General features: G+C 40.0%; 1 long non-coding RNA gene and 1 other non-coding gene across 3 annotated transcripts; one reads left to right on the forward strand and one right to left on the reverse strand.

The window, feature by feature from the left end:
- Positions 1 to 59,952: 59,952 nt before the first annotated feature.
- LOC138760115 (uncharacterized) lies at positions 59,953 to 120,106 on the forward strand. 2 transcript variants are annotated; one of them, XR_011355428.1, is made up of 4 exons: positions 59,953 to 60,018; positions 65,242 to 65,293; positions 115,065 to 115,225; positions 119,984 to 120,106. It is a non-coding gene; the product is annotated as an uncharacterized lncRNA (long non-coding RNA). The 2 variants fall into 2 exon arrangements; XR_011355427.1 differs by lacking the exon at positions 119,984 to 120,106 and adding an exon at positions 116,116 to 116,471.
- Positions 120,107 to 129,868: 9,762 nt separating this feature from the next.
- Positions 129,869 to 129,975, reverse strand: LOC138762554 (U6 spliceosomal RNA). Its single transcript, XR_011356960.1, has one exon. It is a non-coding gene; the product is annotated as a U6 spliceosomal RNA (small nuclear RNA).
- Positions 129,976 to 133,852: the final 3,877 nt, after the last annotated feature.

Genomic DNA, 133,852 nt, shown 5'->3' on the forward strand with positions numbered 1-133,852 from the left:
GGCACAATGGAATACCGAGTAAATACATTCATCATGATCAGCTCCCCCTTGCCCCTGCCTTGTTGTCTTTGAATTCCACTATGACACACTTCACCTCCACCAAATTGGATCTCCTTCCTTATTTAGATTTGCCATCGATTCTTCCAGTCAAGTTCCCTTTGCAGTTGTGGGATACTATGTTGTGTAATTTTTGGACATGACATTCCTCGTGCACCACTCTTAATCTCTTGGGGCGCCTTCCTCCTTTTATGAGCTTTTATTTGATGAAGCAGATTTCCTCAACAAAATGGGGTTGTCTAGGGGTAGGGGAATGGACAGAGGTGGGAGGGACCATTACAGGGTGCAGTTCTCTACTCTTGAGGCAAGTGAATGATGCATGCATATGCAATATTTCAACAAGTCCCTCCAAAATTATTAACGTTTAGTTTCTTGCACATGTAGCAGCTTCTGAACCAAAACCCTACTCAAAGAATCCTTGTGATTACATTTTACAGTCGAATTAGGGACCCTGTGCTTCTAGTTTTTCCAACCTCACAATACCCATGGCCCCCAGTGAGCAACCAATTTCAGCCACAGCTCATGCCATGCAGAAACAACCTAACCCAGTTCTGGTTGAAATTTATTAAACAATTAGGATTAAGTATCAAGTTCACTAAAACCAGCTCTAGGGCAAAATTACCCAAAGCACAGAAGATAACAGAAATTTTTTAAAACATTTTTATATCCATTATATTCTCCCTTTGTAGTAAATGTGTACATGTGTGAGAGGAATTCAATTATCTCTTTAAGATTGTTCCAATTACAAAGTTATTTTTTCTTTGCATTTCTATTTTAAAAATCTTGAATTTTGCTAACTTCCATGAGAGCAGCGGCAACTGCCCAAATGTTCTCTGTAATTTTAATAGTATTTGAATGGCATCCTTGCTTATTGCTTAAGACATTATGAATATTCCCTGATTCCTAATTACTTCCATCACAGTGATTTCCACCACTTCTGTTCAACCTGCTCTCTCTTTGTTCCTCATGGATTTCCTATGTAAAGTTTTCTTTGATAGTTCATATCAACATTGAAATTCACCACCTTTCTCATCTGATAAGTTATCTGAAAGGAGTTTGTTGCTTTGCACTTTAATGGAGTTCATTTACAATTTTTCTCTCAAATATATAATGGAATCTCCCCTCTTACAGGCATCAGACACAACTCTACATTGAAACTTTGCCTGCTCTTGCTTTATCTTAAACTTTGATTCTTTTTTTCTTTCATTAAATCTCACATTGGCAAAAATAATCTGAATCAATATGCTTTATCCTTAAGTAAAAATTGGTCAAAAAAATTGGAGAATATGGGTTAAAATTTTATCAGTGGGTCATGAAGTTGGGATGGATAGAATTGGTATTTTCTGCAGTTTTTGGATTCTGATTATAAATTCTTCTGTGCATTGCAAGTGTGCACTTTTAGCATGGTTGCCAATGGTCACCAAATTGGATCGTGTAGTAAGTGAATGTACTGTCAAAGTGAGCTGTTGGTGGCATAAGTCCTCATGCAATGCTAATTTCACATCCATCCTGATAAAGTGTCCCATGATGATCCCAATGACAGCAGGCCTTCATTATACATGATGTGATTCATCTGGCATTTAGCAGCAGGAAGGATGTGCACATAAGCACAAGAAAATAAGGGCAGGAGGAGGCTGCCAGGCATCTTGAGCATATTCAATATGATCATGACTTGCCTCTTCTAGGCCCATTCCCTATAACCCTCCATGCTTTAAGTTTTCAAATATTTATATATCTCCACCTTAAATATAGCTAATCATCTGGCCCCAACACTCTTGGAGACAGAGAATTCCATGGATTCACTCCCCTACTATGCACCCTAGTTTTAAATAATGACTTCTTATTCTATAACCCTGACCAATTGTTCACAGCTCTCCCACTAATGAAAACATCTCATCATCAACCCTGTCAAGCTCAGGGTCACCTTTCATTCTTCAACAAGCAATACAGGAAAATCAGACCCAAATTGTCAAGCTTCTCTTGATTCTCTCTCATGTCAGGAATAAGCATGATGAATCTCTTTTAATCTGCTTTCAAGGCTACTTGCATTTCCTTTTCATGTAGGGGGCTAAAACTTTGCATTTTATTTCGGCTGTGTCTCTCCAACAGCTTGCATACCTGCCACAAAACCTCCCTATTCTTAAACAGTTAGCTATAAAGCCAAACATGCTGCTTGCCTATTAACTCTCGGCAGTTCTGGGATACACAAGGGTTCTGTTCCTGAGAAATAACTGTAAGCCAATTTCTCCTCTGTCAGAAAAGTACACATTCTACAGCTACCCTTGTACTTTCATTTCACCCTAATACTACCTAACATTAACATAATAGAATATATGTTGTTTAATTTCAAGTTTAAATTTATTGTCACATCTACTAAAATGCAGTGACAGAGGATGTTTTGCGCACAGACCAATGGACATCTCATTCATGGAAAATAAGTATGACACAGTACAAGAGTGCAGAGTTACACAGAGAGATCAGTTGGTAGAGACCAAAGGTAATATCATTTTACAGTTTCGAGGTTCATTCAGGATTCTGATAACAGTTGGGAAAGAAGTGTGCTTGAATTTGGTGATGCGCGTTTTATTTGATGATGATTAAAATTTATGGATTTTTAAAAATAATTTTTTTGACACACAGCACAGCAACAGGCCCTTCCAGCCCATGAGCCGGTAACACCACAAAACAGTCACTAACTTATGAATCCTGTACATTTTGAAGGGTAGGAGGAAAGCAGAGCATCCAGAGGAAACCAGCGCAGACACGTGAATAACATACAAATTCCTTACTGTCAGTTCTGAATTAGAGTCTGGGTCAATGGTGCTGCAACATGGTTGTGCTACCCACAACACTAACAGTACTGTGTCTTCTTCTTTGGCTTGGCTTCGCGGACGAAGATTTATGGAGGGGGTAAAAAGTCCACGTCAGCTGCAGGCTCGTTTGTGGCTGACAAGTCCGATGCGGGACAGGCAGACACGATTGCAGCGGTTGCAAGGGAAAATTGGTTGGTTGGGGTTGGGTGTTGGGTTTTTCCTCCTTTGCCTTTTGTCAGTGAGGTGGGCTCTGCGGTCTTCTTCAAAGGAGGTTGCTGCCCGCCAAACTGTGAGGCGCCAAGATGCACGGTTTGAGGCGTTATCAGCCCACTGGCGGTGGTCAATGTGGCAGGCACCAAGAGATTTCTTTAGGCAGTCCTTGTACCTTTTCTTTGGTGCACCTCTGTCACGGTGGCCAGTGGAGAGCTCGCCATATAACACGATCTTGGGAAGGCGATGGTCCTCCATTCTGGAGACGTGACCCATCCAGCGCAGCTGGATCTTCAGCAGCGTGGACTCGATGCTGTCGACCTCTGCCATCTCGAGTACTTCGACGTTAGGGGTGTAAGCGCTCCAATGGATGTTGAGGATGGAGCGGAGACAACGCTGGTGGAAGCGTACTAGGAGCCGTAGGTGGTGCCGGTAGAGGACCCATGATTCGGAGCCGAACAGGAGTGTGGGTATGACAACGGCTCTGTATACGCTTATCTTTGTGAGGTTTTTCAGTTGGTTGTTTTTCCAGACTCTTTTGTGTAGTCTTCCAAAGGCGCTATTTGCCTTGGCGAGTCTGTTGTCTATCTCATTGTCGATCCTTGCATCTGATGAAATGGTGCAGCCGAGATAGGTAAACTGGTTGACCGTTTTGAGTTTTGTGTGCCCGATGGAGATGTGGGGGGGCTGGTAGTCATGGTGGGGAGCTGGCTGATGGAGGACCTCAGTTTTCTTCAGGCTGACTTCCAGGCCAAACTTTTGGCAGTTTCCGCAAAGCAGGACGTCAAGCGCTGAAGAGCTGGCTCTGAATGGGCAACTAAAGCGGCATCATCTGCAAAGAGTAGTTCACGGACAAGTTTCTCTTGTGTCTTGGTGTGAGCTTGCAGGCGCCTCAGATTGAAGAGACTGCCATCCGTGCGGTACCGGATGTAAACAGCGTCTTCATTGTTGGGGTCTTTCATGGCTTGGTTCAGCATCATGCTGAAGAAGATTGAAAAGAGGGTTGGTGCCAGAACACAGCCTTGCTTCACGCCATTGTTAATGGAGAAGGGTTCAGAGAGCTCATTGCTGTATCTGACCCGACCTTGTTGGTTTTCGTGCAGTTGGATAATCATGTTGAGGAACTTTGGGGGACATCCGATGCGCTCTAGTATTTGCCAAAGCCCTTTCCTGCTCACGGTGTCGAAGGCTTTGGTGAGGTCAACAAAGGTGATGTAGAGTCCTTTGTTTTGTTCTCTGCACTTTTCTTGGAGCTGTCTGAGGGCAAAGATGCGAAGGGTAGACGGCGGCGGCCCCGATACGGGCAAGAGCAAGGGGGAGACGGCGGCCCCGGCCTCGGTCGAGTGAGGCAGGCGGAGGCCCCGGTCCGGGCAGGGAGTGGGAGGCGGCGGCCCCAGTCCAGGCACAGGGAGAGCAGCAGTGGCCCCGGCCCCGGTCCGGGCGAAGGGTAGACGGCGGCGGCCCCGATACGGGCAGGAGCAAGGGGGAGACGGCGGCCCCGGCCTCGGTCGTGTGAGGCAGGCGGAGGCCCCGGTCCGGGCAGGGAGTGGGAGGCGGCGGCCCCAGTCCAGGCACAGGGAGAGCAGCAGCGGCCCCGGCCCCGGTCCGGGCGAAGGGTAGACGGCGGCGGCCCCGATACGAGCAGGAGCTCGTATGGACCGACCTAGGAGGGGAGGCAGGCCCCTCCAGCCCGGGTAAGAAACCTGCATAGGAGAAGGCCACTCCGATATAAAACCTACGACCAAGGACCTCGCTGCCACGTCCCAGCTTGCTTGGCCACGGCACACGAACAGTACTGTGTACACTGTATATAAATACTAAGTACCGATGAACCAAAATTCCTATTTCCTGTTCACAAACAAATATGTAGTGTAAGATACCAACTACAATAGAATAAATTAAATTACCACAATGTGCAAAAACTAAAGAAAGAGATAATAAAGATCAAAGGATTAGATAGATAAATATTCAGAGTTGCTAGTTAGTGCAACAAAATAAAAGCCATGCTCAATTGTGCAGACAGACCTTTTGGGAGTCCCAGAGTAGTTTATGGTTCAGGTTAGGTTAGTACAGGAAAGTTCAAAAGCCTCATGACTGTTGGATTTAAAAAAACCTGTTCTTAAACCTAGAGGACTTGAGGGTTCCGTGACTTCAGCTTGAGTGCAGCAGCAAGAAGAGATTGTCATCAGGGTGAAATGATCCCTTCAGGATGCTGGCTGCCCTTTTTGAGGCAATATCTCATATGGTTGTTTTCAATGGGTGGGAGGTTGGTGATTCTGATGGACGCTTTCTGTAGCATTCTGAATTCCTGGGCACTCACGTTTCTAAAGCAGTACTCCAGTAGAAGTTTGATAGAGTATTCAACGATATGCCAAATCTTTTCAGACTTCTTAAAAAGTAACGCCTTCTTCAGGGTTGTTTTCATGTGCTTCATTAATAGAATATTGACATCTCTGTAAAGATTAGTTCACACCAAACTGCATTGAATCAACCACATTAGTCAGAAGTCACATATAGAACAGGTTTGTAAGGATATCAGATTTCCTTCCCCAAAGGACAGTAATTTAATAGATGAGTCGATGAGTCCTATAATATGGGAACAGCAACAACATCCACTGTGATCATTTATGATCCGATTATATTAATCATATACCAATCTCCTTTTATTTTCCTCACAATCCCAACAATATCCTTTACTTTGCTACTCCTACACAATTGAACCAAGTTGAGTGGCCAATCTACACAAATCAGCATTAGCCACATGGCTACAGGGGTATTAAACAAACTCAATACAGACAACGTGTGATCAGGATTCCATCCAGGTCCACTCATTCACCACTGTGTCATTCCAACAGTTACAAGAGTCTGGCATTTTCAGTCACTAAACATCCTAATTTCACTTTTATTTAATAAGTTAAATTTAAATATATCAGCTGCTGCCCACACAGTGCAAGTTTAGAGCTAAGTTAGCTCATTCTCATGGATATTACATGCAGCTTTTAAGGCTGAGAGAAGGTTCTCCAAGCATCTCACTGATCATGTAGGCTTGTCCCTCTGTCTTCATCCACGTCCATGAAATGCTTCAGCAACTTTGTTGTCGAAGAGATCTGGAATCTTGCCTGACTTTGCCTTGTGCGCAGGTCCCTGGTCACTTTTGAATGGTGACATACCACATACAGATTCTCCCTCTAAATTGCCCTCTGTAAGGAATAGAGTTATGAATTTCAGATTAAAAGGTTTAGATGAATGAACCATCCCCTCAGTTGTCTCGTTGCTCATATGACACCATTAATCAATTCTATATTAACAATTTCTTTTCTTTTTAAAATATTTTTATTGAGTTTAATATATGAATTCTACATACAAAGTCCTGTCATATACACAAATTAATATAAATGTAAATCAAAAACCTATTCATATTTGTTTATTTGACAATATTTCTTGAAAATAATTATGGATAGAAACCAAGTAAACTACATTAGATCATCCCTTAGTCTAAACAAAGAATAAATTCTGTTTAATTTAATGATATGATCTATGACAATCATAATTAAGATTCAAGATTAAATTTATTATCATAGTAATAAAACAGTGTGATATATGAAATTTCTTTTTGTCTACTGCAAGACAGACAGATTTGCCACTGTCAGGAATTGTCGAAGCACCTCTTACAGTCAGACTTATAGTCAGAGAGAGAGAAGCAATAGAGAGTCCCCCCAGAGTCACCAAGTGTTCGTAGATTCACCTCCAGCGCTTCTGCAGCTTCCGCAGCCACACTGAGTCCAGTCCAAACCATTGGCAACCTGAGCTCCTGATCCAAAACTTTGGCACGGTCAGGAACCCTTCAACACCTCCTCGCATCCCAGATATGATACCCATATTTATAAAGTTTTTTTTTTAATTTCAAAAAATATACATAATAATGTTTTAAATATACAATATATTAAACTTCTTCTCACAAACACAACAAACAAAAACAAAAACAAAACAGTCCCTCCCTCCCTTCCCTCCCCCCCCCCCCACCCATACATACAGATCCATTCACTATCAGAGCTTATATCTATTTAAGTCTATAGAGCACAGTTGGGGAAACTACCTTTTTGTATATAATAGTTACTTTTGTACCCTTTTTTTTTGTTTCTTTATATTATTGTATATTGGCCCCTATATAGTCAAGGTATGGCTGCCAGACCTTTACAAAAGTGTCATATTTATTCTTTAAGTTATATGTGATTTTCCTTTCTCCTCATAGGTATACAGCTGTTCATTTCTGCAGTCCTTCATGCTATAATAGAGGGGAGTCAGATTTCCAAATGATTGTGATACATTTTTTCGCTATCACCAGTGATGCTGGTCATGGAAGGGATGCAGGTCAGGGATTCTGTGGGACAGAATCTACCAGCATTTGGAATGGAGGGATTAGAAGTAGTCAGCATGGCTTTGTGCATGGGTGATAATATCTCACAACTTTGAGTTCTTTGAAGAAGTGTCCAAGAGATCAACAGGACAATCGGCATTATCTCTGTGGGACTTTTGGAAGGCCTTTCTTACATGGTGGGTTAGTCTGGAAGTTTAGATCACATGGTATCCAAGTTAAGTTGGCCAACTGGACTTAAAACTACCTTGTTGGGGAAGGGTAGTAGTGTAGGTTGATTTCCTGAATTGATGTCTCTGATCAATGTTGCACCTTTGGGATCATTTCTGGCTCCACTGCTTTTAATTATTTGGATGACAATGTAGTTACCATGATTAGTAAATTTTCAGATGACACCAAAATGAGTTGTATTGTGTATAGTGAGGATGGATACTTAAGTTTACAACAGGATCTAGATCATTGGGGAAGGTAGGCCACAAAGTGGCAAATGGAATATAACTCTACAAGTCTGAGGTGTTAAACTCTGAAAGTCAAACCAGGGCAGGACTTGTACAGTACACAGGAGAGTATTGTAGAACAGAAAAACTAGATGTATAGGTGCATAATTCCCTTAAAGTGGTGATTAGGATAGCAGCGTGGTGAGAAAAAAATTCAGCATCTTTGTCTTCGTTGAGCAGAGCATCGAGTACACATGTTTGGATGTCATGATACAGATGTACAAGGTGTTGGTGAAACCAGACGCACTAGTGAGTTCAATACTGGTCACCCTGTTACAGGAAAGATGTCAATAAGTTGGAAAGGGTGTAGAAGAGATTCACCAGGATGTTGCCAGAAATGGGTGTCCAGAGTTATAGAGAGAAGTTGGTTAGGCCGGGTCTTTATTCCCTGAAACTAATTATATAAAGTCATGAGGGGCATGAATAAAGTGAATCCTCACAGACTTTTTTGCAGGATCGATGATTCTGAGACTAACAGGCGTAATTTTAAGGTGAGAAAGAAGAGGCTTAAGATGGATCTAAGGATCAGTCTTTTTATTCAGACGGTAGACCACACCTGGAACCAGGTGCCAGAGGAAGCTATAATTTGCAGTTCAAAAGGCATGGATAGGAAGGGTTTAAAAGAACATGGACTAGATGGAAGCAAATGGGAATAGCCCAGAATGCCAACTTGGTCAACATGGATGAATTGGGCAGAAGGGCCTGTTCCACAGTGCATTAATTTTGTGTTTCTTAGGCTAATGTAAGGACTAGGAGTTTCATGCAGCTGAATGTATTCCAGGCTCACTTTGGATATCAAGGAGCATGGAGGACTTTGCACAGGACTTTGACTTCAGCCTCATGGCTGAAAATTGTACTAAATCTACATAATTTACTCAAATGTCCCAACAATATTTTAGCTCCAAAAAGCAATTTGCTGATGGAACTCAGTGTGTGTAGCAGCAGCAGTTGTTCAACCCCCTGAGACCTGCCAGCTGATTGGCTTTTCTCCTGAATCCAGCAACTGCAGTCTCTTGTGTCTCATGTTGTCACTCTAATTGATCAATACTGATCAAAGCACAAGCCATTCAACATCTGGGGGGGGGGGGGGGGGGGGGCGCTGCAGTGAATACGTGGATGGTGGACATTCATTGTTAAACTGTTGCGTTCGTGATTCAGATCAAAAGCACAATAGGGGTTGTCGGATTCAGCTGTGTTCCAACAAAAGATCATTCAACAGATTATTGAGTCATTGCTCTGAGAATGGAAGCAATTTTCTTTCATTTAGGAAGACAGCATCTTCCCCCTCCCCTCACTCTTGCCCCTCTGCCAGCGCATTTATGCCCATCAGTTACAGTACATAGCCTCATCTTCCAGGCTTAAATATTCTCCGATGTATCTTCCAAGTTCCTATATGAAAGTCAGCAGTCTTCCATCAGATGTGTTGCATACTGTACTAAATACATGTGGAAAACAAGCAGTGGGAATGCACAAGGGTGAATAGCTGGCTTCTGTGCAACATGGTACAGTTTCATTCTTCAAGTTCAAGTTCATCATCATTTGATTGAATAAGTACAACTTGATAAAACAGAGTTCTGTTGTCCTCAGTGCAAAAACATGCAAACACATATCCTGACATAGTGCACATGCAAATGATACGGATGCAGTACATATATCTATATATATATCAAAATACATAAATATTATTTAATAAATAGTAGAGGCTTGGAAGGTTTGTTTCAGCAGTTTATTCAATCATTCAGCATTTTCACTGCTCTTGGGAAGAAGCTGCTTCTCAACCTGGTGATTCTGGCTCTGAGACTCCTGCATTTCTTTCCTGATGGGAGTAGCTGAAAGATGCTGTCTGCAGAGTGGTAGGCGTCCTCAAAGATTTTGCAACAACTACCATCCCGGTAGATCATGTTGATGGGGGAAGGATACCCACTGATCCCCTCTGTCACTCCTACGGTCCTGTAGATTGACCTCTGATCCAATGCTGTTCAGCAATTATACTACACTGTGATGGAGCTGACCAGGACACTCTTGATAGAGCTCCTGTAGAAGGTAACCTTGCCTGCCTCAGTCTTCTCAGGAAGTACAGTCACTGTGGCGTCTTTCTGACAAGTGAGGAGATGTGGTATGTCCATAATAGATCACTACCTAAATTAATTTGGAATAATTACTTTTCATTAGCTTTTATTTTTACCTCATTATTTTTGTTCTTCTATTTCATTCAAGGCTGGTGTGGTAGTTGGTAACTAAAGGAAGGGAAAGTGTGGTGAAAAGGAATTTTGAGTTGTTTCTTTTTGTGTTTCATGCACAGCCCAGGTAGAAAAGGACGCTTAGTTTATCTCTGTCCTTCCTCTGAATTTTGCTGCTGCTCCTGTTCTTTGGCTGCCTGTGGCAATAGCTATTCCCCCATGAAAATGGGGCTATCCAACATTCAACAGATCCTGCACTATGTTGACACCTGATCTGCCAAAGTAATGTGGAGCAGGCCAAGCAGTGGAAGTGTTGTGTCATATCAATAGTCTCCTCTAACAGATTGCATGTGTAGCTGGCTTTCTTTTAAATGTTTGATGCATGCATATCCCTGGGCTAAACCCAGAGCTCATCAGTCATATTATCAGCACCTAGCCTGTTTTGCCTGGTAGCCACCCTTTGGATTTCTACATTGGTACCGTTGACTGCTGCAGATTTAATGCACGTAATTATTGCCAGAATATTGGACATTGGCCTATATAATTGCATCTCCATGGCCATACACAAGCTGTATGAAGTGTCAGTGTAATCCAGGTTGGAAATAGGGCAGCATTAATGTGCAATATTTACAAATAACATACATAGGGCCAAGGACAACATACATTATGGGGAACTATTGTCTCCATCTGAAGTGTTTGGTAACAGGAAATGAAATATTCTTCGCTTTTATTGAACATAAAACCAATAAACTGCCTCACACAATACTGCAGCATGGCTGTCTCCTGAGTCAGAGCAGCTGCAGAAAAGTCCATTGACTTCATCCTTGTGACAGTTACTGACAGTGCAATCTTACTCATGCAATGAGTTAGCAGATGTGGTTGCAGCTGATGGAAGATTTCAGTGAAGGTGTCCTCTCGAGGCACATTGCCTCATTGTTTCTTATTGAGGTCTGTATGGAAGAATTGATCCCTGAACAGCCATGGCTTCCCCCTTGTCTTCCTTCATCCTGGGCATGTGTTCTATCTGAATATGAAGAGCATTTCAAGTAAAATAACTGCTAATGGACTTGAGTCCATTTGTGTATAAACCTGGTCAACACAAAGTCCTTCAGCTCATTACAGCCAACATCCGGTAGAACTTAGAGACTTCTAACAACCACAAATCCATCAAACATCGGTTTGCAGCACTCAGGAGGAATTGTCTAAAAACAAACCTTCATGTAGTACTTTGATAGCAGTGATGATGAGACCTGCATGAGAAACTTCTTGGTATTGCGCATGAATTCAGCAATAGCATGGAGTTTCAGGTCTGCACCACTGACATCAAATTAACATTGCAGGTAAATTAATATTATACTTAGTCTACATTTTTTGAGGCATCTTTTGAGGGGGAGGACATGGAGGGGGAGGACGTGGACATGTCCTCGGGCCTGCGCAAAGGAGCTTTTAGGTGGAGTGCAGTGTGCGCAGTACTGGGCCCACCCTTTACACCCATGGTTCGTGTGCCGTGGCCAAGCAAGCTGGGACGTGGCAGCGAGGTCCTTGGGTCATAGATTTTATATCGGAGTGGCCTTCTCCTATGCAGGTTTCTTACCCGGGCTGGAGGGGCCTGCCTCCCCTCCTAGGTCGGACCATACTGCCCGGACTGGGGCCGGGGCCGCCGCTGCTTTCCCTGTCCCTGGACCGGGGCGGCCGCCTCCTTTCTACCCAGACCGGGGCCTCTGCTTGCTTCGCTCTGCCAAGGCCGGGGCCACCGCCTCCCCCTCGCTTCTGCTCAGACCGGGGCCTCCGCCTGCCTCACTCAACCGAGGCCAGGGCCGCTGCCTCCCCTTCGCTCTTGCCCAGATCGGGGCCGCCGCCGCCTACCCTCTGCCCGGACCAGGGCCGGGGCCGCCGCTGCTTTCCCTGTGCCTGGACCGGGGCCGCCGCCTCCTTCTTTCTGCCCGGACCGGGGCCTCCGCCTGCTTCGCTCTGCTGAGGCCGGGGCCACTGCCTCCCCCACGCTTCTGCCCGGACCGGGGCCTCCGCCTGCCTCACTCGACCAAGGCCGGGGCCTCCGCCTCCCCCTCGCTTCTGCCCGGACCGGGGCCTCTGCCTGCCTCACTCGACCGAGGCTGGGGCTGCCACCTCATACTACATACTGCCATTAAAAGAGCATAACACAATAACCAGAAACAGAAATCAGCATTACCTCTCATTCCTGCTTGACCACTCAATAGCATGGCTGATTTTTAATTTCCTTTGTTGCTTGTCTGAATTAACCCTTTATAGTATTACATGGGCATAGCAGTGAACACAATGCTATTATTGTTCCAGTGATCCAGGTTCGGATCTGGCACCGCCTGTAAGGAATTTGTGCATTCTCCTCGTGACTTGTATGCATTTTCTCCAGGGGCTCCAATTACCTTCCACTCTCCCAAAAATACATACTGGGTTGGTTGGTTAAATTAGTGTTATTGGGTGGCACAGGTTTCATAGGCCAGAAGGACCATCTACCATGCTGTATCATTAACATTAAATAAAATAAAAGATAAATACAAAATTCAACTGAATATCCAAAAATCTATCAATACATCAAATTTCACTGTGTGCATTCAGCATCTGCATAACTAAAAAACATATTTTTTCCCACCAATGTCTCTAGTGTCATTATGGAATTTAAAAAAATGTTCATAAGGGCAATTAAAGGGACTTTACAATTCCAATATCTTGGAGAATTCTTCATGTTTTATGAGGCAAAAGTTAACAGACCTAGGATGTTTCTCTTTGGAGTGAAGAAGGATGAGAGATGACTTAGTAAAGGTTTACAAGATGATGGGAGGCATAGATAGGGTAGGCAGCCAGCACCTTTTTCATAGGGTGAGAGTAGCAAATATCAGAGGGTATCTGTACCTAGTGAAGGGAGATAAATATTTTATGCAGTAGTAGTGGGTGCCTGGAATGTGTTGCCAGGGGTGGTGGTGGAAGTTTTTACAATGGGGACTTTTAGATGGGCACATGGATCCAAGAAAATAAAGGGTTATCAAAAAGAGGTATTGGTTGGCATAGCATCGTGGGCCAAAGGGCCTGTACTCTGCCGAAATGTTCTATTTTCATGTTTAAGTAGTTTTTTTTCCTTGATGGGAGTTGGATATAATTCTGGCAGGTTATACAATGGGGTCTTGGTGAGACTATATTTGGAGTAATATGTAAATTTTGGTCTCCTTACCTGAAAAGGATATACTGTATTTACTCTGGAAATGGGCAAAGCTACTGGCCACCATTATGTCAACCTTCTACAGGAGCACTATCACGAGTAACCTGGCTGGCCAGCTGCATCACAGTGTGGTATGGTTGCTGCAGAGAAATGGATCAGAGGTCAGAGTGGCAGAGAGAAGAGATACACCAGGATTGTTGCCTAAAGAGGGCACACAAAATCATTGAGGACCCCTTCCACTTTGCACACAGCATCATTCAGCTATTCCCTTTGGGGAAGAGATACAGGCTGAGGAACTGCTTCTTCCCATAGGCAGTGAGAATACTGAATGACCAAAGGAACTGATCACACTAGCCATCCGAGACTCTGATATTCATGAAACAATATTTATTTATTTATTTGTATCTATGAATGCATCCTTCATATGCATTGTTTGTCTGTACATGTGTTATGTCTGATGGTGTGTCTGCACGTTTTGCACCAAGGATGAGAGAATGTTGTTTCATCATGTAGTACTTGTGCAATCAGGTGACAATAAACTTGACTTGATCTAAAACACCACATCAAAATATGCAAATCAAAAGTTTCAAATTAAAGATATTTATATTTCCTTACTCATCTTTCTGTCTTTGAATTCTGAATTATACTCTTGTCCAGTTTCTAATTTTCATCCTTGCTTATTTCTAACCTTCTGGAGGAATTTTCAGTGTTAAGCTAGTTCAAACAGATAGGATGCTTGAACACATGGCCACAAAACCACAGCAAATCAGAAGTCATAGTGCAGCCATGTGTAAATCAGGAGGAGGTATCACCCACATTGAATCAGTGCTGGAGTCAGTGGAATAGTACACAAGCCAAAGCACCAGCTGCATACTGATGATAAAAGATGGGTGAAATAAACTAAAAGATTGTGTTGCATCAGCTCTGGTTTCTTGTCTCCTATGGTCCCTCTCCCTTTGCCAGCAGTCCTCCTCTCCCCTTTGTCTCTACTCCTTAGTTTTATTCACTTTCATCCACTTCAACTGCTGAAAACTGCCCCTCTTGCTCACAGATTCAATCTTTGCTTCTTTTTCAAGCCTCTTTTTCTACCCTTTCCCTTGAGTACCATCTGCCATGGTTTCCTCTGTTCAGCTCTCACAGCTCGGAACAGTAATCCACAGTGAATTATCACAATTCTGCTCACACATGCCCTAACAGCATGTTCTGCCCATTGTTTTAGCAACTTTCCTTAAAGGACATGATTTCAGTTCATTATTGCAAAGGGTTGTTTCAACTCCCCCAACATGTTAACCCTCAACCATGGCATCCCACTACTGACACCTTTTATGCCAAAGTGTGGCTGAGCAATGTTGAATGCGATTGTCTTCTGATAGCTTCAACTAATAACTTTTAAAAAGTGTTCCTTGAGAAAAATAAAACAAATCTAGATGTGCAGTATTCATTCATTCAGTAATGAGCCAGCTGGTGAGCTTCACATGAACGAAACTGTCCCTTTAAAGAAAAGACTTTCAGAACTACAAATGTCAAGCTTTAAATTGAGTGAAGCGCAAAAGTCTGCAGATGCTGCGATTGTAAAAACACACTGAAATGCTGGAGCAACTCGGTTGATCTTGCAGTGCCCATAGGAGATAAAGATACGGTATATTGCCGAAGTTTCAGACCTGAGCACTTCTTCAAGGGATAGGCAAAGAAGGAAGGAAAAAAAAAATTAATGAAAGGTATTTAAACACCAAAGCATTATGCTAAAAAGCTCAGCATATATGTAGCCTTGTAGTATGTGCTGTCCAATAAACGTAAATATCCTTGAACAAAGAAGAGTACAGTACAGCTCACAAGTCTGCACGGACCATGATGTCAAACTGAATTAAACAAAGCTAAGAAGCACATATTGTCAGATTTCAAAAAAACCACATCGTTAGGAGGACTGTAAAAATCTAAAAAAGGAAGTTGACAGGTTTTGCACCTCAGCCAATTCGTACAATTATAGTTAAAAAGAAGAATGCAAAACATAACTTATTGGATAATAAAAATAGGAGGCTTATATACTCCATGGGTGGGATTATATTTGCCAGGGAGAAGTTGTGTGGAGATTGTGGAACAGGAAGTAATAAAACTCTACTGAAGGATCATCTGCGGGTGGTACCACATCATTATTCGCCTTAACAGAGGATGGTGTAAATTTGGTAAGTTAGATGCCAAATGTTTATAGCTGTGTTGGATTCTCAAATCTGTGTGAGTCATTATACGGGTAGCAATAACCACAGCATTCCATGCACTTCCTGTAATGTTTGGAAAGGAGCCATTTTCTCACTAATTCCAGGTCATATCCTGTGTGTAGTCATTGAATTATTCCTCATTTTCTGCTATTTGGGAAGTCTCCTTCCAGCCATCTTGAATCATTTATCCAGGTTACATTTGTAAAATAATTAAGTTTGCTCATCATTAACGTAAGATTGGATGAGTTTTAAGCTACCCACACATAGATGATTTGCTGCAAGTAAAAATAACTATGCTTATAGCCAAATACTTGTGTGGTCTCCATGAATGAATTCCTGCAGAGATGGGTTTCTCTGTAGTTCTTTCTGAATGGACACATGAATTGCATGGTAGCAGTGGCTAAGTGCTCCACCTGGTGTTGTAACAGGCCACAGAGAGCAAGCAAATGCCAGTTTGATCCCTGATGTAGGAGATGTTAGCTGCTCGACTGAGGCAACAGAGCATACACTGTAAGCAAATTGAGTTAGACAAGTTGGGTTAGAAAAACAAGAGATACAAGGTGACTTAACTCAAAATATTTTGAGAAATTCTCCATTTGTCTATTCTATTCACCTGCTGGACTTGTGCCATGCTATCGGTCCCAGTGCACACCAAACAGATGCTTTGGTGTGGATCCCACCTCCTTCTACGTTGACTTAGCCCAGCAGAGCACAGGGGCTACTTCAGCACAGCTATTCAGTTGTACATACCCAACCACTTTGATGAGTTGTGAGGCTGCATCCTGTAAATTTATGGGTTGCCAAAGCTGTCAATACGATATTCATCCCCCATCTGAGACACAATTAAATATTGCTAAAAAAAATTTAAATAGTAATCTTTCAAAATTCGTATTTGCTAAAGCACACATTTGCACCATATTAATTAAAATCACTAAACTGCTTAATAAGAATTTTCTTTTTTTTTCCTGGGAGTTGACTGCCTATTCATTTGTACAGGGTCCACGTTACTTGTGCCACTTTTAATCGAGTACAAGATCAGGCTCAGATTTTTCAGCCTCAAGGTCGGGAAATCAGTGCAAGATCATGCTAACTATTACAAACCTAGGGGAGTCCATCAGACCAGGAAAGCAAAGCCAGCAGAGCTGGCGGCAGGACATAAGGTGCCACTGATTTATGTCCACTGCCATAACAGATACTGGAGGGGAATTCATTGTTTCTGAACTCTTTTCAAGTTACTTTAATAAAATGGGGCTGTTTTACTGGAAAGCTTCAGACAAGAGTAGCAGGGATGATTTCAGATAAATCACTGATAAGCTGGATCCACACCACCTAGTACAAGCACCATTCTTGCTGCTTGCATCAGGAAAGAGGTCTATGAGCCACAAGACTCACACCATCATGTTCAGGAACAGCTGCTACCCCTCCACCATCAGACTCCTCAACAACAAACTCAATCAGAGACTCATTTAAGGACTCTTACTTTGCATTTTATTGATTTTTTTTTCTTTCTCTCTGTATTGCACACTTTGTTTACATTTCTTTATTTGTTTACATGTTACATTGAGTACAGTTATTTGCACTGCCATTAATTGGTAATTAGACCTGACCTGCAGGGAAAAAAATATGTCAGGGTTGTCTGTGATGTCATGAAATTTGAAATCTGAATCTGAACTCAACAAGTTAGGCAGAATTCATTCTGGGGAATAGTAAGTGAATGTTTCAGGTCAGGAGACATTATTGAGACTAAAGTAGGAAGGGGAGATAGCAAGCATGGAAGAGAGTGGGGCTGGAAAGAGGCCAAGAGGTGATTGGATACCAGATAAGTTTTGTTTAAGTGAGAAGTGAGTAGTCTGCAGGTTATCTCTAAAATTCATACAACCATGTATATAGCATAATAATGAAGGTGGGAGAGGTGGAGAGACATGTAAATGAGGAGACCACTGCTCAAGGATGATTTGATCCAAAGGTATTTTACTTGAGGTTGGATGAGTCTTTAGAATAATGAAAGGCATCATGTTCGTCGTCGATGTCCTGAACTGAAGGGACTGTTTTTAGACGGTTTTGTTCTGTGTTCTTTGTATAGACAATGAGGAAAGTTTCTTGCACAAATGCCCATAAAGCATGAGGATGTAAAATTCATAAATCTTGTTTGTATATTTGATGATTTGTTTAGCCTTTTAGGGAGTTTGTTAATTACTCTCCCTCCATAAATAAATATGCCCATGATTTTATCAGCAAGTTTCATTGTTGTAAGCTAACTCCAAAGATTCTAAGAAGAAAAGAGTGATATTTATTGATCCGCTTGACATAATTCGAAGAGAAGTGAATTTTGCAGCATTATTTAAATTGCACTCACTGACTTACTTGGCTTTAGTTGCATTCTGAAATACGTTTGTCCTTATTGGAGAGGGATCTTACTAAAACCCTTACGGGACCCTTTTTGCAAATTCAAAGAAAATCAGTAACATGCTTGGCAAGGCCATCAGCCTAAATCTCGCAGTTGCTGAGAAGATGAGTTGATTGACTTTTCCAAAAAGTCATTGAATTTTCAAATATTTTGAATTCTTATTCTATAAGGGTAATCGGATTAACTGCTTCAATTTTGTGAACATGTTTTAGGCTGAGGTTAACCAGAGGAATGAACCTTTGCAGTGAAAAATATGTTTAGATAAATATTATTCACTAAATGGGCCATTAACATTATACAGTGTACTGTCATTTTGAAATGAGGAAAATAGTCATTTGAAAAAAATATTTCAGTTTTTTCACCCACTGTAGCCTGTTCCAATATTCGTCATGTTTATAGATGTTAACTCCATCTAATTGTTTCTGTACTCCTTTCTGCATGCAGAATGTGAAATATGCAACTTTCCATTCTGATTTTTTTATATTAATTTGTCCTGAATTAATGTTAGGGAGTGACATTGTGATGAAAGACCAGCCCCAAAATTGATCCCACTGTCCTGCTCTCAGCTGTCCCCAGGTGTCTCTAGTCACCTTGCTCTGTGAGCAAGCAGGTCTGTGGGCTTGTCTTCACTTTGAACAGTCTGAAGCCAACTGCTCCACTCTCTCCCCACCTCTCCCCACAGCCCACCACCAGATCCCAACGATAGATAGCAGTGATTAGTAAGGAATTACTTAAGGTGGTATGTGAGAAAGAAGAAGTTTGAAAACCACTGTTTTAATCATACCTAATTGACTTGCTATGTGCATGGTTTTGTAACTCCAAAGGAAATGGGCCAACAACAATTTTCACAAAGCTAAATATTTTAGTCCAACTTTAGATTTTATTATTGGGCAGTCAATATATAATGTCTTATGCTTTGGTCTTTTTTTCATAATCGTTCTGACTGCCCATTATGGTATCAATGTAGCTGCATTCCCTCCAAATGTTTTCTAATTTAGCACTTCTTGGCTCTTCACTTCCACTTTCAACTATGTTAATAGATAATCCTATTGTTAAACATTCTGTGAGAATTTGGGCACAGTTTTGAAAAACATTTTGCATTTCATAATTTTTCTCTTTCAAGCCCTATTATATCTAATGACTTTTTTTAACCTTCTTTGCATGATGCTATGGAGAAGGTATTCAAAGTTTTAAGGATTTGTTCATTGATGGATTGTAGAGCACGTCGAAAGAGCCAAAGACTTGTTGATCCAAACCAAGGCTTTTATTAACTAAAAGACTGAAGCATATCACAAGTAGGTCGACCAGTCCAGAATGACCTGGTCTGGCTAGGAGCAACCTTTTATGACCTGCCAGTAGGTGTGGCTACACTCTCAGCCAATCACAGTCATCCTACACTACCATCTGTGCATATGTACATATACACATTGGTGATAGAATCTGTACTATCACATGGATATTTTGCAACATTTGAGCTGATTTTTGCTAAATTTAACTTGCCTCGAACTCCATGTTTTTTAGATAATTGCAAATCTGACATTTTCTGATTTTCCAAGAAAGTCTGAATCATATTTTGTAGATGATTTTTTTGTTTAATGCCTTCTAGTAAAGATTTATTATCTATTATTTATGAGAAATTGTAATGTTTGAAACAGACTTCACTAGTTAAAATTAAAAATGCTTGGGAACAGGATCTAAATTTGACTACGTCAGATGTGGATTGGGACATAATTCTAAAATTGGTTAATACCTCTTTGTTATGCACCCATCATTGTTTACTACAATTTAAGGTGGTAACACAGAGCACTTTTTCTTTTATTGTCTCTCTTTTACTCTGATTTGAGTCCCTGCTATGACAGGTGTAAGAGCGGGAAAGTGTCATTAATTGATATGTTCAGGATTTGTCCTACTTCTGGAGAGAGGCTTTCTGCATTTTTTCTACAAATTTTAATACAGATTTGGTACCAAACCCTTTGGTGGCCCTCTTGGGTACAATGGGAGGGAATGATTCTTCTTTGTCTCTGGTTCAGAGTGGCACCATTTCCTTTTGCCTCTCTTTTGGTGAGGCACGTGATTTTGCTAAAATGGAAGGATGCTGCCCCACCTACTCATGATCAATGGTTATGTGACATCATGTCTTGTTTGAAGATGGAAAAGATTTGTTATTCAGTTACTAATTCAGATATAAGATTTCAGACACTCTGGGGGTCATTTATGACTCATTTTCTTACTTTATTATTTCACTTCAATGTAATTGAATTATCTGACTTGTGTCTTTTCCATATTATTTTTCTTATATTTTTTCTCCTTTTGTTTTTTGATCAATATTAATCATCGGGAAACACTGTTAGGAAGGGGTAGGGAGTTTTTTTCTTCTTCTGTTTTTCCTTATTTATTTTTTTTTCTCTTTTTTTTGTCCCCTTTTTATTATTTGTTCCTTTAAAAAATTTATCTGGATTATGAATAATGGATATGTTTTACAATTTACATTTGATTTTGATATATTGATTGCATTGTTTAATTAATTATGTTTAACTCTCTGTATCATTTCATTGTGTTAATTCTGGCCATAATAAACTCCTTATTAAAATCAATAAAAATATGTTTAAAAAATAATTCAATAACAATTGGGACTAGAGCAGTGGTTCTCAACCTTTTTTTTTAACCCCCACACACAAACCACCTGAAGTAATCCCTTACTAATCACAGAGCACAGGGATAATGTAAGTGGAAAGAAAAAGTTTGAAAACCACTGCTATAGATCAATGCTTGCAGTAGATTTTTCCACACCCTTTTATAAATTGTGCGCATATGTTTTTTTAGATTGTGCACTGTTACACTCCCCAGCAGCAATTGAGAGACTCATAAACGAATTGGTAAAGTTTAGCACAAAATGTGCTAACCAAAGAATAACAACAGAGTTAACCCGATAAACTTAACACCCGAACTCCAGTCTTAATGGCAACTCTACACAAACAAAAGATTATTATACAGCATATGTGGAAAAAAACCCAGACCATTACAGTCCAAGCTCAAATGCCCTAAACAATCAATAAAATTCCCAAAATAAAACCCCCAAGTCAGTCATGTCAAGTCTGTCAGTCAAGAAGGAACAGCTCACAGATCTGGTCACAAGGCTTGAGATTATTTGTTTCCTTATCCACTGTTTTTTTTTAGTTTGAGGCTGTATCCAGATGACCGTGGTCCCTATAGACTTTCAACCCTGTCAGTGGAACAGGAGACTTGCTTAAGTTTAGAATGTGGTAACAACCATCTTTACTTCCTTCACCTGGGAATTTTCACAGTGACCTCCTAGTCACCACATGAGGTTCACTCCTCTGAAGCCCTCTTAAGGTTTAACAAGTGACCTTCGGTCACACAAGTCCTTTCCTTTGGACACCCTGGCTTGAGTGGTCCTGTGACTCCTGCCACACAAAGTCCTCCTCTTGAAAGGGGATGGGAGAGACACTGGTGAGTCCCACACACACTCTGAGTATCAGAGTTCCTCAAACTGCTGTCAGGACAATAGTGCTGACACCCATGGGCAAAGTAGCTCAGCCTTCCTTTTTCCACTGAAACTATTGGATGAGCACATTGACATACAGCTCCAGGTGGCAGTGCTAGCACCTGTGAACAAAGCAACTCAGCTTATAGCTTGCTGAAGCTGCTGGGTGAACATGAAGAGTCAGATCGACTGTCTGATGGCCTGAAGTCCAATCCACTGATTCACCTCTCAAAACCAGCGCACTGGGCTTTTTTAACTGCCCAGCGCTCTCTCCAGCTCTCCCCATTGGTGGAAAGAGATTAACAGCCGCAGCCTTGCTCTCTTGTGAGCCCATGGATTTTAAGCGCGTGCTTCTCATGCTTTGACAACTGTCAATGCTCCCTAGTGGTAGTCCAGTGCTATTACAGCTCCTAGCAGCTGTCAAATCCCCTGCAGCAGGTTCAGTCCTGTCCTCAGTCAAAAATAAAATTGCACAAGGTCCACAACAGCACGTATATTTTATTAAATTGGGTGCATATTTTCCCACGCTCTTTTATAAATTTTGCTTGTGTTTGTTTTATTCCCACTATGATTTTCCCACAGTCTTCTATTAATTGTTGTGTGCTAATAAAAGTAATGTTTGATTGGAAACCCTTGTGTCCAGACTTGTCTCTCTTGAACCTGACACTTCCTCAACACACCAATGACCAATGTGGGGACTGATACCTGCCAGGAGAGTCTCCCAACAGCCTGCCACCAGCCCCCAACGATAGTTTGCAGTGATGCTAGAGAGCCAGGCACCAATGAGAATCACTGTCAGTATTGCTCACCCTAATTTCAGCTTCACATATAAGACCGAGGGGATATTTTTGAGCCATTTTTTGGGAAATAAAATGGGTCTAACATGCTGTCAAATTTGATATATGCGACACTAGATGCAGACACCGAAACTGATGTGTTACACGTCCCACCTCTTTTACTTCCGGAAAGCCGGCTTGCTGTGTAGAAAGAAACACAGACCCGGCATTTTGTTCAGTTCAATGTAAATGACCAAGCCAGCTTAATGCCAGTCTTCCTTATGGCAATGTCATGGATTTCAGTGTAAAAATCTCGAATATCACATTTTGACAGAAAAGGACAAAAATTGTTAATGTGTGTCTCTCCTTCCAAAAATGAATCTATACAGACAGATGTAATAAAGTAACATTTCCATTTCCATTCGATAAATAACATGCTGATCAATTTTTCAGGCAAATAAGTTTTCATCTCCTCATATTAATGCTGAAGATACAATATTATTACCATACTGTTGGGAAACTCCAGTTCAATAAATAGAACAGCATTCCATTAGCATTTTGCTTAATATATGAAATGGTTTGTGGTATTTTAATGAGATACATTTGTGGACCCTGAAGTCTCTTTGAACTTTTACTCCATCTCTAGCTTTACATTTTTCTATCCACTTTAAAGAATCAGAATCAGGATTTATTGTCAGGGATAAATCACAACATTTGGTGTTTCGTGGCAGCATCATAGAGCAAACATACATATTATAACCATCTTATGACTTTACTGTAAAAAATAAAATAAAATAATGATAACAATAGCAGAGCATGAAAACAAAGGCAGTGTCTTTGGTTCATTGATTATTCAGGAATCTGATAGCAATGGGGACAACATTGTCTTTGTGCCGCTGAGTGCTCATCTTTAGGCTCCTGTACCTTTTCCCCTATGGCAGCAGAGTGAAGAGAGTATGGCCTGGGCGATGGAGTCATTAAGGATAGAGACTGGTTTTTTAAGACACCGCCTCATGTAGATGTCCTCAATGGAGTGAAGTCTTGTGCCTGTAATGTTGTAGGCTGAGTTAACAACCCTCTGGAGTTGATTTGTCCTGAGAGTTCATGCCTCTGTACCAGGCAGTGATGTGAACCGCCAGAATGTTCTCCACGGTACACCTGTAGAAATTTACGAGAATCTTCAGTGACGTACCGAATCTCCTAGGATACCTCACAAAGTATAGCCACTGGCGAGACCTCTTTGTGATTGCATTAACGTGGAGGCTTCAGGACAGATCCTCAGAGATGTTGACGCCCAGGAATTTGAATTTCTTGAACCTTTCCACTGCTGAGCTCTCAATGAGGACTGGGTCGTGTTTCCCTGACTGCCTCCTAAAGTCCACAATAATGTCCTTAGTTTTGCTGACATTAAGTACAAGGTTGTTGTCGTTACATCATTCCACGAGCTGATCTATCTCCCTCCTGTACGCTTCCTCATTGCTGTTTGTGGTTCTGCCGACAACTGTGTGTTATCGGCAGACTTATAGATGGCAATTGAATTGTGCCTGTCCACGCAATCGTGGGTGTATTACGAGTAGAGCAGTGGGCTAAGCACGCATCCTTGGTGTGCACCTGTGTTGATCATTAGTGAGGAGGATAAGACATTGTTTCCAATTCATACTGACTGTGGTCTTCCAAAGAGAATCCAGTTGCAGATGGGGCAGGTGGGTGGGGGAGGGTTGGTACAGAGGCTTCTTGACCAGGATTGAGGGAATAATTGTATTGAATGCCAAGCTGCAGTCGATGAAGAACTGCTGTATGTATGAATTGCTGTTTTTGAGGTGATCCAGAGCCGAGCGGAGAGCCAGCAATATTGCATCTTCTGTGGAGCAACTGTGACAATAGGCAAATTGGAGGGGGTCCAGATCTTTACTCAGGTACGTGTTAATTCTGGCCATGACCACCCTCTCAAAGCATTTCATCACAGTGGAGGCTAGTAATTATTTCACTTTTGTGTATATTGAAATTAATTTTTGTTGATTTGTTGATTTGCTTAGTTTTATTAATGTTTCTTTGCAACTTAATGCTTTGAATTTTCCTATTTTGTATCATTTTGCAAACACAAATAAAAGGCTTCCTATCGCATCATCCAAGTTGCATTCTTCCTGAACCCAGATCCCATTCGAATCAGTTCAAAATGAATAGACCTTCCCAATAAATGTTTCTTCATAAAAGGGTAAGATGTCACAATGGTTAATTTTCTTTTGCTTCAAACACTTTGAAGATTGTTGAAATGTTCTTTACTCTTTGAGATGTGAATTTATCTCCAACTTTTTTATGTATGACAGATGTATAATGATGCATGGTTCCTTAGTACCTGGCTAATAGTATGATATGTTGATAACACATTGATATTTTACTGGCATGTTCAAATATATAACAATATCTATTTTGAGATAATGACTTTTTAAATTCTTAATGCCAAAAGCAATAAAAATTCTAATGAGTGAAACTTGTTAGGAGAACTGTGTATTTATGACATTACTTACAAGGTTTTGGCAACAGTATTAAATCATAACAGATGCTTAATTTCTGATTGCTAATTAAAGAGCCGTTATGCTTGTTTTTGATGTATTATTGGTGAAAAAACACAATCATTTGTGGTGTTTGGTTAACCACACTACAATCATTTATCTCTTGAATAGATACATATAGGGAACTAATTATCTTGTGATTTAGTACACATTCCAAAACTAGTATGGAACAAATCATTTCTGTATTTTTATTTCAGCACAATGTGTTAATCACGATACAGTATTGAAATCATCAAAAAAGATCCTGAAAGATCCTTAAATGGCTGTCTTTTCACAGGGGCCGATCCATGTTAGCCAATTAGATCGCTTTATTTCATTTTCATTCAGAAAGTCAGAGAATTCAACAGTTTAGCAACTTGGAATGTTAAACTCTTAAGAGAAGGGTTCAAATTAAAAAAAAGTATCAATCAAATTCGATTGGTACAATATTGGAAAGTTAGGCAGTAAAGCGTTCAGAAAATTTCTGATTTGGAAGTATCTAAGAGATGTGAGTTAGGTATATTATATTTATTGGATAATTGTTCAAAAGACATGAAGCTACCACTTTAAACAAATCTGAAAAAGAGACGATTTCTTTAACTTCCCAAGAAGAGAAGGCTTGATTAATTATAGATGGTCAAAAAAAAAATTAAGAGGAATGGTGCTAAATAGATAAAATAAAAATTCTCAAGTCAAAGAACTTCTAAAGTTCTTTGGTTAGTGTAGCATTCCATTGCTAAACATCACAACCTGCATTTATGTCATGCCTAAATGCAGGAGAATATTCCAAACTGCTTTCCTGAAGCATAACTTCAGAATGAGTGTGCATATATAACTCAAAATACACCTTAATGACTATGAGAAAGGTGCCTGGGAAGGGAACTCTATTGCCTCAAAACTAAACAGCTGCAGATGAGATAGAAAGTGGTTTGGACTCATGCAGAGTTCTGCAGTGGTGCTTACCACCTTAAGCAATCCCTTACCAATCACAGAGCACTTATTGCATAGGGATTACTTAAGGTAGAATGTGAGTTTAGGGGGACAATTTGAAAACCACTAGCCTAGACCCAGCTGGACCTTACCTTTACTTGGCTAAACTGTCTAGATGATGGAAGGTTGAATTTTGCCATCGTTTGAAGCTCAGGATCATGAATGAAATTCTGGTACCAACAGGGATGCAATGACAACTTTCTGACCATAATCAGGAAGGTTGTGATATGAACAAAGCTTTGAAAAATAAGTTAATCACATCTTTCTTAGGTTGGAAGAAATAGGAGAACGCCTCTCATTGTCCCAAGTTTAGGCTTTCCCTGTACTGGATTCTCATCACTATTCCTTGTGCACACTGAGGAACAATCTCCATTGGCACCAATTTGCCACCTTAATAGCTTCCTTCAGCCCACTTCACCTTCATTTAAAGATGTGAACTGCAAGTACACTCATGAAGAGAAGGGAAGGGGGGTTGGTAATATCTGTCATGGATCCTGTAACATAACTGATTTCTCCGGAAATCAGCTGAGAGTTAAAATAGACCTTGGGGATTCTGCCATTCCCTCTGAAGTTGCAACAACAGAAAGATCTCGGATCTGAGAACATTCCAGCTGAAAATGATTAAAGATGGCATATTTGTGGATAACTTGTTAAAACAGCCACCGTCAGATAAGTGTATCATTCTATATTTCCATAAAATGTAACACATGGGAAGGAGATTGTTTTTCTCGATTTCAAATTCACTGCTCATCAATTAATTGCAAATATGCTGCTGGCTATATCTGGATTCCATTACATGTGTTAAATCCAATGTTTATTGCATAAACCAACTCACTGCATGCCACATTCCATCATGTGGTCAATCAGTTCATCTAATCATTTAATTCTATAAATTTCCTTTCTTAAGATTGTTTTGCCTTTTGAATCAACTGTTATCCTGCACTCTGAAGCATATGTGAATAGAATTTTGGAAGTTGTAGGCATTAGCCTTGTTCTTGCTTTCCGTTGAGAATGTCAAGTTAGGCAGAAATTTGAGCTTGCAAGCACATTGCAGCTTTAATGTGGGAACTAATCTAAGATGCCTCAGAACTGGAAAAGTGAAATGTGGATAAATGATGTTAGAAAATCAGAAACTGTCAACTGGGTCAAAGATAATGTTTTTGAAGTGGGTTTTTAAAAGGAGAAAGAGAAGGGGGAAGGAATTTGGGAAAATTTTGCTGCCATTGATGGAGGATATCACAGAAAGAGGCCATGTGTCCATGTTGAAGAAGATCCAGAGCTCAAGGGATTGAAAAGGATTTTGAAGTGCAGGAATCCCTTTATTTCCAAAGGTTTGACTTACAAACATTCGTTACAATGCAATTGATTTCTTTGTGATAATCCCTTGATTTATAAAGTTTTTCATGCATTTTTATCACTCTAATGAAGAATCCTTAATATTACAGAATAGAAACCTGAGAAAATTTGGCATATCCCTGAGACTTCTTACCAATATTGACAGATGCACTATGGAAAGTATCTTGTCCAGATATGTCACAGCTTGATATGGGAATGCTCTGCTCAAGACTGCACAAAATTGCAGAGACTTGTGAACAAATCTCAGGCCATCGCACAAACAAACCTCCCCTCAATTGACTCCACCTACAGCAACCAGTGTCTTGGGAAAGATGCCCATATATTAAAAGACTCATCCCACCCTGGACATACTCTTCTCCACCCATTCTGTGGGGCAGTTTGTAAGCACAAACTTCCATGTTCAAGGACAGTTTACTTCCTGCTGCTATCAGACACTTAAATGGACCTCTCACTCGGAAAAGATGATACCTGTGCATTGATTTAACTGTACTTTTCGATGAACTTGCATTTTAATTTAGATTTTTTTAAAATTTAGATATGTAGTATGTTAAAAGGCCATTTTAGTGCACAAGCCTGTACCGCCCATTTCACCCAATTGACCTCCAACCCCCACTATGTTTTGAATGGTGGGAGGAAACCAGAGCCCTGGGGAAAACCCACTCAGACACGGGAGAACATGCAAACTCTTTACAGATAGTGCCAGATTTGAACTCAGGTTGCTGGCACTGTAATAGTGTTGCACTAACCACTACACTAACCATGACCCCCCCCCCCCCCCACTTTGTCTTACTGCATTGTTGCTACACACTGTCCCTGTGTTTATTTATATATGACACTATCTGCTGCATGCGTGGACAGCATGTAAAGCAAAGCTTTTTAATGTATCTCGATTCATGTAACAATAAACAATACAATTCAAATTAAGAAAGAAAGAGAAATTACATTGATATTAGCAATAAGTGTCAAGATACACTGGGCATTGAACTGATGGCTAAGATGTCGGCGATTATAGTAAAAAAAGAACAATTCTGGAGGAGTGAGCCCTTCTTCAAGTTAAGAATAAAAAACAGGCAGGTGCCTGAATTAAAAAAACTGGGGAAAAGGAAACAAAAGGTAGGGGGAGGAGTACAGACCAACAGACAAAAGGATATGGGTAGGATGTCAGGAGAGAGGAAAGATGAAAATTAATAGGGGAAGAGGGGGTTTGACTGTGAATGCAGAGCTGAGGGAAAAGGGAAGAGAGAGAGAGACAGAGCTGGAGAAAAGGATAGATGGGGTAAGGGAAGGAGGTTTGGGGATGAACGGAAACCAGAGAAGTCAATGTTAATGCCATCAGGTTGGCAGGTGCCCAGACAGAATATAAGATGTTGTTCCTCCAATTTGCGGGTGGTCTCACTCCGGCAATGCATTAAACCATGGACAGACATATCAGCAAGAATGTTGTCAAGCTGGGGGCAGTGAAGAGAAGATTCATGAGGATGTTAACAGGTTACGGGACCTGAGCTGTCGGGAGAGGATGAGCAGGCTTTATTTCTTTGAGTGGAAGCAGATGAAGGGTGATCTCATGAAGATACAAAATCAGGAGAGGAATTGATTGGGTGAATGAGTAGCCAGAGGACACAGGTCTAAGTTGAGAAGTCATAGGTTAAATGGGTGCCTGAGGGGTAACTATTTTACAGAGATGGTGAGTGTATGGAATGGGATGCCAGAGGGGGTAATCAAAGCAGATACAAATGCAATGCAATGTTTAAGAAACATTTAGTATTTATTTCAAGCAATCCAAGTTTTTATTCCAAAATCCTTTTTTGATAATATTGATTCTAAAATATCTTATATTTGGAATAAAAAGAATGCCAGATTGAGTAAATTCCATCTGCTGAAATTAAAGAAAGATGGTGGTATGGCTTTACCTAATCTTAGTCTCTATTACTGGCTAGTTAACATCCACTATATTGTTTTCAGGATCTACTATTCTGATAAATTTGAACACCCTTATTGGGTAGGTTTGGAGTTGAATTGTGTGCTGAGGTATTCAGTCGCCTCTTTATTGGGAGCAACTCTTCTTTTTACACTTTCCAAGATCAACCCAATATTTAAACATGCTCTACAAAATTGCTTTCAACTTTAGAAGTTCCTTGACTTGAGAATTTTTATTTTATCTATCTAGCACCATTCCTCTTAATTTTTTTTTTTCGACCATCTATAATTGATCAAGCCTTCTCTTCTTGGGAAGTTAAAGAAATCGTCTCTTTTTCAGATTTGTTTAAAGTGGTAGCTTCATGTCTTTTGAACAATTATCCAATAAATATAATATACCTAACTCACATCTTTTAGATACTTCCAAATTAGAAATATTCTGAACGCTTTACTGCCTAACTTTCCAAAATTGTACCAATCGAATTTGATTGATACTTTTTTTTAATTTGAACCCTTCTCTTAAGGGTTTAATAGGAAACATTTATAATGAGTTATTAAAACTACAATCAAATTCTAACAACAAAATTAAAAGGGTCAGGGAAGAGGAACATCTTCCAGAAGAATTATGGGAGAAGATTTCTGGATGGGCTAATACCTCTTCATTATGTGCTCATCATTCTTTGATTCAGATTAATGTGGTACATCGGGGTCATATGTCGAAAGACAAATTGGCCCATATCTTTTTTCTAATGTTAGTCTTATTTGTGATAAATATAAATCAGAAGTGGCTTCTCTAACTTGTATGTTTTAGTCATCCCCTATGTTTGAGAGGTATTGGATAGATATTTTTAAGACTTTGTCAGCTGTACTGGACATCAGTTTGCAACCTAACCCACTGAATGCTCTTTTTGGAATTCTACTTCCAGAAATGGGATGAGTTCCCACTTCCACACATCGGGTTGTAGCCTTTTCTACATTTTGGATAGAAGAGCTATTTTATTTAAGTGGAAAGATTCTAATCCACTACTCTCTCAAATTATGTCATGTTTAAGTTTAGAGAAAGTTAGGAATCATACATTGGATATTTCTGTTAAATTAGAAGAAACTTTGTAATCTTTTCTAAATTACTTCCACATGACTTAGTATAATTATTTTTCATTCCTGATTATATTTAATTTTATTTCATTTCTCTTTGTTGGTGAAGATCAAATGATTTTATAATACGATATTTTTTTCTTTTTGTGAAGATTTCAGTTTGAGATGAGAACATATTAGTTAATTGGGGTGCAATACAATATGTTATATCATATGATGCCATATAGTATTTTTTTTCCTTTTTGATTATGTACTCCTATTCTCCTCATGTATTATTTACCTATAGTATGATTAATAAAAAGAATGAAAAGGAAAGAAAGAAGGAATGCTTCATTTCGAGGGATATGGACCAAACTCAGGCAGTTGGGATGTTTTGGTTGTCTTGGGCAAGTTAGGCTGAAGAGCCTCATAAGATCATGGAAATTAAGGAATTCAAGCAACTGGCAAAAAAATTGCAGAAAATAAATAGGTAAAAAATACAAGTTTAAAATTGACATGCCTCACTTGTTAGATCACTAATCATGCAACATTCCATCTCAAGCAACTGAAATTTCACTAATCTGGCATCTACCAATCCGCATCTGTGCTGGATACCAGGGGTTTTACTGTATAACCAATGTTTTAGGCCTGAGCTGTTCTTTTGGTTTTATATCTTTAACTCCTATGGACACTGCATTACCTGCTGAGTCCCTTCAGCAGTTCTGTGTTTTTAGTAATTGGATGGGGGTGTGTTGTGTTAACTCAGGGAGTCTCTAGGTTACGAACGTCTGACTTACAGACAACTTGTACTTATGAACAAATTGTGCCCCCAATTCGCGCATGCACCCCATTTGTACATGGGCATAATGTTACCTCATTAATACCCCTTTCGGTTTGCAAGACATTGGAGAGTAAGTGTTAACTTATAATCATGATCTTTTTTCTTTTTTTTAATCTAAATTGTTTTAAGAACTATTTCTTTAATTTTTTTTAATAGTACTAAGACAAACATTTGACTAACTGATGCTAAATAAGAACCATGTGTACCTGTTCTGACATTTTTTCTTCTTTTTTAATCTTTTTATTAATTTTCCACAAAAAAGGAAAAAATAACAGAATAATATACAAAAAACATGAAAAAAAGTAATTTTCAATTGTCCTTGAATATAACAATCAAGTACATTCAAATTAATTCAACATTTCCATATATTGTTAGTTACATTGAGTAAAGAAATAAAAAGTTAATGTACACAATAAAAAAACTGAACTTAAATGAAAATAAAGATTAAAAAAAAGGAGAAAACCCAAGAAAATAAAAACAATTGGTCAATCCATTCTGAGAGTAATTTTGAAGTAGAAAAGAGATTCTTCCTGATTAAACACAACACAATTGAAGAGGGGGAAAAAAACCCAAAACGGACTGGAATTGGTTCAATTTTATTCATTAGTTTGACTCATGTGAAAATACTGAAGAAATGGTTGCCAGGTTTTTTTTTAAATTAAAGGTAGTATCAAATGTCCGACTTCTAATTTTTTCTAAATCTAAGCATGACATAATGGAGGGAAACCATTGAAGTAAAGTAGATGTAAACCATTGTAAGCAATATAGCTGTCCTTGCCATCAATGTTGAAAGGGCTACTATCCTTTGGGCTGAAACAGGTGCAAAGCCTGATCCCAAAAATAGCTATGGATAAGTTTGGCTGAAAATCTAAGTCCAACACTTTAGCTAAAGTTTCAAAAACAAAATTATTTGAATAAAAAAAAACTGTTCCTGCTTATCTAAAAGTTCTACTTAAAGACAGATGTAGGAGCAGATCTTGTTCGTAACCTAGGGACTCCCTGTATCGTGTTTTACTTAAGAGCTGATAATGTTTAGAGATAATGCTTAGTTTCCATTGATGGAATTAAATATCCCCATATTGCACTAAATATTTAAGTTTTGAGAAGCATTTTAACCCTTCCTTTAATTATTGGTAAAGCGTAGATGGGGAATTATGGAATCCCAGTGGCAAAGAACAAATGCATTATGTTTCTCTGATTCCCCTGTCCTTAGCTCACTTCAGTTCACTGTTTTGAATTTCTTCCCGACCAACAATATTTATTATCTTTTTGCATACTGAGATAATTTAATGTTATGATTAATGTATCTTGCATACCTGTTTGGCTATAGCCAGTAAGAATTTCATTACATGTGCACTTTGAACGTGTTTATGATGATAAACATTATCATTATCAATTATCGATTAATACCATCTATGAAATATATAAATACTTACAAAAAGGTCTTTGGAAAGACTCAAATGAAGCTTTGTACCTGTATTTAGTTTTGGTTTCCTCATGTAGTTTAGCGATTGTGAACAAGTTTCAAACTTCAGTCACTATCTGACAACTACCTGATACTAAACAAGACGGCTCATAAAAGTCATATTATATTGACCCTACGAGAAACTGATGTTTCACAAGGTACAGGAGCCGAATTAGGCCCATTGGTCCATCAAGTCTAATCATGAGGTGATTCATCCTCCCACTCAGCTCTATTCCCCGGTTTTCTTCCCATAACCCTTGAGGCCTTGACTCATCAATCTCTGCCTTAAATATACCTAACAGCCTCGCTTCCACAACTGCCTGAAGCAACATGTAGCACAGACTCATGACCGTCTGACTAAATAAATTGTTCCGCATCTTTGTCCTGAAGATGTGCACTCTTATCCTAGTCTCCCCTACCACGGGAAATATCCTTGCCACATCTACTCTGTCCAGGCCTTTCAGCATTCAAAATGCCTCTATAAGGCCCCCCGCCCCCCATTATCCTTCTATACTCCAACACATACAGTCCAAGAGCCGGCATTTGTTTATCATATACTAACCCTTTCCTTCCTAGTATCATTTCAATAAATCATCTCTGAACCCTCTCCAAATGCCAGCATGCTTTTTCTCAAATATGTCACCCAAAACTGCAAGTGAGTTCTCACCAGTGCTTTACAGAGTCTCACCATTACATCCCTGCTCTTATATGCTCTTCTCGAGAAATGAATGGCAACATTGCATTTTGCCTTCTTCACCTCTGACTCAACCTGGAGATTAACTTTTAGGGTATCTTGCACGAGGACTCCCAAACCCTTTTGCACCTCTGAATTTTGAATTTTCTCCCCATCCAAATAATAGTCTGCCCATCTATTTCTTCTGCCAAAATGCATGACTGTAAACTTTCCCACATTGTGTTTCAATAGCGAGGAGGAATAAGGTGCTAAAGGCTACAGGTTAAAGCATGTTTTAGCCTTCCTGTGTAATGGGATGCTCCTCTTTTTGAAAGATCTTTTCGGCATGGCATGATGATGTCTTAGGCATGTAAATGATCATCAATTGAAAACCTAATGCACAGAACACACCTTTCATTGACAGTTGTGGTTAAAGTGATGGTTGTCAGACAATGGCCAACTGTTTTCCTGGTAAAATTTGAAAGCCATTACCCTGCAAGACTGAAAATTAAAGGGATTCTTCATGAGGCTGTGCTAAGGAGGATTTCCTTTTTTGTTTTTGTTTCCCACCTTGTATTTGCTCATCTGGCGTAACACAATAGAGGGAACTTCTCGTCAGCTATAAATAAGGGATGATCAAATGCTTCCTTTAATGTGAGATAGGCTTTCACTTCTGCGAGGCTTATTTTGATAGCAGCTGCTTCAAGATGTCAGAACCACTTTTCATCACAGTTATTGATAACTTTGATATGAACTCTTAACTTAAGATGAAAGAAACCTCTGTCCTTCCAGCATAGAACTAGAATTCATTTTTTTCTCTCTCTCTCAGCATGCTGCCAGTAAATCTAAGTGTTTTAAAATGAACTTTTTATTGCATTGCAGAGATAGCTACATTTATCCATGTCAATGGTACTAAGTTAGTGTGACTTGTGGCAAAAACTAGCACATTTGTTTTGATTGGTCCTTAGAATTTGATACGCCGGTCCAAAATAGACAATTGCTCACTGAGACACATTTATCTTACACAACAAATCATGTTAATTTAAATTTATACATTGAGACATTTAAGACAGTAATGGGCCCTTCTGGCCATGAGCCAATGCCACCCAAATACACCCATTAACCTACAAGCATTGTACATAAGCTTTTAATTGTTGAAGGGTAAATAATTATACTATATAGTGCATTGTCCAAACTCTTGGCTCATTCATAAATATTTGAATGCTGAAAAATACTTTATATCCAATGAAATACTTTGAAGCTGCAGGTACTGTTTTAATATGGGACATGCAGCAGTTGATTTGAACACATATCCACTCCAATGAACAGTAATTACTGGATAATTTGTTCTTTTTCAAGACTTTCGTTGAAGAGAGTTTATAAATCTCTGCCTCTTCTTTGAAATAGGGACAGTTCATCATTTAGAGTGAACGGGGTCCGAGGGGATATTAAAAGATGAGCAATAGGCTAAATTCTATTGTTGAGAGGTGAAAATAAGTTAAAGCTTTCCAGACATAAAAAAAGGAAAGGAAAATTTATGAAGGGATATATGATGCTTGAAAAATCTGAATCAATCGTGTCAGACATCCCCAACAGCAATATCAAGGGGATATTGCTCTCTGTGTATACCTGTTGGAATAGATTCAGGAAGTTTGAAGATTGGATGGTGTTTTTTTTCAAAAATACAGCTGAATCCTATAGTGGGAAGATGGTTACTTAGAATTCTGACAGGAGATCATCAGTTGGTGAATGGCATGTTCTGAAGTGAACTTTCCCCAAAGAACTACTTAATTTTATTAACTTGAACCATCAAATGTTGGAAAAAAATCACAAATGGTAGATTCATAGAATGGCTATTCCACAAAAACCTGTCACAGAAACATGGAAAATCGTACTGTGTTTTTTTTAATGTATTTTTCTTAAAAAAGCAAATTGGTCAAACAAGACCTCCTACCAGCAAAGTTGTAGTGACTGTCCCTGATCAATCTCTGCCTTTCTAAAGATAAATTAAACCTACCCTTAAGAATGTTTCCAATAACTTCCCTAACACTCATTGACTACAATTACCAGATTTATCGCGGCTACTCTTCCTGAATAAAAGTACCTAAGTTGTTGTCCTCCTGTCATCTGGCATCTAAACTCTGGCTAGTGAAGATTTAAATATCTCTTGCAAAGCCTCAATAATATCCCACTTTTAGCTCCCATAGCATCCTTGGATACATCTAATTAGGCCTTGAGATTTTTCCAGAAATGTGCTCACTATCTAATATGTCCTTTTCCATGTTAATAGGCTCTAGGGCAGTGGGTCTCAACCTTTTATCTTTCCACTCACATACCACTTTAAGTATTCCTTATGCCATAGGGACTCTGTGATTAATAAAGGATTGCTTAAGGTGGTATGTGGGTGGAAAGAAAAAGGTTGAAAACCACTGTTTTAATTGTCCCTAATTGACTCATTGTGTGCACAGTTTCATAAGGAAATGGGCCAATGACAATTTTTCTCAAGCAAAATATTTCAGTAACAACTGGGTCTAGAGCAATGGTTCTCAACCTTCCCTTTCCACTTTCATACCACTTTAATCAATCCCTTTGCGAGTCTGTTGTCTATCTCTTTGTTGATCCTTGCATCAGATGAAATGGTGCAGCCAAGGAAGGTAAACTGGTTGACTGTTTTGAGTTCTGTGTGCCCGATGGAGATGTGGGAGGGGCTGGTAGTCATGGTGGGGAGCTGGCTGATGGAGGACCTCAGTTGTCTTCAGGCTGACTTCCAGGCCAAACATTTTGGCAGTTTCTGCAAAACAGGACGTCATGCGCTGGAGAGCTGGCTCTGAATGGGCAACTTGGAAGCCTTTGGAAGACTACACAAAAGATTCTGGAAAAACAATCACCTGAAGAAACACACAAAGATCAGCGAGTACAGAGCCGTTGTCATACCCACACTCCTGTTCGGCTCTGAATCATGGGTCCTCTACCAGCATCACCTATGGCTCCTAGAACGCTTCCATCAACACAGTCTCCACTCCATCCTCAACATTCATTGGAATGACTTCACCACCAACATCGAAGTACTCGAGCTGGCAGAATCCGCAAGCTTCGAATCCACGCTGCTGAAGACCCTACTGTGCTGGGTGGGTCACGTCTCCAGAATGGAGGACCATCGCCTTCCCAAGATCGTGTTATATGGCGAGCTCTCCACTGTCCACCGAGACAGAGGTGCACCAAAGAAGAGGTACAAGGACTGCTTAAAGAAATCTCTTGGTGCCTGCCACATTGACCACCCCCAGTGGGCTGATATCGCCTCCAACCATGCATTTTGGCACCTCACAGTTTGGCGGGCTGCAACCTCCTTTGAAGAAGACCGCAGAGCCCACCTCATTAACTAAAGACAAAGGAGGAAAAACCCAACACCCAACCCCAACCAACCAATTTTCCCTTGCAACCGCTGCAACCGTGCCTGACAGTCCCGCATCGGACTTGTCAGTCACCAACAAGCTTGCTGCAGACGTGGACATACCCCTCCATAAATCTTCGTCCGCGAAGCCAAGCCAAAGAATCAATCCCTTACTAATCACAGAGCACTGATGGCATAGGGATTACTTAAAGTGGTATGTAAGTAGAAAGAGAAAGATTGAGAATCACTGTTCTAGGCAATCCTCCTCCCCTTCCTGAAATCTGCTAATACAATGCCATTTTCCTTTGTGAATACATGTGAGATCTTAACCATGTTATCTGGCTCCCTACATAGATTACTTATTATCTCCTATTTTTTCCCCTGGTTCCCCTCTTGCTGCCGATATGTTTATAAAATGCCTTGGAATTTTCTTTCCTTTTGACTGCTATTAATATTTTGTATCCCCTTGTTGCCCGACCACGCTCCTTTTTACATACCCCCCACCCTCAAATATTCTATGTTCATGAAATGCCTTGCTTATTATAATAATTTCATGTTTGGCATATCCTTCCATTTTTCCCTTTAGATAACCCTTAATCCCCTTTGATTTCCAGGGCTTTTTGGCCTTCCTTACCTTTCACTCTTACATGAACAATTCCCATGAACTCTCTTTGTTTCACATTTAAAGCACTTACACTTGTTGGATATAGATTTACCCATAAGAATGAGTTTCCATTCAACTTTTTTCAGGTCTTATTTTATGTTTGAGGTTATAATGAGCACAGTAGATAGAGGGAGCAGATAAACCTGGATTTACAGAAGGCATCGATAAGGTGCCACATTAAAGAAACTTATAAAGAAGATAAGGATGCTAAGAGTTGGGGGTGATGTATTAGCATAAATAGAGGCTTGGTTAACCAATAGAAAGCAGAGAGTTGGGATACTGGAGTGTTTTTTTTTCTGGTTGGCAATCAATGGTGAGCAGTGTGTTGCAGGGTTTGGTGATGAGCCTGCAAATTTTCATGATATACATAAACGATCTGGAGGAGGGGACAGAGTGTATTTTTTTCTAAGTTTTTTGCTGACGATACTAAATTGAGAGCAAAAGTAAATTGTGCAGAAGATTTGGAGAGTCTGCAGAGAGATATAGATAGGTTTGTAATGAGTAGTCAAAGGTCTGGCAGATGGAGTACAATGTTGCCAAATGTGAGGTTATCAGCTTTGGAAGGAAAAATAGATATTTAAATGGTAAGCGATTGCACCATGCTGCTGTGCAAGTGCTGCAGGCTATCAAGAAGGCAAGTGGAATGTTGGCCTTTGCTAGAGGGATGGAATTTAAGAGCAAAGAAGGTATGCTCCAACTGTACAAGGTACTGATGAGGCCACATCTTGAATACTGCATGCACTTCTGATCTCCTTATTTGAGGAAAAATGCATTAGCTTTAGAAGCTGTGCAGAGGAGGTTCACCAGATTGATTCCAGAGACGAGCAGGTTCGCCCGTGAGGAGAGATTGAGTCTCTGGGACTGTGCTTACTGGAATTTAGAAGAGTGAGAGGAAATCTTATAAACACATATAAAGTTATGAAAGGCATAGATATGATAGAGTTAGGTAAGTTGTTTCCCTTGGTTGAAGAGACCATAACTAGGGGACATAGCCTCAAAATTCAGGGTAGTAGATTTAAGACAGAGATGAGAAAGAACTTCTTTTCCCAGAGGGTGGTGAATCTGTGAAATTCGCTGCCCATTGAAGCAGTGGAGGCATACTCAACAAATATATTTTAAAAATTCAATAGATTTTTGCATAGTAAAGGGATTAAAGAATATGAGGAAAAGGTAGGTAGGTGGCGATGAGACTATCATTAGATCAGCCTTAATCTCGTTGAATGGCAGAGCAGGCTTCATGGACTGATGACCTTCTCCTGCTCCTATTTTTTTATGTTCTTATGTTCTTATGATATTGAGATCAATGTTTCCCCAATTAAAGATCCTAATTTCTGGACCACTCTAATTACCTTCCTCTACCACCCTGAAAGTTAGAGTTATTCTCATGACCCCCAAAAATATTCAGCTAGACACTTTTCAACCACTTGCCTCGCTTCAATTATTAAAATTAGGGCCAGCATTGCCCTTTGCCTGGTAGGACAATCCACATATTGTTTTCAAAACCTCCACTGGAAGCACTTCATAAGTTCCACCACCTCTGAAGCCGTTCACATTAAGGTGATCCCAGTTAATAGTGGGGAAAGTGAAATCCCCTATCAGTGTAAACCATGGAAATTTGTACTATAATCCTAGCAAGGTGATTACCTTTTTTGAATGGCCCATTCTGCTAGAGGAATTCAGTTGGTCGCCCAGCAGCTGTGGGAGGGAAGAAGGAATTGTTGACATTTCGGATTGAAATGGTCTCTTGTTATGTGCGCTGTTTGTTTTGTCTCCTTGGTTTTACTTCAGTATTTGATTTAATAGGCCACCACCCCTCACAATGTACATCTACTTTATAACCTTGTCAATTAGTTTAAATCCTCCTCACCTGCAAGGAACTGGAATCATTGTGAGTCAGGTACAGCTCCTTCTGCTATCTACATCCCAACTTCCCTAGAAATAGTCCCACGATCCAATTATCTAAAGCCTTCCCTCCCACACCATCCCTTTATTCATACAGTACGTTTCCCTGTGTGCAAAACATTTGAAACCGGGTGGTTTTCAGTTATTGGATTTTTTTCAGTTATTGGAACAAAACCAAAAAAACAAAAACAGCGCAGTGGCATCAGTCGTCACTAGTCCCTAACACTTCCCTAGCACTGTCGCCAGTCCCTGACACCTCCCTACCACCATTGCCAGTCCCCATCACCTCCCCACCACCATTGCCACTCCCTGATACCTCCCCAATACTGTTACTGGTCTCTAACACCTCCTCACCACCATTGCCAGTCCCTGACACCTCCCCACCACCATCGCTGGTCCCCGACACCTCCCCACCACCATCACCAGTCCCTGACAACACCCCACTGCCATTGCCCATCCCATCACCTCCCCACCACCTTTGCCAGTCCCTGCCACCTCCCCACCACTGCCACTTTTCCCCAACACCTTTCCAGTGCCATCGCTGGTCTCCAATGCCTCCCCATTGCCATTGGTCCCGACTACGGTCCCTGCTCCTGCCTGGGAGGCCACTCTCCTTAGTGATTCCGGGACAAAGGATTCTTCCGACTGCTTGTGGCTGGGATAGAGCAGCACACAGTTTATAAACCAAGTACAGCAGAGAGTAAAGAAGAAATGGAAAGAGAGGGGGAGGGAGCTACCTGAAATGAAGACAATCAGCATTCTAATTTCTACTAATTTCTCCCCATGCACTGCCTGACATGAGGACTTGCTCCAATCACTCACTGATGGCTCAAGATTCCAGCCTGCTTCTCTGAGCTGACATCCAGACATTCAGCATTTGTTTTTCTGGCTGGTACGAGCTCTGTTGTCACTAAACTGGCACAAACAGAATGTTAGAGCCCCACATGGGCAAGTCGGGTGATACATTTTTTTCAACCTGCGTTGCCAAGACGCCACCACGAAAAAGTTTGGTTAATGGATCTTTTCAGTATTCGGAAGTTCAGATAAGGGAAAACGTACTGTATATTTCCTTGACTTATCTATCCTCTTTTTCCAATGCTCATTAGCATACAGTCATCCAGAGATTTCAACTTTACAGATCCTGCTCTTCAATCCATGAGCCATGTCTCTGAACTTGTGTTTCAGGACTACACGACTCTTTCCACCAATATGGATCACAATCTCTAGTTATTTTTTCTTCCCTTTTAAAATGCCCTGCAGTTGCACCAAACCATCCCTGATCATGGCACCTGTTGCCATGTTTCTTGTTGGTGGCCCCAAAATACCTGTTTACTCCCTTACCACTGAATCCCCTATCACCTTCTTCCCCACTCACCATATCCAAACAAACTCCGGTGCAATAGAGCCAGCCATGGTGCCACAAACCGGGCAGTTGTTAATTTCTACTGGGCGGATGACTTCCTCCAACCCCACCCCATGCACTAGCAGTATTCAGAGCGGTACGTCTGTTTGAGAGGGAGGGGGGGGTTGCAATGAGAGAATCCATCATTTCCTGCCTCTACCTTGTGCTTTTCTTGGTGTCAAGTATTAACTTTACGTGTAAGCAGCCAGTAATTATGGGATGACCAGCTAACTAAACCTGCCATCCATGATACCCATGGTATTGCTGATATCACAATTCTATTACGAGGCCATCTGCAGTTGTGTTTTACGATCAGTCAGGAATTGCATTTCAAGTAAAGGCCGATGCCAAGTCAAGTTCAAATTTATTACCAGAGTACATATATGACATACATACCATCTTGAGAATCTTGTTTCTGCAGCCCAGGCAGAAATTTTATTAATCAGTAGTGTAAACTGTACTCAAGAAAAAATGCATATACAAGAGAGAGAAATGTAAACAAAGAACTGTGGAAATACAGAAAAAAATAAATATTCAGTACTAAATAATGTGCAAAGTAAGAGTTCTAAAATGATTCTCTTATTGAGTTTGTGGTTGAGGAGTCTGATGGCTGAGGGGGTAGCAACTGTTCATGAAACTGGTGATTATGGGTCGTGGCACCTATACCCCTTTGCAGACGATAGAGCGTGTCATGGGTGATGTGAAATCTTGATGATTGATGCTGCTCTCCAACGGCAACATTACATGTAGATTTTCTTGATGGTGGGAGAGTTTTGCCTGTGGTGCACTAGGCTGCGTCCATTCCCTTTTGCAGGGCTTCATTCAGAGGTATTGGTACCCCCTCACCAGGCCAGTCAGCACAGTCGAAGTTTGTCAAGGTTTCTGTTGTCATACCGAACCTCTGCAATCTCCTGAGGAAGTAGAGATGATGACGTGCTTTCTTCATGATAAAATTAATACATTGGGTCCAGGAATTTTAATTTGCCCACCTTTTCCACCTCTGATTCCCCAATGATCACTGGATTGTACACCTCTGCTTTTCCTTTCCTAAAGTTTGCAATCAGCTCTTTGGTTTTGGAGACATTGAGTTAGTGCACCATTCAGCTAAGTTTCAAGTCTCCCTCCTGTATGTTGACTCGTCGCCCATTTTTAACCAGCCTGCTATTGTGGTTTCATCAGAAAATTTGTCAGTGGTGTGGACATACCGTGGCATGCAGTTGTCGGTGTATAACGAGTAGAGCAAGTAGAGCAGTGGCTATGCACACAGCCCTGTGGTACTCCAGTGCTGATGGAGATTATGGAAAAGATGTTTCTTCAAATCTGCCCTGGTTAGGGTCTAGAGTTGAGGAAATCCAGGATCCAATTAGTCAATGGGGTATTAAGGCCTAGGTCTTGGAATTTACTGATCAATTTTGAGAGGATGATGGTGTTGAATGCCAAACTGTAGTCAATAAAGAGCATCCTGATGTATGCACCTTTGCTTTCCAGGTGTTCCAGGGCTTTATGTAGTCAGTGAGATGGCATCTGCAGCTGAGAAGCACTAAATCCACCGAAGGACACAGAATCCATATTCTTCCCCAGCCCCCTACACCTCTCCCTAATCCACCCCCATCTCCCCATCTCTGTCACCTCTTCTCCCCAACCCCCTCACCCTCAGACCTCATCCTGCCTCTCTCTGGTTTCCCCCTACCCTCCTCCTCACTCCTCTAGTCTCCCCCACCCTCATCCTTCTTCCCCTTCTGACTCCCCACTAACCTCCCCAATCTTCCCCTTCCACCCCCTTCCTCCGATCTCCTCACCTTCCACCTCCCCAAACCTCCAAATTTCTCCAACACCCTCCACAACAACAATTCCCACTCTGACCCCTGCTTGGTTTTTACTATCCCCTCTGACCTTCCCCTCTCTGAATCAGAGTGCTCGGTCCTCAGCAGAGACCTTACCTTTGCTCCCTTCTGCCTACACCTTAATGAGCTCCACATACACCAAGGTGCCGAACTCTTCTTCTGTCTCCTTTGCCTCCAGACTCACTTCCATGACTGTGACTCCCCACCCCCACCCAAGACCCCTTTTCCAACTTCAAAACTTCTTCCTCCTCCTAGACAGCTTGTCCTGGCCAACTCTCCACTCTGGACCTTTTTATTTCCAATTGCTGTGGAGACATCAGCCATCTGAACTTCACCACCTCCCTCTCATATTCTAATCTTACTTCCTCTGAACGCTCTACCCTCCTCTCACTCCACACAATCTCAACTTCACAATCAAACCTGCAGAAAAGGGGGGTTACTGTTGTGGTCTGGCACACTGACCTCTACCTTGCTGGGGAAAGACAACAGCTCTCAGACACTTCCTCCTATCTACCTCTCCCACAGACCCAACCACAGCTCATCAAGCCACTGTCTCCACCTCCATCTCCAACCTCATCACCTCTGATCACCTCTCCCCATCCCACCTCCATGGCTGCCAACCTCATTGTCTCCCATCCCCACACTGCTCATTTTTACCTTCTTTCCAAGATACATAAACCCAAACATCCTGGTAGACCCATTGTTTCTGCTTGCTCTTGTCCCACTGAACTAGTTTAATCTTACCTTGACTCTATCTTTTCTCCCCTGGTTCAATCCCTCCCCATTTACATCCGCGATACCTCACATGTCCTCTATCTCTTAATGACTTCAGATTCCCTGAACTGGACTGCCTCATCTTCACGATGGATGTCCATCCCTTTATACCTCCATTCCCCATACAGAAGGTCTTAAAGCACTTCACTTCTTTCTGGATCAAAGACCCGATCTATTACCCTCTATCATCACTCTCCTCCTCCTGGTAGAACCTGTCCTCATTTTAAACAACTTCTCCTTTAACTCATCTCACTTCCTCCAAATCAAAGGAGTAACCATGAGTACCCATATGGTTCCCAGCTAGACCTGCCTGTTTGTGGGGTTTTTGGGGCAATCCATGCTGCAAACCTAAACAGACAAGACCCTTCAACTTTTCTTCCAGTATATCGATGACTACCTCATGGCTGCCTCATGCACCCACGATGAGCTTGTCAACTTCATCCACTTCGTGGTCACCTTCCAACCCAATCTAAAACTCACCTGGTCCATCTCTGACAAAATTCTCCCCTTCCTGGATCTCTCTGTCTACATCTCAGGAGACAAGCTTTCCACTGACATATACTACAAACTCTCCAACTCCCACAATTACCTTGACTACACTTCCTCACACCCTGTCCCCTGCAAGGATTTCATCCCCTTCTCTCAATTTCTCTGTCTCCATTGCGTCTGTCCCCAAGATGAGATCTTGCTGTCCAGATCTTCCAAAATGTCTGCCTTCTTCCACAAACGTGGCTTCCTCTCCACCACCATCAACTCATACTCATCTCCTCCATTTCCCACTCATCTGCCCTAGCCCCCTCTGACCCAAGACACAACAAACAAAGAATCCCTTGTCATCACCTACCACCTCACCAACCTCTGTATCCTCTGGAATTTCCGGCACTTTCAACAGGATCCAGACATATCTTTCCCTCTCATCCTCTCTCTGCCTTCCGTAAGGTCCACTCCCTCCAGGACTCCCTTGTTCCCCCAGAACCTTCCCCTGTGGCTGCAGGAGGTCCCATGCATGTGGCCACATCCCCATCTCACTAGAGTCTGAAGCTTCAAACAGTCCTTTCAAGTAAAGTGACTCTTCACTTGTCTACCACAGGACTGATTTACTACATCCAGTGCTCCCTTTGTGGCCTTCTCTACATTGGAGAGACTAGTCGTAGATTTGGAGATGGTTCGCTGAATACCTTCACTCCATCTGCACCATTTCTGTTCTGTGTCACACTCCCACACTCACATGTCTGTGCATGGCTTTATGTACTGTCCCATCAAGACCATCCACAAATTGGAGGAATGTCACCTGATTTTCCGTCTGGGCACTCTCTAGCTAAATGGCATTAACATTGACTATTTCAATTTCTGCTAACCTGCTTTCCTCTTCCCCCTGGCACCTTCCCTTCCCCTTTCCAGTTCTCCTCCCTCCTTTCCCCTCCCTTCACCTAGCCATCCCTCTTCCCCTTGATCACTGCTGTCCCCTCCCTCCCTTCTCCACCTATCACCTCCTGCCTTCGTGACCACACCTTCCCCCCCCCCACCCCAACTCTTTTGTTTGGATACCTGCCGACATTTTTCCATACCTTGAAGAAGGGCTCAAGCCTGAAAGTCAGTTATGTATTTTTACCTTTGCTACCTAAAGGACACTGCTTGAACTGCTGAGTTTCTCCAGCTTTGTGTTTTTACTACAAGGACAGAATATTGGGCAAGGAAATGTAAGATGGAGTACAGTGTAGAGAATTGTATGATCATACATTTTAGTGAAAGGAATAATTTAGAAAATAGTATACACCAGCCATTTTCAATCTTTTTTGGCCATGGCCCCCTTAGGGCTGAACTCAAATTTTATGGGCCCCCTTCTCTGTGAAGCAGACAAGTTTAGTTGGTTTCTTCCATGCTTCTCTCTACCATAAAAATTATTGTATTATTTCAGTCTGTGGTCTCCCTTAGTTGTATGAGAATGACTGGTCTTCACATTTATTTGGGCAACATTCGGAAAACGGTGGTGTAGAGGGACCTGGGAGTTCTCATGCAAGATTCCCTGAAGGTTAACTTGCAGGTAGAGTCAGTGATAAGGAAAGCAAATATAGTACTAGCATTCATTTTGAGAGAGATAAAATATAAAAGCGAGATCTAATGTTGAGGTTTAATAAGGCATTGGTCAGACACCACTTGGAGTGCTGTCAGCAATTTTTGGCTCCTTATCAAAGGAGGGATGTGTTGACATCAGAGAAGATCAAGAGGAAGTTCGCTAGAATGATCCCTGGAATTAAATGGATGGCCATATGAGGAGTGTTTAATAGTTCTGGGACTGTACTTGCTGGAGTTTAGAAGAATGACAGGGGACCTGATTGAAACTTATCAAATATTATAAGGCCTGGATAGAGTGGATATGGAAAGGATATTTCCCTTGGTGGGGAGTCTGGAACCATATGGCACAGCCTCAGAAGACAATAACATCATTTTAGAATAAATATAAAGAGGAATTTCTTTACCCAGAGGGTGTTGAATTTATGGAATTCATTGTCATGAATGCCTGTGGCAGCCACATCTTTGGATATATTTAAGACAGAGGTAGTTAAGTTCTAGATTAGGAAGGGAATCAAGGGTTAAGGGGATATTGCAGGAAAATGAAGTTGAAAAGTGTAGTAAATTAGCCATGATGGAATGGCAGGGTGGACTCAATGTACAGAATGGCCTAATTTCTCCTATATGGTTTTCTGCATTTATTCCATTTTTACTCTTAATCATTCTTTGTTCCCCTTTTCTAAAATTTAAACTGCTTTCAGCCCATAGATTTGCTACTTTGACACCCTGTATGACTCCGCTGTAGAACTGATACTATCCTGAATGGTTTTGTTACATGGATTATTGCATTATGTATGTTGAAGAATATTACTGGGAAGAGATGGACAATATCCTAGATTACCTAGATGACGTTAGGAGTTTATCTTTCAAAGAGCCTGCGCTGCAGTGAATTTGCTAATAATGAGAAACCAACCATATCATATGAACATCATGGTTTGATTTCCTGTCTGCTGTATTAGAACGATGAGCTTAATGTGCTTGCATCCAACTTCAGACTAATGTTATTGTTTAACTAATGTAAAAAAAGACATTATTCCTTTCTTATGTGATCTCAGAGTGTCCTGCAGTGCTTCGAAAAGTAATAAAGTATTTCTGGAGCATGCACTCTGTTATTATATTGGAACCTAATGCTTCTTTTACAGAGAGATTAATATGATTGAAAAAGAAGTCATATTATTATTCAGCAATGCAATTTCTAGCCCTTCCTTTTCAAGCATATTGTTTGCATTAAGGCCTCAAGATGTTACATAAATATATAATTTCTAAATAAGTGCAGCACGGTTGGTGTAGCAGTCAGCACAATGCCTTTACAGCGCCAGTGATTGCAACCTAGGTTTAAATCCCGTGCTGTCTGCAAGGAGTTTGAACGTTCTCTCCGTGTCTGCGTGGGTTTTCCTCAAGAGCTCCAGCCTCCGCCGTTTGAAATGTACTGGTGTGTAGGTTAATGGGGACAGAGACTCGTGGGCCGAAAGGGCCTGTTACCGTGCTGTGTATAAATTTAAAAAAAATAATTGTATGCAGCTTTCAAATGAAATTCCATTCTGTTACATTGGAATTAGAAACATCGTTTTTTATTTATTATCTTATTTATAGTTTAATGTTGCTGCCACTTCAATTTCAGTTCATTTGCAGACATACTCCATTATGCATCTGATCATCATTTTGATATTTCTACAGAAATTATGAATGAGTTTTATATTTCATTTTTAGGCATGCATTGTTGGTTAAAAACCTTATTTCCCTTGTATTTTCAGATGCAATTTTCTCTTTGACGTGAAGATTTGAATTGTGACTGTGGAAGATAAGCAATATCGAACTGAGTGGTGCGTGTGGGTCTAAACAATACGATATTATTTTATGATATATGAATGTTGAAGAGTCTGCTGCTTATTGGTGAATTGTGATCTTATTTAGTCAGTAATGGATACAATTAACAGATACCAAATGAATATATTAGGGGAAGAAGGATATTGGTAAGGGGGGGAGGTCAATTTCCTAATTCTTGTAATAGTATCCTAAGTCACAACACTTAAGCTTCCTTAGGAAGCATTTCTAATGGATCATAATGAAAGAGTAAGAACCAAAGATCTGAAATGGCAATTTATAGCCACTGATTCTACTGGACATGGAGTTATTCCAGCTTTTTGCTTTATGCTCTCTCATTCCCTTCCTTCCTTGTCTCCTGCTTGTAACTTTGTCTTTCTTCCCTCTAACTTTATGTTTGGTTTTCCAATCCCCTGCCAAGCTTGTTTAAACTCTCTCCATTAGCACCAGCATCACATTCTATGATTGTTTAGTTTACTGCAGTATTAGTCCTGTTTGGTGCTAACCCAGCCTGCTTCTGCTGGGATCACTTCTCTCAGTACCTTATGATATGTCCAATCATTTCTGTTCATGGCAACTCCCAGTGCACAAATTAACAGCTGCATTTCTTATATTACAACAATGCCTACATTCAAACACATTTCATTATAATTCAATCACTCTGGGTTGTCCTTGAGGTCATGAAAGGTTCATTGTAACGAGGTTGTTCTTTTATTGGACTTAAGTGTTTAGTGTGCCTATACAACAAAAATATGTTTCAATTCACATAACATGCTAATCACTATAGAATTAATTGGTTCATTGCAGTGAGTAATAAAATCATATTTGTATTGCATTGGAAGAGAAAAGGGAAAATTTTGATGGAAGCATGTCTAGAAATTCAACAGTAGATGAGCTGAGGAAGAACATATTTTAGTTTGGCTTTAAGGAATGTCTTGAAGGGGAGAGAGAGCATGAAGTGTATAGTTCTAGAGAAGAAAAGCCAGTGTCTAGGACTGAGATGCCTGAAAGCATGGTTACACGTGGAGACACAAAGCAAGTTGGCAATGCACAGCACACAGCAAGGATGCACTTGCAGAAATTGAGGTGTGTCTTTACAGGCACACTACGAAGGTGCTTACCTCTAGTGAATTCAATAGCACATTCCACATCCAGTTTTGGAAATCAAGTAATTGAATGGGTGTGCAATGGTGGTTTCTAACCACCACTGGTGGGCCATAACATGTCTCCATGTGGGCCACAGAGACTTCCCAACACACTGAGGTCAAGGTGGATCTAAGGTCATATCTTGGTCCTCACGGGTAACCTTGGGTGGAGCGGCGAGCAATCTGCCACTGAGGTCAGTGAGGTCATCTGGTCACTCTCAATGTAGGTGGGTTGGCGCTCAGCACTTAGTCACAATTTCAATCAGACCTGATTCAGATATATGTGTTTTCTATCTTCTTACTGCTTGAGGTTCTCCACTTTAGTCAAGCCTCCTGTTTATAAGGTAAGCACGTGATATATTTGTCCTCTAATCTTGGATATAAAATATTTTTGCAAAAATCTTCATCAAAGATTTACCCTGGAAGATCTACCCTGTGACTGTAGGATACGCTACAAGTTTACTTGGCTATTGCGAGCAAATAAATAACCTTTAATGTTCGAGGAAACATCCCAACACTATAGAAATAAAATAACCATAAACTAACAGTGTATTTATGTACAGTAATTACTTGGAAGATAAACTCTTCATAAATTGCAATATAATTAGTGATTTCTTCTGTTATTTGATGTACATTGTGATTTGGTTATTTTCTTCTTCTGGAAATCACTTGGTTTTTGGATATAACCCTTTTTAGACCTTTTGAGACAAATAATTATATTAAAAGCCTGATATCTACAACTGTTATATCAATAAACTTTGGTACTATATATAGTTAAAATACAGACAAACCATGATAAAAACAACTAAAATGTGATTAATTAATTAAAATGAACATGAATAAACTATGAGAAAAGTTGCAGTTATTCCTGAAGATGGAAAAAAAGTGTGCGAGTGGAAAGCAGTGGATATTTTGCCTTATAACCATATAACAATTAGATACGGAAACAGGCCTTTTCAACCCCTCACTCCTCCTCCTCCCAACACTGCCTTGTGGATATTTTTGATCAACTGAACAAATTAAATCTCAGGTTGCAAGGCAAGGATGCAACTATCATCCAGTTTGTTGATGTTCTCAGTGCATTTATACAAAAGCTTGAAAACTGGAAACACAAGGCTGAGGGAGGGAACTTTGCCATGTTTTAATCTCTTTCAGCAGTAGTTGTTAATGGAATAGATGCTGATGTTGCAAAGGAAGTTATTTTCCATCTCAGCTGCCTCTGAGAGGAATTCCTGCATTACTTCCCAGAAATTAGCCAAGAAGGACTGGTACTGGTGAGGAATCCCTTTCTTGGTAAAGTCAGTAAAGTCCCTGATGATGATGCAGAGATGTGTTTGAGATTTTGTCTATCTCTGAGTTTTGGCCAAAAATAATGGATAGTTAACCCATCAATGTGAAAGAGTATCTTCAAAAGAGCCTGCCCTTCATGATCACTTATCTTTATGAATCAAGCTTTTTTCCATTGCTGAAGCTGAAGACAAAGGCACAAAACCACATTGAAGTGGAGGCAGATCTTAGATGTGCATTATCTACAACAGAACAGAGGATGTAGAAACTAGTGAAGGAACTTTAGGAACAGGAATCCCATTAAAGTGGCTTGAACTTTGATTTTGATTGGGAGATTTGATGTTCAGTTTATGCTTACAGTGTTTTTTGTTGTTTAAAAATGTAAAATAGAACCATAGAACACCACAGCACAGAAGTCCTCTCCCATCTTTTTTGGCTCCATACAAAGCTGACTACGCTAATCTTCGAGGGGGCCAATTTTGTCCATACTATCCTTTTGCTCTAAATATACCCATAGAAATATTTAGGATTTTCCTTCACATTGTCGGCCAAAGCAACCTCATGTCTTTTTTTTTGCCTTCCTGATTTTTTTTCTTGAGGTTTTTCAAACACCTCATTTGCTCCATGCTGCCTATACCTATTATAGATCTCTTTGTTCTTCCAAGCCAGATCCCCAATATCCCTTGAAAACCAAGATTTCCTGTGTCTGATAATCTTGCCTTTAACCTGACAGGAACATACAGACTCTGTATTCTCAAAATTTCACCTTTGAAGATCCTCCATTTCCTTGCACATCCTTGACTGAAAACAACCTCTCCCAATCCACGCATTCTCGATCCTTTCTAATTTCCTCAAAATTAGCCTTCCTCCAATTTATAATCTCAACTCAAGGACCAGACCTATCCCTTTCCAAAATTAATTTGAAACTAATGTCATTATGATCACTGGACCCAAAATGTTCCCCTACACATACTTCTGTCACCTGAACTGTCTCGATCCCTAAAAGGAGATCCAGTATTGCATTCTGTCTAATTGATACCTCTATATATTGATTTAGAAAACTTTCCTGAACACATTTGACAAGCTCCAAGCCATCCAGCTATTTTACAGTATGGGAGTCCCAGTCAATATGTGGAAAATTAAAATCCCCTACTATCACAATCTTATGTTTCCTGCAGCTGTCTGCTATCTCTCTACAGATTTGCTCTTCCATTTCTCTTCAACCCTCCAATTCTTTAAATTAAATAAAGATGTGTTTCTTACAGAGCTTACTTTTTTTTAAAATATAGCTCAATCATTGCCACTAGTGGCCATGGCATGTTTGACCAGAAGCCAGGTAGGCCTTAGACCAAATAAGGTTGAGAACTATTGGTGTATCGTGTAGTTGGGGACTATAAGGAGCATGAGGGTCATCAATTGGGTTCATTTCTTGGGTTCAGAATTTGGGGTTAGGCTCAGTAGTTTGGAGAGTAGGATAGGTGCATAAAATAATCTTGATTTTCAAAGTGGTTGATTCATAGCCAGGTGGTTGGTGTGGAGATTTGGATTGGTTTGGCTCATCAGTAGATGGATGGATGGATGATCAGGTCAGAGATACACAGGTCAGGAGTGGTTTACATTCCTACTGCATAGAAGTGGGTGTTGCTCTCCATGGGAAATTGAATGATTGCTTAAAGGAAATTTGGATTAGAACCCATCTTCATTACATCATAGGTATAATTACAATGTTTAAAAGATATGTGGACAGGTACATAGACTGGAAAGATTTGAAGAGTTAAGGACCATACAAACAATTTGAACCTGGAAATTTGCCAGATGCAGGCAATTTAAACTAGATTAGAGAGGCACCTTGGTCAGCATGGACAAGGCTTGTTTCTGTGCTACATAACAGTCTGACTGTATTGAGGGAATGTATCTGAGTTGAGCTTCCAATGCTAACCTGCGACCAGCTCAGACAAGTCCTCTATAAATTATGGTGCAGGCAGTTTTATAGACGCTGTGCAAGCTTGCTTCTGCATGAGCACATTACACAGTATGAACAATCCCCTTAATATTACAGAAGAGATGTGTATGATTTTGGAATTCTATGCATTAGGGCATCAGACATAAGGATGACTTAGAATAAAAATTATAGATTGTGCAACTCATGCAAAATCTCTCAGTCATGTTGTTTTCACTGAAATTATCTTTATGAATCACTTATCTTTATGAATCAAGCTTTTTACCATTGTTGAAGTTGAAGACAAAACTGCAACTCTGTGCGATCCAACTTGTTAATTGCAGAATGGATTGAAACATACAATGTCCTTGAAGTATAAAAAGCTGGATATTCAGGTTTTTCCACCAGTGGGAGAGCCTTGAAAAAAGCAAAGTTGTTACAAGATGAGGAGGTGGTCATTTAAAACTGAGATGCATTGGAATTTCTTCTCACGGAGAGTGGCAAATATCCAGAGTTCTTTACCTCAGAGAGTTGTGGAGGCCTTATAACTGAAGCAATTTAGAGAGAATGTAGATCAGAGAATTAGCATCCCTGGCGACTTGAGGCCTGGGCTAAATTAGCCATGATCACCATGAAGATTCCTCCTGCTCCTAATTAATTGTTGTTTACTGTGAGATTTTTGGTGAATGTAGAGAAATTTTAGCGCAATCCTGTTACAGTGCCAGCAATCGGGATTTGAATCTGAAACCGTCTGTAAGGAGTTTGTACATTTTCTCCTTGCCTGTGTGGGTTTCCTCTGGATGCTCTGGTTTTCTCCCACTATTCAAAATGTACCAGGGATGTAGGTCAATTGGGTGTTACTGGGTGGCACATGCGCTTGTGGGCCAAAAGAGCCTGTTGCTGTTCTGCATGTCTAAATTGGAGGTAGTGTAAGAACCTAACATTTTGCAAAAGTTCTCCTTAACATATATTTTCTTGCCATTACTGAGATGAGGATGATTGGAAGACAATGCTTAGAATTAGTAACAGAGGCTTCTAATTAGGTGTTGAACCAGAAATTATGCTCTTCTCCAAAGTAAGCTTCCAAAAATTGAAGAATTCAATATTAAGTTCTGAAGTCTGACTTGTGCCCAAATGGAAGATGAGGTGTGGTACATGGGTGAGTGTCATAGAATGGGGAGTGATAGGCTGATGGGTGAGGATGGAAGAACAGGTCACCAATTTGGCAAGGGAATTATCCCTTTGCAATGCGAAAAACAGAGGAAGGAAGGGGAACGCATGTCTAGTGGTGTGATCTTGCTGGAGCTGGTCAGGCAAGGAGAGAATGATCTGTTGATGAGTTGGAACAGAAGATTGATTATCATTCTGTTCTTGCTCTGTTCAGGAGTAAAAAGGGGGAGAGAAGAGGTGAAATGGCTATCCTTTCTCTTCTTTCCGTTCTCCGAGGACACAAAGAGGGATCCACTAGCAGTTCCTCCAATCTACTCTACTGCACGCAATGTTCACCACTTGGTCTTCTCTACATGAGAGAAATCAAATACTGATTGACTGATCACTTGGCTAAAAACCTGTGCTCAGCTTACAGGAGTAGTTCTGTGCTCCTGTTTGCCTGCCACTTTAATTCACTATTCTGCTCTTACTCTGAACTTCTTGTGGCCTCCTACACTGTAACAAGGCCCAATATAAACTTGAAGAACAACACCTCATCTTCTGTTTGGACATGATGCAGCCTGCAGTCTCAATGTTAAGTTTTCCAACTTCAAGTAACTTACTTTCTTTCTACTTGTGTGTAAACTGACCCATTTCCTGATGAAGGTTACAGCCTGAACATTGACTAACTATGCTTTTAATAGATGCTGCCTGACCCACTGAGTTCTTCCACCATTCTGTTTGTATCTCCCCCATCTTGCCAGGCTCCATGCACTTACCACTGTTGTGTTGAGTTTCGTGGCCCTGTGAGTTCAATGCCTTTCAGGGCTCACTGTAACAGTTGTCCTGCAAGGCAGAGTAGTCCATATATATTGATGAAGCTTTTAGGTGATGGATCCTTACAGTGCCACAGTTGTATATCTAGTAGAGTGGCAGTATCACAGATCCAGTGATCCGATTCAATCTTCACTCTGGTGCTGTCTGAATGAAACTTGCATGTTCTCCCTCTGGCCGAAAAGGCTTCTTCTAGGTGTTCTGCTTTCCTTCCACATCCTAAAAATGTGTGTCCTGGTAGGCTAAGTGGCTGCTGTAAAATTGCCTCTACTGCATGTAATGTGAGCAGTAGAATTTGGAATGAGTTGATGAAAATGTGAGGAGAATAGAAAAAATGGTAGGTGAGGGATTAGTTTAAGTGGCTGCTCATAATTGACAGTGAGTGAAGAGGCCTGTTTTCTGCTGCAAGACAAAATATATCCTGAAGAGCCCTGGTTGAACATAAGAACATAAGAAATAGGAGCAGGATTAAGCCATCCGACACGTCAAGCTTGCTCTGCCATTCAATGAGATCATGATTGATCTGTTGATCGGCTCATCTCCACCTACCTGCCTTTTCCCATATCCATTAATTCCCCTACTTTTTAAAAATCTATCCAAACAAATATTTTCACTGAGGTGGCTGCCAGTACTTCAATGGGCAGCAAATTCTAGTGATTCACCACTCTCTGGGAAAAGCAATTCCTCCTCATCTCTGACCTAAATCTACTATCCTGAATCATAAGGCTATGTCCCCAAGTTCTGGACTCCCCTATCAGTGGGAACAACTTGCCTATCTCTATCTCACCCATGTCTTTCATAATGTTATACATTTCTATAAGATTCCCTCTCTTCTAAATTCAAGTGAGTACAGTGCCAGATAACTCGATCTCTTCTCATCAGCTAACCACTTCATCTCTGGAATCATCCTGGTGAACATTCTCTGCAGAGCCTCCTCAGGTAAGTAGACCAGAAGTGCATGCAATCCTCCAGATGCGGCCTCACCAGTACCTCGTACAGTTGCATTCCCACTGCTGATACTGAAAAACAATTTAGGATTGAAATCAGTGAAATTGATAAAATTATTTTAAAAATGGTAAAATCAAACATTAATTAAAATGAACAATGGAACCCAAAACACTTATCTTAATTTACCTTTTTTAATTCCCATTTGTTTACCCCACTTATATAAAAGAGATTGTGCTACATGTGTCAGCCAAGGCTTGTGGAAATACCAAGGCCCAATTGTGGTGAATCCTGTTCCTTGGGTCAGTGCATTCAAGCTCTGTCTTACACTCAGTGAGCCATAAAGTCAGATGCTGACCTGTGCTGTGGCTACCCACAACCTGCCATAAAATAATGATAATTTGGCCAAAGTAACTTCTTAAATGAGGAAGATAGAGAGGTAGAAACATTTGGGAGGAATATTTAGAGTTTAGAACTTTACCCATTGCAGGAATGTCAGATAATAAGGGAACAAGCTCAAAATCAAAGAGCAGGGGCTGATACAGCTGGAGGAGATGACAGAAAGAGGAAGCAGTGAGTGGATTGTGCCTTGAAAACAAGGATGAGAAAAGTAAAATAATGTCATCATTTTTTTTTTAAACTGCAGATGTTCTATATCTGAAATAAAGCTGAAATTACTTGTAACATTTACAAAGAGCCTTCATCAGAACTAGGAAAGAGAAAAAAAAAGACATGTTTCAGAGGCCATGGGAGAACAATGGATAAGACAAAGTGAATATTTCTAATAGGTTGCGGCCAGGTTTGCTGTGGGGATAGGTTAGATGACATTCAATCATTGAACATAGAAATCTACAGTGCAGTGCAGACCCTTCAACCCACAGTGATATGCCACCTAATAATCTACTCTACCAACTGCCTGACTCCATTACCCTCCATTTTCCTCTGTTCCAAGTACCTATCTAATAGTATCTTAAACGGTTATATGGTTAAAAGATGCTATTGTGTCTGCCTCCAGCACCATTGCCAGCAGCTAATTGTATGCACCCACCACTATGTGAAAAACTTACCTTTTGCATCACTCCATATTTATTCCAAATCACCTTTATTCCAAACTATGGCCCCTCATGTTAGCCACTTCAGCCATAGGAAAAAGCCTCTAGCCAACCACATGATCAAGGCCTCTCATTGTCTTGTCTCTCTTTATAAGTTCACTCCCCATTCTCCATTGCTTCAAGGAGAAAATATAAGTTCACTCAACCTATTCTCATAGGGCTTGCTATCAATTCCAGGCAGCATTCTTGTAAACCTTCTTTCTATCCACTCTGTAGCATCAACCTCCTTCCTGTAGTGAGGTGACCAGAACTGAACAAAATATTCCAAGTGGGGTCTAATCAAGCCCTTGTATAGCTGCAACATTATCTCACACGCTCTTGAACTTGATCTTATGTTTAATGAAGGCCAACACACCATATGGCACCGTAACCATGCTATCAATATGTGCAGCAGCTTTGAGTGTCCTATGGACCCAGCTCCCAAGATCTATCAGTTCTTCTACACTGCTCAGAGCCCTCCCATTAACATTGTATTTTGTCTTCAAATTTAATCTACCAAAACGAACCACCAAACTTTTCTGGATTAAACGCGAATTCATGGGTAAATGAGGGTAATTAGACAGGGAGAAAAAAAAATGAACAAAGGCAATGAAGTACAAGCAGTTGGAGAGTGAGAATACAGATAAAGGAATGTAAAGTTGTGAAGTGAGTAACAGATGAACATACCCAGCACATCAGAGTGCATTACTGGGGAAAGAAGCACTGAGTTGCTGTCACCAATGGATGATTTAAAGCAAAAATGATGGAGAACACAAACTACCTGAAGTAAAATTGGATCTGCAGAAAGCTGTTAATCAAGTTACATTGTGTAATGATTGAGAAGCAATGGATAGATAGATTAGACCTGGAATGTGATGGCAAATTAAATTTAATGCAAACAAGGAGTTCTGACTTGCTCTGCAAAGCAGTTAAGATTCAAGTTAACACGCAAAAGTGCTGGAGAAACTCAGCAGGTCCTGCTGCATCCATAGGAGGCAAAGATATATAATCAATGTTTCAAGCGTGTGCCCTTCATCAAAGTTTGAGCAGAAAGCAGGCAGGTGCCTGAATATAAAGGTGGATGGAAGAGGGAATTAGGGAATAAGGTAAAAGCACAACCTAACAGCCAAGAGACCATAGGTGGGTGTGGATAGGAGGGCAGGCAATAATACCAGAGAATTGAAAGGAAGTGGCAGCTCTGTGTAATGTACTGTTGGAGGAAAGGAGATAGAGGGAAAGGGAAAGAGAGAGAGAGAGGGATAGAGAGAGAGAAAAAAGAAAAGGAGCTGGAGGAAAGAAGACAAAAAGAGATAGAGATAGGGGAAAAGATAGAGACAGTGGGGAGGGGGAGGAGTGGCTAATGGAAACTGGAGAAGTTGATGTTAATGCCATCCAGTTGGAGGTTGCCCAGGCAGATTATGAGGTGTTGTTCGTCCAGTTTTCAGATGGTCTCAGTTTGGCAGTGCATGAAACCATGGACAGATATGTTGGCAAGGGAATGGGGCAGGAAATTGAAATGGGTAGCCATTGTGAGATGCCCGCTATTACAGAGAACAAAGTAAGATGTTCGACGAAATGTTCTCCCAGTCTGCATCCAGTCTTTCTGATGTAGAGAAGCTCACAACAGGAGCACTGGATGCAGTAGATGACCCTTGCAGTTTCACCAGATTCACAAGTGAAGTGATGCTTCAGTTGGAAGGGCTGTTTGAGGCCCTGAATGGTGATGAGCGAGGAGGTGTTGGTGCAGGTGTAACATTCAAGGTTCCTCTATTATCACATATACGAAATACAAAAAAAAAGTTTACTTTTATTTTCCCTGTAAGGGAACACAAAGGGCGCCACAAAAACAGAATCCCTGTCAAGAAGAGGAAGAGAAGCAAAAGAGATTCACTTTAGAGGCATCAAGTGTCCATGGATCCTTCCATCTCCTTTGATGGCACCACTTCCAGTGCTCCTGTCACCTCTATAGCTGCATGGCCTCCCATCCGTTCCAGCTGTGAACCCGAGGTCCAGGCATCCAAGTCATCTTCCTTGGCCACTTGTCCCAAACCTCCAATGCTATTAGGATTACAGGGCAAACAAAATAATCTAATTTTGTGTATAAGGTGTCAATGGCAATAAAGGACTCTAAAATCCATGCACAGACCATGGAATTTAATTGTCTGTGTAACACATTAGATTCTTTATAGTTTTACATAAAATATAATTTGTTGTTAGTCTGGTGTTCACTTGGCAAACATTTTATTCCTTTCAGAGTGAGAAGAGTTAATGGAGGGGAAAAAATTGAATACTCCTTTGCTTCCATGAATGCCGCTTGATCTGTTAAAGAAGTGGTTCTCAACCTTTTTCTTTCCACTCTCTTACCACTTTAAATATTCGCTAGGCCATAGGTGCAAAATATTTCAGTAACAATTGGGTCTAGAGCACTGATTCTCAACCTTCCCTTCCCACTCATATACCACCTTAAGCAATCTCTTACTAATCACAGAGCACTGATGGCATAAGGATTGTTTAAAATGTATGTGAGTGGAAAGAAAAAGGTTGAGTACCACTGAGCTATATTCTTCCAAAATTTTGTGTTCCAAATTTTTGTGTCTGCAAAAGTGTTGGTCAAAACTAAATTTGGCATAAATTATTTAAGATGTAATTCAGGCGTATTTTTACTGGATACATATATGCAAGCATATCTCATATTGATCTAGTACCATCCGTGTTTGAATGAACAGAAAGCATTAAATTGACATGGGCTACTCTGCAACCTGCAATGGATTGCTGAGTCTCCCTTTATTAAACTCTTGCTGTGCTCTTCCTCTCTGGCCTGTGAGGATATTGGTATTGATTCAGTTAACGTAGAGTCTGGAGACAAATTAATTTGCAGATGCTGGAATCAAGAGCAAAAAATAAATGCTGGAATCTATAGCAAAAATAAATTCTGGAGGATTTAAGTGAGTCATGAAGTGTCTGTGAAGGCAAACAGACAGTTGATGTTGCAGGTTTAGATCATGCATCAGGTAATGATTGCTCAATATGAGGAACTGTGTGCTTCTTAAAAATCAGAAAGCCCTATGCCTCTACCTGATTGAAAGCCACTCATGGTGCATTGTCGGACTCTGCTTAATTGGCCCAAAGTGCATCAGGGCAGGTTAATGCTAAAAACATTAACAACGAGGTCCTGTTCAAACCTAATTCCTCAATGTCTCATTGAAGTATTTTTTCCCCATCTGATTCTGACTCTTTAATGAACTTTGATACTTAATGACTGAGAAATTGATTATTTGATATTCCATGAAGACTTAAGAGAAACGTTCAGCCTTGGGCTAAATGCACAATATAGTATTGTACGTTTGTGGTGCACTGTTTCTGATTTTGGGTGGAGTAACTTACAATAAAGTCTGAACAATGGCAAGCAGAGCAAATGTGCCAATTCAATATTAATTTATGTGGCACACGTTTACTAGTAGAACCATTGGCCTAATCACATTAAACCCATCTGCACCACATTTGAATATAGAACATAGAACATTGCAGCACAGTATAGATAGATAGACCCTGAAAGTGGCAACGTGGATAGGGCAATAAAGACTGCTTGCCTTCATTGCTAGCCCACTAGGTGCAAAAGTTGGGATGTCATGTTGCAGCAGTATAAAACTTGGGATTATTGAGTTTTTCCAGCACTTTTGTGTATTGAATTATAATCCCAGTATCTGTTGACTTTCCTGTTTAACTAAAACTTTGGTTAGGCCACATTTAGAGTAATGTGTGGAATTCCAAGAAGGATGTGAAAGTTTTGGAGAGGCTCAAGAAGAGGTTCACCGGGATGATGGTTGGATTGGAGAACATTAACTATGAAGTGAGTTTGGACAAACTTGGATTATCTTCTCTGCGGCACCAGAGGCTGAAAGGGTCATCTGATAGAAGTATATCAAATTATGAGAGCCATAGATAAGGTAGTTAGCCTTTTGTTAATGTCATGCAAGACAATGTTTATTTAAGGTGAGAGGGGGACAGTTTAAAGGAGATATAATGTTGATATATTACATTAAATTGTAACAAAGAGTAAGTAGCTGGAAAGCACTGCCATGGGAGTGGATAGAAGCAAATTCAATTGCAAAACATAAGGGGCATTTAGACAAACACATGAACACATGAGTCTTGTTTGGCTCCTGTTGACCTTTGCCTTCTTGATTAATCATATCAATTGTACTGGATTAAAATGGCCTGTGCTAGATTAGCCAGGTTGTATCACATGATTTCTTCTAAAGAGAATGACACCTTCCAAAGCTGGGGTGATTTTCCACACGCAAACATGCCCTCATTGCATTTTCTTGCATAAATGCAAGCTGTTCTTTTAAATGCTATTTCCTTTTTAATCTTTCTTATCTGTAACAGCAATGTCCAACAACCTTCAAAAGTTTTAATGGACATCCAAGCACATTGCAATATACAAAGGCAAGTCCCAAAATTGTTTTTGTTTCTTGATGTGGGAAAGCTAAAAGGTTACTGGAGAGAACAGATGCAAGAATTCCTCCCACTTCAGCAATTGTCGATAAGCTCATCTTCTGAAAGAGCGTCTCACTGTATCTATTGAAGTGTGAAGCTAGATTGTTTGGGTCGACATTCTTTCTGCCCTTGAGAAGGTTCAAGCTGGCATTTCGTAAGTACACAAAGGAGCTTCACAAATAAAACTAGGAGATTGTGCAATGTATGAGAATGTGCAAGTAAATTTGTTGGTGCAGTGTAATTGGGATCAATATTGTCACTGTTAAAAGTTGCTTTGTAACAATAAAGCAAGTACAGCTAAATGGAACAAATGAATAATATTAATTATGCATCTGCAGAAAATTGGACAATTCACTTATTTTGATTGACTGCCATTTTGAATCTGTGGTGTTAAAACATTAAGAATGGACAAAAGTAAATGGCTTAATAAGCATTATTCTTAAGTAAAGTAGTGAATGGACACATCAGTGGGAACAAATTGCTTAGCAGATTCGAAATGATAGGCCCTGACAGCTTCATAAGCCCTTGTATCTTTGTGGAGTATGGAAAACTTGTTGCTAAGTAACTTAGCTGAGCTCTACAATAAGCAGCTGTACTTTTATGCCTTTTGTTTTGAATAGAAAGGAGAATAGCTTTCAATTAAACAAATTTGAACTTTCTGTATGAAAAATTTTTACAATTTTAAATATTTTAAATAATATAATTTTCAGTAGGTTTCCTTCATTAATTTCACCCAGGAAATAATATGCATGAATCTGCCTTCAATGAAGTAGACAAAATATTGCAAGATAATTATTGTAAGCCATTTGAAACCTTTAGTATAAATACCATTCTAATTTTGTGTAATGATGGTTCTGAAGACCCACATAAATACCCTTATTAAACTAATAATTCAGTTCAGTCACTTATATTCTCTGTTTGCTAAACTAATGACTCATTTCCTTTGGTCACACACATCAAATTGGTGACACATACTTTTAACTGTTAAACAACTGATTTTCTCTTTGAATCTGTTGCTTCATAATCTATGCTTGGAAATTTGGATTGTGTTTTGTAAACATGTTTGTTGCCATGCATAGAACATAAATCATGTTATCAGGAAAATGATAGATTTAGAGTGACTTTAGTGAAGCTAATGCCTGATTTAGAACAAGGAAAGTTGGAAGGAGATAGCTTTACTTTCCCTCATTGTGAAACTTTGATGCTTCATCTTGTCCTGGGCTGCAGATTGGGTCACTGAACTGACCCTCAGTATTGCATGATGTTGCAACAGTCACCAGAGCAAAGTTTTGTATGATGCAAATTTGGTGGAGATGAAATACTCAGTGAGCTCTTAGCTGTGGTGGGGTTTGATTTCTTCCACATCCTTTGTGGTCAAGGCACAGAGCTGAAGGATACAATGTGATTTGTACCAATGATTGTCCAGGAGCAGAAGACAAAGAGAGTATTTCATTCAAAAGTTGGCTATTGGGTGACATAATTGTGTGCGGTTCTGGTCACTTCATTATAGGAAGGATGTGGAAGCTATGGAGAGGATGCAGAGGAGATACACCAAGATGTTGTCTGGATTAGAAAATAAGTTTTATGAGGCAAGGTTGGCAGAGCTGGGACTTTTCTCTTTGGCGTGAGGAAGGATGAGAGGAGACTTAATAGAGGTCTACAAGATTCTGAGAAGCATAGATAGGGTAGATAGCCAGCACCTGTTTCCCAGGGCAGGATCAGCAAACACCAAAGGACATGGGTACAAAGTGTTAGGAGGAAAATTTAGGGAAAATATTAGGGGTAAGTATTTTACGCAGAGAGTTGTGGGTGCCTGGAATACCTTGCTGGGAATGGTGGTGGAGGCTTAAATGCCCTTAAAGAAACTCTTAGATGGGCACATGGATGGAAGAAAAATGGAAGGTTATAAGGTGGGGACAATTTAGTACTTTTTTAAAGGAATATATAGGTTGGCACAACATCGAGGTCCAAAAGGCCTGTACTGTGCTGAAGTGTTCCATGTGTAAGAAGAGATTGCAGGAAGTAAAAGAGCTCCACTTTGGAATTAAAATGTTATTTAGTATAACAGATGATGTGTTAGAGTACCTTGACTTTGTCCAGGAGTATATATGCACGCCAACCCTTGTAAATTTTTCCTTGGTGTAGTATAATACAATTGGCTACTTCATTCTAGTTTACAGCACATAAACTTTTTTTTCCAGTTTATCTCTAAATTGCCAGCTCAGTTCCCATAACAATTTCCTTGCTGGATATTATAAGGTACTTAGTGAGGCTGGATCAAGATATAGAAGGGCTGACACAGCAGATTGTGTTCCAAACACAAGACTTTGAAGAGTGGAAAGGAGGGATGGTTTGAGGGAAAAGGAGATTTAGGAATAACTTTCAAATGGATTTATAATTACTTTAAAAGTAGACATCAGTGGTATCCAATGGGGATTGAGCAGGAGAATGGAACTAATTAGTTGGCTCTTTTAAGGAAGCAGCACATGACAAATAAGCTGAATGACCTCCTACTCTATTCTGGTCTATGATAAAGAGTTTCAGAAAGATACAATGATCAAGGATGTTATGCAAAAGTATATTAATTGGTGTGTAAACATTTGGTGAGAGCCCCAATTTGAGATCTGACAGACATTTTTTTCATTCCTTACTGTACCTAGTCACTGAGATCCATGTGGAGGTTTGAACAGCTTATTTGAAGCAGAATAAGTCCAATCAAGCATCTGGTACACGTTTCCTAATGAATGCATTATGTGACCTTGTTCGTATGCCTTCACATGTGTAAATCTGAAGTGAATATTGTTTTGATATGAATGTTGATGTAAAAGTATCCTCTTCTGCTAATCTGCATGGTCTACAGATGTGAAAGGTTGTAAGGGCAACACAGCTGATCGCAACTTGTACCCTCCAGAACATTCAATTAAGTCTCTTGGCTGCTGGTTCACAAAGTAGTTCCTGTGAAATCCTGATGGTATGGTTATTTGCAATTATGGTTAGTTCAAGTCCAGTCACTGAAAAGCACAGAAAGATTATGCCCTGTAACTTCTGCTCTGCAGTAATATCAACTATCTGCAGACGATTGATCTGAATAAGAATATCTGCAGATTCTATTCTAGGAACTAGTTTAAGTCTTCAGAAAATGTCCTATTCACTTAGATGTTCCTTCTATTAGAGTTCATTCTCTATTTAACTAATTTCTTTTGGTTTGTCTCTGAAGTCTATTTTTTGTTCTGACTGGTTGAGTACCAACTTGTATTAACTCCATGCCCATCTAACCCTTGCACATTCAAGTATCCTTCCAAATGCCTTTAAATATTGTTACTATTCCTGCCTCCACCACCTCCTCTGGAAGTTTTCCAGATACCAACTATTCTTTGTGCGAAATATTTACCACCCACCCCCCAGATCCAGGGCTGCACGGTTAGTGTCGAGGGCAGTACAGTTAACATGGTGGTTAGCGCCGTGCTGTTAGAGCACCAGTGACTGGGGTTTGAACCGGCGCTGTCTGTAAGGAATTTTTATATTCCCTCTGTGTCCTTGTGGGTTTTCTCCGGTTGTTCCAGTTTCCTCCCCCCTTTCTAAATTTAAAATTTATAATCCCCTTAAGACCTTCTCCCTCTCCCTCTCAACCTATACCCTCCAGTTTTAAACACCCTTACCAGACTCTACACTATCTATGTCTCTTATAATTTTATGTACTTCCTTCATGTCACCCCTCAGCCTTCTCCTATCCAACCGCTCCCTATAACTCACCAGCGGCAATGCTGCCATTATAGCAGCTGCAACAGTGCCCCCAATGCTGATCATTTTTTGCCATTGCCTGTGATTAAGTTGAGAGCACTGCTGGAGGCAAGTCACAATCCATGCCTATCAAAGCACAGAGTCTGAGAGTGATACAGCACAGAATCAGACTCTTCAGACCAACACGTCTATGTTGACTATGTTGACCATTCAGACGTCCCATTTTCCTGATTTTACCTCTCCAAGAACCTGTCTAAATGTCTTTTCAATGCCACAATTATACCCAAGACCCTGTGTGATGCACTTCAGATCATTTTAAAAATTTTCAGCTGTCACTTTAAACCTTTGCTCTCTGGTTTTGGACTTCCCTACATGGGAAAAAGACTGTGACCATTCACCTAATCTATCCCCCTCATTATCTTACATAACACCTAGAAGGTCAACCCTAGGTTCCTATGCTCCAGGGATATAAGTCCTAGCCTATCCAGTCTCAAGCCCTCCGGTCCCAGTAACATCCTTTCTGCAACTTTTCCGACCAAGTTATGTTCAACTTGGCCACATGGACACTGTTTCAAATAAATTATCCTTGATATCACGCACAATATTGAATTAAAGCTTGGTTTTATAACTTGAAAGGAATAAAAAATCTGGTCATTTATTTTATATTGCCATTTGTGAGAGCTTGCTGTCCATAAAAACATAAGACACAGGAGCAGAAATAGGCTATTCAGCCCATCAACACTATCCCACCATTTAATCATGAGCTGATTCATTTGCCCACTCAGCCCCACTGCTCGGCCTTCTTCTCAAAACCTTTGATGCTTTGGCTAATCAAGAACCTATCAATCTCTGTCTTAAGTACACCCAATGACCTGGCTTTGACAACCACCTATGGCAACAAATTCCACAGATTTCCCCCCCCCCCCCCCCACCCAACCTGGCTGAAGAAATTCCTACACATTTCTGTTCTAAGTGGATGCCTTTCAATCCTGAAGTATGCCCTTTTATTCTAGACTCTCCCACCATGGGAAGCATCTACTCTTGGGGTTCCAAAATTGTAAACATTTTATTTCTTCATTGACCATAAATCCTATTGAGTTGTTAAAGTCACAATAGAAAGGCAGTAATAAAACACAACAGTCTTCAGATGCCATGATTGATTTAAAAACACAATGTTGGAGAAACTCCATAGGTCAAACAGCATACTTATAGAAATACAGGGTTTTCTTTCTTTTAATTTTACCCATAAAGCAAAATATACCAAATTATTTTTGTGCCCCATCTGTATCTCCATCATGTTGTTATCCAAACTGCACTTGTGACCATTTCACATTGAGAGGAAACCATCTTTATTGAACATTTGGCAAAATCTGTGAAGGCTCAATTGGCATCGGAACATATTATTATACAAAAACCTCTTTGCATTGATGTCACTGTGACAAAACTGATCCGTCAACGATTTCCTTCCCAAAGATGGGAATGTTTCCTCTTTAATTCCTCTCTATTTTTATCTCCATGCATAACCAAATAACCAAGTAAGCCTTTTTAACAGGCACTAACTTATTTTTCAGTGATGGAAATCACGATGTATAGCTTTTCATTACTGTTTCTTATTTCTTGTCCTCTCTCCTTACAGAGATGATTTCTGTGTAAAATCAGAAGGCAATGGAATTTTGCCACTTTGTATGGTAAGGAGTTCAAGATTTTCTTTTTGTGGTTCAGATTTGATTTCCAGTCATTATTCCTGTCTGGCAAAAGCATATATTTTCAGTTGTTTTTTTTTAAAGGCAAATGCATTAACTTTCAGTATCTAGAATTAATTAGGTCTAAATTTATTTTAATTTATTTTAAAATTTAGACATACAGCACTGTAACATTGATTTATTGATCTGATTTTTCTCCCCTTTGATCATATCATTGGTACCTATCCACAAACACATTGGATTGGTCACAGTCAATGAACAAAGCATACATTTCAAAAGTCAATTTCTGGAAATGGAAAATACCTCAACATGACATTTTATCAAGTCTAAATGAAATAAAAACTGAACATTTGAACTTGATTTTATTTTTAATTTAGAGATCAAAGTGTTTATTTTTTTTGATTGGGGTAAGTTTTTAAAAAAATTCAAACTCTCTCTGGAGTTAACCCTGAGTGGGCTACAGCGTTTCAATATTTAAACAGGTACTTTGCTTTTCAGTGTGTTAAATTTCTATTGCAACTTCAAACACGAGCAGAAACGTGGATCTTAATATTAAGCCCTCCATATGGAGATAACCCAAAAGTCTGCAGAGGCTGGGGTTCAGTGCAGTACAAAAATGTACTGGTGAATCTCAGCAGGTCATGCAGCATCGTAGGAAGTCAAAGATGACAAACATTTTGGGAATTAGCCCTTCAATGAGAATCTGGAAAAAAACAGGTAGATGACTGAATAAAAAGGTGAGAAGAGGGGTGAGGAGGAGAGATGAGGAGGGATGAAGGAGAAGGAGGAAGAGCACAGGCTAACATGTTAAAAGGAATAGATACAGGCAGGAGGGTAGAAGAGGTGTGTGCAAATGTTCAGGCCGAGCAACTTCAGTGCAGGCAACATGTCCCAACATATTGCCCACATACTTACAACCCTTCTAACAAGTGTGGATATCAGAGTGTCTGAGTATACAGCTGCATGTATAATCTACAGATTGAAATGGGATTTTTCATGTTCCAGTAAGTTGAAATTAAGCTCTCTGATTTTATAGTTTGGGTTTTTGACTTTGTATTGGATTTGTGCATGTTGTAAAGCTGTGCTTTACTTGATGGGCTGAGCTCCACCAAAAGAGTGTATTTCATCAAATGTTTGCAAATGATGGAAAGCTAGGAGTGGAAAGGGAGTGATTAAAGGATGGAAATGGCAATAAAATGAGTGTAACACCAAGTTTACAATTTTATTACAAAATAAAGAAAAACAAGTTGCACTTACATTGTGGTTTTAGAGCTGAGGAACTCAAACCTCAAAACAAATTGTAGCCTGTGAAATACTGAACCTGAAGCTATAAAGGAAATTCCTGACCAATCCTGAGAACAGTGGCCCAAATGTCATAAATCCAGAAACCCCAGGCTTGATCCTGATCTTGGGTGCAGTCTGTGTGGAGTTTGCATGTTCACCCAGTGAATTCTTGCCTCAGGGGAATCTGTTTCCCTCCAGATCCCAAAGACATGGTGATTAATTGGGTTCTCTAAAATTTGTCCTAGTGTATGTAAGTAGCAGCTGAATCAGAGGAAGTTAATGGGCAAGAGAGAATATGTTGCATAAAAATAGTTGGATAAATTGGACTGTAGGATTGCTCTGGGATGGGTTGAATAGCCTACATTGTCAGGAAATGGGCAAAATAAGAACAATATTGTGCATAGGAAGCTCCTTTAAAGAGTAAAATATTAACAAGAAGATAATCTGCTATAGTGATGTCAGTAAAGAGCTAAACGTTAACCAGTATACCCAGAAGGATTCCACAGACTTCAAAGAAATTCCATGGATTCTAACACATGTCCAGATAGTTCCTCAATATATGATGCCATCCTTCAGATGACAGTGCCAGCTTAGATCCCTAGCATCTAGAGTCAGACTTGAACCCACCGCCTTCTGAACTGTAGGTAACAGTACATCCACTAAGCTACAGCTGGCATCCAGATGGGGCTCTTGCCCATAATCTCTTCAGTCACAGCTGTGGAATGTGCACATGGCATTAATGAGGCTTTCTGCCATTCCTCCCTATTGCACGAAAGCATGTAATGTCAGGGGTCATTTTCTGCAGATGGAAGTCACTTCAAGAAAGCCTCAGTGAGAATTACAAACAAAAGAAAACATAAAATACATTTTTTTGTCTCTAAAAGATGTTCACATTGTCACAGTTTTAAAGCTGCTCATGTTGTATCCTCTTTTTGGTTTGGCAATGGTGATAAACTTTCATTAGCAAGTTGCATGGCGTGGGAGGAAGAATACGTCACACAGATTCAACAGCTTCAAAAACAAAATGCTGCAATGACAACTTGCATTTATATAGCAGCTTAACTGCGGTATGAACATCTCCATGCAATTGCAGAATGTAGGAGTTTTATTTTCTAAAAACTGACACTGACCAAATAAAGAAATATTAGGACTTCTATGACTGCATTTTGCTGTTTAATTGCAATGGCTTGAAGACCCTTAAGCTGGCTTCTCTTAAAAGATCGAGACCCAAACTTGGTGTTTCAGTGAATCTTTCTCCCACCCTCTAATGCATTCATAATTTTCAAAATGTGAACAAGAGAAAGGATGGAAGAGAAAGGCCATCTGCTCAGCTGAGTATTTCCCCACAGTTCATGTAATGTGAACTGTGTTCACTATTGCTCAGCTGAGTATTTCCCCACAGTTCATGTAATGTGAACTGTGTTCACTATCCAACATATTTAATTCCAGGACTGAGGTGAATCCATGCGTATATTTTGAAGAAGATAAAGAAATAAGTGTTTACAAAAGTCTAAAAGATCTTGGGAGAAATCAGATTTTCAGATTTCAGATTTATTGTCAGAGTACATGCATGACATCACATATAGCCCTGAGATTCTTTTTCCTGCAGGCGAGGCCGAATAACAAATAATTGTTAGTGTAAACAAAACTGTACACAACATCCACATGTAAACATCAACAATGTAAAGAAACATCAACAATTGGTACAATACAGAGAGGGGGAAAATCAATAAAGTGCAAAAGTAGGCATCCTTAAATGAGTCTCTGATTGAATTTATTGTTGAGAAATCTGGTAGTAGCTGTTTCTGAACCTTGTGGTGTGAGAAATCTCAAATGTATTAGTTTTAAGGTGACCATCTGTATGATAAATCAGGACTGATTATTTACAGTACTCTGTTGTGTTGTAACTATAATCTATCAGTCTTCCGCAGAGAAATTGATCTTCATTTTTAGATATTTCTATAATCTTCAGTTACCTTCAGTCCTATTCTTAACTGGATATTTGCTCTATTACTTTGTTAAAGAGTTAATAATTGTGGTATTAACTTATCATGCAAAATGTGTGGGAGAAATAATTTTTTTAATTATAAATTTTTCTTAAAGCTTTCTGATATGTCACTCAGATTCTTTAGTACTATGATTGCACTTTTAAATCAAATAGTTAGGTTTCTCTCACAATCCCCACTATTGCTAGTATCAGTACCAATTTCTTTTGCTATGCCTTTTTAGCCTTCCCATTGACACTTGATGTGAGGCAGCTCCTGTGTCAAGAATTGCCCATTTGGTCATTTTGAATGTGCACTTCTTGGCAATGAGTGCCAGAAACCTATTCAAATGTGGGAACTTCTCAGGGATCTTAGTTTTCACCCCCCACCCCCATTTAAAGTGTGCACAAGCACAGTTTCAGGATTATTTCCCGGCTGACCTAAGTGTGAATGTGAAGTGTAGATTATCTCAAGAACAGAGTTTACCATGTAGATGGTTGTACAAGCCACTGTTCCTTTGTGGCATTTTCGAACCTGAATAGAGAATGGTTTGTTAACATACTTCTGTTATTTGCTTTATTAAAGCAGCCACTCCAAAGAGCAAATAAATATTACAAGAGAATGGCTGAATTCGTTGAGCACAAACCCAAGGGTTTTAAATTCATTTGGAGCACACCACCAGCTGTCAAGCTGAGGTTAATTAACTTGGCAAAAATAAGGTTTTGAACTTGGTACCTTTGCATTGCTTTGTAGCAAATTGAAACACCTTGAATCTACAACCATCCAAATTTAAAATTGATGTAGCATAATTTTTTAAAATGATTTCAACAAGGGGAATGTTTTAAGACTAAGCAAGAGAAATAAGTGCTTTGACTTAAAATTGTAATCACAGTGCCAGATGGTCTTAATGGGATATTATTGTGTTTGCATTCAACTCCTATCACCACATTACAGGAGGAGATGCTTTGGAGAGGGTGCAAAAGAGATTTACCAGGATGTCGCTTGTATTGGTGAACATATCATATGAAGCAAGGTTGACAAACTTGACTCACTTCAATTTGCCTACTGCCAAATAGTTCCACAGCAGACATCATATCTCAGCTCTCCACTTGGTTCTAGACCTGGACAACAAAGGCATCTATGTTTCACAACTGTTCATAGACTGGAGCCTTCCAATTACATAAGACCATAAGATATAGGAGCAGAAATAGGCCCTTCAGCCCACTGAGTCTGCTCCCCCATTCTATTGTGAACTAATCCATCTTCCCACTCAGTCCCACTCCCTTGTCTTCTCCCCATAATCTTTGATACCCTGACTATTCAGATACCTATCAATCTCTGCCTTAAATACACTCAACCACAGCTTCCACAGCCCTCATGGTAACAAATTCCAGAGTTTCATCACTCTCTGACTAAAGAAATTCCATTGCGTTTCTGTTTTAAATGGGTTCCCTTCAATCCTGAAGTTGTGCCCGCTTGTTGTAGACTTCCCAACCATGGGAAACAACTTTAAACATCAACTCTATCAAGGCCTTTCAACATTTGAAAAGCTTTTATAAGGTCCCTCCTCTTTCTACTGAACTCCAAGGAGTACAATCCAAAAGCAGTCAAACACTCCTCATACACTAATCCCTTCATTCCAGGAATCATTCTTGTGAATCTTCCATGAACCCTCTCCGATGCAGGCACATCCTTTCTTAAGTCAGGAGCCCAAAACTCTACCCCGTATTATAAATGTGGCCTCACCAGTGTATTATAAAGTCTCAACATCATATCCCTGCTCTATAAATGTATTCCTTCAGATATGAATGCCAACATTGCATTCGCTTTCTTCACCAACAACTCAACTTAAAGGTTAACCTTTAAATTATCCTGCACAAGAACTCACAGATCCCTTTGGACCACTGAATTTTGAATTTTCTTCCTGTCCAAATAATGGTCTGTCCTTTTCTCTTTCACCAAACTGCTTGATCATACTCTTTCCAACATTGCATTTCATTTGCCACTTCATTTCCCATTCTCCTAATCTATCTTGTCTTTCTACAGCCTCTCCATTCCCTCCTCATGACCTGCCCCTCCACCTACCTTGGTATCATCTGCAAACTTAACCACAAAGCCATTTATTCTGCAAAACAAATAATTAACATACAATGTTAAAAAAAGCGGCCTCAACACTGACCTCAGCGGAACACAGCTGGTAACTGGTAGCCAACAAAAATATTCACACTCTCTGCTCCTGCTGATCAGCCAATTCTAACATCTTTCCTGTAATTTAATGGGCGCACATATTGTTAAAGCAGCCTCAGGTGCAAGACTTTGTCAAAGGCCTTTAAAAAATCAAAATATACGACATCCACTGCATATCCTTTGTCTAGATTGCTTATGGTTTTGTCAAAAATATGCAGTAGGTTTATCAGGCAGGATTTTCCCAGAATTAATCCATGCTGACTTTAACCTATCTTCTCTTCAGGTACTCCGTAACCTCATCCTTGATAAATGTCTTCAACAACATCCCAAACATCGATGTTAGGCTAACAGGTCTATCATTTCCTTTCTGCTGCCTCTCTCCCTTTTTAAATAGTGGAGATTTACAATTTTTCCATCCCTCTGGAACCATGCCAGAATTTATTTATTCTTGAAAGATCATTGCCAATGTTTCCACAATCTATATAGCTGTTTCTTTCAGAACCTAAGGGTGAAATCCATCGGGTCTATGAGGTTTATCTACCCTTAGACCATTCAGCTTCTCAAGCACCTTCTCTCTGGTGATCGTAATTGTGCTCATCTCTTCTCTGACACCCTTGAAAGACCAGTGTACTGACAATGTCTTCCATAGAGAACACTGATTCATTTCCTCTGTCTTCTCCTTGTTTCCCATTACAATTTCTCCAGCATCATTTTCTATTTGTCCTTCACCTACCTTTGCCTCTTTTCCTTTTTGATATTATCGTACAATGAGAATAATTTGTCTGTAAGCGGACTAAAATTAGTTTCTAACAAACTCATTCCTAAACTTGAGGATCTAGGCCTCAGTGGCCTCCTATGCAACCTCCTATATAATGGACTGTAATCAGTGAAAATGAGTGACAACATCTCTTCCACTATCACATTGAACACTGGCATTCCTCAAGGCTGTATTCTCATTCCCCTCCTATACTCGCTCTGAGCAAAATACCATTCCAACTCCATCTTCAAATGTCCCAACGACAACATAGTAATGGGACAGGAGTCAAATAAAGATGAGACGGTATGCAGGAAAGAAATTGAAATGCTATTGGCATGGCGCCAAGATAACATTCTCTCAACATCAGTAAAATGAAAGAGATGATCACTGACATTACAAGAGAGGTCCGAATCCACAGATTAATGGTGCTGAAGTCAAAAGAGTAAAAGGCTTCAAGTTCTTTTGAATAAACATCTTCAAAATTCTGACCAGGGACAAGCACATTGATGAAAGTGCACCAATGCCTCTACTTTCTTAGAACATTAAGAAAGTTTGGCATGTCCCCTTATCCTTCACAATCTTCTGGGTTACTCCCCCTCCACAGAGTCATCCAGAAGATGAACACTAAAATTATAGATAATTAACTCCCCCACCTCAAAGTTTACTGATAACACCTCTGGCTGGGATAACTCTTACTAAGCAGGCCACTTTAAGGGAGTCACCCCAATGCTGAGTGGCATCAACCAGCTTTTCATCCTAGGCGACACAATGTCTGTTTCACACAACTTTATTCAAACAGCTGCTTCAAGCAAAGCATGACCAAAGCACTCCGCTGGCTAAATATTTGCTCCCTTCTTCACCAAAGGTTTATGTGTTACTTCAGAGAACATTTACACTAACCATATGAGACTCATATTCATGAAACAACATTTATTTATTTTTTTGTATGAACTAAATCAGAGGTTCTCAACCTTTTTCTTTCCACTCACATGCCACTTTAAGTAATCCCTATGGCATTGGTGCTCTGTGATTAGTAAGGGATTGCTTAAGGTGGTATGTGCATGGGAAGGGAAGGTTGAGAATCACTGCTTTAGACCCAGTTGCTTGAGCAAAAATTGTCATTGGTTCATTTCCTTTGGAGTTATGAAACCATGCACATAACAAGTCAATTAGGTATGATTTAAACAGTGGTTTTCAAACATTTTCTTTCCACTAAATACTTGTCCTGCATATGTATTGTTTTTCTGTATGCGTGTGTTATATAGTCAGGATAATGTAAACTATTTTGTAACTGTGTAAGAATACACCGTTCTCACTGTAGTAACTGTAGTGCACCACTGTGGGGTCTATGTATATGTATATGCGAGTATGTGAACAGTTTCCTGAGATGATGGAAGACATCAGGAAGTAAAAGTCTCTTCTGTTATTTCAATCTTGCATCTCTAAGTTATTTAAGAAGCCTCCCAAGTAACACAGAGACATAACAGCATTTAATGTCTAGTTATATGCCTACCTCACTGACAAAAGGCAAAGGAGGAAAAACCCAACACCCAACCCCAACCCACCAATTTTCCCCTGCAACCGCTGCAATCGTGTCTGCCTGTCCCACATCGGACTTGTCAGCCACAAACGAGCCTGCAGCTGACGTGGACTTTTTACCCCCTCCATAAATCTTCGTCCGCGAAGCCAAGCCAAAGAATATGCCTGCGTGTTTTGCAACAAGGACTGGAGAACGCTGTTTCGTTGGGTTGTACTTGTAAAATCAGATGGCAATAAATTTGACTTGACAAATGATACCAAGTCATGCGATTTCCCAGTGTTAATCTGGTGAACCTGCCTGTCTGATTCAATGCAGTCAGACCTGGCATTGGATTGAAGTACCCATTCAATTGAAAAATAATTATTTGTCTAAGTGATGTTAATTTTTAAAAATGCCTTTCATAATTTTAAATCATTTATAAGCTTATTTTAACTTTTAGTATCACTGAAGATTTAACATTTTTAAATTACAGTCTTAGATTTGACAGGAGGTATGTTGTGAGGGTATATTAACCGACGAACCTCAGCTCTACCACACCAGTAGCTGCTCATTGACTGAGAGTTTGCCATGCTTTGCATGGTGGTTCATTCTGCAATCCATATGTGGTCTCGATTGAGGTAAAGTTGACAAGTCTGATGGTAGGATTGAGACATGGCAATTTGGTTCATTTCTATTTCAGCCATCTTGACAAATAATTTTGTTGTTCTAAAAGGAGATTTCACTCTGAAACATGATTCTAATAAGTGCTGAAGATAAAGATGAACATTAATATCCCAAGTAAAGTACAAATCTCAATTTCAGAGCTTGATATGGGTCTCAGAGACATGCAATGAAATCAGAAAGATAGCAAAAGGGTTTGGAACAAAGATTTGAGCTTTGATAGACTCCCTGTTGATTCCATCCTGATGTTCTCAATGGCGAGAATGGCTTTGCCTGTGATGTCCTGGCTGTGTCCACTACATTTTGCAAGGCTTTACCCTCAGGGATATTGGTGTCCCCATACAAAATTGTGATGCCACTGGTCAGCACACTTCCACCATGCATCTGTAGAAATTTGCCAGGGTTTCCGACATCATTCCAAACCTCAGCAAGCTCCTGAGGAAGTAGAGGCGCTGGCATGCTTTCTTCATGACACCATCACAGAAGAGATTTACCAGGATTCTGCTCAGATTAGAGTGTATGAACTATGGAAAAAAGTTGGACAAACATGGCTTGTGTTATCTGGAGGGTTAGCAGTTGATGGGAGACATGTATGAAATTCCGAAAGGCTTAAATAGGATAATCAGTCAGAATCATTTTTTTCCCCAGGGTAAATATGGATATCACATAGTGGAGGGCATGTATTGAAAATGTGGGAAGGGGGGATTTAAGTAAACCAGTTGGATAGGTAGTTTTACACAAAAAATGGTAGGTATCTGACAGAGGTAGTGGTGAAAGTAGATTAGAGGCTTATAGATAGATACATAAATATCGGGGGAATGAAGAGATATGGATAATGTACAAGCAGCAGAGTTCTAGTTTAATTTTGGCATCATCTTCTGTGTAAGCTCATGGGCTGAAAGCCCTGGTCCTGTGCTGTACTATTCTATATTTACTATATGCATAACTGTTATGCCCAGTGGCCACTGGGGAGGTGTCGGAGGATTGGAGAATGGCAAATGTAGTCCCCTTGTTTAAAAAAAAGGTAATAGGGAGAATTCTGGGAATTATGGACCAGTGAGTCTTAAATTAGTTGTGTGTAAACTATTGGAGAGGATTCTTAAGAATAGGATCTATGAGCATTTAGAGAAGTACAGTCTACTCCAGGATAGTCAGCATGGCTTTGTGAAGGGAAGGTTGTGCCTCATGAGCCTAACTGAGTTGTTTGAGGAGGTAACAAAAGAAATTGATGATGTTAGGGCAGTAGATGTGGCTTATATAGGTGTTAGTAAAGCATTTGAAAAGGTCCCCCATGAGAGACTTGTTCAGAAAGTTATGAGGCGTGGATTCCATGAAACCTTGGCTGTGTAGATTTTTTTTTAATTGGCTTGCAGTGAATAGTAATTGAAGGAAAGTATTCTGACTGGAGGTCGGTAACTAGTGGAATACCGTATGGATCTCCCCTGCTCTTTGTGGTTTTTATAAATGTCCTGGATGAAGAGGCGAAAGGATGGGTCAGTACATTTTTGGATGACACAAAGGTTGAAGGAGTTGTGGATGGCGCTGAAGGTTGTCGAAGGATACAGGAGGATATAGACAGGATGTCAAGGTGGGCAGAGAAGTGGTAGATGGAGTTCAATCCAGATAAGTGTGAGGTGATGTATTTTGGAAGAACAAACTAGAAGGTTGAGTACAGGGTTAATGGGCGGTTACTTAAGAGTGTGAATGAACAGAGGGACCTCAGGATCCAAATCCATACATCCCTCAAGGTTGTCACACAGGTTGATAGGATAGTTAAGATGGCCTATAGGATGCTGGAATTTATTAATGGGGGGACTAAATTCAAGAGTAGATTCAACTCTACAAATCTCTGGTGAGACCAAACTTAAGAGTATTACATTCAGTTCTATTCACTTCATTATAAGAAGGATGTGGAAGCTATGGAGAGGGTGCAAAGGAGATTTACCAGGATGTTACCTGGATTGGAAAATAACTCTTAGGAGGAAAGGTTAGCAGAGCTGGGACTTTTTTCTTTGGTGCATAGAAGGATGAGAGGAGACTTAATAGAGATCTACAAGATTATGAGAGGTATAGATAGGGTGGACAGCCAACCCCTGTTTCTCAGGGCAGGTATAGCAAACACCAGAGGACATATGTAAAAAGTGAAGGGAGGGAGATTTAGGGGAGACATCAGGGGTAATGTTTTTTTATGCTGAGAGTTGTGGGGCCTGTAGTGCCTTGCCAGGGATGGTGGTAGAGGCTGATGCATTAGGGGCATTTAAGAGACTCATGGATGGAACATGAAATAGGGGGTTATGGGGTAGGGAGTGTTTCGTACTTTTTTAAGGAATATATGGGTCAGCACCACATCGAAGGCTGAAGAGCCTGCTCTGTGCTATAGTGTTCTATGTGCCATATGTTCTAATTGGAGTCATTCAAAAACTACTCAAATAGGCATAAGCATCTTAAAATTAAAATCTGAGTAATAGCATGGTAACAGCTCCTCACGACACATGATCTTGTGCTGCCCCAAATACACCCATATGACTAATTAACCTACAAGGCCCCAATGTCTTTGGAGGGCAGGAGGAATCTGCAGTGCCTGGAGGAAACCCAGCAGACATGATGAGAACGTACAAACTCCTTCAAACTGTGCCAGATTTGAACCTGGGTCACTCGCCCTATAATAGCATTATGCTAACTGTAATTCTAACCATGCTGCCCTAAATTTCTGGCACTTGATTCCATTCCAACAGAGTCCTTGAAATGCACAGTTAAAGGAGGACCAAAAGATATTGTCATTCCTTCAGGCCGTGAATGGGAGCTTGATCATTTTGTCCTTCCACGAGGCAATCCCTTAGATAAAGTGCTAAGGATTGGCATCACATGCCTGAAACAAATCCTGAGGACCAAGGGCAGCAATGTACCAATTCAGGCTGCCAACATTCTCAGGTTACATAATAGAGGAAATAAACACCATGCACTTGATCTGAACAATCAGCTTTGTATTTATTTGTCACTGGTTTAAGGAAGGAAGTCGAACCCAGTGTGAAATGATAGTATTGAATAGATGAACACGGGAGTGAGGCACATGAATCAGCATTTAAATTTTCGGATGTAACTCATTGCTTCAGTCAGTGTTGCAGTCGTACTTTTGAAAACAATTTTAAAATTAATATTTATGCAAAACTCTACTGCATGCTTGCAAAGCTCACTAACTGAGAGGTAATGTTCAGGAAACTGAGAGATCATTGTTCAGAAATTATGGCTCTTGTTTAAATTGACAGATATGGAAAAGATTTTGCTTACACTATGGGTTTTATTGCACTTTGTTCCTGTCCTTGATTAACTATGGTGATGCCATAAACTTTGGCTATTTGCTTTTATTTTAACCTTGTATCTGGCAGCTCAGGTGAAATTATGAGATCTTTTAAGAGCCCATTTTTTTTACATCATTCAAAACAGCAATAATTTACAGTGATACAGCAACAGAAATTCCACGTATTGTAAGAAAGAGGAGCAGGAGAAACCCTAGTTCTTCATTCCCTAAAATTATGGCTAATGCGACCTTGGCCTCAGATTCACTTTCCTGCCTGTTACCTATAACTCTTGTCTGAAATCTCTTAGTCTCAGCTTTGAACATTTTCAATGATTGCCCCCCCCCCCTCCCCCGCCACCAAAAATGAATTCCAAAGGTTTCCTGAGGAGATGTTCTCTTGGCAATTTGGGAATCTGGTAACTCTGCATTCTTTTCACCCAGTTTCCCTCATAATCTCTTTCTTATTTGGGTGGCATCTGAGAGAGTTGCTGTCTCACAGCCCCATCAATCCAGGTTCGATCCTGACCTCTGGTGCTCTCAGCATGGCATTTGTCTGTTTTCCCTGAGTCCATGTGATTTTCTTCAGGATGCTCCAACATTTCTCAATGTTTGCAGGTTGGACTCCATAAATTGAACCCTCTTGTGTCGGTAACTACTAAAATCTGGATGATGTTCATGAAAACATGGAGAGAATAAAATGAGATGAGTGTGTCAGTTCATATCAACAAATACTTACTGTCTCGGCTGACTCATTGGGCCAAAGGCTCTGTTCCTGTATTGTGTGACTTTTTGAATTCATGAAGACATATGAGGCAAGAATATTTGAAACAACGTTGTAAACCTACTCCTAATAAATATTTTAGCAATTTTGTAACATGCACAAAATCTTCTCCTTCACATTATTTCAACAATTTCTGTGATAAACTTCATCTTGATGTTTAAAACTTGCCCAATGGGTAAATATTATTGGGTTGAAAAATGGAAATAAATTGCAAACTTAATGTTTAATCTGATGTATTTGCATTAGATATATTGCCACCATAAAATCTTGCTAAATTTATTAATTTCCTTGATCTCTACCAACGAGTTCCCTTGGCCTACCTTTCTTGGATCAAAGTAAATATGATTTTGAGGAATTGGGCTTAATCTTTTTTGGTTGCAAAGAAATAGACATGGTTGTCCATTCCTCAAAATCTAAATGCATAATATCTGTAAGACCACAATTAAACAAAGCATGAGGACATGCCTTGATCTCACACTGTTTCTTTCAAAACCTGGCAACAGAAAAGCACGCAGAGCTAGCCTGTGTGAAAATGTTTCAATGGCTGTGGTCTCTGCGAGAGACTTTGATTCCAGGAATTTGGCATGATACCCAATAAAATTTTTGAATAAGTTCCTATTCATTTGTTACCATCACAATAGAAAATTTATGTTCTGTCCATGAAGAATAAATTAAATTAATTTAAGCTTTGCTCACCAGAGTGATAATAGATATTAGAACCAAAGATTTATTTGTTGCTTATTTTGATTTTTTTAAAAATTGCAGGTCATTAAGATTCGTTAATAAATATTTTTATGACCTGATTTGAAAGTGAACTGGGTAATATTTAATGTTACAGTAGTTCCAATTGCAGAAGTAATCAACATATTGTGCTTTTGTGTTTATATTTTTGGGGGCTTTCGTTCTTGACCTGAAATGACAAAGTTCCATTTCATGCTAATGATGTTCTGGGACTAAACAACTGGGAGGCATGCTGGCAATACCGCAAAACCCCATTGCATCAGTGTGTTATTCCCTTGAGGTTAAGCCGGTGAATTCAAATGCTATCTAATGAATCTTCATTCATGCACAAAATAAACAAACATCTGGCAACATTTGTGGAAAGACAAAAAGTATGGTTTCAAGATGATGAACTGGAACATTAGTTTTGGCTTTTAAACACACTGCAGGTTATCAGCCTTTTCTATTTTTAACTTTATTTCAATTTATTCCTAATTCCTAATTTTGAGGTCAAAATCTTTGCCATGGCACATGTCATATTTAACAACTCATTACATGAAAGCCATGCTGCTTCAAGGCAATACCGTTCCTTTATATTATTTCCACTCAAAAAAGAACTCAGTCATGAGAGGCAGAGGTAGGTGGACAGCCAGCACCTTCTTCCTGAAAATACCAGAGGAGATCTGTGTAAGGTGAGGAGAGGAACATTTAGGGGAGAAGTCAGGTGTTTTTTTTTAATGTAGGTGCCTGGAACACATTGATACAATAGGGACATTTAAAATATTTTTAGGCACATGAATGCTAGAAATAGAGAGTTATGGGTGTGAAGTGGGAAAGGTGAGATTGTTGAGTAGGTGCATATAGGTCAGCACGCAACATTGTGGTCTGAAGGACCTGTACAGAGCTGTTATGTTCCATATTCTTCAACTAGTGTGAGATTCTCAAATAAATATTTGTCTAAGATTTGAAACTTTGGCCTCGAGGTAATTTTATTGATGATTCTGACCAGGCATTAGAGAGAATAAACATATCCATCATTTCCTGGATTTATCAATTATCAAGGTCATGTAGAATATCCCACCAAAGTGGTAATGATACATGGAGTGAGCTAATCAGCTACTGCTTCCTTCATGATGAAAATAAAGTATTTCATTGACTGCAACCTCCTTTGAAGAAGACCGCAGAGCCCACCTCACTGACAAAAGACAAAGGAGGAAAAACCCAACACCCAACCCCAACCAACCAATTTTCCCTTGCAACCGTGCCTGCCTGTCCCGCATCGGACTTGTCAGTCACCAACAAGCCTGCAGAAGACGTGGACATACCCCTCCATAAATCTTCGTCCGCGAAGCCAAGCCAAAGAAAGAAAGAAAGCCCTTTAAGGTGCTCTGAAATTGCAAATTGAATTATATTATTGCAACTAAGGGAAGATAATGTAGATGCTAGAAAACTGAAATAAACGTCTCTTTTTAATCTCTCACTGCTGAATTTGAAGGTTCCCACCTGCTTCAAATCATCAATCATCCCAGTGTCCAAGAAGAGCTGCTTCAATGACTATCATCCAAAAACACTAACATCTACTGTAATGAAATGCTTTGAGCAGTTGGCCATGGCCTGAATGAACTCATTCACAGATGAACGCATAGAAAAAAATCTGGATCCACTGCAATTTACCTACTGCCACAATTCTTCCACAGCAGATACAATCTCACTGGGTCTCCACTCAGCCCTGGATTACTTGAACAACACCACTGGGTACATCAGGCTGCTTTTCAGCTCAGCTTTCTACACCATTATCCCTTCAGTACTGGTCAGCAAGCTTCAAATCCTCGGTCTCTACACCTCCCTCTGTAATTGGATCCTTGATTTCCTCATCGGAAGACCACAGTCAGTGTGGAACAGTAACAACATCTCACTGAAAATCAACACAGGCACACCTCAAGTATTCATTCTTAGCCCACTGCTCTACTCTATCTACACCTATGACTGTGTGGTTGGACACAATTCAAATGCTATCCACAAATGTACCTATGATGCCATAATTGTCATCAGAATCACAGACACCAATGAGGAAGTGTACAGGACTGAGATAGATCAGCTAGTTCAGTGGTGTCACATCTACAGCCTTGCATCCAAGTTGAGCAAAACTAAAGAGTTGATTGTGGACTTCAGGAAGAAAATACCAGGCGAACATGAATCAGTGCTCAGTGGAGAGGGTAAAGAGCTTCAAATTCCTGAAGATCTATTCTTGGGCCATCATTTCGAAGCAATCCTGAAGAAGACTCGTCAGTGGCTATATTTCGTTAGATGTTTGTGGAGACTATTGCCAATTTCTACAGGTGTACCGTGAAGAGCATTCTGACCAGTTGCATCATTGACTGATATGGAGGTGCCAATGCACAGGAAAGGAAAAGGCTACTGAGGGTTGCAAATGGCCATCATGAGCATTAGTCTTCACTCCATTAAGGGCAGCTTTAAGAGGTGATGTCTCAAGAAAGCAGCTTCCATCATCAAGGACCCTCACCACCCAGGCCATGCACTTTTCTCACTGCTACCATTAGGAGGGAGGTACATGAGCCTGAAAACAAAAACAGCTCATTCCCCTCTGCCATCAGATGTCTGAATGGACAATGAACCTATAGACACTACCTCTCTTTTTGCACTAATTATTTATTTTTAAATATTGTATTTACAGATCTGTAATTTATTGCAATTTTTGCACCTATAATGCATAATGTTGTGGCTGCAAAACAACAAATTTCATGACATGTTCATGACAATATATCTGATCCTGAAATAGAAAATATAAGAAATGCTTAGCAGATAAAAAAGCAATTGTGGAGAGAAATGAGTTTAATGTTAAAAATAGATGGGTTTTTAGCAGAATTTAATGAGAACCTCTATCATTTTAGTACCATGATTTTCCATGCTCTTAAATACGTTCCTTAAACTCATAGCAGTGCAGATCATGCAGTAGTGTAATAATGCAACACTATTACAGCACCAGGAAATTAGGTTCAAATCCAGCACTCTCTTTAAGGAGTTTATACTGTGATGGACCCTGGACAATTTTATTTTAGAGCCAAGGACAGGAGTAAACCTATAGGGGAAAGAAAGGATCGTGCGCTGCTGTGAAGTGCTGAAGTAGCGCTGGGAAAAACTGGCAGCTGCATGTGAAGCGCTGAAACAGCGCTGGGAAAGCTGACAGCTGTCAAAAGCGCTGGAAGCTGTTGGGCTTGCGGAGAGTGTGCCCGCTGCTGTCAATCTTTCCCCACCAATAGGGGGAGCTGAAGGCATGTGCTGGGCCATTTGAAGAGCCCAGCCACTGAGTTTTTTAATGGGTTTGTCAGTCAGTTGGTTGGAGGGCAGTCAGTCAGACAGTCAGTGTGCTCACCCAGTAGTTCCAGTGGGAGAAAGAAGACTGAGCTACTTCGTCTGTGAGTGCCAACACTGTTGTCCTGATAGCAGTTAGCACCACTCCGATACCTAGAATGTGTGTGTGAATGACGTGGGTTTCCCCAGTCCGCTTCCAAGAGGACTTCACTTGACGACCCAAGATAGGGTTGAGAGAAGACTTGTGTGACAGAAGGTCACTTGTTAACCCTAAAGTGGGCTTCAGAGGCGTGAACCTCGTGTAGTGACTAGGATGTTATTGGGTGAAAATTCCTGTGTGAAGAAATCAAAGGGGGTTGTTGGCACATTCAAAACTCTAGAAAGTCGTAGGTCTACAGTGATCATGGCCATCTGTCTCCAAGGCCAACTAAAAGATCAGTGTGCAACCAAACTAAGAATCTCAAACCTGGAGACCAGACTCTCTTGACCTTTTCCTTTTTGGCTGACGGACATGATGTGACTGACTTGTGATTTTTGTTTTGGGAGTTTTCTTTTGGGCATTTTGAGCTTGGATTGTAATGGTCTAGGTTTTTTGCTCATATACACCTAATAAATATTTGTTGTTAATGTAGAGTTACCATAAAAACTTATGTTCGATTTTAATATTATTGAGGTAATTCTATTATTGTTAATTTGTTAATAAATTTTGTGTTAAACTTAACCTATCCGTTTATGCTCCTCTCAATTGCTGCTGGTGAGATGTAATAATATGTTCTCCCCACATCTGTGTGAGTTTCCTCTGGGTGCTTCAGTTTCCTCCCACTCTTCAAAACATACAGGAAGTTGTCAGTTAATTGGGTGTATTTGTGCGGTACAGGCTTTTGGGCCAAAAGGGTCTGTTACCGTACTGTATGTATACAATAAAAATAAGTAAAACAATGCTATTAAAGGAGCAGCTTGCTGCAAGAGTTTCAAAACAGCATATTTTCAAATATTGGATAAATCTCAGTTATATAGGATTCATCTAAATAGTTAAGACAGCATTCAGAGCTTAGTTCAAAGGCAGAATATCATTCTATCAGAAATATCTGCCATTTTTCCCCACACAATTTAATATTTGTCAATGAAACCAGGGTTCTGTCAAAATGCTAGCTGAGAACATGTCATTAGGTCTGAATGGCAATCACTAGCCATGAAAAAGCATAGCTGTCTGTAAGGGCTTAGTGAACGCTATGTGCTAGATGTGGACATCATTATTAAAGTAATATTAATAAGGCTGTAAATTAATTGCAGTTGACGTTCACAATGAAGACAAAGGGAAATTAAGACATTCATTTAATAATGCACAAATGCTGCTGAGGTCACAAAAATGTTGCCAATATTTTCCATCAGTCCTTGTTAAAGATTCAGCCGTAAGATCCCACTGACATCAATGCCAACACTTGGGAGAGGAGGGGACAAGGGGTTGAGGGGAGACCTCAGGATAATGAACATTTCATTTGAAATACTTAAAAAAAATCTTTTTAAAGACAAAGTAATTTCAACAATCAATACAATCTTTTTCAACATTCATAGAATGTACAGTCAGTTTTGTCCCCTTCCCCCCTTGCCCCCAAACACTTAACCACACCGATTATACAAACACAAGTAAATGCAAGTGGGGTTCAGCGCCCCCATTGAAAACCTAAAAAAAGAACAATTTAATTAACTAAATAACCCAAGTAAGTAATAAAAAGGCTATAAAAGAAAACATGCACGTCGCCTATGCCATGTTCCATTTCCTTCACTCCATTCCTTTCCCTACTAAGATAGGTTTTTATTATATCCATTTTTTAAAAATTTCTTGCACTGAGTCATATCAATAACAACATCCACAAATTATCATCAATATATAAATAGTGACATTTCTTCTTTTTCCTCCTTTCATCCCTCTCCCCTTCCACACCCCCTTCAAAAATCAATCAATAAATAATAAAACACATAAAACAAAGAAATAACAAAAAAGCAAAAAAGAAAAAAGTCATATCGTCCACTTTCTCATATTTAAATCTTACTGTGCTCATAAATAGGTTGTTTTAAGAGATGGAGGTTTGTGATCAGCATTCTCTAACATATTTTTGTATGGTTCACAAATTTGTTCAAATAATGTACACTTGTCTTTCAGATTGTATGTAATTTTTTCTAATGGAATACACTTGTTTATTTCTGTATACCACTGTTGTATTTTAAGGCTTGTTTCCATTTTCCAGGTTGTCATGATACAATTTTTTGCTACTGCTAGTGCGATCATAATAAATTTTATTTGTGCTCTGTCTAATTTTAGTCCTAATTTTTTGTCTCTTGGATTATTTAACAGAATTTTTGTTTGATCTTTTGGTATATTATTTTTCGTAATTTTGTTTAATATTTTGTATGTTGTGGAAAAGCATTGCATTTTGAGGAGTTTTTTAAATTTTACTTTTAATAATACACCACTATTCAAGGGCCTTCTAATCCATGAAACCCATGCTACCCAATAAACTTACCAACCCTGTACATTTTGTAGGGTGGGATGAAACCGAATCACCCAGAAAAAACCCAGGCAGATCATGGGGAGAACATACAGTCGCCTTTCAGTCAACAGCAGTTTCAAACCCTGGTTTGCTGACACAATAATAGCATTGTATTAATAGTATTGCACAAAAAAAAGTGTTGAATGGCATATTTGATAGCTTTGATGGTCAATGTGTCAGGGAGTTGCAACATTGCAAGTTATTTAAGTATTGGAAATAAAATGTGCAAATATCAAATTAAATTTGTGAAAGTCATCTTGGTGGAAGTGTATTAGCGGTTTTGTGGAAGTCCGACTCCCAATTAAATACCACACGATGGAATATGGGAATGCAAAATTGCATTCCCTTGGAGAAAATCACTTGCAATCTAAGGGGGAAACATGACACATTACTGTGTGGCAACTATATCTGAAGTACATGTGTATGTAGATTGACTAGCTCTCCTTCCCCATGAAATATGGATATATGGAAAATAATACACCTGGAAGAAAAAAAGATAAATTATCAAATACCAAAAATGATATCAACACCATACCCATTAATCCCCTTTACAATAGATAATTTATTTTTCAAGGAATTGGTTAGAAAAGGAATCAAGAAAATAGAAGATTGCTTTTTGGGAAATAATTTATTAACATTTGAGCAATTAAAAGATAAATATGAAATAACACAAAGTACAATGTTCACATATTACCAATTCAAAACTTATTTAAAAGGTTAACTGGGAAATAGCTTGAGATCACCAGAAAGTAGCAAGTATGAATATTTAATTACAGACACAAAGATAATTTAAAAATTTATTACCAACATGTACATCAAATTGCAATATAAGGAAGAGGATGAAACAAAATATAAACCGAAACAAAGTTTGGAAAAAGATTTAAACACAGAGATAAAGAATGAAACATGCGAGGAGTTATGTATAGGAACAATGGGGAACATGATAAATAGTAGATTACGTATGATACAATATAACTGGCTACATAGATTATAGATTACTCCTCAGAAATTAAAAGAGTGGTACCCAACAGCATCAGATAGATGCTTTCACTGTAAACAAGAGATTGGATCAACATTACATGCAATTTGGACATGTTCAAAAGTAAAAACTTTCTGGGAAGATCTAAACCTAATATTAAACAAAATCACGAAAAACATACACACCCCAAAAAAGAAAAGTTATTAAGAGATAAAGGATATTGAATATATTTAAAAACAATTCATTCAGATGATTTGAAAGGTTTGAATTATTGGTGTTCTATTCCTTTTTAAACAGTGTGTTCAAAATAACACTTAAATTTCATCTTTATGCACAATTTGGTTTAAAAACTGTTTTTTTTTTAATTGGTCTAAAGGCCTAAATATAGCTCAGACCATTTACGTCACTTACTCGCCATTTCTGAGAATTTTGGTTCTTTTTGAATCTTACAAGCTTTTATAAATTGTATTCCTGGAAATATGATTGTTCATCTTGAGTTCAACAAAGACGCCAAACAATCACAGTATTTTTTCACCCTCCCATAAGACACTTTCAAGCAGGGAAAACACCAGTCTGTAAATGAGTTTTTTTCACCCTTATAGATAAAGATGTACCTTCCTGAAAACACCATAGCCAACTCTGAGGCACTGATTCCAACCCTTCTCAGGAAGGATAATCGGTGGATTGTTGTGCTCTGCCACCTGTCATGAATGCACAGCCACTGCAAGCGGCTGGTTAGGGGTGGGCTGATGATGCTGTCAGCCCACAACCCATCTCCTCACTCACCCTTCTCCCTCCAAGGCAGGGGCAGCAGGCAGGAGCCATCAGGGCAGCAGGAGCTGTCAGGGGGGGTTGTCAGGGCACCAGGAACCATAAGTGGGGGCCAGCAGTGGGTGCCAGTGGGGCAGCAGGAACCCTCGGAGCCAGTGGGAGCCATCAGGGGGCAGCCAGTGTTATCTGAGACAGTCACACCTGGCCTATTTGGCCTTCAGGACCATTCTCTGCAGATCAAAATGTGGCACAGGAATGGCCATCTTTCCATCTCTGGGAACCACAGAGCAGTTCCAGCTGCATGGGGGATTATGGGTAGGGAAGGTGGCCATTGCTCTGCCACATTTTTATGACTGGTGGTGCTACGATGCAGTTCCCTAACCAGAATGTCCTGCATATAGGAATACCATGGCAGTCAATACAAAGAGATATTCCCAAGATCAAAATGTACCATGCCTGCTCCACCAGTCGCTCCACCTCCATTGGCTCTGGAGAGCACTACAAGGTGCCTCTGGATATGAATGGGATGCTGGAGCAGCCTTTTAGGGCTGCTCTATGAAAGGTAAGTTTTAGATCTGCTCTGGCCGACCTCCAGGCAGAGGTCTGACAAGAAATGGCCTAAAGACGCTTACTTTATAAAGAGCACTAAGAACATATTTTGTTGATCTTTCGAAAGAGGTGATTGGTTACTGTATTTTCACTCTATAACATGCATATGCATATAATGTGCAGAAAATCCAAAGTGTGTAAAATATTTTCATATAACGTGCACACACATATACTGTGTGGGAGTAGTTTTCTAAATTCTGACTGACAAAAGCAATTTGCATTTAAATGGATCATGAGACAAAGCAGATATCAATATCTGCCACAGTTAATCTCCCACAATTAAAACCCATTCAACTTTCCTCAGAGGTGTCAATTGCCCATTATGTAGATGATATCCTGCTGCAACACATTAACAAACTTTGAGAGGAATCAATTAAATAGATTGAAGACAGGCAGGCTTCAGAGTTAAACTGGATTTTAATTCTAATGTTGTCTCAAATCAGAGGCACTTGATATGCTAATCTCCTCCCTCAGGGACAGGTCTGGGCAATTAAAATTGATAAGACGCAGTTCCCTACCCAGAATGTCCTGCTTATAGGTATACCATGGCAGTCAGTACAAAGAGATATTCCCAAGATCAAAATGTACCATGCCTGCTATAAATTGCATCTTCCCATGGCCACTATAAATTGTGCATGTTGTTTCACTGCCACAATTATATTCTCGCACCCACTATAAATTATGTGCATTCTTCCAACTTTTAAAAATCTTCTCAAATAGCATGCACACACATATAATGCATGAGGGTGCCTGGTTTGTAAAATATGCATATAATGTGCACATTATATGCAGAAAAATACAGTATTTCATTGATACTCTCAACAGTAATCTTTCAAGATATCACAGTTGCATTTTAATCTATTACCATCATCTCCACTGTTACAGTAGCTGAACAATCACAGTATTCGCCACAGTATTGTCAATCCTACATTTGATGCAAACCCCTTCAATACTATGCTTCCCCATGTGATGTCATTGAAATTGCACCTTTCACAACTCGCATGATGTTCCAAAAAACAGGACTACTGATTTTTCAGATTTATTGTTATATACCTAACATTACATGCAACCTCGAGATTCTTTTTCCTGTGGGTGAGGCAGAATTTACATTTATTGGTAGTGCAAAACCAATAACTCTACTCAAGTTATACATGTAAACAAATCAAGAAATTTAAACAAGCTAACTGTGCAATACAGAGAGTCAAAAAACAAGAAAGTGCAAAAGTGAGAGTCCTTAAATGAGTCCCTGATTGAGTTTGTTGTTGAGGAGTCTGAAGGGGGAGGGGGTTGTTGAGGAGTCTGAAGGGGGAGGGGGAGTAGCTGTTCCCAAACTTAATGGTGTGAGTCTTATGGCACCTGCTCCTCTTTTGCTGGTGATAGCTGCGAGAACAGAGCATGCTGGGTGATGTGGATCCTTGATCATTGCTGCTGCCTTCCAATGCCATCTATCTATCTAGATTGATAGATATAGATTATATAGAGAGATAGTGCTGATATAGCACTATTATTCCATTCATGACCATGACCATCGGCTCCAATTATTTTAGGATCTATTCATTTATATTATTAATATGTTAGTTGAAATAGAAAGTGCTTCTGAAGGAGTCTATCCATCTCCTTGCCTCTCCTTGATCTGCTTCTCTGCAGGAAGAAATGTTATTCTGAATCCTTCTTGGTCAGCTGGTGTATACTAGTGTGCAGTGACAGGATGTCTGCCATGGTCTAATTAGAACAAAGGTAGGCTAATACATGTTGCTCTCCCTTGCTGAGAGATATGATGAGGGCTGACATGCACCACACAGTCAAATGTTACATAATTCCTTGGTAGTTTAAAAAAATCGGAACTGGGAACGCATTGACAATACAGCTACAACACTACGCATTGCACAAGTGACTATTAAAACAACACAAGACAATGATCTGGTCATTTACATCTTAATCAATTCATGGCTGAACAAGATCAAAGACTCATGAAGGATTTGCATCGCAACAAAAAGCAGTTCCTAATTGGAGGCATCTGACATTTTCTTGATCATTGTTCCATATAAATTCCTTATATCTTTATATTTTATGAGTTGGATTAAAATCCATCAAACCTTGTTTGATATTGGTTCTTTTGTAATCCTTATCCATGTATGAAGTGCTAGAGGATTGTTTAGGAAGCGGGGGGGTAGTGGGTAGATCATGATGTTCCATTGTTTAAAAAAGGCTCCAAAAATAAACCACAAAATTATAGGCTGGTGAGCTTGACATCCGTATTAGGTAATCTGTTAGAAATTGTTCTAAGAGATTGGATATACAAATATTTGGATATTCAGAGACTGACTAGGATACTCCACATGGATTGTGCATGGTAGGTTACGTTTAACAAAATCTTACAGTTTTTTTCAATTAAGGAAAGGCTGTGGATGTTGCCAACATGGACTTTAGTAAGGCCTTTGAGAAGGTCCCACATGGAGGTTAGTCATGAAGGTTTAATCACTCAGCATTCGTGATGAGGTTGTAAACTGGATTCGACAATGGCTTTATGGGAGAAGCCGGTGAGTAGTGGTGGATGATTGCCTCTCTAACTGGAGGCCTGTGACTAGTGGTGTGTCTCAAGGACTGGTGCTGGGGTCATTGTTGTTTGTCATCTATATCAATGATCTGGATGATAATGTATTGAATTGGATCAGCAGGTTTGCAGCAGACACAAACGACAATGCTGAAGGCTTTCAAAGCCTGCAAAGGGATCTGGATGAGCTGGAAAAATGGGCCTGCAAAATGGAATTTAATGCAGACAAGTGTGAGGTTTTGCACTTTGGAAGGACAACCAAGGTAGAACATATACTTTATGTGGTAGGGCTCCGAGGAGTGCAGAAGAACAAAAGAATCTGAGAATACAGATGCATGATTTCCTAAAAGTGGTGTCAAGGGTAGAGAGGGTCATAAAGAGAGCTTTGGTACATTTTTTTCATTAAACAAAATATTGAGTGCAGGAGTTGAGATGTCATGGTAAGTTTGTATAAAACATTGGTGAGGCCAAATTTGGAGTATTGTGTGCAGGTTTGGTCAACCAACGACAGGAAAGAGTGCATAGAACATTCACTAGGATGTTGTCAGGACCTGACGAATTAGATAGAGGGAAAGGTTAAACAGGTTATGAATTAATTCCATGGAGTATAGAAGAATGATGGGAAATTTGATAGAGGTATAAAAAATTGTGAGGGATATTGATAGAGTAAATGCAAAGCTTTTCACACTGAGGTTAGGTGAGATACAAACCAGAGGACACGGATTAAGGATGAAGGGGAAAAGTTAAGGGGAAATATTAGGGGGAATTTCTTCACATTGAGAATGATGGGAGTGGTGAATGAAGGTAAGGTTGTGAATGTGGGCTCAATTTTAACATTTAAGAAACATTTGGACAGATCCATTGATGGGAGTGGTATGGAGGGATGTGAATTGCGTGCAGGTCAGTGGTACTAGGCAGAAAAATAGTTCAGCATAGACAAGAAAGGCCAATAGGCCTGTTTATATTCGCATCAGCTGATTGACTGCTGGCCAGGTGGAGTCAGGTCTTCCTGCTGGTACAGAGATTGGTCCCTGCAGTAGGCTGGTGGTCATATCACCATACACTTAAATGTTCACCTGCCTCCTTTTGTAGGAAAAATATTCTGCCAACCTAAATTAACCATTATTTAAGCTGTATTCATGAAACAATATCTATTTATTTATTTGTATATATGAATACTTGTCCTGCGTATGTATTATTATCTGAATGTGGGTTATGTCTGGTTGTGTGTCTGTGTGTTTTGCACCAAGACCAGAGAACGCTGTTTTGCCGGGTTGGTCTTATGCAATTAGATGACAATAAATTTGACTTGACAATGTACCACAAATCTGAGTTTTCTAAAGATGTGATCAAGAAGGTTGATGAAGGCAGAGCTGTTCATGTATATATGTGGATTTCAGCAAGGCGGACAATAAGGTTCTGCACAGTTTACCACTCTGAAAATTAGGTTGCATGGAATCAAGGTGAGATGGCAGATTGGATAGAAAATTGGCTTCATGGAGGAAAGCAAAGGTGACAGTGAAAGGTTATTTTTCAAACTGGCAGATTGACTGGTGTCATGCTTTATTGGTGCTGGGCCCATTGCTGCTTGTCATCCTCATCAATTACTTGGATGAAAATGTACATGGTGTGATGAATAAGTATGATGAATAAGACTAAACAGATAGTGAAGATAGTTGCCAAAGATTGCAGCAGGAATAGGTTGACTGCGCAGAGGAATGGTTGATGGAGTTTAATGAAGAGAAGTATGAGGGGTGTTACATTTTTGGAGGTCTAACATGGCTAGGACCTACACAGTGAATGATCAGGATCGAGGGAGTGTTGTAGAACAGAGGGATTGAGGAGTACAGGTACATAGTACCTTAAAAGTGGTGTCACAGGTAGATAGGCTGGTCAAAAGGGCCTTCAGTGCACTGGCATTCAGTCAGCGAGGTCCCACTTGGAGTTTTGTGTTCAGTTTTGATCACCATGTCACAGGAAAGATGTTGTCAAGCAGGGCAGGGAAGATTTATGAGGATGTTCCCAGAACTTGGGAGCCTGAGCTGTAGGGAGTGGTTGAGCAGGCAAGGGCTCTATTCCTTGGAGGGTAGGAGCATGAGTGGTGATTTCATAGAGGTGTACAAAATGATTAGAGGAATAGATTGGGTGAATGCAGAGAGTCTTTTGCCCAGAGTGTAGGAAATAGAGGACATGTGTTTAAGATGGAGGAGGGGGGTGCAAGATTTAACAGGGACCTGAGGAATAATTTTTGTACACAGAGGATGGTTCAACAAAAAATTGGATAGATGTATGGATCGGTTTGGTTCAAAGGGATGTGGACCAAATACAGGCAGGTGGGACGAGAGTGGATAGTTTATTTTGGTTGGAGAGGGCTTGTTGGGCTGAAGGGCCTGCTCCCATGCTGTATGACTCACTTGTGATTCACTTTATTTAAACACTGGATTTCTGCACCTCATGATGCCGTAGGAAGACCAGGTAATTTTCTTTCACTGCTGCTATAGAATGTGGCTGAAGAATTAACCAACCAAACTTATTTTTAGCTGCAGGTTGGGAAGATTTGCATCTTGCTATTATGTGCATGCTGCAAGCTGCTTGAATGTGCCATATAATAGAAATTCCCATACGCACTTAAATGCCTGTCTTCTTTTATACGACAAACAATCTGCCAACTTGAATGAACCATTATTTAAGCTGTCTTCAGGCATTGTCTTTGCATTTTAAACAACTGACTTTGATCAGGAGTTTTGATAGCTACATCTGAATGCTGATCAGTTTATTGATCTTTTTACTTAATAAACGTGAGTGCTCTGACAGACATTGGGTATGGACATGAAGTGTTAAATGCATGGTTTAAATTCACAGGTGTTTGGACTTGGAAAAAGATGCACCTGTTACTAGAAACAAAGGCAGCAATTAGGTCATGCTCCTCCAAAGAACATTTATGAATATGGTCAAATGCAATGGATCAGTTTACTAAAGAGGACTTCATGGGGTGCAGGTCAACAGGTGGCTCAGATGTTTCAAGTATGCTGATCTTTAAAGAATCCATTTTGTTGACAGTTTCACCTTTTCTGATGAGATGGGTGTTAAATTTCCTTTTAATTGGGGGTTGAGAGCAATCATCTTGAACACAACTGGTGGAAATTGTCGACTACATGACAATACATCAAAGTCATAGAAGTAGAGACCAATACATCTATGCTCACAAAATCTATTCCCCACCCTCAATCATCTCAACATCTCCCGCATGGAATTATTCAACTTCCAATTAGATGAATCTTTGATTCTACCTTTGATTCAGATTTATTGTCAAAGTACATACATGACATCACATATACCCATGAGGTTCGTTTTCCTGTGGGTGAGGCAGTATTACCACTTATTGGTAGTGCAAGAAAAAAAAATTGAACACAATGTGCACATATAAACACGAAATGTAAATGAATTGACCATGCAAAAGAGAGGAAAAAAATCAATACAATGCAAAGTAAGAGTCCTTAAATGAATCCCTGATTGAGTTTATTGTTGAGGAGTCTGATGGGTGGAGGGGGAGTAGCTGTTCCTGAACCTGGTGGTGCGAGTCTTCTGGCACCTATACCTCTTTCCTGATGGTAATAGCGAGAACAGAGCGTGTGCTAGGTGGTATGGGTCCTTGAGTATGAAGATTCCACATAGTAAAGCAGCTTGAATGTGGAGTTGAACAGGTAGTCTGCAGATGTTGTGATTGTAGTGCAATGCACAAAAGTGCTGGAGTCATTGTTCACAAAATAACAGAAAGATGCTTGTGAAGAGCAATGGTGCAAAACTGTCCCCCTGAACAGCTTTCATCTCTATTTAGATTTCAAAAGGAAAATAGTTACTCTCTAACTATAACCCCAACCAATTTTTCTCTCTTCTTTTAAAGGTGCTTGGTATCATTGCATTATTTATAAATAACTTGGGCACCACAGAAATACTGTTCTTTTGTTACAGCCCAAACAGGCAGAACATTCTACTCTTGATTTACAGAAAAAAATCCACTTAAGTTGTTCAAAACCTGCATATGACTGAATGTGAGTATAATCTCTGAACATGATAGGACTTGTTTAGAGTGTGAATGGTAACACAAATAGAGTCCACATCTTCATCAATAAGGGCATAGAATTTAAAAAAAGCAATCAGATTATACTAAATGTGTGCACAACACTAATTAGGCCACACCTGGAGCATTGCATCCATTTCTGATCACGAGGTGTTGGGAAATGTGCATGCTGCTCATGAGAGAGCAACAGAAATTTACTGGAATGGTTCCAAGCACGAGGGATTTCAGCCTTTATAAATCTAAGTATTGAGTATAGAAGTTTGTATGTTATGTTAAAGTTATTCAAGTCATTGGGGAGGCCACATTTAGAATATTGTGTGCAGTTCTAGTTGCCAGCAGCAGGAAAGCTATCAATAAGTTTGAGAGTGCAGAGAAGATTTACTAAGGTGTTGCCAGGTCTTCAGGAGTTGGGTTACTGGGAAAGATTAAACAGGTTAGGACGATGCTCCTTGGAACGAAGGAAAATGAGGGGAGATTTGATAGAAGGCTATAAGAATTTGAAGGGTGTAGACAGAGGAGATGTGTGTAGGATGTTTCTACTTAAATTGGGGGAGATAAATATGAGAGGCCATAGCTTTAGGCTGAAAGGGGAAAGGTATAAGGGGAACATTAAGAGAAAGTTTTCACTCAGAGCAATAGGATTGTGGAAGACCTGTAATCTGATGTAGTGAGTGCAGATTCAATCTTGAGTTTTAAAATTAAATTGGATAAATACAGGATAGGAGTGGTCTGGAGGGTTATGTGATGAGAGTAGGTCAGTGGAACTAGCTAGTTTTATTGGATGGCTCAGACTAGAAGGGTCAAATGGCCTATTTTTCTGTGCTGTAACATTCTATTGTTCTATAAGGTGAGACTAGAAATTTGCAGCAATGAAATTTGAGGGGAGATTTTATGGAAGCATGCAGAAATGTGAGATGTTTTTATTGGATGAAAGGAGAGAAGCTGTTCTTATTAGCTGATATGCACATCTTCCCTGGCCCCCTCCTCCCCCATGCACAACAAGAACAGGATTCCCCTTGTCCTCACCTACCACCCCACTAGTCTCCATGTCCAGCATATTCTTCTCCGCCATTTCTATCACCTACTTCATAATCACACCACCAGTCATACAATCCTCACTACTTCCCTCTCCACCTTTTGCAGGGACCACAACCTTGTGCACTCCTCCCTTCCCACCGTCATCCCCTTGGCACTTACCCCTGTGACTGCAGGAGATGCTCCAGTTGCACCCACATCTCCTCCCTCACTAATATTTGGGCCCAAACAATCCTTCCAAGTGAAGCAACATTTTCACTTGTGAATCTCCATGGGTCATCTGCTGCATCCAGTGCTCCTGTTGTGGTCTCCTCTACATCAAAGAGATTGAGCGCAGATTGGGAGATTGCTTTTTTGAGCACCTCGGCTCTGTTCACCACAATAGCATGGATTTCCCAGTGGCCACCCATTTCAGTTCCCCATCCCATTCCCTTGCTGACATGTCTGTCCATGGTCTCATGCACTGCAATAATGAGACCATCTGGAAATTGGAGGACCAACACCTCATCCTCCAGCCTGATGGCATTAACATCAACTTCTCCAGTTTCTGTTAAACCCCACCCCCTTCTTCTTCCTCTGTCATCTCTCTCTCTCTCCCCCCCCCCACCTTTTCCCTCTGTTTCCTTTCACAGAGCCAAAATCAATTCTTTCCTCTCCTCTTATTATACCCAATTAACAACTTTTGTCTTTTGGTCTGGACACGTCCCCCTGGCATTCTTCCATTCATCATTCTATTTTCAGGTGCCTTACTTTTTTTTTGCTTATACCTTGAAGAAGGCCTCAGGCCCGAAATGTCGGTAATATATCTTTATGGACACTACAAGAGCAGCTGAGATCATCCAGCATTTCTGTGTTTTTATTGTAATCACAACATCTGCAGACTTTCACTCTCCTATTAGCAAGCAGACCAAGTGCAAATACAAGAAGGGAAATGTCAGTCAATATCTTTTAATGAAGAATGTGGTCAGAAAAGCACAGTCAGTAAGGATGATGGAAATGCATCTATCAGAGATTTTCAAATGGATAAGGAAAACAGTAATGAATTTCATGCATGTGCAATACAACTAAATATATCACACTTCTCTACAAGTATTTGTCAAAGTTAAGGATTGAATTGCTTCACTAATGCAAAAAAAATCAATCTGCTGGAGGAATTCATCTGGTTGATGTATTGGGAAAGGTTGTGGCTGTCATGTGACAGTACTGTCCCCTACCTAGTCAGAGGTCACACCAGCTGCCAATCAAGGTTTTGTTCCACCCCACCTATTAATTCACACTTTGCTGTTAGATCCATATAAATTACCTAGACTGGACTCTCCAGCCTACCTATACTTGGCCTTGGGCCATTAACTCTCCTGGCACCGAGCTATTGGTTTCTGCTAACAACCTGAGCTGGACCCTCCAGCACTATAAAGGTGCCATGTGTTCTTTGTTTTCTCTCTCTTTGTCAGCTTGGGATCACCCTGCTTCACTCCAGGTCTAGAAATGTGGAAGGGCCCTGGAGAAACTGTTGGTAAGATGTGCACTGTTAAAAGGGTTGAGAGCATTTAATTAGTGTCCCTTGTAGCACAGAGCCGTGGCTGTACTGAGTTGAGGGGTGGTGGGGCATCATAGAGATTTTTCCTTGATCATTGTATGTACCAATTCATTGTGTTTGTGTGTGTGTGTGTTTTGCATCTGTTACCATTTTCCAGACTTGTCTTCTGTAAATAAAATCCGTCCCCATTAAAACTGTGTCCCAAGTCCTTGCCTTTGAAACCTACCAAACCTGTTTCCTCACTCACAACAGTCAAGTAGCATCAGTGAGAGAAAAAAAAAGTCAATGTTTTGAGTCAAAACCCTTCATCAAGAGTTGCTCAAGTCCTGATGTAAATTCTGACTCCAACCCTCCTCCAGATTCCAGTATCTGCAGTCTCTTGTGTGCTGTTGAAAAGATCCTCCAAAAAGTCACAATAGCTATTTAATCTGCAACTTCAATAATTACATTTTTAAGCAGACAGAACAGTTTTGGGCCCTTCTGCCCATGCTACCCAATTGATCTACAACCCCTACATGTATTGAAGGGTGGGAGAAAACCAGAACACCCAGAGGAAATCCATGCAGTTACGGGGAGAAAGTTCAAACTTTTTACAGTACTAGATTCGAACCTGGGTTGCTGGTGATGTAACTGGTATCTATTAATGTACATTTCATTTAATTATTTCTAATTGGCAAATGTTTTATTTTTACTGACATCTTTTTTTAAGATTTAGTGATTTTTTTTGTTTATAAAACAAATAGATTGGTGGGAATAATTTTGGTGAACTGGTCTATATTGTTTTCATTCAGACCAATTTTCATTTCCCTTGAAACTGGCAGAAACCAACAGGATAAATTACAACAGAAAGCTAACTCACCATCACCCATTGCACACACAATAATGCAGTCAGTAGATCTCTTGCCTCGCAGCTTCAGTGCCATGAGTTCAATCCTACCCTGTGCTGCTTGAGTGGAGTAAGCCCTTTCTCTCTAGGACCATGCTCTGGTTCCCTCCCACATACCAGAGAGAGTATGTTAAGTGGTTGGTGTAAATTTCCCCTGTAGATGGGTGGTAGAATAGATGGTGGAATGGGAGTGGGGGGATTGATGTGTTTCATGGTTTGTATCCACTTGGTGTGCAAAGGTCACATGAACATATCCTGCCTGATTTTTTTTTTCCAGCCTCCTGTATAATGTTCATGAGAGCATGGAATGCAGTAATCTCATTAATGGATGCAGATAGTTTTAGGTTTAGGAAACTGAGAAATTTGGCATTATCACCAACTCTAGAATCCCTTCTATGGTCATTGAAAACACATTGCCACCACTGGATGCTGCACATTCACTTATTTGACCATTGGGGAAGGCATACAAAGTTTAATCAAAACATCCGGCTATCTATAAATTCACATGTATAAGATTATTTAATCTTGGAAAAACTGGATCTATTCCTGAAACAGTAAATGCAATGGTTGAGCTATAATGGAAAAAAAAAATTAATGGGATTGAAAGCTAATAAATTCCTAGGAACTGATGAGTCTATCCCAAAAGTTTGAAAGAAATGATTATGGAATTCTGGGTGCATTGGTTGCCATTTTCCAGCATTCCTCAAGAGTGCAAGGTAACAAACATCATTAAACTATTGATGAAAGGAGGCAAATAGAAAATGGGGAACTAATGAGCAAATAATGATTTTAAGAGTAATAAAATGCTAATGTGAAGTATTCACAGAAAATGGTGAAATGATTGGGTAAAGTTATCATGGATTTGTAAAAGGAAAATCATGTATGACAGGACATTTGTAGAATAGATATGGAAAAGTCCATGATGAGTGCAATACTGGATCTTCTTTTAATGAACAAGACAGAATGCGTGGTGGAAGTGTGTATCAGGAACACTTGAGAGCCAGTGATTATAAAGCCATTAGTTTCATGATAATTGTGGAAAAGGATAGTTGTGGTCCTTGGGTTGAGATTCAAAATGAGAAAAGCTAACTTTGAGGGAATGAGAAAGAATCTAGTAAGTGTGGATTGGGACAGGTTGTTTCCTGGCATGCGTGCTTGGTAAGTTGGATGCCTTCAAAGATTAAATTTTGAGAGTACAGTACAGAGTTTGCATGTTCTGGTCAGAATTGAAGGCAAAGTTAATAGGCAGAGGGAAACTGAGGACTAGACTACGCTTTTTGGTCGGGTTGTACTTGTACAATCAGATGGCAAAAAATTTGATTTGACTTGATGTGAAACCTGGATTTTGGAGGTATGTTGAGGATCTGGCTAGGAAGACAAAAGAGGTGTTCTTCAGGAACAGGCATCAAGGAGCAAATGAGGTACTTGTAGAATATAAAAAGGCAAGAAAAAACTTAATGAAATCAGGAAGGCTAAAAGAGGTTGTTTTGGCAGAAAAGATGAGGGAAAATCCTTAGAGCTTCTACTTATCTATCAAGACAAGAAGGATAGAAAGGGACAAAATTAGTCCTCTTGAAAATTAGAGTGATCAGCTATGTATCCAAAAGAGATCGGAGAGATCTTAAATTGGTCTGGAGATAGATACAGTCTCTAGAAGTGAAGCAAGCAAGCAGAGAGGTTATGAAACCTTTACAGTTTAAAGAGTAGGGCTGCTTGCTATCTAAAAGCAAATAATAAATGATAAATTACCAGGGAATAACAAAATATTCCCTCTGACCTTGAGGGGGATTAGTGGGAAACTGCAGACGCCGTGCCAGAGATATTTAAAATGCCATTCGCTGGAGAATTAAAGAATAGCTTATATTGTTCTGTGGATTAAAATAAGGCTAGAAAAATAATCTATAAAATTAGAGGCCTGTGAGCCTGATGTCTACAATAGGTAGAATATTGGAAGGTGTTCTAAGAGAACAGATATACAGTACAATTTGTGTTAATAGGGGCTGATTGGGAATAGTCAACATGACTTGATGCACGGTAGATCATGTTTAATCAATCTTGTAGTTTTTCGAGGGGGTTACCACGAAAGTTAAAGAAGGAAATGCTGTGGATGTTGTCCACAGGGACTTTAGTAATATCTTTGATAAGGTCCCCCTGGGAGGTTGATCAAGAAGTTTCAGTTGCTTGGTATACAGGATGAGGCAGTAAATTGAATTAAACATTGGCTTTGCAGGAGAAGCCAGTGAGTGGTAGTGGATGATGCCAATCATGCCTGTGACCAGTGGTGTGCTTTAGGGTTTTGATGCTCAGTTCATGTTGTTTGACATCTACAGTATATTAATGATATAAATGAAAATGTGGTAAATTGGATCAGCAAGTTTGTAGATGACACAATGACTGAAGGTGTAGTGGACAGTGAGGAAAGCTTTTACAGCTTGCAACAATGGGAAAATGGGCTGCAAAATAACAAATGGCATACACTGAGATTCAATGGGTTGAATATGAAACAGAGCATAATAATAATTATATGTCAGTAATTTTTAGATGGCAGACTGTGGTTTGCAGGGTGTTTATTCTAATTATTGCTGGGGTCCAGCTATTCACAACCGAGATTAATGGTTAGGAGGAGGGGACTAAGTACAATTTCCTGATGATGTATAAGTACAATGTCGGGTGTGCTGTGAGGAGAATACAGAGAGGCTTCAATAGGAATATATCTGGGCAAAGAGAATGGGGATACTAATGATCAAACACCCTCCTCTTCAAATACTTGCTCTCATTCTGCTATTATACCTCCCACCTACTGTATATGACAAATGGAATATAATATAATAAATGTAAGGTTATCATCCAGTTTAGGAAAAAATGTTAAAAAATGGTGTATTCCATGGAAGATAAGAATCTGAAAGTTGTTGGCATTCAGGACATGGATATACTTTTGCTTCAAGCACTGAACATTTGCATGCAGGTAGAACATATCCTATTAACAAAATTTATCAGGGTGCTGATGGTTCAGATGCAGGGATTATGTTTCCTCTGCTTGCGATGTCTAGATCCAGGATTGTGGTCTCAACATAATGGATTGCTTTTAGGAGTGAGCTGAGATGTAATTTCTTCACTCAGTCACACTGTACCTTATAGGCAATCTCCCGTTTGCCAGTCCCGACAGGTCATTTTCATCTTGGGCATCCAATCTCTCTCCACATCCTGCTCATACTAGGATGTTCCTGAAGGCCAATGGCTTCTTTCTTGTCTGGCTGAACTTGTTCTCACATTGAACAATTTCTCATTTAACTCCATTCACATCCTCAAAATCAACCATCCAGCCATGGAAATCCATATGAATGATCATCTTGGCTATCTCTCAGTGTGATACATGTAACAGATGTAGTTCAGTCCTGCACATGACTTCTCTTTTTCTATTTTGTTTTGCAATTGCTTCCTGCTAGCTCACAGGTCTCTAGGTTCCTAATAACCCGTAAATGTACATTATTTTGTTGATCACAAATTCTGTCTACAGTTTGTTCTTCAACTAAACCAGCTCATAAAATGACCAGAAAAATTTAACATCATAGAACTTGTCACAGTTTCTCCTTGCTTTGAAATAGGATTAAATACAGAAGGGTTAATATTTGAGGCACTAGTCCAGACCCTCCAAAGCATTTTCATTTAGCTGGACAAACTAAGCAAACACGGAAAGAGAAAAGGGTTAGACCATCTGAACACAAGGACAAAAGCATACTGTTTGATTCTGTGACTGCAATTTTGACTTCTGGATTAATTATTAAAGAACACAGAAGTTATTTTCGTTCTGGTTTAAAACTATTCAAAGAGCAAAATTCCCATGGCCTCAACAATACGATATTGTTATTAAAGTACAACTGCAGAAATAGGAACTAAAATAGAGCATGTTCCAAAGTAAAATGTTCTGTTGAGTTTGTTTGCATTTGTTACAAGTTTGTATTTATATGGAAATTGAACTGCCAGGGAGGTAGCCATTGGAAAGGAGAGTATAAATTAAACATGCAGTACACACACTGTATTTAAAGACCATAATATAGATAGAGAGAGAGAAGCCTTCTTCCAACACAAAGCTAGAGTATCGAACAATACAGCCACCTTCCTTCGCTGCAATTCTTTGTCTCTGTTATCCTAACAGGAAGAAGGGAGGGGCAAGTGGTGATAGATACTCGACAGAAGATGGGAGAGGTGGAGAAGCAGATAGGAAGGAGAACACTTGGGGGAAGGAATGGAAATGAAAATGGGAGCAGGAAGATGACATGGAAACCATGGAAACAGATAGAGGTGGGAGTTGAAACAAGATCACTGGAAATTTAAACAATGGATATACCAGTGTGGCACCCAGTTTGACTGAAACTTGCAAGGACCATTGTACAAGGCAATTTTTTTTTTACAGGCTTTTGCTTTCCTTCAGTACTCCACATTTCTTCAGTCCAATGAGTGAAATAATTTAAATCTCTCACTGGATTACCCAAATTGAGCAGTAAAACAACAGGTATCACATTCTATAGGAAGTCGTAAGGGCCACACATCAACACCTGTGATATTCCAATGTGACAGACTAATAGATTTGTTCTATCATCCAAAATACAAATGGTTGAGATTCTCACACTGAATATATTCAAGGCTGGGCACTAGGAGAATTATGTGATTTGGCAATTGGGCAGGGAAGTGAATTTAGGATACGGGATTGCTCAAGATCCTACAGAATGCTGGAGTGGGAGAGAAACTTCCTCCTGTTCCTGATCTTTAATTTCTTTGATGCACTATTATCTAAATAAAGATGAGCAGTTCTGAGTTGACAAAAAGACCATCTTGCCTTATCAAATTCATAAGAACACAATTTACTTAAACTAATAAATAATTTATAGGCTATTGTGTTGATTTGTTTTTAATTCCTAGAGTTGGTCCAAAGAAAGTTTCCTCATGGACCATTTAAAAATGAATGAGTTTTTTTTAAACAACCCAAGAGCAAAATATTGCAGATGTGGGAAATCTGAATTAAAACATGTTAAGCTTGATAGATTCAGAGGTTCAGCAGCATTTTTGGAGAGAGAAACTGAGTCGACTAGATATTTGTGCTAATTCTGCAGACCCCTAAAGGGACAACATCTAGAATATTGTCCAATCTCCCTCCTTAAGGAAGGATAATCTTAGGAAGGACAGAGTGCACCAAAGATTCATAGATTGATTCCTAAAGAGTCTCTATTATATGAGGAGAGATTAAGTAGAATGGGCCTTTATCCTGTAGGGTTCCAAATGATGTGAGGTAATTTCATTATAACTTTAAAAGTTTTTAAGGGACTTGATAGCGTAGACATTGTTTCATAGAACATAGTACAGCTTAGGAACAGGCTCTTCAGCCCACAATCTCTGTGCCAAAATGGTGCCCCACTAAGGTAGCTATGCAAGCAGTAGGAGACACCCAACTTCTCATTTCTGAACCATCTATCCCATCAGTCACCTGGCACTCAATTTTGCACTGGCTTTCACCAACCATCTCAAAACCCACAAAGCTGGAGTAGAAACAATGCATTCTCCATCCTCAGAGACAGCCTAAGATGTAGTTCATAGATTGGACATCACTGGGAGGAGGAATGTAGGTGACAAAATTTGGAGCTGAGTAAATTTTGGGTTGTGACATTGCGGGGTGGGATGGTTGATTGTTGAGAGTCCATTGGGTAGAAATTAAGAATAGTAAAGGGAAAAAATTACTGGTGAGAGTTGTGTATCACTCACCAAATAACGATAGCATCATTGCGCAAGCAATTAACCGAGAGATAACTGAGGCATTTAAGAACAGAATGGCAGTTGTCATGGGGGACTTTAACTTTCATGTAGATTGGATAAATCAAGATGGTCGAGGAAGTCTGGAGGAGGACTTCATAGAATGGATCCATGATCTTGAGTAGCATGTTAAGGAACCAACAAGGGAGAATGCTATTTTAGATCTAGTACTGTGCAATGAGGTAGGTAAAATTAACAATCTAATAGTTAGGGACCCTCTTGGAAAGAGCGATCATAGTATGTTGGAATTTCTCATACAGATGGATGCTGAAATAGATCTAAAACTAGTATATTAGACTTGAACAGGGGAGACTACAACAGGATGAGGGAGGAATTGGTTAGTGTGGACTGGGAGCACAGGCTAGTTGGTAGAACAGTTGAGGAACAGTGGAAGACTTTCAGAGACTTTTCACAGTGCTCAACAAAAATATATTCCCATTTTTATTTAAAAAAAATAAAGCCAGTAAGAGAGAGAAGAGCCAGCCTTGGTTAACTAAGGAAATAAAAGAAAGTATAAAATTAAAAGCTTATGTGCACAAAGGCGCCAAGAGTTGTAGAAAACTGAAGGATTAGGAAAACTTTAAAAGGCAACAAAGGAGAACTAAACAAGAAATAAAGAAAGGGAAGAAGGATTATGAAGGTAAATAAGCACAAAATTTAAAAACAGATAGCAAAAAAATTATAAATATTTAAAACAGAAGAGGGTGGCTAGAGTCAACATAGGTCCCTTAATGGATGAGAAAGGGAGATTGATATTGAGAAATGAGGAAATGGCTGAGGCATTGAACAAATATTTTGTCAGTCTTCTCGGTGGAAGACAAGTCCAGCATGCCAAAGAGTGGTGATAGGGATGCGAAGGGAGGTGAGGGCCTCAATAAAATAATTGTTACCAAAAAGATATTGATGAGCAAACTAATGGGACTGAAAGTGGACAACTCCCCTGGTCCTGATGGGAAATGGTGGGAGTTATAGTTGATGTGTTGGTAGTCATTTACCAAAATTCTCTGGATTCTGGGCAGGTCCTGGAAGATTGGAAGACAGCAAATGTCATGCCACTTTTTAAAAAGGGATGTGGGCAGAAGACAGGTAAATATTGGCCAGTTAGTCAGGAAAATGCTTGAAACTGTCATTAAGGATGAAATAGTGAGGCACTTAGAATGAAGGGGTTTCATCAGGCAATGGCTGCATGGATTCAGAAAGTGCAGGTCTTGCTTGACAAACTTGCTGGAGTTGTTTGAGGATATAATGGGTGCAGTAGATAGAGGGGAACATTTGGATGTCCAGAAGCATTTGATAAGGCGCTGCACAAGAGGCATGTCAACAAGATACAGATGAATGGAGTCAGGGGAAGTATATTGGCATGGATTGAGGATTGGTTAACTGACAGAAGGCAAAGATTTGGGATAAATGGGTGTTTTTCTGATTGGCAGACAGTGGTAAGTGGGGGGTCGCAGGGGTCAGTGCTGGGCCCGCAGCTGTTCATCATTTACACTGATGATTTGGAGGAAGGGACAGAGTGTAGTGTAGCCAAGTTGGTAAATGATACTAAATTGAGTGGAAAAGTCAATTGTACAGAGGACATGGAGAGGCTGCAGAAGGATATAGTTAAGTTAGGTGAGTGGGCAAATGTCTGGCAGATGGAGTACAATGTTAGTAAATTCAAGGTCATCCACTTTGGTAGAAAAAATAGAAGAGCAGATTATTATTTATATGGTGAAAAACTGCAGCATGCTGTAGTGCAGAAGGGTTTGGGAGTGCAACCCAAAAAGTTGGGTTGCAGTTACAACAGGTTATTAAGAAGGCAAATGGAATGTTGACCTTCATCGTTAGAGGAATTGAATTCAAGGGCAGGGAGGTCATGCTGCAACTAAACAAGGAACCAGTGAGGCTGCTGGAGCACTGTGTGCAGTTCTGGCCTCTATACTTGAGGAAGGATATACTGGCCTGGGAGGCTGATCCTGGAGATGAGGGGGTTGACCTACGAGGAGAGAATAAATCATCTGGGATTATACTCACTTGAATTCAGAAGAATGAGAGGAGATCTTATAGAAAAAAAAATTATAAAAGGGATAGATAAGATAGAGCCTGGAAAATTGTTTTCACTGGTTGGTGAGACCAGAAGTAGAGGACAAGATTCAGGGGTGTAGATTTAAGAAGGAGATGAGGCAAAACTGTTTTTCCCAAAGAGTAATGAATCTGTGGATTTCTCTACTCAGGGAAGCGGTTGAGGCTACTTCATTAAACATATTTAAGGTTCAGTTGGATAGATTTTTACATTAAACAAAAGGAATTAAGGGATATGGAGAAAAGGCAGGTAGGTTTAATCAATGATCAGACCAGCCATGATCTTATTGAATGGCTGAGCAGGCTCGATGGACAGATTACCTACACCTGCTCCTATTTCTTATGTTCTTATGTATCATATATATATTTTTAAAATATACATATGTGCATGTAATAGTTGAATTTTGTAGACAAATTTTTAGGGTAAAATTTAGGGGTTCAACTATTGCACGTATATTACTTTTGACTGTGATAAGTACCAGTTTTGCTCGGAGCATCGAGAGCTCCGATGGGCAGTTGGGTGGGCAGCTTAAGTCCACTGCTGGGGCAATGGGAGCTCAAATGGGCAGGTGGCCAGGGCATCGGGAGCTTAGATAGGCAGGTGACCGGGCCAAAAATGGGGGTGGGCGGGTCAACTTTTACATGCAATGTATGATAAATGCATGGTTGAGATCCATTGGATTATTAGGTCAAATTTCTGGTTTACTTGTCTATCTCTGCAACACTATATCACTCTCATGCATTTGGAGAGAATGCTGGAATTAACTCTAGTCTTTCTTAGGCTGTAACTAGGAATTTGTATTTCCATCTCATTTAGTGAAATATTACACTTCCCATTTAGCCTATTATGCTAACCCAAATGTATCTTTCCAATTGAGGCACCTATTTTAAATAGGTGCTTGCTTTTAAAATTCTTCTTGTCTAAGATAACAATTTAATTCTCTTTAAAAGAATTTATGCAATGGTTTCAAAAACAGTTTGTATCAGACAGTTCCACATTCTAACCAACCTCTGTGTAAAGAATGTTTTCTAATCTCCCTTTTAATTTCCCAAGCTATTATCATACTTGTGTCTTAGTTATCAGCTTGTTGACCAGTTTAAAAACAATTTGGCATTATTTATCTGATTATAACCCTTACAAATCTGGAAGATTTCCATCAGTTCACCCTTTAACATTCCCAGGCCCAATGAAAAGAGTTTAATGTAGTACATCCCAATGGATTTGTACTACATTTTTAGTTCAGCCGGTCAAAGATCTTCTACCATACACTTCCCCCCCCCCCCCCCCCCATTCATGCTCCTCTGTTGGTCACTCTCCAGCCTTGGAGGCAGGAAAGTTCTTGCTCCCGTGATTTGAACACAGAAACAGAAAAGATGCATGAGCTCATGTTATTACAGCTGTGCATCTTATATGATGTCAAACAGAGGTCTCTTTTGGGCATAAAAAGAAATCACATGGAGTTTTTCTGAGGAACTATGGGATCAATTATTCCTGGTGTTTCTACCAATAATTATCCTCCCTAGCCAAACAAAAAATGTATTGTCTAAGAAGTCCTCATCGAAATATCTTTTCTCAGTGCCATGTTGATGAAAATTAGTACAGGTATTCCATAGTGGAATGTGACTGTGATGATTCCCAGACTGGATCACACACAGATGTGGAATATCGATTTGGCATGACTCCAATTATGTGATTTCCACATCAAAGGCATATGGAACGATATTATTTTCCACACAATGCTCATTTACCATAAATACTCATGTAATTGCTGATTGCATCTAATAGTCAAACACTCCACTTTTTTGGACCAAAAAAATGGGTGTTTTTGTATAACCTGTGTAAAAGTTGACCCACTTCTATTTTTAGCCTAGATCGCCCACATATCTGAGTTCCTAATGCCCCAACAGAGAACCTTAACCCTGGCCACACACCCACTGGAGTTCCCAATGCCTTGATTGCCCGCCTATTGGAGCTCCTGATGTCCTGACTGCAAATCCTCGTCACACTTGCTCGTCCATCCAAAATTTCGACTGTGGATCTTTGCCCCTGCTATCTGCCCCTCCAAATGCCTGATGCCCTGGATGCCTACTCATTTGAGCTCCCGACCATGGATCCTCACCCGTTGCCCGCCCATCCGAGCTCCCGACATCCTGATTGCAGACTCACCAACGGGTCCTGGCCATCTGACCTCCCAATGCTTTGAACAATGCAGGTACTTGTAAAGTAGAAGTTGACCACCTTTTGTCAACCCAAAAAAGTGGTCCAAAAAATTTGATAATTACATGGTAGATACGGTGTTCTGAGGCATTCCTGTTGTTGAATATTTCTTCAGAACTGCTCCCAGAGCAGGTCCTGGAATTGTACACCACCCTTGGAAGTCGTCTTATTATTTTCCCCTTTTGGCTTAAACTCCATTCCATCCATTGAGTACACACCAACTCGAATACATTCCCACCCACTGATCTCACTTTGACCCTCACCAGCTCCTGCTGGACCCTCACCAGCTCCTGCTGGACCCTCACCAGCTCCTGCTGGACCCTCACCAGCTCCTGCTGGACCCTCACCAGCTCCTGCTGGACCCTCACCAGCTCCTGCTGGACCCTCACCAGCTCCTGCTGGACCCTCACCAGCTCCTGCTGGACCCTCACCAGCTCCTGCTGGATCCTCACCAGCTCCTGCTGGACCCTCACCAGCTCCTGCTGGACCCTCACCAGCTCCTGCTGGACCCTCACCAGCTCCTGCTGGACCCTCACCAGCTCCTGCTGGACCCTCACCAGCTCCTGCTGGACCCTCACCAGCTCCTGCTGGACCCTCACCAGCTCCTGCTGGACCCTCACCAGCTTATTTCAGTCCTTTCCATGTGATCTCCTCTGCAGAGGGAAAATAAAACTCAGATTGTATTATTGCTTTGCAGAAAATCCTTTGATCTTCAAAGGTGTCACTGAGCTTCCGATTGCTTGTCACATTAATTCACATCCCATTTTCATTCTGCTCTAATGAAGGCTAACACAAGTTCAATTAATAAAATCTCATCTTCCTTCTAGGAATCCTTGAGACTCAACACTGAATTCAATGGAGACACACAAGAGACTGCAGATGATGGAATCTGAAGCATAACACAATCTGACAGAGGAACTCGTTGGGTTATGCAGCATCAGTGGGAAAATAATAATTATCATTTATTTGATGAAAGGTTCTGGCCAGAAACTCCCACCAGTGTCAGTATTCCTACCTACCAATCTTGAATCCAATCCAACAACAACCTGCTGGAGGAACTCAGCAGATCAAGCAGTATCCGTAGGAAGAAAATAATTTTCAATGTTTTGGTTTGGAACCCTTCATCAAGGTGGATCTCTTGTGTCTCCAACCTTGAATCTTAGCCTCTCAGCTACCAATCTATCCCTTCACCCTCCCAACATGGATTTCACCAGACGTACTGTATATGCTCTGTGGTAAGTTTAGTTGTAGCTCTTCGGTTCAAATAAAACACATTGTTATGCAGTTCATCTCTGGACACGAAGGTGACTTTGCAGTCCCAGTCTGGAAGTGCAGTCTAGCACAATGGGGGCACTGGAAGTCTGTTTTTGTGGATGCTGCTTTGTGACTCCGTTCAGTTTTCCATCAGTTTTTGGCAGTGTCTGTCTTCAAAACTGGTGTGGCTGCTAACAGATCTTACCAGTGGGATCTGTCAGAAGCTGCAGCTTCTAGTTCTCTTGGTAGGATGTCACAGAAGCGTAAAATTTTCTTCACAGCATCTTTATAGTGCTTTTGTGGATGGCCTTGAGATCTCCTTCTGTCTTCAGTTCACCATAGAGTAGCAGGCAAGGCATACAGTGGTCATCCATTCTGATGACTCCACCTGGGCTCTGATCATCAGGGATTTGATGCTAGTGGACTTTTCATGACCCAAGACCTCCAGGTTGGAGACATAGTCTTGCCCACAGATGCCAAGGATGGAACGGAGGGTGCGCATGTGGAATTTCTTCAGTTGTTTGATGCGAAGTTGGTAAAAATTCCAGGTCTCAAATCCATATAGAAGAGAAGGGATGACCACAGCTCTGTTGACTTTCAACTTTGTGGAAATGCAGACATTGTGCTGATTGAGCATTGTGGTATGTAGCCTCCCCAGAGCCTGGCTGGCCTGGAATAAATGTCCTTGTCCAAAGACCCATCATTCAAGAAGATGCTCCCCAAGTATTTGAAGCTGTTTACATTTGTCAGCTAGGTGTTATCAACAGTGATTTTTTGGTTCTATGGTACGGGTGTTTGGCATGGACAGATAGAATATTTCAGTCTTTTTCAAGTTGCTGGTCAGGCTGAAGAGTATAGCAGCATCTGAGAATTTGTTCAGCATTAACTGTAGATCACTATCTTTGTTCACCAAGAGGGCCCAGTCATCAGCAAAATGTATCTCTTTAATGACTGTGTAGAGACACTTCACCATACTTTCAAGCAGCAAAGGTCAAAGAGAGCCATCCCATCGGTACCTGATGTATACTCCCTCCTCCTGCACATGACAACATGCAAGTGAAGAACAAATTGAACAAGACTGGGGTCAGTACCATCAGAAATAACAAATGCAGCTGATGTACCACCACTGCAGAGGGCCTGTCCTATCATTCTGTTGTGGAGCAGCTGAATCACCTTGAATTTCCTTGGGCATCCATAATATCTCAGGATTATCTGGAGAGCCTCCCAGTTTTCAGTGTCAGATGACTTTGCCAGGTCAATGAAGACAAAGTAAAGAGGCTTGTTCTGCTCGATGAACTTCTGAACATGTCTCATGGCAAATATTATGTCCACTGTACTCCGTTCTGGCCAAAAGCTGCATTGCGCCTCCGGGAGTTTCCTTTCCAAGACAGTGACGAGTCTGGTTCAGGAAGATGTGGGCAAAAGTTCTGCCTGCGATGGACAGCATTGAGATACCCCTGTAGTTTCTGCAGTTTGATTTGCTTCCCTTATTTTTGTAGAGAGCCATGATGATGGCATCGCAGAAGTCATTAGGAATCTCGGTGTCTTGGAATGCCTGTAATGCATTTATTTGAATTCATCTGCAAGATTGCTTTATTGATCTCATCAGTAGAGGGCGACAGGTCTAGGTCATCCAGGACTGGCTGCTGAGTGATCTGCTGTAAGATATCAGGATCAACTGTGGATGGCCCATTGAGTAAGTTGGAAAAGTATTCAGCCCAGCGGTTCTTCAGTCCCTCCTGGTCTTTGATCAGCACGGTTAGTGTAGTGGTTAGTGCAACACTATTACAATGCCAGTGAGTTTGTATATTCTCCCCATTTCTGCGTGGGTTTCCTCTGGGTGTTCAGGTTTCCTCCCAACCTTCAAAATGTACCAGGGGTTGTAGGTTAATTGGGGTATTTGGGTGCCTCAGGCTCTTGGGCCATAAGAGCCTGTTACTATGCTGTATGTCTAAATTTTTAAAAATGAATTTGAATATGATTTTAAAAACCTGAAAATAGAAAGTTGTTGTCAGTGTAAAAAGCTGCAAGAAGGCACATTTCCTTCAAGCAAAGAACTGGTATCCTTACTTACTTCAGTGACATGGCTGAATCTTTATTACTGCCTGATGTTTCCCAGCAAGTCATTCAGTTACCTTCAATCATCAGTTCAAAGAGAAGGCTTATTTTTCAAACTAACTGAAAGCAGACAAAAAACAACTTTGCTATGCCCAGGAATGTTGATAAATAACTCTTTCCCCCCCCCCCCCCCCCTCACCCACACACACAACAAATCCACAATTGTGACCTCCATTAAGGACAAATGAGAAGGATATCATTTGCAGTTTCCCCTCCTAGAAAGAGAAGAGATTGCAGGAAAATAAGTGAATAGGTCATTCTATTGGATTCCTCTAAGAGTGAGTGAATAGTCAATGAGCCAAATGACCTCCTTCTATCACATAGAAAACATGAAAAATGTAAGGTCCCACACAGGCAAGGATAAAATATAATTCTTCCTACATGTGTTAAGGGGGAGAAAAGGTTGGAGAGGGGCCCAGAAGTGATATGTCAGAGAGTGTGAGAGATGAAGAGATGGGTAGTGGGAGAAACCATTCATCTCTCACACTTTGCCCTATCACTTCTGCTTCCCTCCCCACCCCCCGCTTCTTTCCTCTTTTATATATGTAATTTTACATTTTTATCTTATTATTGATGAAGGGATTTTAACTCAAGAAATTAACTGACCATTTCTATCCATGAATGCTGTCTGACCCAGTAAGTTCTTTTGTCTGCTCGGGGGCAACTTAGTTAGTGTAGCAGTTAGCGCAATGCTATTATAGTGCCAGTGACCTGGGTTCGAATCTGGCACCGTCTTTAAGGAGTTTGTATGTTTTCCCTGCTCTGGTTTCCTCCCACATTCCAAAGATGGACAGGGTTAGTAGGTAAATTAGTCACATAGGCGTATTTGAGTGATGCAGGCTCGTGGTTCTGTTACTGTGCTGTATCTCTAAAGTAAACATTAATTTAAGATTTGAGGATCTACAGCTTTTGTGTTTCACTATTTCAACATGGTACCATTGCTAATGTGAAAGATAAGAATAAATAAATTAGAGACCAATCAGTTTAATTCCACGATGGACATAATTGGAATTGATCCCATTGACCAATATTAATCTTCATTTAGAAAGGTAAACATTAATCAGGAAAAAAAACAGTGCACTTTTGTTCAGGGATGGTCAGGTCTAACTAATTTGATTGAATTCTTTGAAGATTCAAGGAGGATTGATGAAGTTATTGCTTTTGATTTTGTCTATGTGGACATAGCAATATGTTTTGGGTTCCAGATATGGTTGTTCAAAAAATTTAAAGCTTATGAGATCCAGGAGGAAGTGACAAACTGGATACAAAATTTACTATGTGACAAGACATAAAGAGCAATGATTGACAGGTGCTTCTGAGAATGGAGGACTTTTACAATCGGTTTCCTCAAGGCTCAGGGTTGATCCTTGTTTTATTCATAATTTGTATTAATTATTTAAACCTAAGTGTAGGGAGCCTGATAACGAAACTTGCAGATAAAAACAAATACAAGCAAAATGTTTAATGAATGGAAAAGATAATAAATTCATAAAAATATAGACAGAAAATAAATATTCACAGTCATCCCGTTGCAAAAAATGGCGTAGCAATAGTGCAGACAATCTTTTGTGGAGTCAGATCAGTTCCTGATTACAACAACAAGGGGACATCCAAGAGCTTGTGTTGCTGGAATGAAACTGTCCTTGTATTTAGAGGTGCTGGTCTTCAGGCTTCAGTACCTTCTGCCCGAACGTCATAGAAACTATTATAGCAGGATCAGGGAATAGTTATATTCCCAGGACACTACGAAACAAAAATAATGCCATGCATAACACTTGCACATCAAGAATATGAAGGCAATAGCTCATGAATTTGCCATAGATTAAGATCTGTAAGAGCGAGATAGATGGTAAACAATCTGACAGGACATTAGGCATAATCCCTGAGAGCACATGCCCACAAAACTATTCCAGAGGATTCATGTGGATTAGTGTGAGACTGATTTTGACAGTTTTCTGATGTTGTTTGACAATTTTTTGAAATGGATTCAAGCAGTTTGAGGGTTCTTCAACCACTTTAAAATGTATAATAGAGGAACTTGGATCTTTTTAAGTAATTATTGCTCGTCCAATGGACACTGAATCTAACAGTTTGCTCGTTCACAGTTTGGATAATCTCAGTGTGAAAAATTATGGACCAAAGCAGGAGAAACTATTAAAAATTTTAAAAATGTCAGAGCTTCTCTCTCCACATGAACGGCCTAACCTATCTCCAGTATTTATCCAATATTATTTTATTTCCAGCAGCTACAGGTTTTTTTTGCTTTCTCATTGCAAATCCTTAGTCTCCTTCTTCATATGGGGAGCTTGATCGGTCAGTGGACACAGCAAGACCTCAATAAATAAATAGCTGGTGGAATGTATATCCTCTAAGAGGATCTAAGTTGCTGAACAGCAATTACTTTTGAACCATTGAGTTGGAGAGCTGAATTTGGGGAATTTAAATACAAGAAACTAAATACATTGAATAAATATGTAATTAAATTTAAAAACTCAGACTTAGTAATGTTAGGCCCTACCAGTAACCCCAAAGACTAGGCTCAGGAATCGATAGGCTTTAATATACAGAAGATCCTTGCTGGCCTGGATCCAGGTATAGGAATGGAGGGAAGGGAGAGGTGGCTCGACATTTATGGCCCAGGACCACGGGGGAGGAGTCATAGGGTATGTGTCATCAGTGGGCGGGCCAGCTCCATCTATACAGTAGTCAACAATAACTATATATAATGGAGGAAACCTATCACCACAAGTAATGAAAGCTGTGAATAAAGAAGTGAAATTGAGACATTGTTTATTGGAAACAACTGGAAAAAAACCCCAATAAATAAATAAATAAAATTCTAATAAATCAGAATCAATTAAAAAAATTAAATAAAAGTTCAAAATTGTAAACATAAAGAGTAAAAGGGCCCTTTGCATAGCTGCAGCCGAGATGAGGAGAACCAAGATGGCAGGACCAGACAACGTACCTGTGGAGGTCAATTGACGGAGGTCTTCTCAGATATCTTTAGCATCTTACTGCAGCAGTCCGTTGTATACACAGGGTTCAAGACAGCCACCATCGTCCTGGTAACTGAGGGTGACAATACAGGCTTTAATGAATACTGCCTTACCTTCACCATTATGAAATGCTTGGAGTGCCTGGTAATGGAATGAATCAAAGTAGACCTCCCTGGGGCACTGGACCCATTTCGTTTGGCCAATAGAAGAAACCATTCCACAGATGATGCTATAGCCTCGTCCCTTCACTTCGTCCTGATCCATCTGGAGAAAAATGATTTGTACCCCAGCTGCTGTTCATTGACTTCAGCTCAGCATTTAATACAATAATTTCCCAGAGGCTGGTGGAGAACCTGACCTCACTGGGACCCAACACCCTTCTCTGTACTGGATTCTGGACTTCCTAATGTAAAGACCACAGTCTGTCTGGGTTAGTAGCAAAATTTCTAGCACCGTCACTCTGAGCACTGGTGCACCTTAGGACTGTGTGCTCAGCCCGCTCCTCTTCATGCTACTGGCCCATAACTGTATCGCCAGATGTAGTTCCAACTATGTCATCATTTGCAGATGACACAAGAGTAATTGGCCTCATCAACAACGGTGATGAGTTGCACTACAGAGAAGAGGTAGAAAATCTCATGATATGGTGCAAGAGCAACAACCTGAGTCTCAACGTGGACAAGATGAAGGAGATGATCATAGACTCCAGGAGGACTAAGAATAACCATCCTCCACTACACCTCAACAGAGAGAGTGGAGAGCACCAAGTTCCTTGGAGTTCACTTAAATCATGACCTATCATAGATGCACAACATCTCCTAACTTGTCAGGAAGGCACAATGACAACTGCACTGCCCAAGAAGACTGAAGCAGGCAAGGCTACCAGTCACCATTATGTCAACCTTCTATTGAGAATTCTACTGAGAGCATCTTGCCCAGTTGCATCACAGTGTGGTATAGTTGCTGCAGAGAAATGGATTAGAGGTCAATCCACAGGACCATAAGAGTGGTGGAGAGAATCACTGGAGTCTCCCTCTACTCCATCGATGTAATCTACTGGGATCATTGTCTGAAGACTGCACAAAGTAATTGAGGACCCTTCCACCCTGCACACAGCATCTTTCATCTGCTCCAATTGGGAAAGAATACAGGAGTATCAGAGCCAGCACCATCAGGCTGATGAGCAGCTTCTTCCCACAGGCAGTGAGAATGCTAAACAACCAAAGAAATTGCTCACTCTAACTATTCAAGTCTTTCATATTCATGAACCAAATTAATTTATTTGTATCTATGATTCTATGGCATACTGTATATATTTTTTGTCTGTATGTGTGTTATGTCTGGTTGTGTGTCTGCATGTTTTGCACCAAGGACCGGAGAATGCTCTTTTGTCAGGTTGTACTGGTACAATCAGATGACAATAAACTTGACTTAAATGTTCTCTGAAGGAACACATAAACCTTCAGTGAAGATGGGAGAAATATTCACCCAGTGGAGTGCCTAGGCTATGCTTTGTTCTTAGCAGCTGTTTGAATAAAGTTGTGTTTGAATAAAATGACGTCACCCTGGATGAAGGGTTGTTTGATGCCATGCGCCGTTGGAGTGACTCTCTTAAAGTGTCTCCTTATCCATTCTTAGTAAAAGTCTTTATCTTTATTTGTATGTTATTAAGTGTTACTAACACATTTTATCTGAAAACTTGGGGCAGGGGGAGATTAATTATCTATAATATTATTGTTCATCTTTTAGGCGGTTCCGTAGAGGAAGAGGAACCTGCAAATGTAGTGACAGATAAATATTTTCAAAGAATGACTGAAGTGCTCCTGTGGCAAATGCTGAATGTCTGCAGGGAATTCACAACAGCCGACCAATGAAACTTTTTCCCTCAGCTTATGCCTGCAGTAAAAATTGTGAGTAGTTCACTTGAGTTGTTAAATGTCTCGTATAAAAAAAAACTGTTAAAGTTACTCAAATAACAAAATTTCAATTGATAGCAATTGGAAAGTGATTTTTAAAACAATGACAAAAAATTGAAAGACAGAATTAAATAAATAGCAGTATTCAAGTAAAGGAGCCCTATTTTGATTGACAGCTGTATTCCTACAATCTGCATTGAAGCCAATGGGGCTTTGTAACGACATGGGAATTTCATAAGGTTAGATCTCTGCTAATTAATTAATTAATGCAGCAGAACCTGCTATTTGGATCATGCAGGACTTTTCTGTTTGACATTCACTCACTTGATCTGACCGACCTGTGACTGCTTAACCACCAATATATTCGACTCTGCTTCTCACCAATTATTGATCATTCGAGGTGGTGATTTTTTTTTTTGCTGGTTTTCCCAGATTTATTCTGCTTGATTAGGAAAGTCATGCTGAGGCAACACAGTTTGTTCTAGATGTTTTTGCAAAATGGATGCAAGAAGGTACAGGCTTAAACCTGTCATTGCACATATTAATCTTTGGATCTGTACCACGGTCAGGTGACCACCTCATTCTCAGCCACTTGTGTTCTTTCTGACAGCAAAATGTTTTTAGCATCTTATCTACCCCCATGGGTACAGAAGGTAAATTGTATGAGGAAAATACCTAAAAAAAAGTTGAAGCCTAGAGTTTACCTTTTCAAAAGCTCATCAGCTTATAATACCAGGAAACCAACTTCAAGTCATGCCATGAATTAGTCACATAAAAGAAGACAAGACTTATTAACAATTAAAATCATTTTACTGATGCAGCAAGATTTAGAAGTGGATACTTACCCCTTTGTTGCTCAAAATATTTATCAATAATCTTTGCAGATAGTAAAAATGGCAATATTCCAGATCAGATGCTTCCTGATTGTATATATTCTATTACTGTCTGAAGATGGCGCACAAAATCATTGAGGACCCCTTCCACCCCACCCACAGCATCTTTCAACAACTTCTGTCAGGAAGAGATGCAGGAGTATCACTAAGCTGAGAAATAGCTTCTTCCTGTGAGCAATGAGAATGCTGAATGATCAAAGGAACTGCACACAGTAACCATCCGAGACTCTACTCTTTACCAATCAATATTTGTTTTGATATATGTATATTGATCCTGCATATGTATTGTTTGTAGGTGTGTTAGGTCTGGTTGTGTGTCTGCATGTTTTGTAGGGTTGAAATTGCACAATCAGATAATAAACTTAACTTGGACTACTCTTTGCGTAGCCTTGATTGCTATCTTTTATATGCCTTCACATACATCCACCTGCAATGAGTGTAAAAAGATCATGAAAGAACGCAATTTAATGGAGAAGGAGAATTGCCGTCCATTTCAGAAACAGAAACTTTGAAATTCTTTTTAAATTAACATTGCCAGCGATGGGGAGAATTTCACTTCTTAGGGTGGCCAACTGTTTCACAGTCTAAGTGCTCCAGATCTATTACTGGTGGAGTTTGTACAATTTCTATGTAATTGCATGCATTTCCTCCAGGTGCTCTGGCTTCCTCTGGCCTCTTGCTATGTCATTGGAAAATATTTTGGAATACATAGGGTAGAGCATTTGTGGGCAGGATTCACTCATGCCAAAGTTGGCCAAGGTTCAAGAGTGTCTGAATTTGAGATTGTGAATTCAATCCAAATCTAGATAATTAAGCATAAAATCTATGCTGTTACTTTCATGCAGGACTGAGGTGCTCTTAGGAGGGTCATATATTCACGGTCATAAAGTTGTACAGGACAGAACAGGTCATTCGACCCAAATCATCCATGCTAATAAATTTGGCATTCTGGAGTAGTCTCATTTGTCCTCATTTGATCCCTATCCTTCTAAACCTTTTCTATCCATAAATCCATTCAAATGTCTTTTGAATATTGGAATTGTACCTTATTTATCTCCTTACTGCAGTCATAGAGTCATACAACATGGAGACGGACCCTTTGGCCCAACTTGCCCACACCAACCACAATGTCCCATATTGCTTTAAATCTATCCATTCAATTTTTTTCTTAAATGTTAAAATGGTTGGGAGATCAGAACTGCACACAGTATTCCCTAATGTAGTCTCACCAATGGTTTGCACAGGTGCATCATGAGGTCCCAAGTTCTGTGCTCCACCCAATGAAGGAGAGCGTGCCAAATACTTACCATATATAGTTATGCAACCGTCAAATTTTGTAGATCAATTTTTAGGGTAAATTGTAAAGGGTCTTAAATGCACACCACTTTTGACTGTGGTAAGTACCTGTGTACTTACAATGTATCGGGAGTTCCGATGGGCGAGTGGCTATTTGAGATAAGGTGTAGTAAATCTGCATTCAGGGTGTCAGGAGCTCAGGTGGGCAGATGAGTAGCCAGGTCTGGGTGGTAAGTCAGTTTTCAGGGTGGCAGGAGCTCCAGTGGGTGCATATATAGAAAATGCCATATTTTTTGTGGCCTGAAAATAGAGGGGTTGACTTTTATATGGTATCGACTATTACACAAATGTATATGGTATTTCACCATCCAGTTCACCTAAGCCACCTGGAATTGTTGAATTTATTTTGGTATTTTATTTTAATTTTCATAGACTTGTAAAATTCAAACACTCGATTTTTTTTTTTAACATTCATGTAACATGCAGAGTCTTCTCCATGGATTGTCACCTTGTCATGATGGAGAAGCTTATATGGTCCTGAAATCCCAATTTCCTGTGGAAAATCCACTTTTGTAATTTTTTTTAGAATGTCCCCCAGATCTTCCCATTTGTACACAGCCAAGTGGAGTGGACAAAAGTTCCAACATCCACACCACACTTAAAGCAAATTTCTGAAATTTCAGGCTTTGATTTGTATAATTTTTGTGGTGTGAGGTACAACTGGTGCAAAAAATTGTATTTCACCAGTCTGTATCTGGCATTGATGACTCCAGTCACACTGTTCAGACACAGGTCTTGCCACCATTCTTCATTGCTTGCTGTGCCCAAGTCCGACTCCCATCTCTCCCTCAACCTGTGTAAGTGTGGCTTTGGGCCTTCACTTTCGAATATGTAATACATCTTAGAGATAAATTTACTCACATTCCCCTGTTGAATTAGAACCTCCACATTACTACATCTAGGTAGGGTCATAGATGGTCCCAGTTTTCCCTTAAGAAAGATCTTATTTGCAGATAACAGAAGAATGTTCTATTAGACAAATCATATTTGTTCCTCAACTGCTCAAATGACATGAGCTGCCTTCGCCTGTAACAATTCTTGATACTCCTGATCCCCTTCTGGCATTAGGTGTCTAAGATTTTATTACCCAGAGTCAAGGGTATTAAGCTATTCTAGGTCAAAGGTGTTTTTGGAGATAATCCCACCCTCAATCCAATACATTGATTTATTCTTTGCCATATCTGAAGTTCATGCTTTAGTGTGGGGTTATCCATTTTCTTTGAAATTAATTTAGTGTCCCATTTATATATAAACTCTCCTGTTATCTTTTCACCCACTGCATGTAGTCCAGTTTCTGCCCAGGAGGGGTGGGGGGCCCGCCCTCAAAGAGTGAGGTGAGGCGATAAATATTTTTTTGAAATCAGGTAATTTTAATCCCCCAAATTATAGTCCCACCTCAACTTTTCCATGGAGATTCCAGCCACTCTACCGTTCCACAGGAATCTCCTGACACATTTGTTGAGCATCTTTTTTAAAAAAAAGCCCTAGGGCAATGAAATGGTTAACAATTGAAAAGGATACTGGAGCCTTGGCATCACCTTCATTCTGACACAGTTCACTCTGCCCACCAGTGTTATGAGCAGTGTCCTCCATCTAGCAAGGACCTCCTCAATCTTCAAGAGCAAAGGGAGATAATTACATTTGTATAAATTGCACAAATCTTTGATCTCCAGATATTTAATGCCTTCTTGCACCCATTTAAATGGACTTCTCTGTTGATATTGTTTATAATCCCAGTTTGTCAAACTGAAATAAACTTTTAACATGAATCTATTCCTGACCCTGGGTGAGTCCATACCTGGAAAACTGTATGCAGTTCTCATCTTCTTACTGGAAAAAAATAAGCTCACTTTGGAGGCAGTGCAGAGGAAATTTACCAGGTTGATTCCAAAAGTGATGGGGTTAGCCTATGAGGAGAGATTGAGTCACCTGTGACAATACCTGCTGGATTTCAGAACAATGAGAGGGTTTTTTATTGAAACATATAAAATTATGAAAGGGATAGATAGGTTAGAGGGAAAAAAGTTATTTCCTCTGGTGGATGAGACTAGAATTAAAGGATGTGGCTTTAGGAACTGAAGGTGGGGGGGGTGGGATGGGTGGTGGTGGATAGATTTAGGATGGATCTGAAGAGAAATTGCTTTTCACTGAGAATAGTGTATTTATGAATTTTGTGCCCCAGAAAGTAGTGGAGTCTTCCTCATTAAATGTAATTTAAGGAACAGTGTACATATTTTTGCATAGTAGGGTAATTAAGAGTTATAGAAAAAAGATATGTAGCTGGAATGGAATCCATGGTCAGATTAGCAATGATCTTATTGAATGGAAGAGCAGACCCAATGGGACAGATGGCCTATCCTCGTTCCAATTTCTTATATTCTGCTGCAAGCTACCTGATACACATTGACGAAAAAGAAGTTGAAGGGATCATATACCAAGTGACAAGCAGGAAGGCCTCAGGAATAGGCAGCATAACTGCTCAAGTCCTCATGCTTTATTGCAGGAACTTCATCTGGGAACTGGAGAACATATCACTGGATCCAAGAGACACTGCCATTTTGACCAACTTCAAGAAAGGAGATAAATCTGCTTGTGGGTAATGGTGTTGGTGTCTCCCCACAGCAGTTGCCAGGTACAAGGATGGGGCAGTGGGACTATCCTGTGAGGAAAGACAGAATAAAAAAATGTTCTAATTGCAACATTCAATTTTATCACAGAGATTGACTGGGTAAAAACAGCAATGGTGTTTCTCCTACCTGGGGTGTCAAGATTCAAAGGATCACAGTCTCAGAATAGGAGATTGGCCATTCAGGGAAAAATCAGAAGGAATCCCATCACTCAGAGGTCATGAATCATTGAATCCTCTTCCCAAGAAAGCTGTGGAGGAACTGATTTTCCCAGAGGGTGGTGAATTTGTGGAATTCTTAGCAGTGGAGGAAACCTCAGTAAATATATTTTAGGTAAGGTTGGAAAGATATTTTCATAATAAGGGAATTAATAGATATGGGGAAAAGCCAGGTAGGTTGAGGTGTGTCTATCATCAGATCAGCCCTGATCTCATTGAATGGCGGCGGAGGTTTGACAGGCCAATGGCCTACTCCTGTTCCTATTTCTTATGTTTCTTATGATTGATTTTTAGATATTAAGGAAATCAAGGGACTCGGGTTAGAGCTGCAAAGTTATAAAGAGGAAGTACAGAGGGCTGAATTGCCTTATTCTGTTTTTACTTTCTCTGTGCCAAATTCAGTATCCAAGTCAAGGCGAGATCATCCATCTGGCTTTATCTGTTGGAAAGATTTTAAGATTTCATTATTTTAAGATTCCCTTATTGTCATGTTTCTTTCTTTCTCTTTTCTTTGGCTTGGCTTCGCGGACAAAGATTTATGGAGGGGTAATGTCCACGTCAGCTGCAGGCTCGTTTGTGGCTGACAAGTCCGATGCGGGACAGGCAGACGCGGTTGCAGCGGTTGCAGGGGAAAATTGGTTGGTTGGGGTTGGGTGCTGGGTTTTTCCTTTTGTCAGTGAGGTGGGCTCTGCGGTCTTCTTCAAAGGAGGTTGCTGCCTGCTGAACTGTGAGGCGCCAAGATGCACGGTTTGAGGCGATATCAGCCCACTGGCGGTGGTCAATGTGGCAGGCACCAAGAGATTTCTTTAGGTAGTCCTTGTACCTCTATTTTGGTGCACCTCTGTCACGGTGGCCAGTGGAGAGCTCGCCATATAACACGATCTTGGGAAGGCGATGGACTTCCATTTTGGAGACATGACCTGCCCAGCGCAGTTGGATCTTCAGCAGCGTGGATTCAATGCTGTCGGCCACTGCCATCTCGAGTACTTCGACGTTAGGGATGAAAGCGCTCCAATGGATGTTGAGGATGGAGCGGAGACAACGCTGGTGGAAGCGTTCTAGGAGCCGTAGGTGATGCCGGTAGAGGACCCATGATTCGGAGCCGAACAGGAGTGTGGGTATGACAACGGCTCTGTATACGCTAATCATTGTGAGGTTTTTCAGTTGGTTGTTTTTCCAGACTCTTTTGTGTAGTCTTCCAAAAGCGCTATTTGCCTTGGCGAGTCTGTTGTCTATCTCGTTGTCGATCCTTGCATCCGATGAAATGGTGCAGCCGAGATAGGTAAACTGGTTGACCGTTTTGAGTTTTGTGTGCCCGATGGAGATGTTGGGGGGCTGGTAGTCATGGTGGGGAGCTGGCTGATGGAGGCCCTCAGTTTTCTTCAGGCTGACTTCCAAGCCAAACATTTTGGCAGTTTCCGCAAAACAGGACGTCAAGCGCTGAAGAGCTGGCTCTGAACTGTCATGTAATAATACAGAAAATGTAATATTACATGAAATTTCCTTTTGCCTGCTGTAAGGCAGACAAATAGTCATCATTAGTGCCCTTTACAGTAAGAGCAAAAGAGAGTCCCTTCTGAGACATGAATGTGTATGAATAGCTAGCTAGGTCACTTCGGAGAGTAGTTAGGCAGATTTGGAGTCATGGGTTTCATTCTCTGATGGGTCTTTCAGATGATCGAGTGGTCTTATGGTCATCCAATAATGACTTCATTTTCTAAATTCTGGATTATTTACTGAATTTAAATTCCATAGCTGTCATGGTGGAATTCAAACACACAACTTGGCTTTTGTATCAAGGAGTTGGTGCTCATCAAGGATTACTTCAGCAGAACCACCAATCAAGCCTGCAGGTGTGAATGTGCCCATTTTTAAAAATGCACCATTTTAATAGAAATCTAGGCTGGAAAATGGCAATCCAATCAATTTAGATGATGGAGAGTTTTAACAGCCTAAGCCACTGATGTTGCGTATGGTTGATGGACATGCTGCCCTCTCACTGGAATGAATATATAACCCAATCTTACCTAGTATCCAGAACGTGCCATTAGTTAAAACCTGTCTAAGGACATTCTGAAGTCAAACAATAGACAAATGTTTCAAACAATAAGTTTCTTTATCCCCACTGTGGTTTAAATGCATATCAAAACAACCTGAGGTGCAATTCTGAGAGATAAAAATAAACTGCATTCAAAGCTAAAGTTGGGTTGAAGTTCACCTTCAAATTTTGGATGTAAAGTTTTGCTTCCCTCAATTCCAAAATATGAGGGTAAAATAGTTCCACAGGGGAAAGATTATAATACAGGAAGGTATAGACATTAACTAATTAACTAATAAATGATGTTTTAATGTGCTTTTGTTAGACTTATTCACAATGTTCCCTTCATTGGATAGTTCCTTTCCAGTTACCTTTTTTTGTAGTTTTGCAAATTGGCAACAATGAGAACTTTAGCAATGTTTTGTACTATACATGAGCTTACTGGGAATGAAACAAGTCCTGGAGTTTCCACCTGGATATGAAGTAAAACCGCACAACAATTGTAATGTTTGAAGCAGATGTGAGAACTGCCAATAACCAGTCTCTACTGATTCAAAAATGCTTTCGCCTCAAGCACTCCCCTACTGATGAAATTGGCCAGGTTCCCAGGTCACATGGGCAAGTGCACACCAAACATGTTTGCCAAAAGGGGTGGGGATAGTTAACACTTAGCACACTGATTCACAGCTCGACAGTCAACAAAGTTTTCATCTGATCAGCAATTAATAGAAGATTTTATAAAAACGAGCATTAAATTGATCACTTGATCCGCCTTGTTCTGTTTCAGATGAATTATTTGAATGGTTGAAGAATAGTTTCCACTCTCCCTGATGCTGAAAGATGCCCCTGCTCCATTCAGAAAAGGATTTTGAGCCTGTTGAATCATTTTAAGAGTTCTGTTCAGACTTTTCCAAATATGATTGAATTAAAAACTAGAATGTCACTCCACCTTCGCAAAGTATCTTTTAAATCCTGGGCTAATTTTGTTCGTACATATTATGCTCTCTACCCTAATATTCCTAACAATTGAATAGCTAAATCATTCAATGAAATTCATGGAGAATCTATTCTGTAATGCATTCTATTAGAAATGCCACCAAGAAGGAAAGGGAGATGGAGGAACTGAGAGAATCATGGAGAAAATTAATTAATGAGAAATTTAATCAGAATAATGCAGAAAAACAAATAGAATTTATGTTACTCAGTTCACAAAGAGGATATAATAGAATTTTGCAGCCAATAAAAGATTTTGGATTATGGACCTTTATTATGGCAGGGACTTGATTACTGCCGGGTCTTGGATGGAAAACAGTGAAATAAATGTTTACTAACACTGGACAACAATTTTCTTCAAAAGGTTTGCTTCCTGAAAAAAAATTTGGGGATTATGATAGACAACTTCAAGAAGAACACAAAGATAATTTCAGATTTTCTGTATAACATTGGAATTTGGAGAATCATTAAATTAACTTTTATTGAATTTAGCATGTTTAATCGCATAATGATGCTGACAAATCACATTAGTTCAACTGACCTAAACATGCTTTGCCACTGATTATCATTTGCATTCAGCATCTGATGCCTCTTGTGTCAGTGCCCAACAATAGTTGGCCAGCATTGATGGATTTCAGTTGCCCTGATACCACTTTTCCATGGTCGCAATGTCCTGGAAAACCTGACTGCACCAGGATCAGCAGAGAAGACCTCCAAATGCAAGTGCAGAAAATGACGTTTCAATAGCATGTTGCATTTCATGATTTTGTAACTTTGAAGGAGACTTAAAATATGACAGGAAATCAGAAAAATAGATTATATCTAAAAACAAATACATGGATAGGAAAGTTTTAAGGTGGTTTTCATGATCAGCAGTCAAACATCCATGATATACACCTAAAGGTGTTGAGGAAGCAATATCTTCATTGTCCAATGTAATCTGCCTTACAATTAAGAAAAATGGCACTGCTGACGGAGCTGCTGTAGAGAGCAGGCAGGGAGCGCAGATACAGCTCTCTCCCAAAGGGATCGACGACTCAATCCTGCTGCTGATGGCTCTGTACAGGATTTAAATGGCCTGTTAAAGAAAGCTGATCTATCTCCTTCTTGTACTCTTCTTTATTGCTGTTTTTGATTCTGCCAAAAACTGTGGTGTCATTGGCAAACTTATGGATAGCACTGGAATTGTGCCTGGCCACACAGTCATGGTTAGAGCAGTGGGCTAAGCACATGTCCTTGGGGTGCACCTTTGTTGATAATCAGTGAGAAGGAGAGGTTATTTCCAATTTGTACTGACTGTGGTCTTCCGATGAGAAAGTCAAGGATCCAGTTGCAGATCTGCAAAGTACTTCCAGCATTTTTTGTTCGACACTCGATTTGACAGTTTGCTTTTATTTGAAACATAGCATATTGAGTTTCAGAAAGGCATGATTGTAATTATCCCTGATTATTTTTACCTGATTAATAGAAAAATAATTGGATAGCAATACTAGGCAAAGTGATGAAACTGGATAAGTGTGTTTATCTTGTGGGAAATTAAAACCACTCAAAACTCAAGTAACTTGATGTTAAGAAATCAAATTGTGGCAAAAGAATGTCATCCATTCAGATGTCAATGTGCAGGTCTGGAAGAAGCTGATGAGGTAGACAGGTTGAATAGAGCACAAACTGAAAACAACCAGAAGCCAAATACAGAGGCTACACTGCAAGATGCAAACCATTAGTTACCTACAGAAAGGATGGCCAGATTACAGTTTTCCAAGGAATATTTAAAAGATCCTGCAGAATTCTGGAAAAAAGGCCTTGTGGACAGTTGAGACTAAGATTAGCATTGTACAGAGTGATGGCAAGAGCAAAGTATGGAGACGTAAAGGAACTTTCCAAGCTCCAAAGCGTCCCACCTTTGCTATGGTTTGCATCTTGCAGGGTAGCTACTGTATTTCTGTTCATAAATTCTGCTGCAGGCACTAGTCATTGACCTATGTCTCCTGAAGATTGTTTCTGATCTGTCAGACATAGGTGGGGGATTTTTCTTCATTAAGATGAGAATTCATCTGTCATCAGTAGTGGAGGTCTTCCTTGGAATCCCTTTGCAATTACTGAGTTCAATAGTACGCTATTTCTTCTTAATGATATTCCAAACTGTTGATTTTGGTAACTCTAAAGTTTGGGTGGTGTCTCTTACTATTTTATTCTTGTTTTTCAGCCTCATAATGGCTTTTTTGACTTTCATTGACACAACTCCGGTCCTCATGTTGAAAATGGCAACTACAGACTCCAAAGCTTAGAACCAAGCCAAGCTCTCTTATACCTGCACCAATGAAGCAATTAAATGTACCTGAGTTCTCACAAATACCCGTGAAGCCAAATGTCCAAACATTATGATGCCCTGAAGTGAGGGAACTATGTATAAATTGTGCATACTAATTTCTACATGGTCAAAGCAAAATATATACAAATAACCTTGCATAAAATCTGAAATGTGCACTTTAATTGTATGTGAATTGTTTGATTACAAATTTAAAACTCTGGAGCACAGGGGAAAACAAAGAGAAAAATATTGTCTTTGTCCCTAACATTATGGAAAGCACTGTATATATTTTCTTTGCTTCCCTTGGACACTGTGGAACCTGTTGAATTTCTCCAGCACTTTTGTGTATTTACTATGTCACAGCATCTGAAGTCTTCCTTGTTTCACTCTGTAATTTAGTTTCATCTTGAACACCTGCACCTGTCTTGTTATGTAATTTTAGATTTCAGATTGGATCAGAGTTTGCAAAAGAGTTCAAAGTTCTATACTGCTTTGTAAGGTGGCTAAGGAAAAAGGCATGGCTGAGCTGTTTCACAAATGTAAAAGTGAGAGAAGTTTCTCCATCTCATCAACGGATGGAATTATGTTGTATGGCACCTCTCCACTTAGAATTAGGGTGTTTTTGTATATGGACCTGATCCTGAAAAATCATAAATTGTACTGGTTCCATCCTCAAAATAAAATCTCAGATAGATTAGGTAAGCGTGAATTCCTTTCCATAAACCATGCTGATCTTCTCCAATTCCATTAATGTTTTCCATGTATTTGGTTATTACATATTTATGATGGATTCTCCACATACTTAATGGGCTGAAGCTCCCTGTTTTACTCTCCTTTTTTGAAAGCAGTGATTACACTTTCCATTCCCCTGTCTTTCAGTCCACTCCATAGTTTCAGAATTTTGGAAGATGACCATTAATCCATATATTATTTCCAGGACCATTTCCCTAGCATTCCCTCTGGATTTATTAGCCTTCATTACCATTAATTTTGTTAGATCTATTTCTTTATTAATATTGTTTTCCTTCACTTCTCCCCTCTCTGTCATCTCACTAACATATCTGTGAGGTTATTTTTGTCCTTCCTTGTGAAGATAGAGTCAAAATATATGCTTAATTGTTTTCTCATTTCTTTGTTCTCAATTATAATTTTACCTGTTTCTAACTGCAGGAAACCTACATTTGTCTTCAATAACTTCTTTTTTCTTCACATGTTCAGGAAGGCGTTTACATTTTTAAAAATTTCACACAAACATACAACTGCGGATGCTGTAGGAGCACTGGAGTCGAGTCCATAGACACCTAGAGAGACTGAAGGGACATTCCTTTAATTCTATTTCTCTCTTACTATAAGGAGCACAGGGCAACACTAATGGCGACTCTTTGTCTGCCTTAATATTACAAGTTCTGAACTATTACATGACAATAATGGAATCTTGAATCATACTCCAACTTCCCTTTCGATCTATATTTTAGCAGTCCTTCGCTGAAATCATAGCTACTCCCAGTCTTCATATCTACTACAATTTCTGGCTGTTTTATATTTTTCCTGATTTGATCTAAAAGTATTCCTAGTTCCTGATTGGTTCTTCCTTGCTGGTTTGTATTTCTGCTGGACATGAATGAATAGTGTTTGTAATTCATGTCAATGCTCTGTAAAAATTATCCATTGTCCTTCCATCAATAACCCTTTAGTGATGTTCTCTAATCTTATGATGAGAGTATGTCAAAGCAGATTGATGTTATTGTTGACAAATTAAGATGTAAAAAATGGACTTCATGTAGATTTTATTACAAAAGAATGAGTACATGTTTTGCTCTTTGTTTCAATTTTAAAATCTTCATATTTGTTTATAGCTTCCTCCCTAGCCTGTAATTATCACCACAAGTTCAATGTATCCAGTAACTCTAGACCCACAAATTTAATTATTACATGTTTGGTAGTTTCATCATTCGGTGCCAAGGCCTGATGTTCCTCTATGAACCATTTTACTTCTCTGCCTAATCTTGCTCCTTGAAGATGCTCTGTAAAATACTTTGACCAAAATTTTGGTTATCTGCTCTCTTTCATTTATTCAATAAAGCTTCCTCAGAATTCATTACTCTGCGGACATTATATGAATGGATGATTTGCTCAAAAGCATTAGAGCTGATCACACCACTCAGCTCCTTTCATAACAGATTCATCACTTCCTGCTAATTTTCAACTTGATCAATTACATTTAACTTGCGCTATTATCTTCTTTTCCTACAGACCAAGAAAAGTCACCTGTGCTTCAGATTATAAAGCTTGTGAATCTTAAAGCAAACGTGTAAGCATTTCATCCAGCAGTGCTTGCTGATTCTGTGTCTGAGCAATTGGAAGACAAATTCCACTTCTCTGCAACGAAGGCAGAGACATCTCCTTTGACAACTTCATATAGCAAAGCATTCCATCTATACTCTCCTCATTTGTCAGCACAACACCGAGGACCGAAGAGCCTCTACTGTGCAGTAATGTTCTATATTCTATGTTCTATGTTAATTGTTATCTGCTACTTTCATTGATTCCTTTTCCTGTATCTTTCCATATTCCCTATCAAAAGGATTATAACGTTATCTGTTGCCACAGAAATAGTTTCAGATTCTAAATAGAATAGTTCAAATTTATTGGGATGTATCAAGGTGCAGTGAGAAAGTTTGTTTCATGAGCAGTTCAGTTGGATACCTCATCCATAGTACAGCAAGTAAGAAACAGATTAAAGTTAAGAGTTACAGAGAGAAATTAATTGGTACAGAGCATAGGCAACGTGATTTTACTATTGTGAGGATAATTCAGGAATCTGATAATGGCAATATAGAAACTGACCTGAAACCTAGTGGTCATGATATCACTCTCTAAGAATGGTTTAAAATGGATGTGGAAATGAAGAATAAACAGCATGCTCTTTCAGAACATTCTGGGTGAAGATATTTTACCTTCTGTCCTGGGAAACATTTATTTTGATACCATAGTCACAGGAAGCCCATCAACTCTGCAACTACCCTGTCACCCTCTATAAAGTCATTGCATCGTTCATTGAGATGACTTTTCATTCTACACCAACTGAGCATTGAGATAGTCTTGGAACCTGAGAGCTTATATGGTAAAAGGTTGGCTCGGAGAACACTGAAATATTGTTTTTGGAGGATACAAAGGCATGGATGAAGGGGAAATATTGGTGTTTATTTGAGTCAGGCAACATGCGAAAAACTTGAAAATCAAAAAAGCTGCAGCTGTTGGAAATTTAAAACAAAAATAGACAATCGTTAAAAAGCTCAGAAGGTCATGTACCATCTGTGGAAAGAGAAACAGTCAAACTTTCAGGTCGACAACCCTTTACCTGACATTGCTGAGTTTTTCCAGCATATTCTATTAATTTTTAAGATAGTGAACTTTTGTTTCTGATATCTGAATCTTCCTTGACCTCTTCCCCTGTTTTCATTTAATTTGTTTTGTGGTCAGCTTTGCCTATAGATCCTGAGATTATTTTCAGGTTCAGCATTGTTATTTAATGATTTAAGTAAATCTCAATGTCATTTTTTTTCTGACATAGTTCTGGTTGATCGCTAAAACATAACTCAGGTGACAGGTTCTGTGTTCCTCAGGCACTAAATGATTGCCAAAACTTCTAATATCCTAGCGTGATTTTACATGCTGAGATGAAAAGAAACAATGCAGGTCAAAGGAACTCCTTAAAGTGTGCTGGGGTGTGTTTGAGATGAGGAAAGTGGTAGGAGTGCAAAAAGACTGCCCCAGATCCTAATCATTAAAGAAGTTAAGCTTGTGTATATTTGAGCATACATGCATGATGTACATTATTTTAAAGTATCCTTCCAAAAGCAATTAAATTTAAAGACATCTGGACACACTTGGAGCTATGGAAATAACAATCATTGATACAAACATAGGCAAAATGGAAAATGATCTCACCTTGTGCTATCTGTTCAGAAGGGCAAAACTGAGATGCAGCAGGGTAACAGCCCACACTAACCATGTGACCAGTTAATCCACTAACGTAAGTCTTTGGAACGTGGGAGGATACCTGAGCACCTGGAGGAAACCCACGCAGAACACAGGGAGAATGCAAAAAACTCCTTACAGACAGTGGCAGATTCAAACCCTGGGTTGCTGGTGCTCCAATAGCATTTTGCTTTCTGCTACACTGGCTGAGTCACCCCATAAAAATATGGAACGCTTCATGAATTTGCGAGTCATCCTTGCGCAGGGACCGTGTTGACCTTCTCTGCACCATTCCAGTTTTCGTGGATGTGCTGTCAAAGTGAGCACAAACTTCCCAGTAACCTCAGCTTCTTCATTATTAAAGGCAGAAAGTCCTGGAAATATTCTGTATTACATCAGTGAAGAGAGAAAGTGAGTCAGTGACCTTTAATTTTCACTTTATGCATGTAACTAGGACTATTCCATTTTCTGTACTTTTTAAAACTGCTTCCATTACAAAACTCAACACGAAACCAAGAGTCTGCGTAATTTTGGCCTCCGCTACAGGGAAAGGAAGATCAGTTTTTAAAAAAAGCTGCTGTTGGAACTCAGAGGATCAGGCAGAATTTGTGGGCGGGAAGGGATGGTAAATATTTCAGGGTGGGACCCTGCATCGGGACTGACTGTCGAGGGGAGAGATAGGCAGCATGAAGAGGTGAGGTGCTGGCATGAGGTAAGGGCTGGCAGCTGAGAGGTGGAATCAGTTGAGATGAAGGACAATTGGAACAAGATGGGTAAGGAGAGGGCTGGAGTTGGGAGATTGTGGCTGATGACGGAAGGTGGAGGCATGAGGAGAGAAAAACGCAGCAGATGCTGGCAGGCAAAGGAAGGGGAGGGTAGGAGATGATGGAGAGACAAAAGAAGCTGCAAATGCTGGAATATAATGTCAGGAGTCAAGTAGAACCAGATATAGGAGGGATCAAGGGCAGATGGAACTAAGTGGAGAATGAATCTAGGTGAAGGGGGAAGGGGAGAACGAGAAGGAGGAGAGTGTTTTATAAAGCACCTCTGCCATATTGCACACAATTGTATTTGTGCATAGCAAGATCCCACAAACTGGAATACAATAATCTAAAGCACACAAAAATAGTAATTTCATTAGAACAATTAAATCTTTTTCTCTCTCGAAAACTACCGATCATTTCCACCATTTTCTTTTTTTTATTTCCCATTTCTGGCACCTGCATCTATTTGCATTTCAAATTCAATAATCTATTTTAATCAACTGCTTTGAGGAATAAATATTGGCCAATACTACAGGCATGATTACCAATATTGCCAGATGACTATAGGATAATCATAAATAGATGGTTGATGATAAGCAAGGGCTCAGTGGGTTGAAGGGCCTGTTTTCATGCTGTAACTCTCCATGACTGTGATAAATCTTTCATAATGTACCAGCATGCTGCTAATTCTACTAGTTACTTTAGGGAAATCTGAATTAAGTCAGTGAGAGGACTGGTTGAGAGAGGTACGTTTCGTATCGTTTATCTTATTTATAAATAACTGAGTTTCCAAGGAACTTTCTAATATTTTTAAGTATTAAAACTTTCATTGATTTTATTAAATTTTAAATTTAAATTTAGAAGTACAGCATGGTAACAGGCCGTTTAGGTCCATGAGCCCGTGCCGCTCAATTACACCCAAATGACCTACACCGCTGGTAAATATTTGAATGGTGGGTGGAAACGGGACACCCCCACCCCCCCAGGAAAATCCAGTCAGAAATGGGGAGAATGTACAAACTCCTTACAGACAGTGCAGGATTCAAACCCTGGTCCCAATCGCTGGCACCGTAACAGCGTTGCACTAAACTCTACACTAAACTTACAGAGAGAGTGGTCCCTGTGAAAGGTAGAGAGGGAAGGAGAGGAGATGATGTGTCTCATGGTGGGATCATGTCCTAGATGGCAGAAATTATTGAGAATGATAATATAGATGTGGAGGCTGGTGGTGGTAGGTAAGGACAAGGATAATCCTAACCTTTTTACATCTAGGAGCAAAGGGGGAAAAGGCAATTTTTTGAAGAGGGAAGACGCCAAATAATTTCACATGGAAGACTTCATTCTGGGAGTAGATGCAGTGAAGATGGGTAAATTGTGAGAAACAAATGGAATCTTTACAGGGACAGCGTGTAAAGATGTGTAGTCAAGGTAACTGTGGGATAAATCAGAGATATTGAGAAAGGGGAGAGAGTTGCTAGAGTGGATCAAGTGTATTTAAGGTCAGGGTGGAAGCTGGCAGCAAAGTAGATAAAGTTGACAAGTTCATCATGAGTGCATGAGGCAACACAAATGCAGTCGTCAATGTAGCAGAGGAAGAGTTAAGAAGCCTTGCTTGTGATCCACTCCAGGTAAGTACAAATCTGACAAGGAAGAAATGCCATGAAATTTGAGACCAACTTGTTCAAATATAATGGCTGGAACAGCACCAAACCAAAGAAGTAGGAAATTGGGTCCATCTGAAATATGACAGGACCTGGAACCTAGCGAATCACATAACTAGGACTGTGGACAGGATGTTAAACTAAATTAGTGGGGTGGCTTCAATAGATTTGAGCAGGATGGACAAACTAAAAATGAAGAGTGTAGATAAAGTAAAAGCAAAAGCTAAAGAAGAAAAGTAAGAATAGAGTGGATAAAAGTCAAGAGCAAATGAGGCAAAGATTGCCAGATTTAAAAATTATAATGTGTATAAGGGCACTTTATCTGAATGCCTGTAGTATTCAAAACAAAGTGAGCAAGCTTATGGCACAAATCAGGTCAAGGGGGTATAATTTGGTAGCCATTACAGAAATGTTGTTGCAGGGTGGAGAGCATTGGAAATTAAATATCCAAGGATATCAGGTATTACAGAAGGACATGCAGGAAGGAAAAGGAGCTGGGTTAGCAATCATAGTTAAGGATGTGATCAGGGCAATAATGAGAAATGATATAAGATCTAAGGCACAAAATGTTGAATTCATCTGGCTAAAGATTAGGAATACTAACAGGGAAAAAAAAATCACTGGTGGGAGTTGTCTATAGGACACCCAATAATAACATTGCAGTGGTACAAGCAATAAATCGGAGGCATGTAAGGATGGAACAGCAGTTATTGTGGGGGACATTAACGTGCATATAGACTGGGTGAATCAGGTTGGTCAAAGCAACCTTGAGGAGGACTTCATAGAATGTATCCATGATTGCTTTCTTGAACAGCATGTTACTGAACCTAAAAGGGAACATGCTATCTTCTACAGGTACATTAAGAGGAAAAGGGTAGTAAGGGACAGTATTTGTCCCCTTAAAGATCAGAGTGGTTGACTATGTATGGATCCATAAAAGATGGGCTTTTTTTGCATCAGTCTTCACTCAGGAAATTGGCAGAGTCAAGGGAAGTAAGGAAAACAAGCAATTAGGTCATAGAACCTACAGAGATTAGAGAGGAGGAGGTGTTTGGTCTTAAAGTAAATAAGGGTGGATAAATCCCCAGGGTTTGACAAGCTATTGTCTCAGACCTTGAGGGAGGTTAGTGTAGAAATTGCTGGGGCTCTGGAAGAAATATTTAAAATGTCTTATCCGCATGTGCAGTGATGGAGGATTGGAGAGTAGCTGAGATGGGATCTTATAGAAATATACAAGATTATGAAAGGCATAAATAAGGTAGAGGTGGGTAAGTTGTTCCCATTGGGGAGACTAGAACTATGGGGCATAGCCTCAAGATCCAAGGTAGTAGGTTTAGGATGGAGATGAGTAGGAACCACTTTTTGTAGAGGGTGGTGAATCTATAGAATTCACTGCCCTTTGATGGAGTGTAGGCTACCTCCATAAATATATTTAAGACAATGATGGATAGATTTTTATAAAGTAGAGGAATTAAGGGATATAGGTAAAAATCAGGTAGGTGGAGATGAGCCCATTAACAGATCAGCCATGATCTCATTGAATGGCAGAGCATGCTTGACCAGCATACTGACCCAGTCTTGCTCCTATTTCTTATGTTCTTATGAAACATTCAAGATAACATTCTGTAATGTATTACTGAAATTCCTCCAATTAGGAATAAAAAGTGATGAAAACAAGATCTGAATCAGTGAAGTCCATCAATAGCAAAAAGGTCACGCTGAACTACTCAATACATGTCAAATGTTTTACAGTTGTAATCTTGCTTTCCTTACTAAGCA

The sequence above is a fragment of the Narcine bancroftii genome, chromosome 4 (genome assembly GCF_036971445.1).
Source record: "Narcine bancroftii isolate sNarBan1 chromosome 4, sNarBan1.hap1, whole genome shotgun sequence".
Classification (NCBI taxonomy): domain Eukaryota; kingdom Metazoa; phylum Chordata; class Chondrichthyes; order Torpediniformes; family Narcinidae; genus Narcine; species Narcine bancroftii.